A 144,179-nucleotide genomic window follows, 5' to 3' on the forward strand; every position below is an offset into this window, starting at 1 on the left:
TTCTTCATAGTAAAGTTACTTGGCGCAGTCGCAGTGCGAACATTGCGCATGCGTACTAAGCGGATTTTCACTGCGATGCGATGAAAAATACCGAGCGAACAACTCGGAATGAGGGCCCATATTGGGCTGTAAGCTCAGCATATTGCTGTAATTGGAAATGAGGATGTAGTTTTATTGCTCTGTTCGCAGTGAAAGCGATTCTGTAGGCAGATCTGGTTAAACTAAAACCGGAATCGATCTATTCCTGATTTTGGAATGTTAGAGTCCCTATCTTCAATCTGAATGAATCCAATTTTGTATATATATATATATATATATATATATATATATATATATGTATATATACACACTGTGTGTATGTATGTATATATATATGCCAGATATGCCCTCATGCTGCCAAATAATCCCCACAGTGCCAGATGTGCCAGATATGCCCTCATGCTGCCAGATATGCCCTCATGCTGCCAGATATGCCCCTCATGCTGCCAGATATGCCCCACAGTGCCAGATATGCCCCTCATGCTGCCAGATATGCCCCTCATGCTGCCAGATATGCCCTCATGCTGCCACATATGCCCCTCATGCTGCCACATATGCCCCTCATGCTGCCACATATGCCCCTCATGCTGCCACATATGCCCCCTCCCCAAGTGCCAAATATGTCCCCCAGTGCCTGTTACTTACCCCTCCGTCGATCCCGCGCTGTCTTCTGAAGGAGGGACACGGAGAGCACAGCGCGCGCCTCTCCTGTGTCCCCCCTGCATCTCCGGCGGCCGCGGCGGGTCTATTAAAGGAAGTGCCGGTTTGTGATCAGAGGTCACGAACGGGTACTTCCTTTAATAGACCCGCCGCGGCCGCCGGAGATGCAGGAGGGACACAGGAGAGGTGCGCGCTGTGCGCTCCGTGTCCCTCCTTCACACTGCACTGCCACTGACTTAAGCATAAGCCGAGGTGGCTTTTTCAGCACAAAAAAAGTGCTGAAAAAGTCGGCTTATACTCGAGTATATACGGTATATATATTCATATATATATATATATATATATATACACACACACAGTAATGTGCAAAAGTTTTAGGCAGGTGTGGAAAAACTGAGAAATCTAAATCAAATCAATATTTGGTGTGACCACCCGTTGGCTTCAAAACAGCATCAATTCTTCTAGTTACACTTGCACACAGTCTTTGAAGGAACTCAGCAGGGAAGTTGTTCCAATAATCTTGGAGGACTAACCAACTTCTGTGGATGTAGGCTTGCTCAAATCCTTCTGTCTCTTCATGTAATCCCAGACAGACTCAATGATGTTGAGATAAGGGCTCTGTGGGGGCCACATCATCACTTCCAGGACTCCTTGTTCTTCTTTATGCTGAAGATAGTTCATAATGACATTGGCTATATGTTTGGGGCCGTTGTCCTTCTGCAGAATAAATTTGCAGCCAATCAGACGCCTCCCTGATGGTATTGCATGTTGGATAAGTATCTGCCTGTATTTCTCAGCACTGTAGCACAGGACACATTCAACTACTGTATGTATACAATTTTCCAGGTGGATTTTTGCAACAACATAACAAAGAATGAACGCAACTGTATTATATTATTTTTCTTGTTCGTACACAGCTTACCATTGGCCAGCATAATGTAACAGGTGACAAGTGAGGATATTTACTAGCCTAACATGTACAAAATACATATCTGGAATGTCTGTAGTGTTATTCCTTTTGCAACGGATATAAATAACAATCAGGGGTGTTGGGGGGGGGGGGAGTGCGGATGGTGCAGCTACACGCTCTACCATTAGGCAGCTTTAGGCGGCTGCCTAGGGGCGCCGGCTCCTGAAGGGCGCCACTGAACTCATTTGTCAAAAAATTAAAGGATGTGTCTTTATGCGGCCTCCTCCTTTTACACACTGCGCTGGCTGCTGCTGCAGGTCTAATCACGTGCATCTGCCGCTATCAGGCTGTAACACATAATGCCTCAGCGCTTCCTCTGTGCTGACATGTGTAACATCAAGTCATGTGATGGCACATAGGAGGCAGATGTGACTATGGCTCCCGAGGGGCGCCCCTATGGCTGCTCCTCATAGCCCTGATGCACCTCCTCCAATATACATATATATTATCCTGCCACTCAGCAAAAATTTTAAATTGGCCTCAGTGTCCTATACAATTCCTCACATAGGGGGGAAATGGCTCTTAATTGCACACCCTCCAGTAATGAAAGGTGCTATGCTGCTGAGAATAAAGTAGTATATAAAGACAAAGGGGGTGCAGATTCACTATGCGATCATTAAATTTCAATATAATAAAATATAATCTATCATATCACTATGCGATCATTACATTTCTATATAATAAAATATAATCTATCAAAAGAGGTTGTTAATATATCATTGATATCGGCCTGCCCACCAATCGTCTAGGTCAAATCTTGTCAAGCAGGTCCCTAACACTATGGGGCCAACATCCGGGACGCAAGGAACCCCAAAACATGATCCAGCAATTCCTAACATGCCAGCATACGTCATATCCATCTCAGCATACGTCATATCCATCTTGGCATACGTCATACCCATCTCGGCATATGTCATATCCATCTCAGCACATATCATATCCATCTCGGCATATGTCATATCCATCTTGGCATATGTCATATCCATCTCGGCATATGTCATATCCATCTCAGAATACGTCATATCCATCTCAGCACACATCATATCCATCTCGGCATATGTCATATCCATCTCAGTACACGTCATATCCATCTCAGCATACATCATATCCATCTCAGCATACTGCATATCCATCTCAGCATACGGCATATCCATCTCATCATACATCATATCCATAAAGCAAAAATTAGCTATATGTTATATCCAGAAAGCTGTAATTTTGACTTGAACGGCCCCTCATATACACAGGCAGTAAGAATGGTAGTCACTCAAGGATTTGAAAGTGAAAGTATATTGTGAACACCTTTTTCACTTTAAAAGTGCTTTAGTGTTGTTCCTTGTCTCTGTATATGTATATTGATGCAATTCACCTCAGTCCACCTACTGACCACCTGCATCTCCCCTCCTAGAGGTGGTGGGGGGAATTTGAAGGTTACGGGGTGCTAAGCTGAAGCTTTGCCTATGGTGCAGAGAGACCTTGCACCGGCCCTGGCTACACGGGGCGGGATGCCCTGGGGGTGACACCCCCTTGCAGTGCTCCCCCACTGGCTGCTGCCTGCCCTCCTCCGTCTCCTGGCTCCAGCGTCCTGCTCTGTGAGAAAGACATCATGACCTCTCCCACTGTGCTATGCATTGTTAGGGCGGTATTCAATTCTTTCCATCCCCTTCCACACCTGTTCTGTTTCTGTCCTCGGTGGCGTGGTATAATCATTTCAATTTGCTACCCCTGGGGTAGCGAGGCAGCAAACCCTTTACACAGCTAAACATGATTACTATGAGCGTGATATGAGCGACAATGGGAATCATTTTAGAAAAAAGATTGAGCGTGTTATATCATTTGAATACCGCCTTTAGAACGCTCCTGGTATTTATATTTAGGTGTTATCACCCCCCCATCAACCGCCTGCGGCGATGATCTATGGTGGCCCTGTTAATGCACTCAGGGGTTTGGGCAGCACAGGGCACATGGATGTCCTATTATGGGACTGATAACAACAATAAGACTAATAGGGGGAATTCAAATGTTTGAAAAGTCGGTTGGGTGTCTGTTTTTTCCTGTGTATTAGATAGGAAAAAACAGACTCCCAACTGACATTTCAAACAATTGAATAGTGTGTGTATGTGTGTTTATTTGGGTCAAATTAAGTGGTACCTGTAGTTAATTATAGTTAATTATATAGTTAAATGTGTTGCATGTTGTGTGCAGTGCAATATAATATAATATAATGGAAATGTATAATACATTTTCAATATCAAGTAGATATTTCTCTCTTGGTAACATGCATTTCTCTTACGTCCTAGAGGATGCTGGGGACTCTGTAAGGACCATGGGGTATAGACGGGCTCCGCAGGAGATAGGGCACCTAAAAAGAACTTTGACTATGGGTGTGCACTGGCTCCTCCCTCTATGCCCCTCCTCCAGACCTCAGTTAGATCTTGTGCCCAAAGGAGAATGGGTGCACTGCAGAGAGCTCTCCAGAGTTTTCTGTGGAAAAAGAATTTTGTTAGGTTTGTTATTTTCAGGGAGTCCTGTTGGCAACAGGCTCCCTGCATCGTGGGACCGAGGAGAGAGAAGCAGAGCTGGCTAGTCAAGTTGTGCACTGCTTCTAAGGCTACTGGACACCATTAGCTCCAGAGGGAGTCGGAACACAGGTCTCACCTGGGGTTCGTCCCGGAGCCGCGCCGCCGTCCTCCTCACAGATGCCAAAGATAGAAGCCGGATAGAGAAGGCAGAAGACATCTTAGGCGGCAGAAGACATCAGATCTTCATGAGGTAAGGCGCGCAGCGGTAAGCTGCGCGCCATTGCTCCCAGTCTCACACACACAGAGCAGCACTGAAGGGTGCAGGGCGCAGGGGGGGGCGCCCTGGGCAGCAATAAACCTCAAATTTTGGCACAAATACAGTTGGATTAGACTGCGGAGGCAGTAAATTTATGATCCCCCGCCATTTTATTGAAAAATCACTGGGACCGAAGCCCGACGTCGGGTGGGCGGGGCTTGATCCTCAGCAGTAACCAGCGTTATTTTCTCCACAGAAGCTGCATGAGGAAAACGCTGGCTCCCTGGTCTCTCCCCTGTTGAACTCACAGGCTGGAAAAAAGAGGAGGGGGGCACATTAGCGACGCAGTGAGTGGGAATTGGCATAATATATATAAAAAAGCGCTATCTGGACATATTTTTTCCAGTGTTTTTAAGCGCTGGTGTGTGCTGGCATACTCTTTCTTTGTCTCTCCTTAAGGACCTGGTTGGGGTTTTGTCCCCTTATAGGTTAATCCCTGTGTGTGTGGGGTGTCGGTACGTGTGTGTCGACATGTTTGAGGCGGAAGGCTTCTCCAAGGAGGAGGTGGAGCAAATGAGTGGTGTGTCCCCGTCGGTTGTGCCGACTCCAGATTGGATGGAGATGTGGCTTATGTTGAATGCAAGTGTGGCATCTTTACATAAAAGGCTTGATAAGGCTGATTTGGGGGGGACATCAGGGGGTCAATCCTCAGATTGGACCGACTCACAGGGCCCTTCGGGGTCTCAAAAGCGTCCCTTTACACAAGACACTACTGCCGACATGGATTCTGATTCCAGTGTTGACTATGACGAAGTAAAATTGCACCCTAGGGTGACTAGAACCATTCAGTGTATGATTGTGGCAATAAGGGATGTGTTGCATATTGTGGATGAACCCTCGGTCCCCGACACAAGGGTACACATGTTTAAGGAAAAGAAACAGATTATTAACTTTCCCACATCTCATGAATTAAATGAATTCTTTGGAAAAGCTTGGGAGACTCCGGATAAGAGACCGCAGATCCCCAAAAGAATTTATATGGCATACCCTTTCCCTAAGCAGGACAGGGAGATTTGGGAATCACCCCCCACTGTGGACAAGGCTCTGACGCGCTTGTCCAAGAAAGTGGCGCTACCGTCTCCTGACACAGCGGCCCTTAAGGACCCTGCAGATAGCAGGCAAGAAACTACCTTAAAGGGTATTTATTCTCATACGGGTGCTGTGCTAAGACCGACAATTGCGTCAGCATGGGTGTGTAGCGCAATTGCAGCTTGGACAGATGAGCTGACAGATCAATTTGATAATATGGATAAGGATACTATATTCCTAACTCTAGCCCATATTAAAGACGCAGTCTTATTTATGAGGGATGCTCAAAGGGACATTGGATTGCTAGCTTCTAGGGCCAATGCCATGTCTGTCTCAGCGAGAAGATCCTTATGGACTCGCCAATGGACGGGTGATGCGGATTCCAAGAAACATATGGAAGTACTATCCTATAAAGGTGATGTATTGTTTGAGGATGGGCTGACGGACCTGGTTTCCACAGCTACAGCAGGTAAATCAAATTTTTTACCATATATTCCCCAACAGCAAAAGAAAGTAACACCCTATCAGATGCAGTCCTTTAGGTCGCACAAGTCCAAAAGAGGTCGGGGATCCTCTTTCCTCGCCAGAGGTAAGGGCAGTGGCAAGAGAGCACCTGCTTCGGCAGGTGCCCAGGAACAAAAGTCCTCCCCGGCTGCTCCAAAACCCACAGCATGACGCTGGGGCTCCCCTGAGGGAGTCCGCACCGGTGGGGGCACGTCTTCGACTTTTCAGTCTGGCCTGGGTCAGTTCGGGCCTGAATCCCTGGGTGTTGGAAATAGTTTCCAAGGGTTACAAATTGGAATTCGAGGAGGTGCCCCCGCACCGATTTTTCAAATTGGCCCTACCAGCTTCCACATCGGAAAGGGATGTAGTGTTAGCTGCAATTCAAACGCTGTGTATACAGCAAGTGATAATCAAGGTTCCCCTGCACCAGCAGGGAAGAGGTTACTACTCAACCCTATTTGTGGTCCCGAAACCGGACGATTCGGTCAGACCTATTTTGAATCTGAAATCCCTAAATCTGTACATAAAAAGATTCAAATTCAAAATGGAATCTCTCAGAGCGATAATAGCCAACATGGAGGAGGGGGAGTTTATGGTGTCTCTGGACATAAAGGATGCGTACCTTCATGTCCCCATATATGCCCCCCATCAGGAATACCTGAGATTCGCTGTACAGGATTGTCATTACCAATTTCAGACGTTGCCGTTTGGACTCTCCACGGCCCCGAGGATTTTCACCAAGATAATGGCGGAAATGATGGTGGTCCTGCGCAAGCATGGAGTCACAATTATCCCATACTTGGACGATCTCCTGATAAAAGCGAGATCAAGGGAGAAATTGCTGAGCAGTGTGGCGCTCTCTCTGAAAGTGCTCCAGCAACACGGTTGGATTCTAAATCTACCGAAGTCACAGTTGATTCCGACAACTCGACTACCGTTACTAGGTATGATACTGGATACGGAACAAATGAAGGTCTTCCTCCCAATAGAGAAAGCCCAAGACATCCAGAACATGGTCAGAGACCTTCTAAAACCGAAAAGGGTGTCAGTTCACCAATGCACTCGAGTTCTGAGGAAAATGGTGGCGGCCTACGAGGCTATTCCCTTCGGAAGGTTCCATGCAAGGACTTTTCAATGGGACCTTCTGGACAAGTGGTTCGGGTCCCATCTGCACTTACATCGGAAAATAACTCTGTCCCCAGGGACCAGAGTGTCCCTCCTGTGGTGGTTGCAAAGTGCTCACCTCCTGGAGGGTCGCAGGTTCGGAATTCAGGATTGGATCCTGGTTACCACGGACGCGAGCCTCCGAGGATGGGGAGCGGTCACACAGGGAAAACATTTTCAGGGTCTTTGGTCAGACCAGGAGTCCTGTCTACACATCAATGTGTTGGAAATCAGGGCAGGGCCATTTACAACGGCCTTCGACAAGCGGAGAGTTTTCTTCGAAACCTACCGGTTCTGATTCAATCAGACAATGTCACAGCAGTGGCTCATGTGAACCGCCAAGGCGGGACAAGAAGCAGAGTCGCGATGGCGGAAGCCACAAGGATCCTTCGCTGGGCGGAAAATCATGTAAGCGCTCTGTCGGCTGTCTTCATTCCGGGAGTGGACAACTGGGAAGCAGACTTCCTCAGCAGACACGATCTCCATCCAGGAGAGTGGGGACTTCATCAAGAAGTCTTTGCAGACGTAACACGTCTTTGGGGAACTCCTCAAATAGACATGATGGCGTCACGCCTCAACAAAAAACTTCGGCGGTATTGCGCCAGGTCGCGGGACCCTCAGGCAGTAGCAGTAGACGCTCTGGTAACACCGTGGGTGTTCAAATCGGTCTACGTGTTTCCTCCTCTTCCTCTCATCACAAAAGTGTTGAGAATCATAAGACGAAGAAGAGTACAGACGATACTCGTTGTCCCAGACTGGCCTCGAAGGGCTTGGTACTCGGATCTACAAGAGATGCTCACAGGAGATCCCTGGCCTCTTCCTCTGAGGGAAGACCTGTTGCAGCAGGGGCCCTGTGTATTTCAAGACTTACCGCGGTTACGTTTGACGGTATGGTGGTTGAACGCCGAATCCTAGCGAAAATGAGGATTCCGGAAGAGGTCATCCCTACTTTAATAAAGGCTAGGAAGGAGGTGACGGTAAAACATTATCACCGTATCTGGCGAAAGTATGTGTCTTGGTGTGAGACCAAGAATGCACCTACGGAAGATTTTCATCTGGGTCGTCTTCTCCACTTCCTACAGACAGGAGTGGATATGGGCCTGAAATTAGGCTCTGTTAAGGTACAGATTTCGTCCCTCTCGATTTTCTTTCAGAAGGAATTGGCTTCTCTTCCAGAAGTCCAGACGTTTTTAAAGGGAGTGCTGCACATCCAGCCCCCTTTTGTGCCTCCAGTGGCACCATGGGACCTGAACGTGGTGTTGCAGTTCCTAAAATCACACTGGTTTGAACCGCTTAACAAGGTTGAGTTGAAATTTCTTACGTGGAAGGTGGTCATGTTGTTGGCCTTAGCATCAGCAAGGCGAGTGTCAGAATTGGCGGCTTTGTCACACAAGAGCCCCTACTTGATTTTTCATGTGGATCGAGCTGAATTGAGGACACGTCCGTAATTTTTGCCTAAAGTGGTTTCTTCGTTCCATATGAATCAACCTATTGTGGTGCCTGTGGCTACAAGTGACCTGGAGGATTCCAGATCCCTGGACGTAGTCAGGGCCTTAAAAATTTATGTAGCCAGGACGGCTAGAATTAGGAAAACAGAGGCTCTGTTTGTCCTGTATGCGGCCAATAAGATTGGCGCTCCTGCTTCGAAGCAGACTATTGCTCGCTGGATCTGTAATACGATTCAGCGGGCTCACTCTACGGCTGGATTGCCGGTACCATATTCGGTTAAAGCCCATTCCACTAGGAAGGTGGGCTCTTCTTGGGCGGCTGCCCGAGGCGTCTCGGCATTACAACTTTGCCGAGCGGCGACTTGGTCGGGGTCAAACATTTTTGCTAAATTCTACAAGTTTGATACCCTGGCTGATGAGGACCTAGCGTTTGCTCAGTCGGTGCTGCAGAGTCATACGCACTCTCCCACCCAATTGGATGCTTTGGTATAAACCCCATGGTCCTTACAGAGTCCCCAGCATCCTCTAGGACGTAAGAGAAAATAAGATTTTAAACCTACCGGTAAATCTATTTCTCCTAGTCCGTAGAGGATGCTGGGTACCCGTCCCAGTGCGGAAACTCTGCAAGACTTGTATATAGTTGTTGCTTACATAAGGTTTATGTTACAGTTGACATCGGTCTTGGACCGTTACTGTCGTTTGTTCATACTGTTAACTGGTTATGTATGTTCCAAGTAACATGGTATGATTGGTGTGGGCTGGTATGAATCTTGCCCTTGGATTGCTAAATCCTGTCTTGTATTGTCCATCTCCTCTGGGCACAGTTCTCTAACTGAGGTCTGGAGGAGGGGAATAGAGGGAGGAGCCAGTGCACACCCATAGTCAAAGTTCTTTTTAGGTGCCCTATCTCCTGCAGAGCCCGTCTATACCCCATGGTCCTTACGGAGTCCCCAGCATCCTCTACAGACTAGGAGAAATAGATTTACCAGTAAGTTTAAAATCTTATTTTTTTGCAGAGATTCAGGGGTCTATTCATGAAAAGAGTGGAGAAGTGAGCCAGTGGAGAAGTTGCCCATGGCAACCAATCAGTGTTGAAGTAACATCTATAAAGTGCATTTTATAAAATTATATATAGCAGCTGATTGGTTACCATGGGCAACTTCTCAACTTACTTCTCCAAACTTTTCAGTGCTTCATGAATAGACTCCTCAAACATGTAATGAGCTGAGTTAAGTTGCAGGACAGACCTTTCAGTACTAATTGGTCAGAGCTTTTATTCAATTACAAACATGGACAGACACACGAAAGTGTCAATGATTATGATTGGGAGAAAGTGTAACCAAACCTTTTATAATTAATAATATACAGTAGATGCAGTTTATGCAAGGAGTTGGGTATGTGTGTCCGGCGGTCAGGGGGAGGAGAGTGTAACGAAGCTGAGCTTGCCACAGGTTTTTATCCCACTCTATGGGTGTCGTGGACTATCGGGATTGGTAAGGGGTGGGATCCCGGCGTTGGTATTGTGACCGGCGGTCTCCTTTACCGCTGGTCACACAACTACATCCCTATGCAAGGTATGGTGTTTTGCGAGATGCAACAGTGGTTCTGATTCTGAGTTTACAATCAATTGAAAAAAAGCAAGTAACTCTGCACCCGGACATACCATGCTGCACTGCAGGAGGGGCAGATGTAATGTGCAGAGAGATGTAGATGTGAGAGGGGCGTATCCAGAATAAATATCTAAATTGCCACGTCAAGTTAAGGCTTTCCAGCATTTGTGGGCTACATGTAAAAGCAGCAAGAATTTACCCTGCATGCAAACATAAATAATGCATTTGTACCCCTTACACTGCATCATGTTTATGGGGCAGTTACTTGGTCCAATTTTACATTACTCCCAAATCAAAATCAGGCCTACTGTGTTTATATTGTGTGTTTACTGTATATGTAGCATAGGGATGTAGTTACTATCCCGGCGGTCAGGTTCCCGGAGGTCAGAATACCGACGCCAGGATCCCGACTGCCAAGAATGCCGACAGCTGCGCCAAGGCTATTCCCACTTGTGGGTGTCCCCGCTCGCCCCACTACCAGAATTCTGGTGGCCGGAATCCCGGCGTCAGTATTCTGACCACCGGGATGCCATGTATGGATTTTAAATTGTATGTGTCATATGTTTAGGAATAATATGGTAGACCAACAAGTCATTCCATTTTGAAAAATATAATCTGCCAGATGAAATAAAGGACCTTTGTGTTTATTTATGCCAGGATGGGCGAGATCATCATTACATTAGAAACCACTTTTTCTGAATTTCCTAATGCTTTCTGTAATACAATGTGAACAATGCTCCTTATGTGACCCTCAAATGCTATGTGTATGGTGTGGGTATACAGCAGTTGGGGACTCCAGATACAAACTTAATTGCACCTTGGCTTGTATCAACCTTCAAGGGAGATTTCTAATGAGGACCTGCTTTTAAAAATGGAAGACCATTTACTAAAAGGAACACAAGGCAGCCGCCTTTTTAAACTTGATTTCCATTTTTCTTATTGAATTAAGTAAAGTTTTTTTTACTATTTAAAGAAGACCCGGGACGTTTTTATAAATAACCTTGATAAAGGGCTTTATGCCTGAAATGCGTTGGGACACTTGCGAACCCCTGCTAGAAATTGTCTTTAACCACAAGTGGTGGAGAGAAGTGTCTCCCGTGCCGGATACTGCCAGGTGCATGGAGAATCACTCAGAAGGGGGACCAGACGGCAACACCCCACGTGCATGCACGGATGCTGAAAAACTGCGTACCAGCGGAAAGGATACCCGAACTTGCTCACAGCAGCGGCGGCGGAGAAAGAAACACGCGCTGACAGAAGCAAAGTACAGGTACTATTAGATAGGGAAAGACAGTTTGTTTAAATCCCCAGATGTTCCACGCACACTGGGTATGAGTCCAAAAAAGCACTCCCCACAGGCTCCTCACCAACGCGTTTCGATACCACCCAGGGTATCTTTTTCAAGGTATGGTATCAAAACGCGTTGGTGAGGAGCCTGTGGGGACTGCTTTTTTGGACTCATACCCAGTGTACATGGAACATCTGTCCAGGGATGCCTGTTGATATACCAGTGCCGTAACTAGGCATTTTAGCGCTGTGTGCAAGAAACGATAGTGGCGCCCCCCCCCCCCCAATGTAAGATAGGGGCAGTGCGCGCCGTAGGCGTGCAAAAAATTTATAGGGGCGTGGCTTAATGGGGAAGGGGCGTGGCCACAAAATAATAGCAATTCATACTACGGTGCACAGTAGTCTACATTATTCAAATTACGCTGCACAGTAGCGCCACTACACCAGGTAGAGCCCCTTTTATACATTACAATAGACAGCGTCCCCCTTTTTACACATTACAGCAGCCAGTCCCCCTTTTTACACATTGCGGCAGCCAGTCCCCCTTTTTACACATTGCGGCAGCCAGTCCCCCTTTTTACACATTGCAGCAGCCAGGCCCCCGTTTTACACATTGCGGCAGCCAGGACCCCATTTTACACATTGCGGCAGCCAGGCCCCCTTTTTACACATTGCGGCATCCAGGCCCCCTTTTTACACATTACGGCAGCCAGTCCCCCTTTTTACACATTGCGGCAGCCAGTCCCCCTTTTTACACATTGCGGCATCCAGGCCCCCTTTTTACACATTACGGCAGCCAGTCCCCCTTTTTACACATTGCGGCAGCCAGTCCCCCTTTTTACACATTGCGGCATCCAGGACCCCTTTTTACACATTGCGGCAGCCAGGCCTCCTTTTTACACATTGCGGCAGCCAGTCCCCCTTTTTACACATTGCGGCATCCAGGACCCCTTTTTACACATTGCGGCAGCCAGGCCTCCTTTTTACACATTGCGGCAGCCGGGACCCCATTTTACACATTGCGGCTGCCGGGACCCCTTTTTACACATTGCGGCAGCCGGGACCCCATTTTACACATTGCGGCAGCCGGGACCCCTTTTTACACATTGCGGCAGCTGGGACCCCATTTTACACATTGCGGCAGACGAGACCCCATTTTACACATTGCGGCAGGCGGGACCCCTTTTTACACATTGCGGCAGCTGGGACCCCATTTTACACATTGCGGCAGACGAGACCCCATTTTACACATTGCGGCAGACGAGACCCCATTTTACACATTGCGGCAGACGGTGAGAGAGAGAGAGAGAGAGAAAGAGAGAGAGGGAGGGAGGGAGGATATACTTACCTTCTCCCCGCTGACAGGCTCCTCGTGCAGCTTCCTCTCTGTGCAGGCTGTGTGAGGTGAGAAGGAGGAGGAGGGAGCAGGGAGCCGCAGCAGCGCTATTTGATTGGTAGTAAGCGCCGCTGCAGCATCCCCCTCTCCTCCTGTTTTGGTTGCCTGGCGCTGCTGTGGATGCTGGGGAACCGCATCCCAGCATCCTTAGCAGCGCCGGGCAGCCAATACAGGAGGAGAGGGGGATGCTGCAGCGGCGCTTACTACCAATCAAATAGCGCTGCTGCGGCTCACTGCTCCCCCTCCCTCCTCCTCCTTCTCTCCGCTGCCCGGCGCTGGTCCTCTTCTCCCTACACAGCGGGGCGCACGGCGCAGACTTCGGCGGCATGTAATGAGTCAATTTGACTCATTACATGCCGCTGGCCATTGCGCCCTCAGGGCAACTGCGCTGTGTGCCAAGCCCCCTTGGCACACACGTAGTTACGGCCCTGTGATATACATACATGCTCATTTGTCTACCCTGTTTGTAGACTGACATCTTTGGTGAGAGTCCAATTCTTTTACCCATTGTGCAAATGTTTTATTTTTTAATGTAAATAAAACAGTGTTACACTATGTGGCGTTTTCTTCCCTATCTTTCAAAATAACATGGAGGATTGTGGGACGCGAAAGGAACTTGCATGACTGGCATTGTCCACTCCATATAGCTGCTCGTTTGTCTACAATAAGTAGACCATCTCTTCTGGTAGGAGTCTCTGCTATTTCTCCTCCACCATCATATTTATGTAACATTACCATCTGCACTATTGTGGTTGTTTTTCTTTATTTAAGGAATACAAATGAATTATTGGTGCAAATTGTGAATCCCAAAAAAGGAGGATAATCCACACTTTCTTTTTAAGGTGATAGCGCCTATGCATACAGTGGTAAAAATTTCCTTTTTTTTTGTAAGATTCATTTTTAGGGTGTTGGTGTCACTTTAACCACTGGTTGTGGGCTGCTTACACTTCTCAAGCGCAATTAATTTCTATCCAACACATTATTTGCATTGTATTGATTTTTAACTTTAGAAAAGAACATTTTAACATGCTGAAATGAGCAATAAAGGACATTGATTGGGAAACTTTGTTTCATAGTAAGAACACTGCTGAAATGTGGGATGCTTTTAAAATTTTGCTTGATAAGTATAATTCATAAACTCAATCCCATTGGCAGTAAATGCAGGAGTACTACATTTGTGGCTTAATAAGAAGGTTAAGGAAGTAATGGATAAAAAGAGGCGTTCTTTCAAGGCATTTAAATCTGACGGGAAGGCCAGAGTCATTCCAGTACTACAAGGAATGTAACAAAATATGCAAAAAAGAAATCAGAGCAGCTAAAATAGAAAATGAAAGACAAATTGCCAAGGAGAGTAAAACAAACCCTAAAAAGTTTTTTAAGTATATAAATGGGAAAAAGTTTAAAAAAGAGAATATAGGGCCACTAAAAAGGTGAGTTGGGAGTCTTGATTAATGATGACAAAGATAAAGCTGAAATATTGAAAATGTTTTCTTCTTCAGTATTTACTAGAGAGGACTGAATGGATGGGGCAGTGCACAGCAAATGCAATGTTAACGTCCCATTACTAAGTAATTGTTTAAGTGAGGAAATAGTCCAGGAGAGACTAAGCAAAATTAAGATAAATAAATCTCCTGGTCCGGATGGACTTCATCCAAGGGTTCTTATGGAGCTTAACTCAGAACTAGCGAAGCCTTTATATTTGATTATCTATGATTCAATTACAACAGGAATGGTACCAAAGGACTGGCATATATAGCTGAGGTATTGACAATATTTAAAAAGGGGATTAAAACTCATCATGGTTACTATAGACCGGTAAGTTTGACATCTATATTTGGGAAAATATTGAAAGGTATAATAAGGGGTAGCATACAGGAGTACTTGGAAACCTCCAAGGTTATTAATATGAACTAGCAGGGTCTTGTGAGGAATAGGTCATGTCAAACTAACCTAATTACCTTCTATGAGAAAGTGAGTGATAATCTTGACCAAGGCAATGCAGTGGATGTGGTCTAATTAGATTTTGCTAAAGCGTTCGACACAGTGCCTCACAGAAGACTGATTTTCAAATTAAGACAACTTGATCTAGGAAACACTATTTGTACTTGGGTAAGAAATTGGCTGGATAACAGGGAACAGCAATTGGTGGTTAATGGGATGTTTTCCAGCTGGGTCTCAGTATTCAGTGGAATACCGCAGGGGTCCGTACTCGGGCCACTACTGTTCAACTTATTTATTAATGACCTAGGAGTATGCCTGTATAACACAGTGTCAATTTTTGCTGATGATACTAAACTGTGTAGAGTAATTAATTCAGATGACGATGTTGAGTCTCTACAGAATGACTTATTTAAACTAGAAGTTTGGGCAAATAAATTGAGAATTAGGTTCAATATACAAAAATTTAAAGTTATGAACTTTGGTACTAAAAACAAACATGCACCCCATAAATTAAATGGGGAAAATGTAGGGGAAACGGTAGTTGATAGAGATTTGGTGGTGCTCATTGATAATAGACTATGGGGGTATGTACTAAGCAGCGAAAAGAGCAGAGAAGTGAACCAGTGGAGAAGTTGCCCATGGCAACCAATCAGCATTTATAATTTGCATACTTCTAAATTTTACAAAGCAGCTGATTGGTTGCCATGGGCAGCTTCTCCACTGGCTCATTTCTCCATGCTTATCACTGTTTAGTACATGTCCCCCTTAGTAGCAGGGGGACATGTACTAAAAAGATATCTTGGAACTTGAAAGGGCTCAGAGGTGAGCCATTAAATTGATTTAGGGGATTGGAGGCACTGGATTATCAGGAAAGGATTATTAGGTTAGGTATGTTTACACTAGAAAAGAGGCATCTAAGAGGAGTCATTATTAATATTTATAAATATATAAAGGGACAATACATGGAGCTATCAGGCAATTTGTTTATAAAAAAAAATCTTTACACAGGACACGCGGGCATCCTCTGGGGTTAGAGGTCAGGAGAGGAAATTTCATACCCAGCATAGGAAAGGGTTCTTTACAGTAAAAGCAGTAAGGATATGGAATTCTCTGCCAGAGAAGGTTGTAATGGTAGACTCACAATGTATCATATTGATACAATGGTAGTCAATATGTTTAAAAATGGATTAGATAAATTTCTAGCTGAAAAAGATATCCAAGAATATAGCATTTAAAATGATTGTATTTTAGAAACAGCAGAAATTATAGTGTTAGATAGATTTAAAACATAACTCATCCAGGTCATTATAGTTACACTATAGTTGCAAACAGAATAGTGTACGATTTATACTAAGGTACAGGTTGAACTCGATAGACAAATTGTCTTTTTTCAACCTCACTATAACGGGTGTGGGATGGAAGGTCGACCACACTTAGGTCGACAGTGTCTAGGTCGACCACTATTGGTCAACAGTAACTAGGTCGACAGGGTTTCTAGGTCGACAGTTCAAAAGGTCGACATGGGTTTTTATTTATTTTTTGGTGTTGTTTTCTCCGTACAGTGACCGGGAACCCCAATTAGTGTACCATGTCCCCTTGCATGGCTCGCTTCATTCGCCATGCTTCGGGCAAGGTGCCTCGCTCCGCTAATGCTGCGCTCGTCACAGGTTACTATTCCCAATCGTAGTCTGCGTGGGTCGTTAAGTATGAAAAAGTTCAAAAAAGAAAACAATTGTGAAAAACTCATATCGACCTTTTGACCTGTTGACCTAGAACATGTCGACCTAGAGACCCTGTCGACCTACAAAACCTTTGACCTGTTGACCTAGAACATGTTGACCTAAAGACCCTGTCGACCTAGAAACCCTGTCGACCTAGTTACTGTCGACCAATAGTGGTCGACCTAGAGACCGGATCCCACTATAACTATGTTACCATGTTTAAAATACATTGCAACTGCAGCCTATGCTGCATAACACTTTCTATCTATTAATATGTGGTATTTGCTCTTCACACAATGCAGGTGCCTCCAAGGGGCCCCGTTGCTTATTGGTGCACCCTCTCTTTTTGTTGGAAAGCTAGGATGGGGGAAATATTTTTCCATCCCTGAACTTCATAATGATTTCTCTAGTGCAGGGCAGTTCTCTGTTGATTACACATTGGGGATAATTCAGAGGTGATCGCAGCAGCAAATTTGTTAGCAGTTGGGCAAAACCATGTGCACTGCAGTGGGGGCAGATACAACATGTGTAGAGAGAGTTAGATTTGGGTGAATTATATTGTTTCTGTGCAGGGTAAATACTGGCTGCTTTATTTTTACACTGCAATTTAGACTTCAGTTTGTACACACCCCACCCAAATCTAACTCTCTCTGCACATGTTATATCTGCCTCCCCTGCAGTGCACATGGTTTTGCCCAACTGCTAACATATTTGCTGCTGCGATCAACTCTGAATTACCCCCATAGTCTCCAGAGAATAATTTATCAGTGGTTATATCAGTAAAAAGGTGGGAAACTCCTCTTTCAAATTATAGCACCCCTCAGCTTGTGAATGCCAGGAAGGGAGCAAGAGAACACTTTTAATGCTTTCTATCCTATTTACTGACAAGTAAAAAGTGTTTTACCTGGGAGGGTGGGCTTAATGACATCATCACATTTTCAGGATGCTGATGTCATCAAACCCCTTTCCATCTCAGACCTGATCAACTGCAACAATAAGAAGGGATTTTTAGGTAAGTAATAGTATCCACACCATTTCAATCCTTGCCGTCTCAAAGGACGAGTCCCACTCATCCTTAGCAGTGATATTATTGTGATATATGTGATTCATATTATTTGTGATAAAAGATGGAAATTGTAATGCAATCTGTCATACTCCCATTGATTCTACCCCATCTCACTCTGCCTCTATCCCACACTCACTGTATCTTTCTTTCTCTATGTATCATTCTCCACCTTTCTCCCCTCTTTCTCTCACTCACATAACACCACACTCACACATAATTAAGATACTTGTAGAAAGTAAACAGTCAAAAAAGTGAAGTCAATTGGAATAATCTGCTGCACTGTGTAACATTGTTTTTGAAGATTTTCTTTTAACTCATATTGCATGATAGAACACATTCAAAGTTGGATATAAGTGCAAGTTCTTTGGCTATAACTTACTCTTTGTTTTTGTGCACATGACATTCTTTTCGTGGGGTGCTTCTCTTTTTCCAAGAAACTTGGAGTTGAGAATCCCGACGAGAAGTGAGCTGAGTTCGGATTGTAAGGGAATGTACAGTAGCCATGGCCAAAGTACAATAAGGGCATGTTATGGAAGTTTTGATGTAAATTGTAGCCGAAATGTAAACCAAAATGTTACAAACCTGTTTGAAGGGACTGGACTTGCTAATACTCAAACCCTGGTGCAAGTTGTGACCTGATGATGAGTTGACTGCTGAAGGAACTTTCTGATTCCTTGAATATGTTTAAATAACACCCAGTAATGTAAGTGATGTTAAAAGAGTTGCAACTGTCATTTTAAAAACCAAATGACATTGTACTGATAACTCGTTGTACAAAAATAAATTATGTTTACTACTCTGAGTAGGGAAAAGCTGTGAAACCACATCTCCTATGGATAACTGGCTGCATTTTGTGTCCCCAGCCAACTCTGAGGCAATAGTAAAATGCTTCTTTTTTCAGATGCATTTGTAATTATGTTTGAGTTCAACGCTGAATAAGGCCTAATATCTTATATTAAGCTAATTCTTGCTAGCAATCTTGCTATACATATAACTGTCCTTGTGGTTCTTTGAGTATATACGGTAAACTCAGGGCCGGATTAGGGTCCACATGTGCCTGGAGCTGAAAATTATTGTGAGAAGTTGAGGAGGTGTGGTTAATGTTGTGTGGGTGTGGCAAGTGACATATGCGCGTGTTCACTCCCTATACTATAAGCCACAATATCTCCCAAAATCCATAAAAGTAGGAAAATAGCATCACTTTGCAAGGAATTCAAAATATAATTTTAATTATTTTCATTTATGACAACCATGTCACCAGCTGCGCAGTTAAGCATCACCATGCTGTCATGATGATGGGCCTATTTTATCTGGGGCCTGGAGCTGTAGCTTCATCCGCCCCAATGTTAATCCGGCCTTGGGTAAACTGTTTATACTCAACAAGTGGCCTATTTAATTAATTTTTAATACAAAATATCAAATAGGAATTAGAGTATTTGCTACACTATTACAGATAATCTCATCATTGGTAAATTAACAACAACCTAACATTTAGACATATAGGGGGGTATTCAATTGTTGGAAAAGTCAGTTGGGTAGCTGTTTTTTCCTATCTAATAGACAGGAAAAAACAGACATCCAACCGACTTTTCAAACAATTGACTATCCCCCATAGATTTTTATAGATAAAATGGGGTTCATGTAATTCATTGAAAGTCATCTGTTGTAAAAAAAAATAATTACTCACAAAACACCAGGGACCATACTAAATTTAATAAAGGTTTTTTTTTTTTGTTGACAGTGCCATCGAAAGCACAGTTAAGAAGAAGAGACATGTTGTATTGTGTGTCGGGGTATCAATGGAATTTATTAAAATATTTAGACTGCATATTTTTGGGAGAGGGGTGTGTATTCCCAATATTCATGACTAGAAATGATAACAACCCTTCCATGCCTATAATATCTAAGAGATGTTTAATGTTGTATAACTGAATATTCTGTTTCCTCCTCAGTACACTTTGGTTGTATCAGGACTTGATTCGTTGGAGGTAAGTCAACTGAAGTATACAAAATACCATCTGTCTCCTCATTCTGTTTCTCCTACAAAATGAAGAGGAAAAAGATGGAATATGAATCTCTTTGAAATGCCTCAATTTTTCTGCTGAATGAGTTCTGGTCCTTTGATCCATCTTCATACCTGTGATAATGGGAACAAGTGAAGGAATATCCCTTGGCTTGTTGGAGGTATTAGGCCAATAGTTTGTTTTATAGAAAATCCATTCACAGATAATTTATTAGTGATTCAGAAGAAAGGTAAATTAGCACAGTTAAACTTACAGTATATACTAAATCAGATGGAAGATAATCGATGGAAGATGGAAGAAGAAGGATGATGGAAGAAGGAAGATGATGGAAGAAGAAGGATGATGGAAGAAGGAAGATGATGGAAGAAGGAAGATGATGGAAGATGTAAGATGATGTAAGATGGAAGAAGAAGGAAGATGGAAGAAGGAAGATGATGGAAGAAGGAAGATGATGGAAAATGGAAGATGGATATACCTTTATGTGCTGTAGACATTCACCTTAATGTTGGTGATTAGATGGGATAGCACATAATTCTCATGGATGGGGAAGGTCTACCAACTTTGCAAATTCTCGGGCTAACACTTCCGACTCCACCCCTGTGTTTTCAAACCTTTGAGAGAGATATAATTGAGAAGTTGTCTATAGCACCCAATCAGCTTTTAACTGTCATTTCAGAGACTGTGATAAACAAATGACAGTTACATGCTGATTGGCTGCACTGGGCAACATCTCCACTTCATCTCTTTCCAACGCTTGATCCATCTCCCCTTTTGTGCAAAGATATTTTCTGTAGTAACGTGTAAGCCTATGAGAAGTCTTCAATAGTTCAGTGGCTATTTAAAGGCATGAGGTCATAGGCCAAGTGGTTTCATACTGATAAAAACAGTAGGGATTATTGATTTTCTGTTAAAAAATGACACTAGGGGTGGGATGTAATGAAGTCCGAGTTCAGCGGCCGTGCGGGTTGCTGGTCGAACTCTTTTTTTTAAATGGCCAATAATTTACATGGCTAATTCATGCCTTATAAATGATTGCCCCTTTAAAAAAATGTCTGCGTTCACCCAGCATCCCCCACGGCTGCCGAACTCGGACTTCATTACATCCCAGCCCGAGAGTTTGTTGTTTCTTCTAAAACATAAGTATTACTCATAAACACTGCAATGATGTCATCATAACATTAATAAGCATTAATGTCGGGGCCCATCACTTATACAGATATAATTGACAAGAGTTTGGGCCAGATGCATCATTGCTTAAAGTGATAAAATGGAGACTGAAAAAGTACCAACCAATCAGCTCATAGCTGCCATTTTTCAAACACTGCCTGTGACATGGCAGATAGGAGCTGATTGGCTGGTACTGTTTCAGCTTCCATTTTATCACTTTCCAAGCGATGATGCATCTAGCCCTTTATCTGTATGTTATCATCAGTTGTGCATTATCATTGAATGACATAAGTACAATACAAACAAAAGAAAAAACCTACTATATGCATGTATATAAAAGACTTAGGGGGACATTTGCTAAGCAATGATAAGAGCGTAGAAGTGAGCCAGTGGAGAAATTGTCCCATCAACCAATCAGAAGCTCTGTATAATTCTATAGTATGCAAATAATAGATGTTACTTCAGTGCCAAATGGTTGCCATGGGCAACTTCTCCACTGGCTCACTTCTCCTCTCTTATCACTGCTTAGTAAATGTCCCCTATAAAGTACAATAAATTTACAGCCTTTACAGACAACTCTGCAGCCTTAAAATGTCTACCCCTTCTGTGTCACTATCACCTTTTAGATTGTAAGCTCGCAAAAGCAGGGCCTTCTCTCCTCATGTGATTTTCCTTTTCTTACTTACACTATCTTATACTCCATACTCCCTTTGATGGCACCTAAACCCTGGTTTTCTATACCTGTCCTATATTGTCCTGTACTGTAAGTGCTGTTTTCTTGTTTGCTCATTTGATTATGTGTTATGGGTGCTGTGGATCCCCTGTAGCACCAGTGCGGATGGTGTAATGGTTAGCATTACTGCCTCACAGCACTGAGGTCATGGGTTCGATTCCTACCATGGCCCTAACTGTGGGGAGTTTGTATATTCTCCCCGTACTTGCGTGGGTTTCCTCCGGGTACTCCGGTTTCCTCCCACAATCCAAAAATATACTGGTAGGTTAATTGGCTCCCAACAAAATTAACCCTAGCATGAATGTGTGTGCGTGTACATGTGATAGGGAATATAGATTGTAAGCTCCACTGGGGCAGGGATTGATGTGAATGACCGAATATTCTCTGTAAAGCGCTGCGGAATTTGTGTGCGCTATATAAATAACTGGCAATAAATAATAATAAATAAAGGATGATAATAATAATAATAATAATAATACTACAAGAGTTGTATAAAAAGCACCAGAAGAATGATGTTGCTATATATTGCGGCTTGTTATCAGTAGGATTTTGCTTCTTAACTAGCAGATGTGTAAGTAGCTACATGGAGAGAAGACATTCCATTTGTACACTAGTAATAATATTACAGTAAAACAGTTTCTCTTTAAATAAGGAATTTACAGTTCTGTTAAAACCTAGGAGTGTTTCAATACAGCACCGAAAAAGTCAAAAGTAATGCTTACCATGGTCTGGTTGGTAGCTGGGTCATGTTCTTTCTCATTATTACAGTATTCCCTATAACATATAAATGTGATAGTCATTTAGACCATAGTTAAGATCTATTCCATTTTTACAATTATCATTCGAGCACCCACCTTAGTTGAGTACAACTTAAATAATTTGTAGTCAAATACTAAGCACCTAGCAGAGACCTGATAGCGGTCTGCAATGGGTTATGCAACAACTTACCGGCCTACCACCAGCTCAGAAAGCAGCTAGTATGGCAGTATGGCAGGCTCTGTGAATGTCCCCAAATAGGTCCAAAATCACGGAAATAGTTAGTAATTGCCTTTTGCTATGTCAACATGTCAACATGTTTTGAATGTCAACTATCCGCATGGGCATTGTGTCGACATGTAACATGACAACATACACAAATGTTGACATGCTATGAATGTTGACAGAACATTGTAGTTCTACATTTAGGTTTAGGGTTTGGGTTAGACTGAAATAGTGAAAAAATGCGACAGTATGGGGGGTATCCACTTAGAGGTAAAGAAACATCAGGCATGCAAAAACTGATGTTTTTCACGATTTTTCCCAATGTTTCACCCGTATTTTTTTTTTTACAGGCTATCCAATTTGGTCGCCTGTAAAAAAAAAAACATTCTCTCCCAAAAACACACAGGTTCAGTGAAACCTGTGTGCTTTCGGTAGAAACAGCCCCGTTTTCAGAGGAAAACGGAACTGTTTCTGGAGGATTTGGTTTTGCCTACCTGAGGCAAGTGAAACAAAATCCCTGATAATCCAGTGTGATCCACGGTTTATTGGGGCTAATAGGATATCCCCCAGGGGGGACAATTAACCGCATTAATTAACCACAGCTAATTGGATACAAAGTAGTATAGTTAACATAACTTACCACTCCCATAATACAATGGTCTATACAAAGAAGACACCATATATTATAGCAAGTATAATGTGTTAAACAAGGCCTGTTGCCACCTACAGAATGTTGAGCCTCCCAGTTAAATCTAGGGACTGTGTGAGAATGCCGCAGCAGCAGATAGTACTTTTCCACTCAGCTCCAGTGTGACCCAGCGTTTGCCATTACAGAAGCATTTCCAGCATCCACACTACTACCCAGTATCTACATACACTCCCCAGCTGGTGAGCTGTATGACAGCCTGCTCCAGTCCATCTACCAGTGCATATAACAGTGAGTACAGCTGTACCTGCTTTATCTTCAATAAAACCACTCCCCTAGTTAAGTAACTGGGCTGTTTGTGCTGTAGTTGTAAGTCTTCCACTGGTGTGTACAGGAACTCTGCTGCGTGCTGAAGTCTGTACGCACGTATTTCTAACAGTATTCACTATAATAGAATCTTTGTAAGTACCACCCCAGTCATTTTCAGTGTGCCAAAATTGAGAAGATCCAAATGATATGTTCAGCCCCTCTGGACAAGGAGTAGCCTTTCTTGGCATAACCAGGGTCTGGTATTGTGGTCAGGAGATTGCCCCACACGCAGGCAGAAAAATGTGACTTGCAATCATCACCCACCCCCAATTATAAAAATGACTGATTATGGTCTCACCTATTTCAATGGTGATTATTCCTGGTTATTGTGGATATTTTTGGATAGCATAAAGTATGTTGTACTTATAGAACATCGTCCTGCAAACTGACCCCTTCAAGCAATAGTGGTATATACTTGGCTATAGAGAGAAGCCACCACAGGTGAACCTGCTGTATTTAAACAGAATTTGATGGCAGATAAGAACCCCTTGACCCATCTAGTCTGCCATTTTCTTGTGATTTAAAAAAAAAAGAAGAAAAAAAAAGAACGCTGTTCAGGATTTTATTAAAACTTCTTTTAGCAACTTAATTTTTCATGGATTGATGAACACATTGATTTGAAAGTCAGATTCATTACCAATATGAAGTTAGGGATGCACATTAATAGTCAAATATCAGAATCTCTAAAGTACCCATTTTGGTTCAGAATTTTATAAGGGATATACAATCTATTCTCTGTCATCTGCCTAAAAGGCACCCCCTATTGTGTGCACATAAACTTTTATCTCATGTGGCAGTTGTCTGGTACTGTGTGTACTCCGACACTGGTAATAGCAGGGGGGCAGATGTATTAACCTGGAGAAGGCATAAGGAAGTGATAAACCAGTGATATGTGCAACGTGATAAAGGCACCAGCCAATCAGCTCCAATATGTAAATTAACAGTTAGGATCTGATTGGCTGCTGCCTTAAACACCTTGCACATATCACTGGTTTATCATGACTTATGCCTTCTCCAGGTTAATACATCTGCCCCACTGATTTCTGCAGCTGCTGAACTAAGGGGGTGAATCAGATATGATCGCTACTGTGCGTTTTCACACGAAGAGCAATCAGGTAGTAACTGTGCATGCATATGCACCGCAATGCGCACACGCATCAGACAACAACAAAGGGCATTGTCGGTCAGCGACGGGATAGTGCGAAAATTCTGATCGCACGGACATTTGCAAGGTGATTGACAGGGAGAGGCCGTTTGTGTGGGGTAACTGACCATTTATTGGGAGTGTTCGAGAAAATGCAGGCGTGCCCAAGCGTTTTCAGGGAGGGTGTCTGACGTCAGAGCCGGCCCCGATCAGCCTGATGTGATCGCACTGTAGGAGTAAGTCCTAGGCTGCGCAGGGACTGCACAACGTGGATTTTTACAGCTCTGTGTACACATAGCATCGCACACTTGCACGGCGAATTTACACTCCCCCTAGAGGCAGCGATTATCTGAACACAGCACAGCAAAGTTACCAGCCCAATGATCAGGTCTGTATCGCCCCCTAAGTTTGATAAGTTTCAGTCTATCGATGACAAAATAACAAATCTACAAAACTTCTGAAATGTTTTTAGCATATGCTTTTTTTAATCCCCATTTATTTGTCCGTATGGCACTGTCACGTATATAGTAGCAGTGTCTGTTATCTCTCTGTCATGAGAGAGGAGAAAGGTCTGCTCCAGGGAAACAACCGAATTAAGGACCATTCAAAATATAATAAATTACTTTTAATTTCACGTTTCTATCCAAATATATCTTCTCCTCTTCCCAATAATGTGCACCTGTCCCCGGGACTGTTAATACAGGGAAAAAGGGGATATAGGCAGGGTAAGTGTGGGAGAGAGGAGTAAAGGTTAGGGTCAGCTCACATAAATATGATGTGATCAAGATCAGGTTGTCTGGTGTATTATAAAGCCCACTGTGTATTAGCAATGCAGAAAGAGAAGTCAACATTTTATTTTGTGAGAACTTACTGTGATCTGGTGGAACGTTCTTCTGGTATGTTCTGCTGTATAGACACGTTCGCGTACACACGATTATCCAGTAATATCTCCTCCTGGATTATGACATTGTGTAATAATTAGTGAATAATAAATAACACTGTTCCGTGTGATTCATCGATTAAAAGAAATCACTAATATTTTGTAAACACAGTGTGCTAATTACAGTACAATTCTGCATTATTTATCCTTTACAGTAGATGGGTGCTAACGGTTTGTGTTAGTCCTGAGCAGAGGTTTCAAACTGTGAACGCTACAAATATCAATTTAGGGGGCTGATTTATCAACGAGTTTTATCATACGCAGCAAGTTTATCATACATAAATGGTGCTACAGCCAATCAGCTCCCAACTGTCATTTTTCAAACACATGACCGTTATGAGCTGATTGGCTGGAGCACCATTTATCATACACAATCAGTTTTAAAACTCAGTTCTCAGAGGAAAGTTGCTGGATCTTATCGATCTGAATCAGAGATGGTTCAACCCATATCTACAGCTGCCATTATATATGTACATATGTTGTTGCTTGTGTCAAAATTTAAATTAGATTACCAATATGCTGGAAACAGAACACAATGAGAAATGGTCCAAAGTTCTGGAAGATTTGTTAAATAAAGTTCTACTACTGTTAATGTCTGCAAACATACTGTATACATGATTTAAGGATTTAAAAGAATAGGTAACAACTACCTTAATGTTTTTCTCAGTTCCAGTCTGCTTTGATACAGATGATTTTTTTATCCTTCTAGAAGAGCAAAAAATAGGATTTAGGATTTTATTCTCTATTTTAATGAGGTCAATAAAATAACTTTTTTTATTTTTATTTCCCCAAATCATAATGGGATGATTCATTAGACTACCTAGGCTACTGCCTACATCCAGTAGACAGTGAGAGGCATGATTATATAAAATAGTCTTCAAAACAGTGAATATTTGTTTGCTAACTCTGGTGATAGCTTCCCCATGCAAAATACATGCATGGGAGCCTATTTAACAAAGACTGCAACAGCACATGTACCTTCAACTGTCATCTCAGGATGGCACCAGCAGGGGCTCCAAACAGATTTTTTTTTTCTTGCAGAATACATTAAATAAATATTTTATTTCAATTTTTTTTTTTAAATATTTAAATATTAATTTAGTTTCAATTTCTTTTTTTATGAATCAGCTACTGACAGCCTATGGGGGTTATTCAGAGTTGTTAGCAAACCAATAAAGTTGGCAACTGGGCAAAACCATGTTGCACTGCAGTTGTGGCAGATGTAACATGTGCAGAGAGAGTTAGATTTGGGTGGGTTATGTTGTTTCTGTGCAGGGTAAATACTGGCTGCTTTATTTCTACACGGCAATTTAGATTTCAGTTTGAACACACCACACCCAAATCTAACTCTCTCTGCACATGTTACATCCGGCCCACCTGCAGTGCACATGGTTTTGCCCATTAGTGTTTTTTGGTTTGGTTTCCCTCTGTCTGGGAACAGCACAGAGGGACCAGTACTATCCAGAGTGGTAGTAAGATTCCTCTTAGCCAGTAGTTGCCTACTGTAGATTCTGAAATCAGTAGTGTCTCTCCCGAATGCCCAGAAGAATAATCCAGTCTTCCTGGAGACTGGTCATTGCCTCCCACCTCACCAGTGAATCGGGAAGTCCAGACGACTTGATGATGCCATTTGTACTTAAAACGCATCATCGTGGTCTAGCCCCTGCTTTACAAAGCTGTTAATAATGGTATTGTATTGCAGGGGTGGGTCCATGATGATGTGATCACACCATCACATCCCCCCTTATCTCTCACTTGGCCTCAGCCCTCCCCTCTAAGGCATCACCTGGGGTGATCACTCCAGGAACTCAGTTTTCACATTAAACTTTAAACATAGAAACATAGAAACATAGAATTTGTCGGCAGATAAGAACCACTTGGCCCATCTAGTCTGCCCCTTTTTTCTTTTTTTTTTATATTATTTTTATCTCTAACCTTATTTGATCCTTATTTCTTTGTAAGGATATCCTTATGTCTATCCCATGCATGTTTAAATTGCTCTACTGTCTTAGCCTCTACCACCTCTGATGGGAGGCTATTCCACTTGTCCACTACCCTTTCTGTGAAATAATTTTTCCGCAAATTTCCCCTGAACCTCCCCCCCTCCAGTCTCAGTGCATGTCCTCGTGTCCTATTGCTTCTCTTCATTTGGAGAATGTTTCCCTCCTGGACTTTGTTAAAACCCTTGATATATTTGAAAGTTTCTATCATGTCCCCCCTTTCCCTTCTCTGCTCCAAACTATACATATTGAGATTTCTTAGTCTTTCTGGGTATGTTTTGTGATGTAGGCCATGCACCATTTTAGTTGCCCTCCTTTGTACAGTTTCTAATGTATTAATATCCTTTTGAAGATATGGCCTCCAGAACTGAACACAGTATTCTAGATGAGGCCGTACCAATGACCTATACAGTGGCATTATTACTTCTTTCTTTCTGCTGCTGATTCCTCTCCCAATGCAGCCAAGCATCTGACTAGCCTTCCTCATTGCCTTGTTACATTGCTTACCTGACTTTAAGTCATCTGAAATAGTGACTCCTAGATCCCTTTCCTCCTCAGTAGTTTCCAGTATAGTGCCATTAATACTGTATTTAGCTTTAGGATTTTTGAGACCCAAGTGCATGATTTTTCATTTTTTGGCATTGAACTGTAATTGCCAGACTCTTGACCGTTCCTCTAATCTACCTAGATCCTCAATCATTTGTTTTACCCCACCTGGTGTGTCTACCCTGTTGCATACCTTTGTGTCATCTGCAAAAAGGCATACTTTCCCTTTAATGCCATTTGCAATGTCACCAATAAAGATATTAAAAAGCACTGGTCCAAGTACAGATCCCTGGGGTACTCCACTGGTAACATTTCCCTCCTGTGAATGCACTCCATTTACCACAACTCTCTGTTTTCTATCCTTCAACCAAGATCTTATCCATTCAACAATCCTAATATTCAATCCCAAACTTTCAAGTTTATTTAGCAGTCTGCGATGTGGAACTGTGTCAAAAGCCTTACTAAAGTCTAGATAAGCTATATCCATGGCTCCACCTTTATCCATCACTTTAGTCTCACAATCAAAAAAGTCAATAAGATTTGTTTGACATGATCTCCCCCCAGTGAATCCATGCTGTTTGGGATCCAGTAAATTGCCGGATTTGAGATAATCTACAACTCTTTCTTTTAAGAGTGTTTCCATCAATTTCCCTACTACTGATGTAAGACTCACTGGTCTGTAGTTGTTTGCCTCTTCCTTGCTTCCACTTTTGTGCAGTGGGACTACATTTGCTCTTTTCCAGTCCCCTGGAATTACTCCTGTAGCTAATGACTGGTTGAATAATTCTGTCAATGGTGCTACCAGCACCTCTTTAAGTTCTTTTAGTATCCTTGGATGTATCCCATCTGGCCCCATAGATTTGTCCACTTTCAGCTTTGAGAGTTCTGTTAGGACCTTTATCCTCTGTAAATGTACTTGTTTCATTTTCCTAAATATCCCTGCAACTTAACTGTGGCCCCTTCCCCTCTCTTTCAGTAGTAAATACTGAGCAAAAATAATCATTAAGATGATCTGCTATTAAATTGTCTCCTTCAACAAGACTCCCAGTGTCCGTCTTTAGTTTTCTAATTCCGCCTTTTGTTGTTCTCCTTTCGCTTATATACCTAAAAAAAGTTTTGCCTCCTTTACCCACTGACTGGGCCATTTTCTCCCCAGCTTGTGCCTTTGCACATCTGATTACCTTCTTTGTCTCCTTCTGTCTAACAAGATATATCTTTTTGTCTTCATTATTTTGTGTCTGCTTATATTTCCTAAAAGCCATCTTTTTTGCTCTCACAATATTTGCTACTTCTTTTGCAAACCACACTGGCTTCCTTTTCCTTGTGTTTTTCCTAACAGTTTTGATACAAAGGTCTGTTGCCTTCAATATTGCACATTTTAATGTTTCCCACCTCTCATGCACTGTTTCCAAGTTCCTCCACTCTGCCAAAGAATCGCTTACACATTTTCCCATCCCTACAAAATCAGTTGTGGTGACAGATGATTATTTTTTTTAAATACATAAATTTTACTATCGCTGCAAACTGATAAATAGACCCATTAGATCACTCTGATGATTCGTAATTTTGGGCTGATTTGACGTGAATAAATTCCCAATTGTTTTCTTAAAGCAAAAAGGTCAGTTACACAGTATTAAAGTTGCTTAAAATGTTCATTTATATAAGTTCCTGTTACTTTTTACCTTTTCTTTTCTTTTGCAAAGTACAGAACTATTCAAAACCATTTTAAACTGTATAAATAATATTATTTCTTCTACATAATGTACCTGTTACAAACGCAAATGATGATGATTAGCAAAGTTAGGACCCCGAGTCCAACCGCACTTCCTATTATCACAGGAAGGTATTCATTTCCGTTTCCAGCTGAAAAACAAAAATTAGGCAGCACTTATTAATAGTTGTATTTTTACATAATAATGTATAAAATGTAAATTACAGATATTTACGCCTTTATACAAAAACATGAAAGATGTTGAGTAATTTCCTGTACATCCGTACATCTTTCTCATAAATAGCATTATAGATGAAAAGTACAATAACTAGAGAGGTTTTACAGCAGATACACTAAAGGGTACATTTACTAAGCAGTGATAAGAGCGGGAAAGTGAGCCAGTGGAGAAGTTGCCCATGGCAACCAATCAGCACTGAAGTAACATCTATAATTTGCATACTATAAAATAATACAGAGCTGCTGATTTTTTGTTGGGGAAATCTCTCCACTGGCTCACTTCTCCATTCTTATCACTGCTTAGTAAATGTACCCCATAGTCAGTGTTTCACAATCTGGGTGCTCAGGCACCCTGGGGTGCCTTGGACCCTTGCAGGGGTGCATTGGGTTGGTGGTCCAGGATCAATTCAGTTTATTTATATTTAATGTAAGAGTTACAACCAGTTCTGGTGGCTTTCAATCATAAAATATGTGGCCAATCAGAAGTGAATCTTATCCCTCACCATATAACTGAACCTAAGGATGACATATAAACACAATTTACCTCATTTAATATTTTTTTCAGAATTTTTCAAAAAGAACCTTTAGGCCTAGGGGTGCCATGAAAAAGATTCTGATACTCTAGGGTGCCATGATTCAAAAAAAGTTTGGGAACCACTGCACTAAGTGTTATAACAGTGGAACTCTGATTCCTGAACAGCACAATCCACAGTCAGACTAAAGCCAGGTACACACTGTCAGAATTTTTTGGGTCGGTCTAACAATTGCCCAATTTTTCGGGAAATTTTAGGCACCAATATCTGAGCTACACACTAAAAGATTTTCTGCCACATCACACCGCATTTGCATATGTCCGCCCACAAGGAGGATGACATAAGTGACAGAAAAACATAGGAAACGTGGGCAGATTATTTAGAATGTACACACACTGCTCGATATTGAGAGATTGTGTCCGAGAGTTTTGGTTTGGAACAACAGATAGCAAAATCGATGGCTTGTGTGTGCGGCAAAGTATTTCCAGAATTATCGGCGAAACTCCAAAATGATCCATCATACACATTAGACAATAACTTTGTCCGAAACCCAATTATTGGCAAATCGGCTCAATAATTGTATAGTGCGTACCTATATTAAGTAATAAGTTTATTGAAAATATACAGTATATCTAAGGGAAGCACCTAAGTAGCTGGAAGAATTGCAAAATATATAAAACTGTTTCTTCAAGTGGCACATACAAGTATAATTGTGATACCCCACTAAAGCACCCTGTAACTGGACTAATAGGGGTATCACGTTTGTAAATGGACTTATAGTGCTGCCCTGTGTTGTGGATGTTCCAGGGCTGAACCTAATTGGTGCCATCAACTGCAGGAGGCACTAGTACCCGGAGACTGCACAGAATGGGAAAATCCAGGAACCTAGCTGGGGTCTTATCTGAAAGCTCAGGTGGAGGAGTCAAGCATGGCTTACAGTAGGTGACTGGTGAGGAGAAGGCTGCATACAGGGGCATTGTCCCATGATAGCACTGGTGTGAGGAGAATGGCAGCAGAAGACCCATGACCCCAGCGTGAGTGGCACCCTGATAATAGGAGCTGTGAGTGGATTCTGAGCTGAGCAGCTCCATTCAGCAGGGAACCCCCAGTAATACGGAAAGCAAGCCAGGGATGTGAGACACGCATAGGTATGTTTACTAAAAGTCAATTTGGGTTGAAGCTAGGTCGATTTTTGATAGATTTTGTGTTTCAGGGTCTAAATCACACATTTACTAACAGATGATTTATGACATAATTCTTAAAAAAATTGTGCAAAAGATCATCTGTTAGTAAATGTGGGATGTAGGAGTATATTTAAAAAAAATTGATCTGGGTCAATGTTTGGTCAATTTTGTATTTCCGGGTCTAAATTCCAAATTTACTAACAGATGATTATTTTTTCTTAACGATGTCAAAAATCATCTGTTGGTAAATGTGTATTTAAATCCAGAAAAACAAAAGTGATCACAAATCGACCAAACATCGACCAAAAATCAACCCAAATTTGACTTTTAGTAAATATACGCCCTCTTATTCTGGTACACCAAATCAAGGCTAAGGGGGTCATTCCGACCCGGCTGCTAATGTAGCCCACAGTGCAGTTTGCTGAAATCGGCAAACTGCGCGGGCACAGACATTGCGGTTGCATCCCCGATGGATGCAACCGCAATGTGATTGACATCGGCTGGTGTTCGCGAGGCGCAATGCTGTGTTGGGGGTGCAGGGCGAACTGAATGGGGGTGGGCCGGGACCGTTTTCGGGGTGGCTGTGTGACATCACATGCAGCTGCTCCAGTCCAAAAAATGCTGGCCGACTGCCTGACAGCGCAGCCAGGCTGCGCTGCCAGGGGTCAACCTGAGTTCCGATGTGTCCGCAATCTAATTGCGGATGCATTGGGAGGCGGCCTCACACATGCTGGGCAGCCTTGCCTTGTGCTGGATAGCCGCCAGCATGTGAGCAGATGGACACAGGCAGGGCTGACATCAGAAATTATGGGGCCCAGGACTAACAAAAGAGACAAGGCCCCTCCCCCCAAAATAAGATTCTACCGCATCACTCCACACCTATGTGATGTCATATATTGTGATATTACATATAGGTGGAACATTGTGGACCTACAGGAACAGTTCACAGAGAGCTGATGCACGGTTGAAGGCTTGTTTTAAGAAGTCTTCACTCGGCATCAACCCGCTGTTGTTTCACAGCCTGGTGCAGTTCTACAGGTATTGGTAGTAGGTGCCAGGGGTGGGCCCACCTCTCTGTAAGGGCCTGGGACACCAATGCCCACACTCTCCCCCCCCCTTGATGGCTGCCCTGGACGCAGATCTGGCTGCGTATGCAGCGATCTCCATCGATCTCTGAATAAGGCCCTATATGTATGAATATCAGTTGCAGCACCAGTGCTGTCCTGAACCACGCATAGTGATAACCAACAAATGTAAATGAGCACAGGAACCTTTTCTAAATTGGTGAAAGATGATTACTAAATGCACATGGCAGAGCAGTTCTCACACTGATTGACAAGTGTGTTAGCCACTAGCAGCTGGTGTCATTCTTAGGGTACACCAAATCAATATCAATTGTACCGTATGATCTGAGTTTATGTATTTTTTTTATTTTTAAAGTGCTCTACTGTGCTAATTCTTTTTGTTTTACAACTCCAACTGCCCCCCATCACTGGGCCTGTTATACGGATGAATGCTATTGCAGCTGCAACTGTGGCTTTTTCGAACTTGCAGTGGCGGTAATATGCAAATGCTAGTTTCAGTCTTCTCCATGTGAACTAGCATGTGTTGGACTGCGCAAGCCCTGGTATAGCCCACTTTCAACCAGTGCCGTAACTAGACATTTTAGCGCTGTGTGCAGGAAAAAGCATCAGCGCACCCTCCCCATATTTAAAATAGAGCCAGTACGCGCCATAGGCACGTGACAAAACTATAGGGGCTGTCGAAGTCGAATATATTATAGTTACACGCATCACGTGCAAACACCACACAGATGGACTCCGTGCGGGTGCTTGTTCTGCCGTGCGTGCGCATACTCGCACGTTGTGTATATTGGCTCACGAAGTCCTGCGTATTAGCGCGTGGTATGAGTAAATACGGTAGCATATGCAGTCGCATGGAAAAGCCACAAAGACACCTGATATTTAATCCACATAGTGCATAATTTACACATAGCCTACACGCACCACACCAGCGAGTTACATTTGCTTCAAAGGTACAACAACAAAGGGATTCACCTTTACAGGATATGAGGGGACAGCATTAGGTTAGGAGGTGGTGTTTGGTATCCAGCTATAAGGTATTTTAAGAGCAATAATCCGGTAGCAGTTTGCAGAAGATAGCACGCTCCTGCGCATATCTATGCACAGGAACAGAATATTAATATTACACTGTATTTACTGTACTCTTGATATTCGGCGGGAACCCAGTGGAGAACATCTGCAAGTGCACCTGGACCAGGCATCGCCCACCTATTCAAACCGACCTATGACCCCTCCTGTACTGTAAATGACCAGCCCTTTGACCTATAGGTGAAGAGATTACCATTTCCATTGTTTCATGATTTGGACTAATGTATAAAAGCCAAGCCGCCTGGCCAGTCAGACACATTCTCTTAAAGTCATTTATCCAGATTGACTGAGGACCGGAACCGGGTGGCACAGGCGAACAAACATATGTATCCATTTATTGTAGCCTTTTCTCTTGTATTATTGTATTTCTGTTGTACCCCTTTTTTAGTAAATATTTGTTGCTGGGTTGGACCACAACATTACATATACAATTGGTGTTGCATTTCCTTTCCTGTTAGGGGTTATAAAGTGTATTCCGCCGCACGTGTAGCTACTTTGTGCTTACAGCGTGACGGCGTGCTTACGCAACGTGTATGCATTTGATAGGGGTGTTACACACACGCGCTTGATGGTAACAGCGGCCTGAACATTTGTGTATTTAAGGTATTGCTCTTTTCCTGAAAGTTAATCGAACTTAACAGGCCGTGGCTTCAGGGGTAAGGGGCATGGCCGCAAAATTCATATTACACTGTACAGTTGTCTCCATTATTCAAATTACAGCAGCAGAGTCCCCCTTTTTACACATTACAGTAGCAGAGTCCCCTGTATACACATTATTGAAGACAGAGTCCCCTCTTTACACATTATTGCAGGCAGAGTCCCCTTTTACAAAGGAAGGGAGAGAGAGAGAAACAGAGATAGAGTGTTATACTTACATTTGCTCCGGGGCAGCAGCATCCACCGGCCAGCAATCCTCTTGTCCTTCTTTGCAGCACAGGGCACTGCGGGTGAGCTGGGGGCGGGCTGGGAGAGACGCCATCTCTCCCAGAAGACAGGGGCAGAGGAGGGGGAGCAAGGAGGCTGGGCGAACAAGCTGCAGCACTACCCGGCTTTATGTGAGAGAGGTAGCTAAGCGGCGGTGCAGTGTGGCGCGGGTGATATACATGGTGGCGGTGGTGGGGCAAGCCAGCGGGTGTTGCCAGTGGTGTGCACCCACAGTGCATATGCGCTGCGTGCCAGGCACCACTGGCACACACCTAGTTTCGGCCCTGCTTTCATTGCCCATGGATGGTACCGTGCCGCCTATGGTTCTGAGCACTCCACCAACACACCATAGACCTTTGGCTTTCAGGGACCTTTTGCGCATGGGCAGTAGCAAATAATCACTCATACACTACAGTGAAATACAGAACTCACAAGTTCAGTATGGAATGACTACACATGTAATGGCTCGGCAAAAGTGGAATGTGAAAATGTTATTGTTAGAACTTTGCATTTCTGCAAAACAGTCTCCAAACTTGTGCTGAAACTTTATTAAGGTCTACCTATCGTACAGCCACATGCTTATGGAACATTGGAAGCAGAAGCTTTACCAGTGCCCATAATTCTTGAAATGTGTCCAGTAATATATTACCTGCCCATGCTCTAGGTTATAGTCTGAACATGTGTTTCCTGTGGAATTGAAACCATAAACATAGTTAGCTACAAATGGGGAAATTACATTTATTAAAAATGATCAGCAGTCTATAGTAGACAACCCATACATGTCCCACGTGCAAGACCAGAAAAACAGTAGATGTCCTGTGTAAAATATGTAATTACATTAATTTATAATACATATTCCAATAGAAATAGACTAGAACTAGATTCCTTAAGATATTAAACTACAAATACACATTTTAGTCATAATTATTTACTCTTTCAGCAGAATTCGCCAGAGCTGTGATGGCTTGAACACCTATGACATCATTTACAATGCGCTTAACCGCTAAGCCACACTATAAACTTCTCTTTAATGGTACAGGTTGAGTATCCCATATCCAAATATTCCAAAATACGGACTTTTTTGAGTGAGAGTGAGATAGTGAAACCTTTGTTTTTATGGCTCAATATACACAAACTTTGTTTAATACACAAAGTTATTAAAAATATTGTATTAAATGTCCTTCAGGCTGTGTGTATAAGGTGTATATGAAACATAAATGAATTGTGTGAATGTAGACACACTTTGTTTAATGCACAATGGGGGTCATTCCGAGTTGATCGTAGCTGTGCCAAATTTAGCACAGCTACAATCATGTTCCCAGACATGCGGGGGGATGCCCAGCACAGGGCTAGTCCGCCCCGCATGTCAGTCCGGCCCCCCTCGCAGAAGTGCAAAGGCATCACACAGCGGCGATGCCTTTGCACTTCAGGAGTAGCTCCTGACCAGCGCAGCTTTAGCGTGCTGGCCGGGAGCTACTCCTCGCTCCCTGGTCCGCAGCGGCTGCGTGAGACATCACACAGCCGCTGTGGCCCGCCCCTCGTTCGGTCCGGCCACGCCTGTGTTGGGCGGACTGCGCCTATGAAACGGCGGCTAAACGCCACCGTTTTGCCCCCTCCCGCTCATCGATCGCCTCTGCCTGTCAATCAGGCAGAGGCGATCGCTGTCCTGCTACAGCCTTTGGCCATCCCGCATGCGCTGGCTCACTACGGCGCCAGCGCATGCGCAGCGGGGACCCATTCGCTCTGCTGCGTTAAAACGCAGCGAGCCAACGGGTCGGAATGACCCCTAAAGTTATAAAAATATTGTCTATAATTACCTTCAGGCTGTGTATATAAGGTGTATATGAAACATAAATGCATTCTGTGCTTAGACTTAGGTCTCATCACCATGATATCTCATTATAGTATGCAATTATTCCAAAATACATCCGGTCCCAAGCATTTTGGATAAGCGATACTCAACCGGTAATAGCTTTCTGTCTAAGGGCATTATTCAGGATTGTTAGCAAACCAAAAAACACTAATGGGCAAAACCATGTTGCACTGCAGTTGGGGCAGATGTAACATGTGCAGAGAGAGTAAGATTTGGGTGCTATTTTGGTTTGCTAGCAGACCTGAATAACCCCCTAAGTGCATTGGCGAATGGAACAAAATTTCAGTGTTTGCAAAGGTGAAAAATGTCATCCTATCCAATGTGTTTTAAATCCTTCGAACATATATTGTTCAAAATGTAATTTTAAGCTAATTTTTTTAAAGAAATACATGTCAAAACACAATTTTATACATCATTATTTTCAGAATGACTTTTGCAGGTACCTACTGTACACTCTCCACAGGGGCGGATGCAGGAATGACAGGGGGGGGGGGGGGGGGGGCACCACTTGCACGCCTTCGGCGTGCGGTCCCATGAAGGTGCGCGTGGCCTCACAACAAGGGCATGACCTAGCAACAAGGGTCATGCCCTCAAAGGGAATGTCATATTCGTAAGACAGGAAGAGGGGGACACTTTGGAGAGGCAGAGGGTAACAGGAGAGAGAGGGTGATGGGTTTATAGTGACGCAGGGGAGAGGAAGAGGGTGAGGCAGTGGGTGAAGGAGACATAGTGGGAGACGGAGAGGCAGTGGGTAACAGAGAGAGGGTGACAGTGAGAGGCAGTGTGGGTAACACCGGGGAAAGGGTGACGAGGAAAAAGTGGGTGATGCCAGGGGGATGTGGCAGTGGGTAACAAGGAGAGGCGGACAAGGAGAGGCAGTGGGTACCTAAGGTCTCTGTAGGAGGGAGTAGTGAGACATTTGCAGTGAGGTTTACAGAGACATGAAGGGAAAGTATCGCTGGGGAAACAGACAGAAGAAAACATGGAAGCTTAACACAATAACTGAGAGGACAGAGAACAAGAAAGAGAGAGAGAGAGTGGGGGGGGGGGGGGCGAGAGAGAGAGAGGGGGAGGGGGGAGGCAGGGGCTCCTGAACCCAGCAAACAGCCTAATATACCCTATCTAAAGGTGGGTACACACTGGGCGATATATCGTGGGTCCGTTGGCCAGTGTGTACGGGCGATACGTCTGTGAACTCCGCCATTCACAGACGTATTGCGTCGGCCCGCAGTACAGCCGACGGCCAATATATCTACCGATATATTGGCGCGTCGCTGTGTGTGTACGGGCGGTCGGCCACATGCTGCGGCGGCCGGCGGTGATTGACAGCTGAACTGGGCGGGCATGTGTACACCCCCGCCCAGTTCATGACGTCAGTCCCCGACGGATCGGGCAGTGTGTATGCACAGCACACTGCCCGATCCGTCCATAGATATATCTGCAGATCAATTGATCGGCAGATATATCTTCCAGTATGTACCCACCTTTAGAATTAATAAAGCACAAGTGCATCCCAGCGCTGCAACTGAGTGCCCAGGTAAATATATATATATATATATATATATACACAACAGTATACACATACATACACACACACACACACACACACACACACACACACACACACACAGCGTGTGTGGGTGTGTGTATATATATATATATATATATATATATATACATACATACATACATATATACATATATACATATATAAATCTATTTATATGGCTGCACCAGATTCCCTCTCATTAAACGCCCACTCACTGACCTTATGCCCATGGGGCATGCTGCTGCCCCACCAAGTCCAGGTGATGGCGAGTTGCCTGCTTGATTCATGTGCAGGCCGATCCAAGTACCAGCGGCTGCCGATCGTGGAGGAGGGGAGGAGAGGGGAGGAGAGAGAAGGAGAAAGCCACCCCTCTCCTCCGAGTCTTCCGGCTTTACTACAGCCGGCTGCAGCGTACTGTAATGAGTCTCTCTGACTCATTAATACTGCTGCCACTGTGCCCTTCATCGTGGCGGGCGCCAGTGAACCGCGCCACCGCTTTTTTTTTAAAGGACTGTTTTTTTGTAAGTGCCAGACATGACAGGGGGGGCACGGGCCCGCGTGCCCCCCCCCTGGATCCGCCACTGACTCTCCATGTAATTTAGATAACATTGTTAACATTTATTGAAACATTACTCTCACCCTAATACAGTATCAGTCCACATAAGAAGTAGAAATGCACAGGGTATCCCTCTTTTCTACTTCTTATCTGTTTGAAGGTCTGGTGAACCTTTGAGTGATCTGGGCTGCATTTTAAAGGTTTTATTGCACAATTTAGGGGTTCCTATTGTTTATTATCAGTCCACATAAGATAAAACAACATTTTGCATTCTCATCAATTTAATATTTGTTGATAACTCAGTAACTTCTTATACTTACAATGTATCTGATTTCTCATCATGTCCTTAAGGTCTAGACTTACTAGTGTTCTATTGACATTGTGAGGAAATGAGAGGTCTGTGACAATTAATATAGGGGGTCATTCCGAGTTGTTCGCTTGTTGACGATTTTCACAACGGAGCGATTAAGGCAAAAATGCGCATGGTACGCAGTGCGCATGCGCTAAGTATTTTAACACAAAACTTAGTAGATTTACTCACGTCCGAACGAAGAATTTTCATAGTTGAAGTGATCGGAGTGTGATTGACAGGAAGTGGGTGTTTCTGGGCGGAAACTGGCGATTTTCTGGGAGTGTGCGGAAAAACGCAGGAGTGTCAGGGAAAAACGCGGGAGTGTCTGGAGAAACGGGGGATTGGCTGGCCGAACGCTGGGCGTGTGTGTGACGTCAAACCAGGAACGAAACGGCCTGAGCTGATCGCAATCTGTGAGTAGGTCAGGAGCTACTCAGAAACTGCTAAGAATTTTCTATTCGCAATTCTGCGAATCTTTTGTTCGCTATTCTGCTAAGCTAAGATACACTCCCAGAGGGCGGCGGCCTAGTGTGTGCAATGCTGCTAAAATCTGCTAGCGAGCGAACAACTCGGAATCACCCCCATAGTTAGGCCTCATTTCCTACGTCAAATATATATTTTTATCCCTATACATTCAATGTGCTGAACTAATAATAACGACCCATTCTGTTCAATAAACCACTGTTGCATCAACCACCATGCCTGAGTGATTTGGAACCCTGTATCTTCACATTTGGTGGCAATCAGAGGGATCACTCAGGGTACAAGTATGGAAGCAAGATATCACAGCAGAATGGAGGCAGCATAAACCTACAGAAACAACATGAAGGGAGGCCTTCAAGAACTGTGTCATGCAAGAAAAATTGTAATCAACACAGTGGATACCAAGGGGTCCCTAAACAAAATAAATGGCTCAATGGGACTTGGAGCACCCTTGTGATAAGGAGGAAGAGGAGTATATGGTCCAGGACCTAGCAGAGGGGACCAGTAATGGAACCAGGGCAGTGAAGCTTGTGGATGGAGGTTCATTGCCGTATCGGCAGGCTGGGAAGCTGGATATGTTTACAAAGATGCAGTACATTTGGGAGTACTGGAATGAAGCTCAATGGATAATCAGCAGGTGGAGAGTATCCAGCATACAGGCCAAATTGTGTCATATGGGGAATGTGTTCCTGCACTGCAGAAGTGAAGCAGCTACATAAAATTTGCTGGAGGAGACAGAATTTTAGGAATTCGGGGAGGAAGTGATCGTTACAGTAGCCAAAATGACACAAAGAAGCCTATACACAGAGACAGAAGGGCAAGTTCAGGATAATTTGTCTTCCCAGATAGAGTCAAAGGAAGAGGCATTGGATTGAGGGCTCCTGTTTAGCATGGCAAGACCAATGTCACAGGGTGGAATCTCAAAAAGGCACCATCTGCAACAGCTTCTCATATACCCAAGGTAAGAAGCAGCGCTATACTGAAGGAAACTAGCGCCAAAGTTATGAAAGTAGTGCCCACAATCCAGGCACCGCAGGAGGAACTGCACTAGATCTTCCCTTTTGCTGAGATGGAAGGACTTGGTGAGAGAGTGCCAAGAACCATCTTCCCAGTATGTTACACTAGGGAAGGCCGACCTTGACCAGGTGGATGCAATAAAGCACTACCTGCATCCCCTTATCTACCCACTTGGGGAATGTCACAGAAAAATACTCTGTGACAAGCCTGAGCTGTATTACAGCTGGCCATTTGGGGTCTTGGAGGATATGAAAACCATCACAGAGTGCCAGTCGCTATGGTCAATTTACCACCATTTGAGCATCAGAACCTCCAAGGGAATTCCTATGGTGAGCACCAACCAGTCCAGAGCCATTCGCAGTGTTGTGTTTGGGGGAGGAATTATTGGCTTTTGAGGGACAAGACTAGGACAGGGACCAGTCAGTCCTGATGGCTTCTCTGCAGCCACATGGTTGAATGTCCTGAGGGAACAGTTGAAAGACAAACTGTTCGATCTTGCTACTTCCCTACAGCCTAAGTTCAATTTGTCTTTGGCAATAGTGCATGATCCCCAACATGTTGCTGCCACTGGGGAGAATTTGGGTATGCAATCAGAGGAGGTGTTAGGAGAATCCCACACTGTATTAGGAGCCATGGCAGAGTGCCAGCATGTGCTCATCCTTAAGCAACTGACTTATGTTTGGGACACATGGAAAAAATACCCTTTCCTGAATGCCAGAGGTTAGGGATGTAATGCACCACCATGAGGGAAATCGCTCTCAGCCAGCAACCAACTATTTGCTTGTTTTCAGATAGGAGCCTATGTAACAAGTGGGAAAGGGTCGGCCATGTACAAGTATGTTTTGGGCCCAAAATGTATTCGTTACCAGGGACATATAATTGGGAATCTGGTGGAGGACTGAAAAATTGTGGACTGCTAATCATAATTCCACCAGACCCAAGAGGATGTGCACTAGACACTTCTGGTAGCATGGCTCTTAGTCCTTTTGATCAAGGTGGGGTTATGGCACTAACTAGCACAGGGCTTAAAAGTGGTGGAGGAACTTCTGAACTGCTAATCACCCTCCCACCAAATCCAAGAAAAGATTTACTGGATTGCCCCAACAGCCTTGCTTGGACATTGAGGACTGTACCTACAACTTGCCAGGACATTGGGTCTAAAAAGTGGGAGAGGAATGTAATGAAATGAGAGGTCTTTAACAATTAATACAGTTATGCCTCATTTCCCATGTCAAATACAGTACGGTATGTATTTTTTATCCCCATATCCCTATACATTCAGTTTATCCCGTCAGAAACCAGAATGAGGCAAAATGTCCTCATCCCGCTGTCGGATTCTCACGGGTTTTGGATTCCATATAAGGAGCCATGCATCGCCACCATTTTCACTCCGGACTTGGAGAGTGAGGGAGACAGACCTCTGTCCCTCTCTGTGGGTGGTGGTGTCGGGTGGGTTCAGTGTGTGCTCTGTAGGAGTGCTGCTCCACTTACTGTGGTATACCTGTGCTTTGTTAGGGGTGCTGTCCTGGCTGTCCTAGCTGTCACTGGTGTTCACCTTTCATGTGCTGTTAGGGGTGCTGCAGCTGTACATGGGTGTTGCTGTCCTGGCTGTCACTGTGTTGTACAGGGGCAGGGGCACTGTCCTCCTGTATGCTGTAAAAATATAGGGGTGATGCTGTTAAAATAATATTACACTGGCCTTGTATGCTGTAAACATTCAGTGGTGCAGTTGTTCAAATAAAAGCACACTGGTCATGTATACTGTGAAAATATAGGGGTGCTGCTGCTGCTAAAATAATATTACACTGGCCGTGTATGCTGTAAAAATTCAGGGGTGCTTTTATTGATCAAATAAAATCACACTGGTCCTGTATGCTGTAAAAATATAGGAGTGCTGCTGTTAAAATAATATTACACTGACCCTGTATACTGTAAACATTCAGGGGTGCAGTTGTTCAAATAAAAGCACATTGGTCCTGTATGCTGTAATAATATAGGGGTGCTGCTGTTAAAGTAATATTACACTGGCCCTGTATGCTGTAAAAATATAGGAGTGCTGCTGTTAAAATAATATCTGGCCCTGTATGCTGTAAAAATGCAGGGTTACAGTTGTTCAAATAAAAGCACACTGGTCCTGTATGCTGTAAAAATATAGGAGTGCTGCTACTAAAATAATATTACATTGGCACTGCATGCTGTAAAAATGAAGGGTTACAGTTGTTCAAATAAAAGCACACTGTTCCTGTATGTTGTAAACATATAGGGGTACTGCTGTTAAAATAATATTACACTGGCCCTGTATGCTGTAAAAATGCAGGGTTACAGTTGTTCAAATAAAAGCGCACTGGTCCTGTATGCTATAAACATATGGGGGTGCTGCTGTTAAAATAATATTACACTGGCTCTGTACGCTGTAAAAATTCATGGGTGCAGTTGTTCAAATAAAAGCACACTGGTCCTGTATGCTGTCAACAGCATGACTGTGACAGCCCACTGGGTAGATGTATTGCATCCCGGAGCAGCAACAACAGCACTGGCATCAGTAGCAGCATCTCACAAATGCCAACTCTATCCTAGGTCGCAACTCTGTGTGTCACCGGTTTCTGAAGAGGCACACCGCTGACAACCTCTTACGGAAACCCAGGAGAGTCTAAGTGGGGTAAATGAGAGTCTAAGTGGGGTAAGCCATTGTGTGATGATGTCCCTCAGTTTCCGTAAGAGGTTGTCAGAGGTGTGTTCCCCCCTTAATGAAACCGGTGATACACAGCATAGCCTGCCTAGGAACGAGCTCGCGTTTGTGAGATGCTGCTGCTGGCGCCGCTGCTGTTCTTGCTGCGGGAGGCAATACATCTACCCAGTGGGCTGTCAAAGTCATGTAGTCCTTAGTTTGCCCTGCTCTACTTGTCCACATGTCCGTGGTTAAGTGGACACTGGGTACAACCGCATTTTTCATGGCACTGAGGACACTTTTCTTAATGACCCTGTGCAGACCGGGAATCGCTCTCCTAGTGGGGTGGAATCTAGATGGGATTTGGTACCGGGGATACACTACCTCCATCACTTGTCTAAATCCCATTGCACCAATGGCAGATACCAGATGCAAGTCTAACACCAACATAGCTGTCAAAGGCCTCAGTTATCTGCTTTGCAATAGGATGACTGCTGTCATATTTCATCTTCCTCGCAAAGGACTGTTGGACAGTCAATTGCTCAGTTGAAGTCATACAAGTGGTCATCCGACTTCCCCTCTGGGATGACGATCGACTCCCAGCAGCAACAGCAGCAGCGGCACAGGTAGCAGCAGCTCACAAATGCCAACTCGTTCCTAGGCAGGCTACGCTGTGTATCACCAGTTTCCATAAGAGACACACAGCTGACAACCTCTTACGGAAACTGAGGAACATCATCGCACAATGGCTTACCCCACTTAGACTCTCCTGGGGATTTGTGATATCAAACAACGCCACCAATATTGTGCGTGCATTACATCTGGGCAAATTCCAGCACATCCCATGTTTTACACATACAATTAATTTGGTTGTGCAGAATTTTTTTTAAAATGACAGCGGCGTGCAGGAGATGCTGTCGGTGGCCCGAAAAATTGCAGCCCACTTTCGACATCCATAAACGGCATGCCGAAGACTAGAGTGCCAGCAAGCACTCCTGAACCTGCCCTGCCATCACCTGAAGCAAGAGGTGGTAATGAGGTGGAATTCAACAAAGGCCATTCAAGCCTATACATCCACCTACAATATAGGCAAAGGAGGGGGAATGCACCTGACTTAAGCGCAGTGGAGAATGATTTCCGTGTTGTGCAAGGTTATCCAACCCTTCGAACTTGCCACACATGAAGTCAGTTCAGACACTGTCAGCTTGAGTCAGGTCATTCCCCTCATCAGGCTTTTGCAGAAGCAGATGGAGAAATTGAAGGAGGAGCTTAGACGGAGCGATTCCGCTAAGCAGTGGCGTCACAAGGCGGGTGCGGGGGGTGCGGCCCGCACCCGGGTGTGACACCTGGAGGGGGTGACACCAAATGTCAGCTCCTCCGCAGTGACAGGAGCCAGGTGCTGCAGTGTGAAATTCCGTTACAGCACCCGGCTCCTGTCATAGCAGAGGAGCCGACAGCACACTGAGACCGTCTCTGGGGGAAGCCCAGCATCTCCGGAGATGCTGGGCACGCCCCCCAGAGTGACGATCCCGGTATCCCCGCGAAGCCACGCCCCCTAGCTGTAAGGCCACGCCCCTTTTTTGCCGCGATCGCGGCAGTACATCAGGGGTGCGCACCGGGTGTCACCACACCTGGTGACGCCTCTGCCGCTAAGTATGTGGGACTTGTGGATGGGGCCCTTCATTCACTTTGCCAGGATTCAAGGGTGGTCAATCTGTTAAAATCAGAGCACTACATTTTGGCCACCATGCTCAATCCTAGGTTTAAAGTTGTATCTCTCTTTCTGGCAGACACAAGTCTGCAGATGTGCAAAGACCTGCTGGTGAGAAAATTGTAAACTCAAGTGGAATGTGACCCATCAACAGCTCCTCCTTCATTTTCTACCACAACTGGGGGTGCGAAGAAAAGGATAAAATTTCCTAGACCACCCGCTGGCGGTGATGCAGGGCAGTAAGGAGCAAGTGTTGACATCTGGTCCGTACTGTAGGACCTGCCAACGATTGCTGACATGTCTACTGTCACTGCATATGATGCTGTAACCTTTGAAAGAATGGTGGAGGATTATATTGGTGATAGCATCCAAGTAGAAATGTCAGACAGTCCGTATGTATACTGGCAGGAAAAAGAGGCAATTTGGATGCCCTTGCACAAACTGGATTTATTTTACCTAAGTTGCCCCCCCCCTCCAGTGCGTACTCCGAAAGAGTGTTTAGTGCAGCCAGAACCTTGTCAGTGACCTTGCGTAGGAGATTACTTCCACAAAATGTGGAGAAGATGATGTTCATCAAAATTAATTATAAATTCCTCCGTGGAGACCTTTACCAGCAATTGCCTCCAGAAAGTACACAGGGACCTGTGATGGTGGATTCCAGTGGGGACGAATTAATACTCTGTGAGGAGGAGGATGTATACACTGAAAGGGGTGAGGAATCGGAGTATGAGGATGAGGACGACATCTTGCTCTGTAGAGACAGTTTGTGCAAGGAGAGATTGATTGCTTCTTTTTTGGTGGGGGCCCAAACAAATGATTAGTTTATTAAAGTGCACATGTCCTGTTTATACAACATAAGGGTGGGTGGGAGGGCTAAAGGACAATTCCATCTTCCACCTTTTTTTTCTTCTTTGCATTATGTGCTCTTTGGGGTCTAGCTTTTAAAACTGCCATCCTGTCTGCCACTGCAGTGCTTCTCCTAGATGCAGGGCCGGATTAAGTCTTGGGGGTGCCCGGGGCACTTAAGACAGGGTGGCCACAGTGGAAGGTGGGGTATGTACAGATGGAGCCATGATCATCTTGGCTTCTCTGCTGCGCCTATGCACACCATGATTTATTAGCATAAATCCTTCATCTTTTGTTGCAATACAGTACAGTGAGAACAATACAGCAGGGGATTAAATCATTACAACAGGGGATTAAGTCTGACTGACCTGGCTCAATTAATCCTATTAAAGGCCAAGATAAAGATGGTTCCATCTTTATATTAGATTGGCAATACCTCCCAACATGTCCTATTTCAGGAATGACAAAATGCTCTCTACATGGACTTCCCTCTTTATGATTGTCACCTGTGTTGAACTATTTAATTGCTAAGAAAGGAAGTTCAACACAGATGTTTGCAATCATAAATTGAGAAGCAAGTCCAGGTAGAGAGCATTATGTCCCTCCTGTAATGGGTCACGGTGGGAGGTATAGATTGTGTATAATAGATTGAAACCAATAGTGTATATTAGTTTTAAACTAATAGTTTAATAATGCCTTGGTACTGTTTATAAAGTAGCTCCACCTAATTGAAAGACAACTATTTTATAAAATGTTCTTGTAGTGGGACAAAAACAACTTAAACAACCTTAAAATACAAATAGAAAAATAAAATTATTTAAATTGTCACATGCAAGAATAGCAGCAGCCTCTGCACTACTTACACAATGGGACAGGACTCAGGAGTACTCTATGTGTGTGTCTCTATCTCTAGACCCAAATGGTTTAGTTGCATAACAGTTTACACAGGACTCAGGCACCCAGGTGGGGAGGAGCAGAAGCTTGATCCCTGTGTCACTTACAGCTCTCTCCACCCTCCTATCTCTCCACTGGTCAGAAAGCTCTATCTGTAGCTCATCAAACATGATATCCCTCTATCTCTGCCTGCACTGCATCCTGTCCTGCCCACATTCTGGCTCTCTCATTAAGAGGAAAGCTAGTGATATCAGTGTGCCTTGGCCGGGGGGCCCCTGACACAGGGGGTCCCGGGGTACAGTATGCCATGCATTCCCCCTTAATCTGGCTATGCCTAGATGGGCCAGGTGTTTGTGCCGCACACTTGTGTTGCTTATCTTAGTCATCCAGCAACCTTGGTGCAATCTTTTGGACTAAAAACAATATTGTGAGGTGTTCAAAATAGACTGGAAATGAGTGGAAATGACTGTTATTGAGGTTAATAATACTGTAGGATCAAAATTACCCCCAAATTCTGTGATTTTAGCTGTTTTTATGTTTTTTGCAAAAATCATCCAGATCCGAAACCAAAACCCGTAAGGATGGTTTTGGCAAAACCAATCCAGATCCAAAACCAAAACACAAAACACGAAAAGTGTCTGCGGCACATTTCTACTAAGAAGTAATGTTTTGTCTGGAGTTTGTGGTGGAAATTGTTGTGTGGAATTGGATAACAGAAGTGTGATGAAATGTTTATAACCCATTCTGTTCAATAAACCACTGTTGGTTTTCATCTACACCACAGGTTCTCAAACTCGGTCCTCAGAACCCCACACAGTGCATGTTTTGCAGGTCTCCTCACAGAATCACAAGTTACATAATTAGCTCCACCTGTGGACCTTTTAAAATGTGTCAGTGAGTAATTAATACACCTGTGCACCTGCTGGGTTACCTGCAAAACATGCACTGTGTGGGGTCCTGAGGACCGAGTTTGAGAACCAATGATCTACACCATGACTGAGTGATTTGGACAGTGCCGTAACTAGACATTTTTGTGCTGTGTGCAAGAAACAGCATATGCACCCCCCCATATCATATACAAAACAGGGTCAGTGCACACCATAGGCGTGCGCCAAAAATATAGGGGTGTGGCCACAAAATAAAACCAATTCATATTACGCTGTACAGAAGTCTCCATTATTCCATTTATGCCGCACAATAGCACCACTTACACACATTACATCACGTATATCCCTTCATAGTACAGCATGCAGAGTCCCCTTTTACACAGTACGGCAGGCAGAGTCCCCTTTTACACAGTACGGCAGGCAGAGTCCCCTTTTACACAGTACGGCAGGAAGAGTCCCCTTTTACACAGTACGGCAGGAAGAGTCCCCTTTTACACAGTACGGCAGGCAGAGTCCCCTTTGACACAGTACGGCAGGTAGCATCCCCTTCAGGTGTTACAGTGCAGCTGCGGGCAGCAATGTCCAATCCCACCCCATCCCCACTGCCAGAGCTTACAGTGCAGCCTAGACACCCCCACCTCTTCCACTGAGGTTATACTGACTTGTGGGAAAACATGCCCAACACCCCAGCACCCAACATCAAGCGTTTACAGTGCAGGCTGATTACCCCCTCCCCCTGTCGAAAGGTTAAACTGAGCCACGGACAGTACTGCCGGATCCCACCACCCCTCCTACCGCCGCCGTTGGAGACCACAGTGAGCCATGCGGGCTGCAATGCCCTATCCCTCTCCCCATGAATCCTGGCCGCCGGCACTACATTGAGCGCTGACAACTCCCTTCCCTCCAGGACTGGACACGGCTCACTCTATCCTGAAGGGAAGGGGGTTATCTGGCAGCATTCACTCACTGTAACTCTTTTGGCGGGGGGGATCGGGCATTATAGTCCGCGCGGCTCACTGTGTACTCTGGCGGCGGCAGCGGTGGGGGTTGGGCAGTATTGTCTGCAGCTCTGTTTAACCTCCCGTCAGGGGGTGTCTGGGCTGCACTATAAGCTCCAGCAGTGAGGAATGGGTGGGATCGGGTAATGCTGCCCTCAGCTGCACTATAACACTGGAGCTAAGGGTGTTGCCGGCAGTACTGTGCCCACAGTGCGTATGCGCTGTGTGCAAGGCACCACTGGCACACACCTACTTATGGCCCTGGTTTTGGAATCTGTATCTACACAGCCATCTTTCTCAAGGTTCTAGAAACATGACATAAATTTCCTATCACAACAACTGTCAATATTTCAAAATCTAGTTTATTTAACATATGTCTTATTTTAGTTATTACTCACATTGATTGGTAAACTGAAACATTTGTGACTCTGCTGTTCCCATTGCATTGCTTGCAGAGCAGATATATTTCTCAGAGGTCAGGTTCTGCACAGTAATTGTATCATCACGTTCCTGTAGTAATATCTTGGAATCTCCAATCTTGTACCACGTGTAATTTGTTACAGGAGGATTAGCACGACTGGTGCACCTTAAGGTCACATTATCCCCTTCCTCTGTCTCCATGTTTCCAACTATTGAAATAGTTGTATTCTTTGGACCATCTGTTAATGGACATTGCTTCTTAGAAATTTGTGATGTAAAAGTTCAAGCAGCATCACCCAATGGAGCAAACATTTATATTTATGGCCTAAATTCTGTATCGTTTATCACAATTAGAGTTATCAGTTTATAAGCAGAAAAAATGAAGGTCTCCTATTTTGTTTTTAGGTTATTCATTAAAGCTGTATCCTCTGGTGCAGATGGAGCACAAGCAGAAATGAAAATAAAAAGTCCTAGTGCACTACATTAAATATGACTCTACGTTATTTACAGTATAAATCTTCTACTCCTGTAATCTATACTTATTCTAAAAGGGAACTTAGACATTTTTTAAGTATAAGAATAAATAAATAAGTAAATAAATAAATAAATAAATATATTGGGGATGAGCGGGTTCGGTTCTTCCCAGAACTTTAAGATCCGAGCGTGGATACGAGTCATGCTCAGTTTTTAGTGCCTAACTTGAATCCGAAAATGAGGCAAAACGTCATCATCCCGCCATCGGATCTTGCGGGTTTCTATATATAGTCCCGTGATCGGCGCTATCTTCACTCTGGACTTGGAGAGTGCACATTAAAGACATGTTCCTTCTGTGCTCTATTCTGTGCTGTATTCTGTTCTGTGCTGTAATCAGATAGGCAGTTTAGGGAAGGGGGGAAGGAGAGAGATGAGGGGTTGCAGCAGAAGAGTTGAGTTAACCTAGGGTGCTGCTTGTGTAGGTGTGCTGTGACTATCACTGTGTAAGGGCTCTGCATAGTAGACAGTGCACTGCATATAGCATACTGTAGCTGTGTATAGGACCAGGTGTTGTTCTCTGTCTATAAGGGGCTGTGTACTGCTGTACACTACTGGTATATATCCTCTGTGTGTGATCCAAAGCAAAAAATATATAACTATTGGTCCATCACTCTGACTACTAGTACCGCAGCTGCCATACACTACTGCTATATATCCTGTATGTGTGATTCAGAGCAAAAAATATATTTCTATTGGTGCGTCACTCAGTGACGACTACCAGTACTGCTGTACACTACTGCTATATATCCTCTGTGTGTAATCCAGAGCAAAAAATATATTTCTACAGGTGCGTCACTCAGTGACGACTACCAGTACTGCCGTACACTACTGCTATATATCTGTGTGTGATCCAGAACAAAAAATATATTTATATTGGTGCATCACTCTGACTACTAGTACAGCAGCTGCTGTACCCTACTGTTATACATCCTGTGTGTGTGATCCAGAGCAAAAAATATATTTCTATTGGTGCGTCACTCAATGACGACTACCAGTACTGCCGTACACTACTGCTTTATATCTGTGTGTGATCCAAAAGCAAAAAATATATTTCTATTGGTGTGTCACTCAGTGACGACTACCAGTACTGCCATACACTACTGCTATATATATATATATGTGTGTGATCCAGAGCAAAACATATATTTCTATTGGTGAGTCACTCTGACTACTAGTACAGCAGCTTCCATACATTACTGCTACATATCCTCTGTGTGTGAGCCACTGTAAGAGGATATTTAATATCGACCATTTTAGATATTTATTTAATTGCCACAGACTTCATAGTTTTACAATTTGGCCAAGCAAGTTCATTCACTGAATATGTTAAATGAATAGATAATGACGTGAACCAGTTTGTATATATGATTCTAGATGCATATGTGTTTTAAGGTTGCTTCTGTTTAGCTGTGATGAACAGATTGTCTTTGAAAACTCTAGCAGTCATGCAAATATACAGTAGGTATGCAAGCCAGAATAATTACTGTATGTTACTGTGTGTAGAACTGGTTGACATTTGTTATATACCGAGGGTCAGTCAATGGGGTAAATTTACTAAGATTCGTATTTTCCCGTTTCAGGTCAAAGTTCAATCACGAATGACATCGAAAGTGTAAAACTGCAACTTTTTGAATTTGTTACGATGGATTTACTAAGCTGTCGTATTCGGGTTTTTCTTTTCTTCCGATGTCGATGTCATTCGTGTTTTTTTTGTGTTTTTTACGGCAGTGATTAGCAAAACACTGCCGACTTTTTTACAATTAATCTCGGCCGGATCTGTGTGATCCGTGCTGGGGTTCTATTTTTTTTTTTTTTTTAATTAAACACTGTAAAATTTAAAAAAAAAATTGCGTGGGGTCCCCCCTCCAAAGCATAACCAGCCTCGGGCTCTTTGAGCCGATCCTGGTTGCCAAAATATGGGAAAAAAATTGACAGGGGTTCCCCCATATTTAAGCAACCAGCATCGGGCTCTGCGCCTGGTCCTGGTTCCAAAAATACGGGGGACAAAAAGAGTAGGGGTCCCCCGTATTTTTAAAACCAGCACCGGGCTCCACTAGCTGGACAGATAATGCCACAGCCGGGGGTCACTTTTATATAGTGCCCTGCGGCCGTGGCATCAAAAATCCAACTAGTCACCCCTGGCCGGGGTACCCTGGGGGAGTGTGGACCCCTTCAATCAAGGGGTCCCCCCCCCCCAGCCACCCAAGGGCCAGGGGTGAAGCCCGAGGCTGTCCCCCCCCATCCAATGGGCTGCGGATGGGGGGGCTGATAGCCTTTGTTGTAAAAGAACAGATATTGTTTTTAGTAGCAGTACTACAAGTCCCAGCAAGCCTCCCCCGCATGCTGGTACTTGGAGAACCACAAGTACCAGCATGCGGCGGAAAAACGGGCCCGCTGGTACCTGTAGTACTACTATTAAAAAAATACCCAAAAAAACACAAGACACACACACCGTGAAAGTATAATTTTATTACATACATACACACATACATACATACTTACCTTATGTTCCCACGCAGGTCGGTCCTCTTCTCCAGTAGAATCCAAGGGGTACCTGTTGAAGAAATTATACTCACGAGATCCAGGGGTCCAGGGTCCTCGGAGAATCCAGGTGTAATCCACGTACTTGAAAAAAATAACAAAACGGACACTCGAGCCACGCACTAAAAGGGGACCCATGTTTGCACATGGATCCCCTTTTCCCGACTGCCAGAAACCCACTCTGACTGATGTCTAAGTGGGTTTCTTCAGCCAATCAGGGAGTGCCACGTTGTAGCACTCTCCTGATCGGCTGTGTGCTCCTGTCCTAACTGACAGGCAGCACACGGCAGTGTTACAATGTAGCGCCTATGCGCTCCATTGTAACCAATGCTGGGAACTTTCTGCTCAGCGGTGACGTCACTTTAGGTCAACCGCAGGGCAGAAAGTTCCCATCATTGGTTACAATGTAGCGCATAGGCGCTACATTGTAACACTGCCGTGTGCTGCCTGTCAGTGAGGACAGGAGCACACAGCTGATCAGGAGAGTGCTACAACGTGGCGCTCCCTGATTGGCTGAAGAAACCCACTTAGACAGAAGTCAAAGTGGGTTTCTGGCATTCGTGGAAAGGTGACCCATGTGCAAACATGGGTCCCCTTTCAGTTCGTGGTCGGGACACCGTTTTGTTATTTTTTTCAAGTACGTGGATTACCCCTGGATTTCCCGAGGAGCCTGGACCCCTGGATCTCGTGAGTATAATTTCTTCAACAGGTACCCCTTGGATTCTACTGGAGAAGAGGACCGACCTGCGTGGGAACTTAAGGTAAGTATGTATGTATGTGTGTATGTATGTAATAAAATTATACTTTCACGGTGTGTGTGTCTTGTCTTTTTTTGGGTATTTTTTTAGTAATAGTACTACAGGTACCAGCGGGCCCGTTTTTCCGCCGCATGCTGGTACTTGTGGTTCTCCAAGTACCAGCATGCGGGGGAGGCTTGCTGGGACTTGTAGTACTGCTACTAAAAACAATATCTTTTCTTTTACAACAAAGGCTATCAGCCCCCCCATCCGCAGCCCATTGGATGGGGGGGGACAGCCTCGGGCTTCACCCCTGGCCCTTGGGTGGCTGGGGGGGGGACCCCTTGATTGAAGGGGTCCCCACTCCCCCAGGGTACCCCGGCCAGGAGTGACTAGCTGGATTTTTGATGCCACGGCCGCAGGGCACTATATAAAAGTGACCCCCGGCTGTGGCATTATCTGTCCAGCTAGTGGAGCCCGGTGCTGGTTTTAAAAATACGGGGGACCCCTACTCTTTTTGTCCCCCGTATTTTTGGGACCAGGACCAGGCGCAGAGCCCGATGCTTGTTGCTTAAATATGGGGGAACCCCTGTCATTTTTTTCCCCATATTTTTGCAACCAGGATCGGCTCAAAGAGCCCGAGGCTGGTTATGCTTAGGAGGGGGGACCCCACGCAATTTTTTTTGAAAAAATAAGCACTTTCCCACCCCTTCCCACTGATATACATGCACGGATCTCATGGATCCGTGCATGCCTATCTAATCACGGGAAAAAAAATAAGGTCTGTTTTTTTTTAGCACTTTTTTACGAGTTGTAATTTTTCACGGCAGTGTTTGTTTTTTTTTTGCTTTGCACTTCTTAGTAAATGACCGAGATTCATACTTAAACAGCCGCGTTTTGACCGATGGTGTATTCATTCGTAATTTTTTACTTGGACTTGCAAAAAATTACGAATGCCCTCATCTCTGCCCTGATTAGTGTTTAGTAAATTACCGAGATGACACTTTGATGAAAAAACGGCATCTCGGTCAAAATCGGGAGCTTAGTAAATTTCCCCCAATATGTCCATTTGTTGACAACATGATGCTAACTGCAATTGTCACCTACATTTGTGGAATTTAAATAATTTCAAAAGAAATCTGGCAAGATCTCATTGCACTACAAAGACATTAAGACTATAATCACTACGCCTTGATATAATCTAAATTGGGGCTCCCTGTAATAACGAAAGGATGCTAGTTTTAGTATTGGACAAGAATGTCAATAGCCACAGAATACTGGTTATTTCTGGATCTCAACACACTGAGAAAAAAAAATAATAATGATATATATATATATATATATATATACACACACACACACACGCAAATTCATAATCTAAAATCTATATTTCCCATAAATTTCCCTTCAGATAGGTGCTGTCCAGCATTTATTAATAAGTCTAGGGTTTGAATAAATCTGTGATTTGCAGAGAGCATGGAATGATATTTCCCCAGTAATATATGTATTTTACACACACGTACATACTCTACTTTCATCTCTTGTATTTTTTTCTTATATAGTTTAAGCTTGTGAAAATATTTTATGGTGATTTACAATGTGCAAATACTGTTTTACGATATGTGAACTTTATGAGCATCAGTTGTAATGAAAATACATTCTTTTTAAATTATGTGAAAAATCTTTCTTGAATATAATTATCCTGATGATTTTAAAGATAACCTTGCAAATACATTATTAGAAGGTATATAATTAGTGATTATTATTATAAGACACTAAATGGTATAGAATAAAATAGTACATTTGCTTTAGGAACATGAGGTTAAGAGGAGGGAAAATAAACTCCCCTATTTCGGTCACTCAGTGGTGACTACCAGTACTGCCGTACACTTCTGCTATATATCCTCTGTGTGTGATATAGAGCAAAAAATATAATTCTAATGGTGCGTCAATCAGTGACGACTAACAATACTGCCGCATACTACTGCTATATATCTGTGTGTGATCCAGAGCAAAACATATATTTCTATTGGTGCGTCACTCTGACTACTAGTACAGCGGCTTCCGTACACTACTGCTATATATCCTCTGTGTGTGAGCCAAAGCAAAAAATATTTCTATTGGTGTGTCTCTCTGAATACTAGTACAGCGGCAGCTGTACACCACTGCTATATATCCTCTCTGTGTGATCCAGAGCAAATATATATATTTTTATTGGTGCGTCACTCAGTGACAACTACCAGTACTGCTGTACACTACTGCTACATATCCTCTGTGTGTGATCCTGAGCAAAAAATATATTTCTATTGGTGCGTCACACAGTGACAACTACCAGTACTGCCGTACACTACTGCTATATATCTATGTGTGATGCAGAGCAAAACATATATTTCTATTGGTGTGTCACTCTGACTACTAGTAAAGCGGCTTCTGTACACTACTGCTATATATCCTCTGTGTGTGAGCCAAAGCTAAAAAAATATTTATATTGGTGAGTCACTCTGATTACTAGTACAGCAGCAGCCGTACACTACTGCTATATATCCTCTGTATGTGATCCAGAGGAAAAAATATTTTCCTATTGGTGCGTCACTCAGTGACAACTACCAGTACTGGCATACACTACTGCTACATATCTTCTGTGTGTGACCTTGAGCAAAAAATATATTTCTATTGATGCGTCACTCAGTGACAACTACCAGTACTGCCGTACACTACAGCTATATATCAGTGTGTTATCCAGAGCAAAACATATATTTCTATTGGTACATCACTCAATGGTGACTACCAATACTGCCGTACACTACTGCGATATATCTGTGTGTGAACCAAACCCAAAAATATATTTCTATCATGTATTTGAAAGGGGTGCTCTGTCTTCTGTATCTGAAAGGGGTGATCTGTCCATCCATCCAGGGGCTCTGGCCCAGTGTAAAATAAAAAAAATAAAAGCTAAAAACAAAAAGCCTAAAGTTATAATATAATATAATAAAAATCTATCTATTTTTTTTGTTTGTGCTGTACCAGTGTAATATACAATTTTTTATTTATTTTCATAAGTACTGTGACACTGCCGGTCAGATCACAGTATATTGTTTCCTACTCATAAACGCATTGTGTAGTTAACCGCAGTGTGTAATTATTATATATATTTCTGATTCATTTGTGCGGCACTGTAACCGCTGGTGTGTGATACTGCATAAAAAATACTTTTACATATTTTTGACTCATTTGTGCGACACTTTAACCACAGTGTGTGATATAAATAAATTATGTATATATATTTTGATTTAAATTAATATTTTATGCTGTGTTATCCTAGTACACATCCAGGGACTGCAGCTGCTCCATCCATCTTGGGGTGTTCTGTCAGTCCACCCAAAATAAAAGACATATTTTTTATATATTTTGTGCTGTATCCTTCCAGAATACATCCAGGTGTGCTCAGTCTATTTTAGGGCGTGGTGTCTGTAGATCATATTCTTATTATAACTTATTGTCCTATTTTAGTAATTCTTATAACCACATTGTAATTAATTCAAATTATTTTTAATAATAATGTTAGCTAAATGTAAATGAAATTAATATAAGTAGAGCTTTCCACACTTATATACTGAATTTTCTGCTTATTGAAGATATCTTTTAGGAAATTAAGAATTTTATCCTAAATAAATTGAATTAAATTAATTAAATTAAAATATATTGAAATTCAAATAAAATAAATTAGATAAATGAAATCTAAAATATTGTCATTTTTATTCTTTGCCGTAGTCATCTTTTTGTGATCTGAAATCTTGAGCCTTGCCTAATGCGTCATTCTTTTTAAATTCATTCTTTTTAAAAATATTTTGTCCTCCCAATACATACAGCCAAGGGCTGCTGCTGCTCCGTCCAGCTACCTCGTTGCAACCTTTTGGCCTAAACTGGATGCAAACAATATTGTGAGCTGTGAGGTGTTCAGAATAGTCTGGAAATGAGTGGAAATGAATGTCAATGAGGGTAATAATACCGTAGGAACAAAAACACCACCAAATTCTGTTATTTTAGCTGTTTTTATGATTTTTTCCCAGAAAATACAGATCCAAAACCAAAACCTGGAAGGGCGGTTTTTGCAAAACCAATACAGATCCAAAACACGAAGGAAATCCAGATCCAAAACCAAAATACAAAATTTGAAGAAAAAAAAATGGCCCGGTGCACACCTCTAATTTATATATGTTGATAGAGTGAGCGCTGGGTATAACACAACAAAGCAAGTATAAGAAAAAACATTAAAATATTCACACATGGGTTTTTTTTAAATTGGAAATATTTGCTGAGCAATGCTACTGAGGTACTACGTCCATGCCGGACTGTACCCTTCTTACATCGCTCCAAAATCGAGCTGTAAACATTGCTCAGCAAATATTGCTATCTTTAAAAAATCCCATGTGTGATTATTGTAATGTTTTTTCTTATACTTGCTTTGTTGTGTTACACCCAGTGCTCACTTTAATCAACATATGGCATTATAACCTGCTGCACCCGTCTCCTGTCACTGAGAAGGAGTCGGCATTGCTGAAAGAGCCTCCAGGGGATGCCTGCACTCCCCTGGTGTGAGGTAATTAGGAGCTTCAATCACACAGCAATGTGATGTCAGCAGGGCTCCCAGAAGGCCACACCCCATTTATGTGAAGCTGTGCCCCCTTTCCGGTAGGAGGTCTCTCATAGCCGCACTAGGTTTCACTGAACCTGGGGTAGCCACTGTACATACAGGGAAAACTGGTTCTGCATGATGTTAAATTCAAAGGGGAATAATGCATCCTAGGCGATTGTTGAAGCAGGAAAGCTCCTACTAACTTGTGCATGGTTAGCGTTGGGGTAATAAATAGTTAAAATTATTTTATCAACATCTACGGATGCTCACAGATGCATCTCAGTCCTTGCAAATTTGGACGCACAGATGTACAGCATGGAAAGACTTCATAGCAGCATTTGTATACAGAAGGGCGACAGCCAAAAGACGCAGACATAAAGGCAGTTGTGCCAACTCAGAGTCAGACCCATAGCCTAATTACAGAATAAGTGTGCAATAATAAGATCTGTCATTTCAAACTCTGTTCTAGATAAATGACACTTAGATGCTGATTAGTTGCTTTTGGAAATTTCTCACCTTTATCATTTTCCAATGCTTGATGCATCTCCCCTTATGTGCTTGATGTCGATATCTACATCATCTAACTTAATGCAGTCCTGCTAACCTTCTACAGTATATCCTCCTCCTTCAACAAAGATTACATTTTTGTATCCCTATGTCTGTGTATATTCATTCATAGCTCCTAAATGCCCCATCACCACCACCCACTCACCCATACAGAAACACAGGGGTGATAGTTCATCCCAGTAGCCCCCCCCCCCCCCTTCCTTAAAAAAATGGAAAACAAATATGGTGTGTGTGTTGGTTTACATAAAGACACATTATTTACATAATTATAAAGATAGCGCTCTCAGCCGGTCTACGGGGACCAGAGCTCGCAGTGAATTGGTAGTTATACTGTGTGACTCAGCAGTCTGCAGCGTGCATAATCGGCGTTTACCAGCAGGTCCCTTCTCATGGTCCAGCAGCAGCGGTGGGTGCACCGTCACTTGCTGCAGTGCAAGCTGAGCGGTACCAAGCAGTAGCTGTCCTGTTCCCTTTTGCAGGTATAAGCAGAGCTCCTGGGTCAGAGCCAATTAACTCTGCAGCAGCAGCAGGTGCACTGTAGAGCTCCATTGGAAGAGCAGCGGTCACGCATAACTCCTGCTGTGAACCACACAGGTGCTGCTGTATATGCAGGTGCCCCTTTAGGGCTTGGAGCCCAGAAGCAGTCACCTCCATTGCCTGTGGGAGTTACGCCCATGCTGAAACACACAAACACAGGTACATGCACTTACAGTGGAGATTGAAAGTTTGGGCACCCCAGGAAAAAAATCATTTTAATGTGCAAAAAGAAGCCAAGGAAAGATGGAAAAATCTCCAAAAGGCATCACATTACAGATTAGACATTCTTATAACATGTCAAAAAAAGTTTGATTTTATTTCCATAATTTACACTTTCAAAAGAACAGAAAACAAAAAATGGCGTCTGCAAAAGTTTGGCCACCCTGCAGAGTTAATACCTTGTACTGCCCCTTTGGACAGCTGAGACCTAGCAGTGTCATGGATTGTTCTCAATCATCATCTGGAAAGACCAGGTGATGTCAATCTCAAAGGTTTTAAAAGCCCAGACTCATCTGACCTTGCTCAAACAATCAGCACCATGGGTTCCTCTAAGCAGTTGTGTAGAACACTGAAACTGAGAATAGTTGACGCTCACAAAGCAGGAGAAGGCTATAAGAAGATAGCAAAGCGTTATCAGATGCCCATATCCTCTGTTCAGAATGTAATTAAGAAATGGCAGTCATCAGGAACAGTGGAATTTAAAGCAAGATCTGGAAGACCAAGAAAAATATCAGACAGAACAGCTCGCAGGATTGTGAGAAAAGCAAGTCAAAATCCTTGTTTGATTGCACGATCCCTCCAGGAAGATCTGGCAGACACTGGAGATGTGGTACACTATTCCACTATAAAGAGATACTTGTACAAATATGGTCTTCATGGAAGAGTCATCAGAAGAAAACCTCTTTTACGTCCTCACCACAAAAATCAGCGTTTGAAGTTTGCAAATGAACATATAGACAAGCCTGATGCATTTTGGAATAAAGTTCTGTGGACCGATGAGGTCAAAATCGAACTTTTTGGCCGGAATGAGCAAAGGTACGTTTGGAGAAGGAAGGGCACAGAATTTAATGAAAAGAACCTCTGTCCAACTGTTAAGCATGGGGGTGGATCAATCATGCTTTGGGGTTGTATTGCAGCCAGTGGCACAGGGAACATTTCATGAGTAGAAGGAAAAATGGATTCAATAAGATTCCAGCAAATTTTGGACACTAACTTGATGCCATCTGTGAAAAAGCTGAAGTTAAAGAGAGGCTGGCTTCTACAAATGGATAATGATCCTAAACACACCTCAAAATCCACAGTGGATTACATCAAGAGGCGTAAACTGAAGGTTTTGCCATCGCCTTCACAATCTCCTGACCTCAACATACCGTATTTTTCGGACCATAAGACGCGCCTGACCATAAGACGCACCTAGTTTTTAGAGTAAGAAAACTGGAAAAAAAAGAGCCAGCATACACAGACAGACAGACACACACACATACACACACACACATCAGAGCCAGCATACACATACACACAGACACACACACACACAGACACACACACACACACACATCAGAGCCAGCCTACACATACACAGACACACACACACACACACATATTGTAGACAGTACCAGTGGTTCCCCGTGTCCAGGCTCTCAGCTAACGCTTGCCCCGGGTGCACTCCTGAGGACCAAGGAGGTGTGGGGTAGATGCCGGGCTCTGCTGCTGGGCTCTGAGATGCGCCGCGCTCTGCTGATGACGGCGCAGCAGGAGCAGCAGCATCCAGGACCCGCCGGTTCCCCCATGTCCAGGCACTCAGCTAACGCTGCCTGCAGGGAAACTCCTGAGGAGGGAGGAGGTGTGGGGGAGCGGGGGGGAGTCACATGATGCCGGGCTCTGCTGCTGGGCTCTGAGATGCGCCGCGCTCTGCTGATGACGGCGCAGCAGCAGCAGCAGCATCCAGGACCCGCCGCTACCCGCGAACTCCATCTGCATCTGCTCTTATTCGCTCCATAAGACGCACATACTTTTTCCCCCACATTTTTGGGGAGAAAAAGTGCGTCTTATGGTCCGAAAAATACGGTAATTGAAAATCTATGGATAGACCTTAAAAGAGCAGTGCGTCCCAGACAGCCCAGGAATCTCAAAGAACTGGAAGACTTTTGCAAGGAAGAATGGGCGAAGATACCTCAAACAAGAATTGAAAGACTCTTGGCTGGCTACAAAAAGGGTTTACAAGCTGTGATACTTGCCAAAGGGGGCAGTGCAAGGTATTAACTCTGCAGGGTGCCCAAACTTTTGCAGACACCATTTTTTGGTTTCTGTTCTTTTCAAAGTGTAAATGATGGAAATAAAATCAAACTTTTTTTGACATGTTATAAGAATGTCTAATCTGTAATTTGATGCCTTTTGGAGATTTTTTCAACTTTCCTTGGCTTCTTTTTGCACATTAAAATTAATTTTTGCCTTGAGTGCCCAAACTTTCAATCCCCATTGTACCCCATAGAATACGTAATTCTCTAAGTATTTGCTCAAGTGATAGAAACTTATATTGGGACTTTAGACTAGAGATGAGCGGGTTCGGTTCTCTGAGAACCGAACCCCCCCGAACTGCACGTATTTTACACGGGTCCGAGGCAAGCTCGATTGTTCCCGCATGACTCGGAAAACCTGAATAAGGCAAAACATCATCATCCCGCTGTCGGATTCTCGCAAGATTCGGATTCCATATAAAGAGCCGCGCAATGCCGCCATTTTCACTTGTGCATTGTAAAGGGTACAGAGAGGATGTGGCTACGTTCTCTCAGTGGCAAATCTCAATATCAGTGTCCAGTATCAGTGCTTATTGCTGCTCAGTAATACTAGTACAGTGTCTCTCTTGTGCTGCATCTTGCTGCTGTAGGGTGCTGTGGTAGTAGTGTCCTGCTGTGACTGTGCATCGGTCATCATCATTCCAGTCACAGTGGTATCTGGGGGGTGACAATTCCAGAGTGCTTTTGTGCTGCACACTAATACTAGTACAGTGTCTTGTGCTGCTCAGTGTCAGTTCTCAGTAGTATCATCAGTGCTCAGTATCACTACTCATTGTCTTGTGCTGCATTGTGGGGCTCAGTAATACTACATTACTAATACTAGTACAGTGTCTTGTGCTGCATCGTGCTGCTCAGTGTCAGTTCTCAGTAGTATCATCAGTGCTCAGTATCACTGCTCATTGTCTAGTGCTGCATTGTGGTGCTCAGTAATACTACATTACTAATACTAGTACAGCGTCTTGCTGCTGTAGGGTGCTGTGGTAGTGTCCTGTCACTGTGCATAGGTCATTATCATTCCAGTCACAGTGGTATCTGGTATCTATCTAGTGGTATCTAATTCCAGACATTACTGCCGTCTAATTCCAGATATATTACTGGCATATAATTCCACACATTAAAAAATGGAGAACAAAAATGTGGAGGGTAAAATAGGGAAAGATCAAGATCCACTTCCACCTAGTGCTGAAGCTGCTGCCACTAGTCATGGCAGAGACTATGAAATGCCATCAACGTCGTCTGCCAAGGCCGATGCCCACTGTCATAGTAGAGAGCATGTAAAATCCAAAAAGCAAAAGTTCAGTAAAATGACCCAAAAATCTAAATTAAAATCATCTGAGGAGAAGCGTAAACTTGCCAATATGCCATTTACGACACGGAGTGGCAAGGAACCGCTAAGGCCCTCTCCTATGTTCCACATGACTAGTGGTTCAGCTTCACATGACAATGGAAGCACTCATCCTCCCGCTAGAAAAATGAAAAGAGTTAAGCTGTCAAAAGCACAGCAAAGAACTGTGCGTTCTTCTAAATCACAAATCCCCAAGAAGAGTCCAATTGTGATGGTTGCGATGCTTGACCTTCCCAACACATGGGAAGAGATGGCTCCTTCCACCATTTGCACGCCCCCTGCAAGTGCTGCAAGGAGCACCCACAGTGCAGTTCTTGATATTCAAATTGAAGATGTCACTGTTGAAGTACACCAGGATAAGGATATGGGTGTTGCTGGCGCTGAGGAGGAATTTGACAAGGAGGATTCTGATGGTGAGGTGGTTTGTTTAAGTCAGGCACCTGGGGAGACACCTGTTGTCCGTGGGAGGAATATGGCCATTGACATGCCTGGTCAAAATACAAAAAAAATCACCTCTTCGGTGTGGAATTATTTCAACAGAAATGCGGACAACATATGTCAAGCCGTGTGTTGCCTTTGTTAAGCTGTAATAAGTAGAGGTAAGGACGTTAACCACCTAGGAACATCCTCCCTTATACATCACCTGCAGCGCATTCATCAGAAGTCATTGACAAGTTCAAAAACTTTGGGTGACAGCGGAAGCAGTCCACTGACAACTAAATCCCTTCTTCCTCTTGTACCCAAGCTCCTGCAAACCACACCACCAACTCCGTCAATGTTAATTTCCTTTTTAGACAGGAACGCCAATTGTCCTGCAGGCCATGTCACTGGCAAGTCTGACGAGTCCTCTCCTGCCTGGGATTCCTCCGATGCATCCTTGAGTGTAACGCCTACTGCTGCTGGCGCTGCTGTTGTTGCTGCTGGGAGTCGATGGTCATCCCAGAGGGGAAGTCGGAAGACCACTTGTACTACTTCCAGTAAGCAATTGACTGTCCAACAGTCCTTTGCAAGGAAGATGAAATATCACAGCAGTCATCCTGTTGCAAAGCGGATAACTCAGGCCTTGACAACTATGTTGGTTTTAGACGTGCGTCCGGTATCCACCGTTAGTTCACAGGGACTTAGAGAATTGCTTGAGGTAGCGTGTCCCCGGTACCAAATCCCATCTAGGTTCCACTTCTCTAGGCAGGCGATACAGAGAATGTACACAGACGTGTAGACAAGTGGAGCAGGGATGACTAAGGACTATATGACTGTGACAGCCCACTGGGTAGATGTATTGCCTCCAGCAGCAACAACAGCGGCGTCACCAGTAGCCGCATCTCGCAAACGCCAACTCGTTCCTAGGCAGGCTACGCTTTGTATCACAGCTTTCCATAAGAGGCACACTGCTGACAACCTCTTAAGGAAACTGAGGAACATCATCGCAGATTGGCTTAACCCAATTGGACTCTCCTGGGGAATTGTGATATAGGACAACGCCACCAATATTGTGCGTGCATTACATGAGGGCAAATTCCAGCACGTCCCATGTTTTACACATACAATTAATTTGGTGGTGCATAATTTTTTTAAAAACGACAGGGGCGTGCAGGAGGTGCTGTCGGTGGCCCGAAAAATTGCGGGCCACTTTCGGCATTCAGCCACTGCGTGCCGAAGACTGGAGCGCCAGCAAACACTCATGAAAATGCCCTGCCATCAGCTAAAGCAAGAGGTGGTAATGAGGTGGAATTCAACCCTCTATATGTTTCAGAGAATGGAGGAGTAGCAAAAGGCCATTCAAGCCTATACATCTGCCTACGGTACAGGCAAAGGAGGGGGAATGCACCTTACTCAAGCGCAGTTGAGAATGATTTCCATGTTGTGCAAGGTTCTCCAACGCTTTGAACTTGCCATACGTGAAGTCAGTTCAGACACTGCCAGCTTGAGTCAGGTCATTCCCCTCATCAGGCTTTTGCAGATGCAGCTGGAGAGATTGAAGGAGGAGCTAAAATGGAGCGATTCCGCTAGGCATGTGGGACTTGTGGATGGAGCCCTTCATTCGCTTAACCAGGATTCACGGGTGGTCAATCTGTCGAAATCAGAGCACTACATTTTGGCCACCGTGCTCGATCCTAGATTTAAAGCCTACGTTGTATCTCTCTTTCTGGCAGACACAAGTCTGCAGATGTTCAAAGACCTGCTGGTGAGACAATTGTCAAGTCAAGCGGAAAGTGACCCGCCAACAGCACCTCCTTCATTTTCCACTGCCACTGGAGCTGCCAGGAAAAGGATAACATTTCCAAAACCACCCGCTGGTGGTGATGCAGGGCAGTCAGGAGCACGTGCTGAAATCTGGTCCGGACTGAAGGACCTGCCAACGATTACTGACATGTCGTCTACTGTCACTGCATATGATTCTGTCACCATTGAAAGAATGGCGGAGGATTATATGAGTGACAGCATCACTCTAGGCATGTCAGACCGTCCGTCCGTCCGTACGTATACTGTCAGGAAAAAGAGGCATTTTGGAGGCCCTTGCACAAACTGGCTTTACTTTACTTTACTTAAGTTGCCCCCCCTCCAGTGTGTACTCCGAAAGAGTGTTTAGTGCAGCTGGTCACCTTGTCAGCGATTGGCGTAGGAGGTTACTTCCAGAAAATGTAGAGAAGATGATGTTCATCAAAATGAATTATAAATTCCTCCATGGAGACATTTACCAGCAATTGCCTCCAGAAAGTACACAGGGACCTGTGATGGTAGATTCCAATGGGGACGAATTAATACTCTGTGAGGAGGAGGATGTACACAGAGAAAGGGGTGAGGAATCGGAGGATGAGGATGAGGTGGACATCTTGCCTCTGTAGAGCCAGTTTGTGCAATGAGCGATTGATTGCTTCTTTTTTGGTGGGGGCCAAAACCAACCAGTCATTTCAGCCACACTCGTGTGGCAGACCCTGTGACTGAAATGATTGGTTTGTTAAAGTGTGCATGTCCTGTTTATACAACATAAGGGTGAGTGGGAGGGCCCAAGGACATTTCCATCTTGCACCTCTTTTTTTATTTATCTTTGCATCATGTGCTGTTTGGGAACTATTTTTTTTAAGTGCCATCCTGTCTGACACTGCAGTGCCACTCCTAGATGGGCCAGGTGGTTGAGCCGCCTACTTGGGCCGCTTAGCTTAGTCATCCAGCAACCTCGGTGCAAATTATAGGACTAAAAATAATATTATGAGGTGTGAGGTGTTCAGAATAGACTGGAAATGAGTGGAAATTATGGTTATTGAGGTTAATAATACTATAGGATCAAAATTACCCCCAAATTCTATGATTTAAGCTGTTTTTGAGGATTTGTTGAAAAAAACACCTGAATAGAAAACGCATCTGAATCGAACAAAAATCCGAAAGGGTGGTTTTGCCAAAACGCGTCCGAATCCAAAACACGACCACAAAACCGAATCCAAAACCAAAACACAAAACACGAAAAATGCCCGCTGCACATCTCTACTATAGACCATATATCCAGGATATTTCTTGAACATACTATTACACATGTGCATTTCATACAACTGGAGTAAAGTACAATATAAGTAGCAGGTTACTTACATGTAATATTCAGGGTTACTGACTGAACTGATGTTATGTTATTGGGGAATGTAGCCGTGCATTCCAGCTGTGTGTTATCCTCTGTATAGGAAGGGATATAACTCATTTCACTTTCGATCCTCCAAATTCCCCGAGACAGTTCTTCATGCCTCACCGTTATCTCATGTCCAACTTTATTCCATGTAATAGTCGGGGGTCTGGAGGCGCAGGTGTGATTTACGGAACAGACAAGTTTACATGTCTTCTTTTCTTCCATGTCTTCAGTTCCTGTTATTAATGGTTTACGTGGGCTATCTGAAAGCAGAGAGTTAAACATTTCTATTATACAGCACACTGCGATTTCATTTATGATTTGGTGTAGACCCATTTATCTAAGTGCTTGAGATTTATCAAAGCATGCATAGAGATAAAGTACCAACCAGTCAGCTCCTGTAATTTCTTTGTTAAATACAGTCTGTAAAATGACAGGACTGAGTGGTTGGTACTTTATCTCTCTCCACTTTATTACTCTCCAAGCCTTTGATAAATCTCCCTTCGAGGGCCGGCGACAGGAGGGTACAAAGGGGACAACTGTATCGGGCCCCAAGGATCAGAGGGACCACAAGTATATGCTGATAAGTACCCGGCAAGGATGTGAGCCGTCTTGTCCAAATAGGGCAGCGAGCTGTAGGCGGTGTGACCACAGCCTCAGAGTGACAGGAGTCTCTCACACACACAGTGACTGTGCGGAGCGAGTGTGCATCCGCTCTTCCGGGTTCTGCTCTGTTGCAGGCAGTTACGGGACATGGCAGCAGCTCCACTGGCCAGGATTCCTGTCCCCTGCATTGGCCTATTCTGGTAGGGTCTGCTGTGCGGTGTTCTGGTCTGGGGATTGCAACATACGTGAGTCTCTCCCCGGGTTAAGAGTGGCTTGGTGAGGGGACACAGGGCTTTGGAATGGGGGAGCTGGGAATGCTGTATGGAGTCATTGGGGAGAGACAGAATATGGGTGTGTGGGAGGAAAGAGAGATGGAGATGCAGACTGCGGTGTGTAGGGGGGAGGAAGGAGAGATATACATATTTATATATAGTTTATTATATAGCGCAAATTCTGTTGTGCTTTAATAGATAAATACACACATATTTATATATATATATATATATATATATATATATATATATACTGTATCTCACCTGATGGGGCCCCAAGATTTCTGTTGCCATCCCTGCTCTCTTCTCTGAGCTTTAAGGGGGTACTCACAGAGCGATCCGATCATAAACTCTAAGCAATCTGACCGGATTGCTTAGATTTTAAGCATGATCTCTCCGTGTGTACCCCCACAGCGATAGCCGCACGTTGCTATCGACGGTGCTATCGACGGTGCTAGAATGGCCTGCATGCAGGTTCAAGTAGTCGCTGAGTGCCACTATTGCGAACTAGGGGGGTCATTCCGAGTTGTTCGCTCGTTTGCCGATTTTCAATTCAGAGCGATTAAGGCAAAAATGCGCATGCGCATGGTACGCAGTGCGCATGTGCTAAGTATTTTTGCTCAAAACTTAGTAGATTTTCTCACGTCCGAATGAAGATTTTTTATCGTTGAAGTGATCGTAGTGTGATTGACAGGAAGTGGGTGTTTCTGGGCGGAAACTGGACGTTTTCTGGGAGTGTGCGGAAAAACGCAGGCGTGTCAGGGAAAACGCAGGAGTGTCTGGGTAAATGGGGGAGTGGCTGGCCGAACGCTGGGTGTGTGTGTGACGTCAAACCAGGAACGAAACGGTCTGAGCTGATCACTATTTGTGAGTAGATCTGGAGCTACTCAGAAACTGCTAAGAAATTTCTAATCGCTATTCTGTGAATCTTTCGTTCGCTATTCTGCTAAGCTAAGATACACTCCCAGAGGGCGGCGGCCTGGCGTGTGCAATGCTGCTAAAAGCAGCTAATGAGCGAACAACTCGGAATGAGGGCCTATATATGATTTATCCCTTATGGGATTAGATGGCACCTGGACGTAATCATCAATTTAACAGAGGAGTGCCAGTCATTTGAACATTATTTTATATATATATATATATATATATATATATATATATAAATAAATTCAGTGTGTAGAACAAAGGTGCACACACCAGGGACTTTTTATGAATAACCCGCAGAGTTTATTACTCACATATTACCAGAATAAAGTCAAGGTCGACACAATTACAACCCTGCTTTACATAAGGGAGTAAGGAGGACATTGAACAGTCTGAGAAATAAATTCTCAGATCAGTGATGTGATCCTCTCAGACTGTTTTTGATTAAACTTACCAATATATATGTTATGGTAAGAACTTACCGTTGATTCTCCTATGTCCACAGGTTTCCACAGGATAACAATGGGATATGATGGAGCAACAGCAGATTGACACCAAACAATCACAAGCTTTCAGTCCTCCCAGGATGCAATGGGCTCGCTCAGAGCTGTAACTTGGTGTGGGCTAAGTGTGCCTTGCACACAGCGCACTTGCGGTGGGAGCGCATAGTGCGCTGTGTCACACACTTAGCGGCAGAGGATTTGAATGAATCTGTGTCTGCCAGTGTTGGCCTCACCTCCAGCAGCACTGTCCTGGCAGGCACCTCCCCCCCCCCCCACACACACACATGCTGATTGATGACCTCACCTCCAACAGTACTGACTACTGAGGCCAACAATCAGCATGTGTGGGGAAGGAAGGGGGGTGTGCCTGCCAGGGATGCTGTCTGCCGTACTGTGTAAAAAGGGGACGCTGTCTGCCGTACTGTGTAAAAAGGGGGACTGGCTGCCGTAATATGTAAAAAGGGGGACTGGCTGCCGTAATGTGTAAAAATGGGGACTGGCTGCCGTAATGTGTAAAAAGAGGAACGCTGTCTGCCGTAATGTCTATAAAGGGAACGCTGTCTACCATAATGTGTAAAAAGGGTACGCTGTCTGCTGTAATGTGTAAAAAAGGGGACGCTGTCTGCCGTAATGTGTAAAAAGGGGACACTGTCTGCCATAATGTGTGTAAAAAGGGGATGCTCTCTGCCGTAATGTGTAAAAAGGGGGACGCTGTCTGCCGTAATGGGTGTAAAAAGGGGGATGCTGTCTACCGTAATGTGTAAAAAGGGGAAACTGCCGCAATGTGTAAAAAGGGGAACTGTCTGCCGTAATGTGTAAAAGGGGCTCTACCTGGTGTAGTGGCGCTACTGTGCGGCGTAATTTGAATAATGGAGACTACTGTGCACTGTAGTATGAATTGGTATTATTTTGTGGCCACACCCCTTCCCTATGAATCCACGCCCCTAAAAAATGTGCGCGCGCCTATGGCGCGCACTGTGCGGGTTTTGCACAGGGGTCGCCAGTTCCGTTTCTTGCACACAGCGCTAAAATGCCTAGTTACGGCACTCGGCTCGTCCATATATCTCCGCCCACTGGCTCAGTCAAATCAGTTGTATTCCAAAGCATTTAGGCATGAGCATTATGTAGAACCCTATTAAGGCGAGAAGAACACACATGCACACCCTTCCATGCCAGAGGGAAGAGTTTAGTGAGTATAAAGATCCTCAAGTCAGGTGCGTCAGGGTGGGATTCCTGTGGAAACCTGTGGACATAGGAGAAATACCGTTATCAATGGTAAGTTCTTACCATAACGTATATTTCTCCTGCAGGGTCCACAGGTTATCCACAGGATAACAATGGGACTTTTCAAAGCAATTTTTAGTGGTGCGTACGCTCCTGATTAGATAGGAGAACCTTACGCCCGAATTCAGCATCATGAGAGGCAAAAGTATCCAAGGCATAATGTCTAATGAATGTGTTATTGGAAGCCATGTGGCTGCCTTACATATCTGTTCTGCTGAAGCACCATGTTGTGCTGCCCATGAAGGACCTACCTTACGTGTAGAGTGAGCAGAGACATTAGCCGGAACAGGGAGATCAGCTTGAGAATATGCTTCTGAAATCGTCATTCGAAGCCATCTTGCTAGCGTCTGTTTAGTAGCAGGCCATCCCCTCTTGTGAAATCCATAGAGGATGAAGAGAGAATCTGTCTTTCTGATGGCACTGGTACAATCCATGTATGTTCTTAATGCCCGGTCTACATCCAGCGACACATCTCCCGCAAAAAATCACGATTCCTGAAAAACCGGGACCACAATATCTTCATTAAGGTGAAATATAGACCACACCTTAAGAAGATACCCATGCCTAGTTCTGAGAACTACTTTATCTGGATAAACATCAGAAAAGGAGATTAACATACAGTGCCCCTAAATCTGACACTCTTCTAGCTGATGCCATAGTCAACAGAAAGAGAACTTTAGCGGTCAACCATTTAAAATCCACTTTATTTAGTGGTTTAAACAGAGCAACTTGAAGGGCTTTGAGGACTAGACTTAGGTCCCCAGACACTGTAGTAGGAACAAAAGCAGGTTGAATGTGCAGCATTCCCTGGGAAAAGTGAGCACATCCTGCAATTTGGCAATATTCTTTCAGAACCATACAGTCAATGCTGATACTTGTACTCCCAAGGAAGCCACCCTTAAACCTTTATCCATTCCTGCCTGAAGGAATGTTAGAACCCTGGAAACTCTGAAATATTTCAGGTCCATACTTCTTCCATTGCCCCAATGAATATATTTGGTGATAAATACGAGCCAAGGAAGTTTTACTTGCTCTGAGCATCTGTGAGAATCCTCTAGACTTCAGGATATAGATTTCAAGAGCCACGCCGTCAAGACAGTCGATCCAGATATCTGTGATAACAAGGACACTGCCTTAGTAGATCTGGGCGTAGAGGAAAACAGAAATGGTATTCAACTTCTTCTGCGGATCCGTGTACCAACGCCTTCTGGGCCAAGCCGAGGGTTATTAGAATCCCGGCATCTTTGTTGTATTTTCCTCACTATCCTGAGTAGCAGGATGATTTGAGAAAACACATAAGTTAATTTTTTTTTATAAAAAAGACGTCCATAAAGATCACCCCTGATCCTTTGTTCCTGACCCGATTATGGCTCTTTGATGTTCGGATGGGACTCCATGAGAGCTATCTCTGGCCAACACCACTTGTCTACCCGAGTCTGAAATTACTTTAGGGTGCAAAGCCCATTCGCTTACCTGAATGGGGTGTCGACTGAGAAATCTGCTCTTCAGTTTAGGACTCCCGGAACGAACCCTGCTGACAAGGCTGGAAGATGGAGTTCTGCACACTTTAGTATGTGATTTACCTCCTCCCTTGCTGTTTAGCTGCGTGTTCCTCACTGAAAGTTGAGGTACACTACTGCCATTTCCTTGACCTTGCAGATCTGGACCGATTTTCCTTTAGGAGTGTCCCGTGCGTGAATCAGCACCCAGTATATGGCCCAAAGTGCTAACAGGTTTATTAACAGGCCACTTTCTTCTGTGGTCCATAGTCCCTGAAATCATAATCTTCTGGAAAATGGCCCCCACAGCCCTGAAGACTGGCATTTGTTGTCAGGATCTCCCAACCTGATATCTTAAAAGGTGTACTCTGATCTAGATGGAATGTATGTAGCCCCCAGGCTACTGACTTTCTTACCTTTTTTGCCAGTACCACGTACTTGTTTGTGTATTGTCCATCTGGCCCACCTCCTACACCACCTGCCATAATCATTTTGGTAAATACTCTGGGGCTGTGGCTAACTCAAAGGGTAAGGCCTAAAACTGAAATGTTGCTGAAGGATGGTAAACCTTGAGATAACACTGATGGACAATGCTATAGGAGCTTGAAGGTAAGATTCCGGCTTATCCAGGAATGCCATGTAATCCTCTGGCTCCCCACCAAACTATGGAGTGCCATGTCTCCATGTGAACTGTGGTACCCAAACTTATCTGTTTTGACTTTTTCAAATTGAGAATGGGGCGAGGGATCGTTTTTGACCCAGGTGGGAATAACCCCCCCCCCTCCATTGTGCATGGGTTACTGGAATGACTATTACTGACAAAAAGATTTTCTGAATTGCTTCATGCAAATCCTTCGCCTACGCCTCTACCCAAGATGGGCTGAAACAGATGAACCTTTGAAGAGGATGGTTCTAAAAGGGAAAGTATAACCTAGAGATACCACTTCTTGCACCCAGGCATCTGTTTGTAGACTACTACCAGATCTGTGCAAACTGAATAAGTCAGCCCCCTAATCCTTTTGGAGTCCCCCAAAAGGAGGCCCACACCATCATGCTGATGGCTTATCCTCTGGTTTGGAAGCTGGCCCTCTGGTTGCCTTTGCTTCTTTGCCTTACCAAACTTATTGTATTGAGGCTGTTACGTTCCTTTATGACCGACAAGGCCGAAACCGGACCCCCTAGGTTTGGGGTTATATGTGGAAGGAAACGTGACCTTCTTGGAGTCTGATTCTTACTCCAGAATAACTGTTAACTCCTTCCCAAACAGAAACTTCCAGCAAAAGCAAAGTTTCCACAACCTTCTTAGATTCTGAATCAGCTTTCCATGTATGTGAGCCAAACTGCTCTGCGAACAGCTATTGTTATTGCTGATGCCCTAGAACATTAGTGTCCATATAAGCTATATGGGATTAATGCTCACTTGCAGGCACTGAAAACCTGTCTTCCAGTACCTTAGCCCTAAGTACCTACAGCACCTGGTATTTCAAGGTGGTCTCCCCTCCAAGAACTAACCAGGCCCAACACTGCTTAGCTTCCAAGATCTAGTGAGATTTGGCCTATCCAGAGTGGTGTAGCCGTAGATTGCAAGGTGAAGTCATGGCTGGCCTTATGACTGCCCAAGACAAAGAGAAAATGGTATTTTTTGAAAACCATTCCTCTTTTGACAGAAGAGGCCATATAGATTTTTGCACTATCAATGACATGCATATCTATTTTGGGAGGCTTTCCCTATTTTAAACAGTCCCCAGCTGGAAAAAGATATTGGAATCCCATTTACCGGGCTTTCCATTTCATTGGGTGTAACCCAAACCTTTGTCCTGAATTCTGCCCTCGTGAAGAGGCCCTTTGGGACGTTTAAATACAGGTGCCTTATTTTTAACGGGTTCACTACGGCTGGCCGGCGGTCGGGCTCCCGGCGACCAGCATCCCGGCGCCGGGAGCCCGACCGCCGGCTTACCGACAGCTTGGCGAGCGCAAATGAGCCCCTTGCGGGCTCGCTGCGCTCGCCACGCTACGGGCACGGTGGCGCGCTACGCGCGCCACACTATTTTATTCTCCCTCTATGGGGGGTCGTGGACCCCCACGAGGGAAAATAATTGTCGGTATGCCGGCTGTCGGGCTCCCGGCGCCGGTATACTGAGCGCCGGGAGCCCGACCGCCGGCAAACAGAAGACCACCCATTTTTAACCCAGGCTCTGCTGCCTTTATTGACAGACTAGCCTTTTTTTTCTCTCAGTTATCCAGCGCATTCATTTAGCTGATACCTTTTACCTGTTCTTCGTATGCTGAAGTAGAGTATATAGAGCTTTCATCGTCTGATGATTAACATGTGTAGGCTGTGAAGTCGATGCTTTATTTACCTTCGGTTCATCAGCTTGTCAAAATGGAGAAGCTGTTGGGGATATACCTGAAGTAGTGAGCTGCATGGGTCAATAGTGTAAGAATTAACTTTTCAGCTAAACTGGACAAGGTCTGTGCAAACATTGCCCCAATGGGTCTATCTATACCTGATGTAGATCAGGGATGTATTATGCCAAACAGCAAACCATTTTACACACAAACCATCCTGTACCAGATCATAGAGGATAATACAGTTTTTGCAAAACAATATATGAATGTTGGTGTTACTGAAAGTGTACCCTCGTCACCTTTGCCGCTCTTAGACATGATAAATAATCAGCACCTTCACAGTGTACTACACAATTTGTGACTGTAACCACTTTTTCCTAAAGTGATATCATGTGTGACCCTACCCATGCACCTGCATTGAGGATCAGAAGATCAACCGACAATCATTTATATTATTTGCCAGGGAAACGTAGCGCTCAACTTCAGAGTGTTGTGTCTGGATACGTCACTAAAGTTAACTATTCATACTAACAAAAGTAGATAGAAATTTAGTACTGTATAACCCATACTCAGTAGAGTGAGATACAGGGAGACTTACCCCACTTCAAGGATCGATCAATACGTTAGTGAACGATGAGTGGACCCAGACGCTACTAGTGTACACTGCCGCTCCGGGAACTTTTAGTGAACACAGACGCTCAGTGAACGCACTGTGCATGCTGACGCACCAGTCTGCGACCTGGTCTCCTCGCTGTAACACTTAGTGTACACAGACGCAGCGGCCTATGCTGCGACCAAGACCCCTCGTGGTAGCGTCTGAGATGGAAGTGAAGCAATCAGTTCATGGCGGGAGATTTACGGAAGCTGGTCATGAACTGGGGGGAGGGGCGACCAGGAGAGCGTCTGACTTTTCACCGCTGACATCAACCCTAGGGATCACAGCCTCATACTAATCCTGGTACCTTATGATCCCTAAGGCCTAGCGCTGGAGCACCCGTGGTGGCGGCGTGCCAGCTGCTGTTTGGTAGTCTCCTCCCAATACAGTGCGGCTGTGTCCGTATTCCCCTTCTAAGTGGAACCAAGGCATTACCTTCTCCCCATGCTCCAGCCACAGCCTGGTAACGTCTGCTGGACCTGCTAGTATATCCGACACAGATGCCCATCGAGACAGCACTTGTGCCGTGGGTAAGCGTTGTTGCGACCCGGCAGAGAGTTGTTGGAGCGACTATTTCCAATATGCGTGTAAGACGCGGTTAGGAAAGATCACTCAAAAAACACAGTAAGACTATAAAAATAAATTAATAAAGCTTATGGCTGCCAAAGAACAGCAACCCTGTGACCATGGTCCGGCTCCTGCCGCACACCAAACAAAAAACTGATTTGCCTGAGCCAGTGGGCGGGGATATATGGATGAGCCCGGTTCATTCTGGGAGGCCGGAAAGCTTGTGATCGTTTGGTGCCAATCTGCTGTCGCTCCATCATATCCCATTGTTATCCTGTGGATAACCTGTGGACCCTGCCAGAGAAATCCTCCTTATCCCCTTATGTAAAGCAGGGTTATTAATTGTGTATGGTGGATGTTTGATCTACATATATATTTTATTCATTATCTAATAGATTTTACTTTAATAAAGCATTCTACTATGGATGTCATTTTAATGAATACTATTAAAAGCTAAGTTTTAGCAATATTTTGGGTAGGACTCGTGACCCACAAAAAGAGAGCACTTTTCTTTCTTTTTGCAGAGGTTGTGTATTCTCTGGGGTTTATTATTGATTACGGTATTCGCTGTAACTTGCTTGTAAAATTAAATTCATTGCTTTTTATGCTGATAGTGTATGAGATCTATCTCAAGTTCTACACATTGCGGAATTAATATTTTACCTGTGATAAACACTCTGGTGAACTTTCCATTATTGATTTCATAGGAGTTTATATCTATATTTACACCAGGAAAGTATCCTTCTTTTGTCTGCACATTATTGATAATCAGTGAGCAGCTCCGGCTTGTGTTTCCCACAAGAAATGTCCGTCCTCTGTACTCGTCTATAATATCATCAGGGGTTCTGTTATTGAAGATCTGAGGTAAGCCTGTGCGTCTGTACAAGTACCAGAAGAAGTTATAATCCTTAGCATGTGTGGGATGGGAGAACGTGCAGGGGATCTCTACACATGAACCTCTCAATGCATCTATAGAGTAAGGGATAGTAAAACTCCAATCCCTGCACGATGAGTCTTCATAGCAACCTGATAGAGGGCACAGACGTAACTGGTTAATACATACAGTATATATGCTATCCAGGTGCTCCATGAGCCACAGTTACCTGTTACTATGAAGTCTATTTACTAAGTCTTGGGTGGAAATAAAGTGGATGGAGATAAAGTACAGATGGAGCCACGCTAATCGTGGCTCCGTCTGTACCTAGGCGTGCCCACCTAGGTGCGCCTAGGACTCGGCGTCTCCATCTCCAACTGGGCGCACGTGCCGGTGACGGAGACGCGCCGCATTCACTTGAATGGGAGCGTCTCTGTGCACTCCCGGCATGACTAGGCGGACGGATCGCCTAGTCACGCTGGGAGTGCACGCCTGCGATCAGGCAGGCATAGATAACGGAGGCTCCATCTGTACCAGTCAATCAGCTCCTAACTGCCATTTTTCAAACCCATCCTGTGACATAACAGTTAGGAGCTGATTAGCTGATACTTCATCTCCGTCCACTTTATCTCCGTCCAATGCTTAGTAAATAGACCCCAAGTTACTATGTTAAGTAAAAGTATTTACATGATTTTTCAAAAACTGCCTTACAAGTTAGCTGGCAAACTCTTTCTAAGAAGAACTGAACTTCTTTTTCAAACTAAGAAAAGCATGATGATGGATTTTTGAGGCCCCCATCCCAAGATACAATAGTAATGGTTGAGCAACAGAAAAGGGTAATCAGTCGATATTTCTGCGCTGAGTTTACAAATTTCTGTATAATTAGTAAATTGAACGTAGGAATAAGAAACATACTACTGCGATCAAAGCACAAGTACCTTACTAGCAGTACAACAAGGAGGCTAATCTGGGAAAATAAACAAGGGGCCGATATGACAGCCATGTATCCCACCACACAACATTGTGTACATTTACACTGCCAGGATTGTGAGAAAAGTACAAAGTGTAAGTCCACAGTGCACAACAATCCCACTGTGCAGGTGATGTGCGGAAAAATGCTAAGGTGTGAAAGTTCAAAACTAGCTACCCCTGGGACTAATTCAGACCTGATTGCAGCAGCAAATTTTTTAGCTAATGGGCAAAACCATGTGCACTGCAGGTGGGGCAGATGTAACATGTGCAGAGAGAGTTAGATTTGGGTGTGGTGTGTTCAAACTGGGGCCCTCATTCAGAGTTGTTCGCTCGTTAGCTGCTTTTAGCAGCAGTGCACACGCTAGGCCACCGCCCTCTGGGACTGAAACTTAGCATAGCAGAATTGCGAACGAAAGATTAGCAGAATTGCAAATAGAAATTTCTTTGCAGTTTCTGAGTAGTTCGAGACTTACTCCTACACTGCGATCAGTTCAGTCCTTTTCGTTCCTGGTTTGATGTCACAAACACACCCAGCGTTCGGTCAGCCACTCCCCCGTTTCTCCAGACACTCCCGTGTTTTTCCCTGAAATGCCTGCGTTTTTCCGCACACTCCCATAAAACGGCCAATTTGCGCCCAGAAACACCCACTTCCTGTCAATCACACTACGATCAGCAGAACGAAGAAAAAACCTTGTTACGCCGTGAGTAAAAGACCAAACTTTTGAGCAAATTTACTTGGCGCAGGTGCACTGCGAACATTGCGATAATCGCTCCGTAGCAAAAAAAATAACGAGCGAACAACTCGGAATGACCACCTGAAATCTAACTTGCAGTGTAAAAATAAAGCAGCCAGTATTTATTCTGCACAGAAACAAAATGACCCACCCAAATCGAACTCTCTCTGCACATGTTACATCTGCCCCCCTCTGCAGTGTACATGGTTTTACCCATTAACTAACAAATTTGCTGCTTCGATCAGATCTGAATTAGGCCCCTAAGTCACATCACGTATCTTGCACCATAATATACAGTGAAACTTTAAATGTGATATCTACAAATGTATTATTTCACTTAGCAACATTTGTAACAATATAGATTATATTGTTTCTATTATCATTCTTTACAGCACATCAACATACTTATTTCCCTACGCTCCGTACAGTGACAGTGAAAGCCAAGTAATTGTCTCATTGGCTGCGCTTAGCCCTATGTTTATGAGCCAAAAGCAGAAATGAAAGGCTCTCCAAATTCCTGATACTGTATTTACTTATTTTCTAAGGACTGGCGCCAGTAAGAACCTCTCACCACTCATTCACTGCATCAGCACATAGGGAGAAGCAGATTTTAGAAAACACTATAGTAGTCCTACCTATCACTTGCCTTACCACAAGAGACTCCCTGCTTCAATACTGCTGAAATTAGGAGTTTAATTAATGTTTATGTTATTACCTCCATATTAGCGGAGGAAAACATGGTTGCTTTTTATTATTAGAATGTGTTTGTCACTTTTATGATTATTGTTTTATATGGGTTTATATTTCACCATAACGTGGGTTTGTTCCCAACTTGTGTGTGTTTTTTTCTGTATATTGGCCCTCATTCCGAGTCGTTCGCTCGTTCTTTTTTTTCGCATCGCAGTGAAAATCAGCTTAGAGCGCATGCGCAATGTTCGCACTGCGACTGCGCTAAGTAATTCTGCTATGAAGAAAGGATTTTTACTCACGGCTTTTTGTTCGCACCGGCGAACGTAGTGTGATTGACAGGAAATGGGTGTTACTGGGCGGAAACACGGCGTTTTATGGGCGTGTGGCTGAAAACGCTACCGTTTCCGGAAAAAACGCAGGAGTGGCCGGAGAAACGGGGGAGTGTCTGGGCGAACGCTGGGAGTGTTTGTGACGTCAAACCAGGAACGACAAGCACTGAACTGATCGCACAGGCAGAGTAAGTCTGGAGCTACTCTAAAACTGCTAAGTTTTTTTTGTTCGCAATATTGCGTAAACTTCGTTCGCACTTTTAAGATGCTAAGATACACTCCCAGTAGGCGTAGACTAAGCGTGTGTAACTCTGCTAAATTCGCCTTGCGACCGATCAACTCGGAATGAGGGCCATTGTGTTAATTGCAATACCATTTATTTCTAAAGGGCCCTACACACCCGCCGACCCGCCGCAGAGCTGCCCGACGGCGGATACGGCCGACGAGCGACCCGGCGGCAGGGGGGCAGTGAAGGGGGGAGTGAAGTTTCTTCACTCCCCCCGTCACGCGGCTGCATTGAAGTGCAGGCAAATATGGACGAGATCGTCCATATTGGCCTGCATGCACAGCCGACGGGGGACCAGCGATGAACGAGTGCGGGGCCGCGCATCGTTCATCGCTGGAGTCTCCACACTGAAAGATATGAACGAGTTCTCGTTCATTTATGAACGAGATCGTTCATATCTTTCAGAATATCGGCCAGTGTGTAGGGCCTATAAGCCTTGAAAAGTGATAAATTGCAGGGTGATAAAGTTTCAGCCAATCAGCTCCTAATTGCCATGCACAGGCTGGGTTTAAAAAAATACAGTTAGGTGCTGGTTGGTTGGTACTTTGGGGTACATTTACTAAGCAGTGATAAGAGCGGAGAAGTGAGCCAGTGGAGAAATTTCCCCATCAACCAATCAGCAGCTCTGTATCATTTTATAGTATGCAAATTATAGATGTTACTTCAGTGCTGATTGGTTGCCATGGACACTTCTACACTGGCTCACTTCTCCGCTCTTATCACTGCTTAGTAAATGTACCCCTTTATCTCCGTGCAATTTATCACTTTTCAAGGCTTAGTGCATCTGGCCTATATCTTCCTACCTCACCTATTCTATAGATTCTCCCGTCTTGTTCCTTAATAAATAGACCCCCTAGTTTCCTAAACACAAGTGTGTTCTAAGACTACAGCTCAGCATATCATCCAGAGTATTCTCAGGTTTTAGGTGGGTATTCAAGCCCTCATTCCGATCTTATCGCTGGCAGGGTACTTTTAGCACTGCTGCGATCAGGTAATCGCTGCCTTCAGAAGAGGGGGGGATTCGCTGTGCAGGGCTGCGCTCGCTTGTGCAGAGAGCTGCACAAACAACAGTTTGTGCAGTTTCTGCACAGCACAGGACTTACTCACACGCTGCAATGATCTTGTCCGGAGCTGACGTCAGGAACCCTCCCTGGAAACGCCTGGACACATCTGCGTTTTCCCGGACACGTCTTCAAAACGGTGAGTTGACACCACCGGCCAGCCTCTTCCTGTCAATCTTCTAGCGTTTACCACTGCGAACGCTTTCTTTGTTCATTTCATTGCGGCCATTGCCGGGCAGCGGCGCGCCTGCGATTTGTGGCCTGCATGCATGCGCAGGACATACCCGATCGCGCGGCTGCAAAAAACTGCAGCGTGCGATTGCGTCAAAATGACCCCCTCAATTAGGTGTGATGAAGCATCAGGTTTGAAAAATGGGAGTTTTTCCCAATTTTTCCCATTGTTTAACCAATATTTTTACGGGGGATCCACTTAGATCTCCCATTAAAAAATATTTTTTCATGTGTGCAAACCACAGGTTCTTTGAAACTTGTGTGTTTTCGCCGCCACCGACCTAAAAAGTGGGTGCTTATCAGGGATATTCTTTTGCCTGCCTGAGGCAGGTGAATCAAAATCCCTGATAAACTGCTGCTAACCCTCCAATCAGTGCCCCACACCCACCGCAACGGCAGCAAGCCGGGGACGCCAGAGAAGGGCACCCAGAGGCTGGCCCCTTGGCCCACATCCACCTCTGTTCCCCCAACCCAGGTGCACTGGCCAGGCGGGGTCATGTGGTGGGGAAGCGGGAGCCAGAGCTCTCGGGGGAGCCGATGCCCAGTGCTGAGGCCGGTGACACAATCCTCGATAAGACGCAACTCGTGCTGGCTTATCAGGGATAATAGAATAGACCCAGGTGATATCTGTGGTAATGTACCATTGGTAATTGGATATTTCCATGAGCCATAATCAACTGCATGCTGATTACTCTCACAGTGCATTGCTCACTTCTATTCTGTACAACTGTATGGTCCCTGAACTTCACAACACCAGAGGAATCACGGTCTCTGCCTGTGTACACATCTCCCCTCATAGACTGTTCTTTCCAACACAGCTTGGAGCAGACCACATCACTCTCATCTCCTCTAGTGTGCAATTAAAGGGGAAGTTACACACCTTTGGTATGTTCAAAACCTGGACTCATTGTGTTACTAGCACTCTGCTCACATCACGAGTTCCGGGTACCCATCCTAAGCTTAAACGGTCCAGAAGCACCTCCAGACTCTACTTGTCTACCTCAATTATCTATATATATTCCTGCATGAGGAAAAGAAATATCTCTCCACCTACCTTCATTCATTCCAGCCACAGTCAGAACTGCCCAGGGGACCCATTTACAGTTCAAAAACAAATACCAAACCTAACGGTCAGATTTGAGAGGGGGTGGTGTGGGGGGTGGGGGGGGGAGGGGGTAGTAATCTGGGGACACCAGATTGCTTACTACATAAAATAATATTTGCATGAATGAGACCTCTGAGTTCCGTACTGACCCTGTAACTCTACAAAATGGAAGCTTCCCAATTCTTTCATGAATTTATTTATTTCTGACATGCATATACTGTAGCTGTAGGTCAGAATTCAACATCATAAAATGTAACCAAGCTGGATATAGAGGAACATTAGGAATCTCTGAGGTGTATGAATGGTCATAAGAGTGCCATTTAGTAGAGTTTTAAGAAAATGGCATGAAATGTAACAAATAAAATGTTTGTAACCCCACTTTGGGTTTGCTCATGCATCCTGGTGATGCCGTCTATCTGGGAATATGAAAATAAAAAGGTGGTAATCCTAACTTACACTTATCTCTAGCTATAAGTAAAATATACTGTATTTTTCAGTATTTTACTGTTTCTTATATATGACATACACTTACCTGATACTTTCACCTTGACAGATTGCTTATCATTCAGGTCGTAGGAATTTATATCTTCACTTATTCCTGGGTAATACCATTCGGTCTCTCTCACATCAGTGATTTTTAATGAGCAGCTGTTAGTTCCATTCTCTACAAGCGACGTGCGGTCGCTGTATTCTTTAGCTACTTTAGATGGGTTTTCATCATTGTATATCTGTGGGTATCCCATTAACTTGTACTTAAACCATATCAGGCGGACCTCTCCGTGGTCAGATGGGGCAGTGTATGTGCAGGGAATCACCACATTAGAATGCTTCAGTGCTGGAATTATTTCTGGGAATGTGAATGACCATTTATTTTTGTTTGAGCCTGAAAAACACACTAAAAAAAAAAATCAAGTAAATTAAAAAAAGGAAAAAAAGTGCACAATAAGCTAAACTGTCATCAGCATCCAAGTATAGAATTAATATTTAATACCTAAATAAGATAACAATAGTAATATGTGAGTGCTAGTAAAAGTGCACCCACATCATTTCCCAATGGTTATGGGCTAAGCACACAAAGTTTAAGTACACAAGCCCCTAGCTACTAATGATGCCCAGAGCAGCATACAGATGCCATTTTAAACCTATGTGCCGTGCAGACTGCCATAAAGTGATTACAGCACAGTGTATTTACAGCAGAGAGTGTTTACAGCACAGTATGTCCGCATAGAAGCTCGTCAATATACAGAAGTCACATAAAACACAGAGTGTTTCCAGTGATGCAGAAGCACTGATATATATATAGGTATATATATATATATATATATATATAGAGAGAGTATTAGAACCGGCACTCACCCTGATTCACTGTGCTCCGGTGCCCTCTGGAATTATCAGTATAAAACAATGTTTGGCATTTAGCGGCACTCAGAGACTCACTCCAATGAATAAAGTGAAAACTGTTTTATTCCATCACTGGAATGGGTGACCAACGTTTCGTGGCCGTGGCGCCCCTTTGTATGTGTATATGTATATATATATATATATATATATATATATATCAATGTGAAAGCCCTCACTCACTCACTCACTGAATCATCAATAATTCTTTTACTTCCTGATTTGTTAGGAAGCTGATATTTTACATAGATATTCTGCAGGTGGAAAATAGGAAAACTTGAAATCAGAATTTTAATAAACCTCCCTAAGGGGATGAAAAGGGGGTTGACATAATGACATTATTACAGATTTGGATCGCACCTCCAGTGTGTACAATTTAATAAACTACAAAAATGGTCCAGTCACTTTTTACCGTATCTGCTACGGGTGCTCCTCGAGTAACCCCAAGAACCATGGATTAATATTTACCTACATTAAGATGTCTCAAATTTACATCTCTATAGATTTACCAAATTTTTAACACTCATTTATATTTACAACAATGAAAATTAGAAACTCCCATTAGAAGAACAGGTAAAACAGCTAGAACATATGTATATATATAAATCATATATATATATATATATATACACACAAACAAAAAACCCAGCACTCACCAATGTAAGCTCACTTATCCTCAACAATTCAATAAATAAATGATGGGGGTTTAGTTGGTGGATTGGCCAATGCACGGAAGCCTGCAAACCGATCGCCAAGGTACCCCACCTTCATGCAGGTCCTACACTATCACAGAGTCTTAAAACCTGACTATTTAACTGCTGTTACACACATCATCTGCCTGCTAGATTTAATGTGTACCTGCCACAGACTTTATGGCTTTTAAAGGTACACTAGATACCTTACATTGGCTTAGATAGATTGCTAAGGAACAGCTGAGACAGGTTCAGGATAATAGAGTCCACACAGGGGTGCATGAGAAAGCTAGTGGCCACGGTTAATAAGAGTTAACCATAGATTAACCCCATCATATATACGCAAATAGAAAACCACAGCACTCGCCAACCCAGAAGCGGGGAACAGCAATGCACTTACCACTCACAGGGTGGGGTGCATGTAACACAGCACTCACCATCCCAGAAGAGAGGTAAACAGAGGATAAGTGAGCTTACCTTGGTGAGTGCTGGGTTCTCTGTTTGTATGTATTAGAGTGATGTGGTCATGGGCTACATGCACCCCACCCTGTGAGTGGTAAGTGCAGCTGTGTACCCCACTTCTGGGATGGCGAGTGCTGTGTTACATGCACCCCACCCTATAAGTGGTTAGTGCATTGCTGTTCCCCGCTTCTGGGGTGGCGAGTGCTGTGGTTTTCTATTTGCGTATATATACACATATATATATATATATATATATATATATTGGTTCATCTTAAGATTTACTTAAAAAAACATCACTTTAGTTCTTAAGGAAGTTAATAATTTGGTATGGAAACCCAGATGCCATCAGTCTTTGATTGCTTCTGATCGTTATATACCTCCATTGTACAAAAACAAGGAATAGAAGCCTCTAATCTTTATTTATTTTCCAATTCTGATATTGATCCATATGGAGCTTAATATATAAATGATTCAAATACTTTTAATTTAACTCACATTTTTATCTATAACAATGTGGTACAGCTATGGGTACAATATGATGCCTATAGAAAATCATCATACAGTATGCTGTAAAAATCCTTATCTTTTGTTAAAAGATAAATCTTCACATACTGTACCTCTATAAAAGTCTAGTGTGAATATTCTCTATTCTGTTTGTACAGCAAATTATGTAAAAGTCACACTAACCTACACTAGCTAAAAAATAAAAAAATACATATGTGTAATAATAGAAGGAAATGCTATCAGCATAGTTTATAGGTGCTTGTAAAAGTATATTTTAATCAAAACAAATGAGCAGACACCTAACATTTCATGAGCCTTATTATCTCTGTGATTTTAGGAATGTTACCCATATTAGTATAATGGGATTAACCTTAATTATAAAAATTTCTTCATTTAAAATATTATTTATTTTTGATGGCTGCATACATTGATATATCTCCTAGCTCCACAGAACAATAATCTTCCTGTTTTTTCTGGCCAATTGACTAATTTTTGGTATCTTTGCTCCGGCAGCATAAGGTTTTTTTTGTTTTTTTTTTACAGATAAGAACATACAAAATATTTTGATATATCATACAATGGCTGAGATTATGTGCTAGCAAAAGAGACAAATACTTATCCATGTTTGATAAAGAAAAGCTAATCAATAAGAGTGATATTGATGGAAATTATATAAAAGGTTTTTACAAATTATAATTTATTGAAATTTATACAGTGTATTTGTACGTGACATACTCAGCTCCTGTACAGGAATCTTTTCTATTACCCCATTTTCCCATTGTTGCATTTAAAATACAGTGTTTCACTGCATTTTTTCTGAAACACTATCATGCAGATCAAAATTTGTATCAATTATAGAGGTGGAAAATATAGGAATACCTATAAGGGGTGGGGGGGGGGATGGGGGTGTAGATTTAATAAATTATGTGTTGTTAAAATACAATAGATACATAAATTATACGGCTGTATGCATTGATATATTTCCTATTGCCATAGAACAATAATATTCCTGTGTTTTCTGATCAACCAACACTTCATGAGACCCACTGTCTCCATCATAGTAGGAATATTACCCATTCTAGTATAACAGGATTTACAGTATCCTAATAACATTTTAAACATTTAAAATAGAATTTATCTTTGACAAAAATATATATTTAAGTATGATCTAAATTGTGCAACTAGAATAAAAATTTTGAATGATAAACTGAGTTTGAGAAGATATTATTAATTTGATCATCTTACCTTGAAGAACAAATAGGAGAAATGAAGTTTTCAGGCAGAGAGAGTACTTGTGCATTATCCCAATAGTGTTTATGTCCCGTCTCTCTTTATATTATTGCCTGGATTGTATATGATGAGTTTCATAAGATTTCCTATAGAAGGATACAAAAAGTTAAACAAAAGGGTATACAATTACCATAGTTGGACTGGCTTACCTGGATCTGCTGCTGGTCTGTACATGCTGTGTTAATATTTATTCTCTTTGAGGAAGCCGCTGAGCTGCACACAGGTGGAGAAACGCGTAAGGAGAGTGCTACCCACGGCTGGGAGTGTCCAACATTGTCTTGCAGCATTACAGCGTGAGGACCGGACTGAGGCCCTCATTCCGAGTTGTTCGCTCGCTAGCTGCCATGCAAACGCTAAGCCGCCGCCCTCTGGGAGTGTATCTTAGCTTAGCAGAAGTGCGAACGAAAGGATCGCAGCGCGGCTACAAAAAATAGATTGTGTAGTTTCTGAGCAGCTCCAGACCTGCTCCTAGCTTGCGATCACTTCAGACTATTTAGTTCCTGTTTTGACGTCACGAACATGCCCTGTGTTTGGGCAGCCACGCCTGCGTTTCCCCCAGCACGCCTGCGTTTGTATCTGACACACCTGCGTTTTTCCACACACTCCCAGAAAACGGTCAGTTACCTCCCAGAAACGCCCACTTCATGTCAATCACTCTGCGGTGAGCAGTGCGACTGAAAAGCGTCGCTAGACCTTGTGTGAAACTACTTCGGCTGTTGTGAAAGTACGTTGCGCGTGCGCATTGCGCCACATACGCATGTGCAGAAGTGCCATTTTTATGCCTGATCGCAGCGCAGCGACCGAAAACAGCTAGCGAACAACTCAGAATGACCACCTGATAGCAAAGGAGTGAGACGTCACCCTGTACATCATAGTCTCCGGGCCTGAAGATGCGCAGAGCTGCTGCAATTAATTAGCGTGGCCACGCTGGATTGTTAAGTATAACTTGTTTTCCCTGCTAAAAGCAGACGCAGTGAATGTGATCATTTGCATGGAAGGACCATCATACTAACAAGTTATATTAACAAATCTTCATGCTTTGAACATTTAAACCTTTTCAAGTTTACTGATTTTTGCATGATCAATTGCTACTAACTACTAGTGCACTAAGATAGATAATTAACTCCGGAGTGGCTGTGAGAATCACATATATTTTTATATATACATATAATTCTATTTTTAAATACTATAAGCACCGGCCGTGTGTTATATGTTTGTAATATATTGTGTATTAAATGTTTTATGTTTTTAATTATACACTGATTTGGACAGCGCTTCATTTTGGTTATATAGTATTTTAATATTTAGAAGCACCCATCTCTCTGCAACTACACTTACAATTTACATGACTGATTGTGACATCGGAGATGCCAATTGTATGTGTAGGAGTAGGTGTAGCGAACAGTTCCGGTATGAATGGTCGTCAATGTTAAGGTTGACAGTCATTAGGTCGACCACTATTGGTCGACATTGGCATAGCCGACATGGACAAATGGTCGGCACATGAAAGGTCGACACATGAAAAGGTCGGCATGGATTTTTGAACTGTTTTTGGTGTAATTTTTTCCAGAATATGACCAGGACCCCCAATTAGTGTACCGCATCCTCTTGCATGGCTCGCTTCGCTCGCCATGCAGCGGACAAGGTGCATTGCTCTGCTACCGCTGCGCTCGGCACAGATTACTATTCCCAATCATAGCACACGTGGATGGTAAAGTATGGGTGTAGTATGGTATGCCGGTGGCCGGGCTCCCGGTGGCCAGCATACCGGCACCGGGATCCCGACCGCCGGCATACCGACAGCGTGGCGAGCGCAAATGAGCCCCTAGCGGGCTCGCTGCAGGCACGGTGGCGTGCTATGCACGCCATGCTATTTATTCTCCCTCCAGGGGGGTCGTGGACCCCCAAGAGGGAGAAAAAGTGTCGGTATGCCGGCTGTCGGGATTCCGGCGCCGGTATACTGTGCGCCGGGATCCCGACAGCCGGGAAACTGAATACCACCCGTAAAGTATGACCTTTTCATGTGTCAACCTTTCATGTGTTGACCACTTTCAGGTGTCGACCATTTGTCCATGTTGACCATGTCAATGTCGACTAATAGTGGTCGACCTAATGAGTGTCAACCTTAACATTGTCGACCATCTGAACGGATACCGTAGCGAACAGGGTACCTTTAAACATTGTCCTGGCTAACAGAGAATGGCAGGGGAACCTAGGTAAATATAAATGTTGTTGAAATGCAGGTATGATTTAAATGAAAAGAAAAAAAATACCAGCAAATTTGCAGTTCTTTTTACCTCCTCATTCATCAATGATTTTTTATGACATCATTATTAATAGCACATGGTGCATTATGCAATAATATTCATGTTAACATAACATACAGTATATAGAAGCATTCTAAAACAAATTTCCAGGTAACTGTGATTAATCAGCGCCCTTCTATGACCTAGACAATTATATCACTACTATAAAAAGTGGTAACAAATCAATATTCAATAATAAAAAGTATCCATACATTCAAAAGTTACATGCTATTATGTATGTTATTCACATAAATGTTGAAAATGATATATCAGGTAATCAATGATATTCATTAAATCAGTTATAGGATTCAAAAGAATTGCTGAAAAATCCTTGGCGTTAACTTTGTTAATAAAGTGCCCAAATGACAATCCATAATGTATTTTTGGCACTATAGTGATGGCGACTATGGAATATAAAAACTTAAACTTAAAATTTTTACAATAAGTTAATAGATTTTCCAAATTGTCAATCATTTAACATATAAATTAGATATTGCTATTAAATCTGTAATTTAAAATCAAATGTAATTGCAACTTCTCTTTAATTTCCTTGCAGTCATTACTATAATGGATAGATTTACTAAAGTAAAAAAAAAATGAAATGAGGTGGTGTTGCTCATAGCTATCAATAAGAATCTAGCTATCATTTCTCTTTTATTTTCTAGAAAATGATAGACCGAATCTGATTGGGCAATACCACCACTTACAAAAGCTTTAGTACATCAAGCCCTAAATGGCAACTTTTTACAAATATGGCACCAAAAGAAAGGTTAAGTAGACTTCAGTATAACAGCACCTGAAAGCTATTGCAGACATGCAGTATCTACATACATGCAGAAAATCTATACCTGTATACAGTTTCTTTCTATCTATCTATCTATCTATCTATCTATCTATCTATCTATCTATCTATCTATCTATCTATCTATCTATTTATTTCTATCCATATCTATCTATCTATCTATCTATCTATCTATCTATCTATCTATCTATCTATCTATCTATCTATCTATCTATCTATCTATCTATTTATTTCTATCCATATCTATCTATCTATCTATCTATCTATCTATCTATCTATCTATCTATCTATCTATCTATCTATCTATCTATCTATCTATCGGAATAACAAAAAGACAGAATGCTTTATAGTGCATAAAAAATAAAATAGATGAAGCATACTACATTCGTGAGTAAAAATCAATTATAATATATCACAAATTACAGTGGTTTCCACAGAACTCAGGAACTTCACATGGATTTACTACTACCAGCGGATCAATGGCTTCTTGAACCTGCAGCCCTCTCATGAAGTTGATTTGTTGAAACATATAAGGGACATGGCCTGTCATCTCCTCAACCTTCAGGAACCCGAGTGATTCTTAAATACTGTGCATGGTGGAACAAAAGCACATTTTTAACCTGGTTCCAGTGGTGCAAGTAGAAATATTTTCTTAGTGGTACTGAGTGTGCCGAAAAATGGACGTGGTCACTTGTCATGAGGAGGCATGACCACATGACACTAGGGGAGTGGCTACATTACACTAGGGGTGTGGCCACACAGCATAGTCCCTTTTCTTTGCACTCTGGAGGCAAGGTTAGAAATATATAGTACTACCTCTAGTATAATAGATATATATAGTAATAACCCCACTATTATAGAAATATATTATAATGCCCCCAGTATAATATAAATATATTGTAATGACCCCAATTTAATAAAAATACATAGATATGCCCCCATTATAACAGGAATATATACTGTAGTAGTGACCCGGTATAATAGAAATATATAGTAGTGCCCCATATTACAATATAAATATACAAAAATGCCCCATAACAATAGACATATATAGTAGTGTCCACATTACAATAGAAGTATATAGTAATGCCCCATAATAATACCCCACACAGTGAAGCCAGAGACATGCCCGGCAGCCCAGCCTGTGAAGAACAGAAGCCGCTCAGTGCTGATGCGTCACTTGAGCTGAGTGAAGGGAAACAGCTGGACACTGTGGGAAAAGGCAAAAAGGCACCAGCCCAGTACCCAGGCTCCTCTCTTCATGCCAGCCATGCCTGCCAGGAGAGGAAGCGTGATGTGATCTCATGACATCACCGTTGCACTCCCTGTAGCCCTGACAAAGTGGGAGGTGCCGTCATGCTACCGAACACCATGGTCTTGTTGCTCGGCAGCGCGTTATAATTGTGGTAATGGCAGTCACAGGTGCAAAGTGTGCGGTGGGTGGTACTGCGTACCTGCTGCCAAATTCTTAAGGGTACTCTGTACCTGAGCGTACCCGCATACTTGCACCACTTCCTGGTTCCCCATTTTCTTGAGAGATTAATCTGAAAAAATTTATATCTCACAACTCAATATAATAAAGTACAGAAAGATTATATTACTGTATGTTTAGGGGATGGATTAAACAACAAATGCAGCAAAACATGACATTTTAAGCAAAAATAAATTCTGAAAGATCCACATTGTCGCAATTACAGTATTTCACATGATTTCATGAAGAGACCTGGAAAATTTGCACCATGTAATGAGGGATAAGCAGCTCTAAGAGTATTGCCACACAAGTGATTAAGGGCCTCATTCAGTAAGGATAGCTGCTAATCAGCAGAATTTGCTATTTTTTGTATCGCATGCAGGGGGCCACCCATCGCTGGGCAAGGTCGCCCAGCATGCTGACCGGAGCCTCCCCCAGTTGAACAGGCAGAAATTACGAAGCGTTCGCAATTTCTGCTTGTTAGCAGAAACTGTGGGAGCCTCCTGCCGTCGCAGCTTAGCTGCGGCTGCAGGAGACTCGCCGCCAGTTTCCTGATCGCGGCGGCTGCGTGTGACATCATGCAGCCGCTGTGATCATGCCCCCAACACGCCCCCATTGGTCTGACTCCGCCCCCCGTTCAAGACGCACCTCCCCCACAACGATCCGTTGCTGCCTCCTCCGCCCCGCGACTGCCTCTGCCAAATTGACAGGCAGAGGCGATCGCATTTTTTGTGGCCCCTCCAAGATGGGCAATGCAAAATTCTGGTTGGATCGCACACTGTGATCCAACCTGAATTAGCCCCTAAATCAGCACCTTTGAAGAATGGCCTTTAGATTGCCACAGCACCAAAACACAGTAACAAAACAGAGAATTAGAGCTAGCATATATATCTTATATCAGAACTTTAGCGGTTAAGCACCATGCTTGAAAGCTGTAATTTTGTTTTCTGACATGGTAATCATCGGACAATAACCACTAAGGAGAAACATCATATGAAAGAAATGACTACTCTCTTTCCAATAAGGATATCCATAAATGTAATAAAGCCATAATTGGGGGAGGGGGGGGGGTTGTCTTAGAGTCTTAGACTACTTCATGACTTCTGTAGAATAGGGAATTATTGGTTGGTGATCACAGTAACCACTAGACACAAACTTTTAAGGTGGCACATTGTTTTATAGAGTGGACTTCTCAAGTCTCCAGGTGCCCGTACATCTCTAAGAGCCAGTATGGGGCAGATAGGGCACTGGTAATGACCTTTTGTTTCCCTAGATCTTTTGAATTTTCTATGCATAGTTGTGGGAAAAAGGCAGAGCTCCATGATGTCATCAAACATTGCAGTCCACAATAGTAATGGCAGAAACTGCTGTTGGGGAGCACTTTCCATGGATTCAGTATGATTTGTTGACATTTATAATGTTGATGATCTTAAATTAAACTTCATATTGTCAACAGGTAATTTATGTCAACAGAGCACATAAGTTGACCTTGCCATAAGGTCACATATTGAAATTTTGACAACTTACTCTAACACTAACTTTAACCCCAACCCTAAAATTTCTATTATTATTATTATTATTATTATTATTAGTAGTAGTATTATTATTATTATTATTATTAGTAGTAGTAGTAGTAGTAGTAGTAGTAGTATTAAAATCATAATGCTATAATAGCAAGCTGCCCCGGTTGATTAATAAACTGTTATATACTCTATTCAGTAACAGGAAGTGACATAATAGGCAGGATGTACTACAGGAAAAATGCAGCCAAAAACATGAAAATGACCATTTTCAGACTTTGCCCGCATTTTTCGTATGTACCAAGCCCCGGAATGCTGGATGCGGTGGGTAACGCTAGCTTAAAGGCTTCTTTCTGCATAGACGCCTATGGGCTTCTTTACTAATTTCTTCCTGAAAAAGATCCAATCGGATCCCTCCCATCACCCCCTGTGGCCGCCGAGACGCTCTGCGCATGTGTAGAGGTACTCTCGGGTAGTAAACCCAGAGGTCCAGACATCACAAAGGACAGCTTTTATCAGGAGAGCTGTCCTTATCCATACTAATTGCATATGTTAGTACATATGCAATTAGTATTTCTGAGCAAGAGGCAGAATGTACTGTATTGCAAATGCGATGCTTAGTACATCCCGTCCAATGTGTTCAAAGTTGGATCATAGAAACTGAAATTGTAGCAAAATAGGAAAAACTATTTTGAAAGATACTGTATATCAATAAAAAACGGAAAAACAGTTTTAGCCATAAACTGATGAATTAAAAGATAATAAAACAATGTGATGCCAGAATTCCACAAATTTTTGGTTGAAATGCAGAAACCACTAAAGCATAAAATATTACAGTTAGCAATGAGAAAATACATTAAGATGAAAAAAATGGAAATACAAATGTTTCCGTGTACATATTTGTCAGTGCTGTGTCACGCCACGGAATTCATAACGTGAGAGAGTGCCCACCAGTGGACGCATGTGCTGTGCTCACACCTGCGATTGTATAGGATAGCATGTTTTGAACAGTGCCGCTGCGTGGCGCACTGAGTCACCCGAGTATGCGGCAGTTCCCCTGCCGCGATCTGAGGGGCACGTACATCACGCTGTCGGCAAAGATGTAAATGGACACATTTGTAGAGTAAATGGAAACAACAATGGGTATATTAAACAACCATCATGTAACATTCAAATGGCTTCATAGTAACAATTACTTTATCAAAAAAACAAAAACAAGTTCATATAAAATATAAAAAATCAATGTAATTCAGTAATTGTATGCCAAAGTCTATAGGTATAAAACTAGAGATGATTGAAATGATGGCAATTACAGAGTGACACTGTGGGCCTGATTCGTACGCAATAGCATTATTCACGGAATGTTGCAACTTTTTGCTATGGCGCATGTTTGAAATTCCTAAAATGTGATATGGTGAATGTGTTACGCAGTGTGTACGCACAGAGGCGCAGGAGCGATTGAGAAGCACAGTGGGGCAGATGTATTAACCTGGAGAAGGCATAAGGAAGTGATAAACCAGTGATATGTGCAAGGTGATAAAGGCAGCAGCCAATCAGATCCTAACTGTCAATTTGCATATTGGAGTTGATTGGCTGGTGCCTTTATCACCTTGCACAGATCACTGGTTTATCACTTCCTTATGCCTTCTCCAGGTTAATACATCTGCCCCAGTGTGTGAAATATGTTGGAAATGTATTGGGGCGTTCACAGTCTGTGACTGGGAGGTGGCTATTCAGAGACATAGGGACAGATGTATTAACCTGAAGAAGGCATAAGGAAGTGATAAACCAGTGATAATTGCAAGGTGATAAATGCACCAGCCAATCAGATCCTAACTGTCAATTTGCATATTGGAGTTGATTGGCTGGTGCCTTTATCACCTTGCACAGATCACTGGTTTATCACTTCCTTGTGCCTTCTCCAGGTTAATACATCTGCCCCTTAGAGTGGTTCTGTCTTATGGGCATGTTATGTTGGGGGCATATCGCACAACTGGATGCCAACTCAGTCACTTAGTCGCTTGCAGTGAAGGCCATACCCTACATCGTCTCTCAGTACATCATCACCTAACCCCTGCATCATCTCTTAGCTCACCATCACCTACCCCCTGCATCATCTCTTAGCACACCATCACCTACCCCCTGCATCATCTCTCAGCACATCATCACCTACCCCCTGCATCATCTCTCAGCACACCATCACTTACCCCATGTCATCTCTCGGCACACCATCACTTACCCCCTGTGTCATCTCTCAATACACAATCACCTACCCTGTGTCGTCTCTCAGCACACCATCACCTACCCCCTGTGTCGTCTTTTAGCACACCATCACCTACCCCTGCATAGTCTCTCAGCACACCATCACATTCTATAGCTGTCTTCCTCCACATTAATTCTATCTCTCAGTGTGTCTCTCCCCTTCATTATATGTCTCTCAGTGTCTTCCCCCTTCATTCTGTGTCTCTCACTGTGTGCCCCCCCCCCCCCTTCTATGCCTCTCAGTGGATCTGTCTTCCCCTTCTACGTCTCTCAGGGTCTCACCCCATGTCTCCCAAATGTGCCTCTCTCTCCCCTCCCCTCTGTCTCTCAGTGCCCCCCTCCCCCCCTTCAATGTCTCTCAATGGGGTATATTTACTAAGATTCATAATTGTCGGTATTTGGAGGGAGAGTAAACACGAATGACATCGAATGTGTGAATGTGCAACTTTTTTTTTTTATTCCTCATTTACTATGCTGTCGTATTTTACATTGTCGTGTTTTCCGATGTCGATGCCGTTCGTAATGTTTGGCAGTGCTTTACGGGAGTGATTAGTAAAACACTGCAGGACTTAACACAATGAATCCCGGCCGGATCAGTGAGATCCGTGCAGGGCTTCATTGTTTACCTTAAAAAAAGTGTTGAAAGTGTTAAAAAATCCCCCAAAAAAATTGCGCGGGGTTTCCCCTCCTAAGCATAACCAGCCTTGGGCTCTTTGAGCCGGTCCTGGTTGTAAAAATACGAGGAAAAAATTGACTGGGGTTCCCCCATATTTTAACAAAAAGCACCGGGCTCTGCATCTGGTCCTTGTGCAAAAAATACGGGGGACAAAAGACGTAGGGGTCCCCTGTATTTTTTACACCAGCACCGGGCTCCACTAGTCAGAGAGATAATGCCACAGCCAAGGGACACTTTTATATTGGTCCCTGCAGCCCTGGCATTAAATCCCCAACTAGTCACCCCTGGCCGGGGTACCCTGGAGGAGTGGGTACCCCTTAAATCAAGGGGTCCCCCCCTGCAGCCACCCAAGGACCAGGGGTGAAGCCCGAGGCTGTCCCCCCATCCAAGGGCGGCGGATGGGACGCTGATAGCCTTTTGTGTAAAAAAAAGAATATTGTTTATTGTAGCAGAACTACAAGTCCCAGCAAGCCTCCCCCACAAGCTAGTACTTGGAGTACCACAAGTACCAGCATGAAGGGGAAAAACAGGCCCGCTGGTACCTGTAGTTCTACTACAAAAAAAATACCCAAATAAAAACAGAACATACACACCATGAAAGTAAAAGTTTATTAAACATACATGCACACTTACATACATACATAGGAGGTCATTCCGAGTTGTTCGCTCGCAAGGCGATTTTAGCAGAGTTGCTCACGCTAAGCCGCCGCCTACTGGGAGTGAATCTTAGCATCTTAAAATTGCGAACGAAGTATTCGCAATATTGCGATTACACACCTCTTAGCAGTTTCTGAGTAGCTTCAGACTTACTCGGCATCTGCGATCAGTTCAGTGCTTGTCGTTCCTGGTTTGACATCACAAACACACCCAGCGTTCGCCCAGACACTCCCCCGTTTCTCCAGCCACTCCCGCGTTTTTTCCGGAAACGGTAGCGTTTTTTTCCCACACGCCCATAAAACGGCCTGTTTCCGCCCAGAAACACCCACTTCCTGTCAATCACACTACGATCGCCAGAGCGAAGAAAAAGCCGTGAGTAAAATACCTAACTTCATAGCAAAATTACTTGGCGCAGTCGCAGTGCGGACATTGCGCATGCGCACTAAGCGGAAAATCGCTGCGATGCGATGAAATTTACCGAGCGAACGACTCGGAATGAGGGCCATACTTACCTATGTTGACACGAAGCAGTCGGTCCTCTTCTCCAGTAGAATCCAGGGGTACCTGTAAATAAAATTATACTTACAAAAAATCCGGGGTAGATCGGTCCTCTTCTTAACAGTTATAATCCAGGGGCTTGGTAAAATAAAAAAACAAAAAACCCAGACCACGCACTGAAAGGGGTCCCATGTTTACACATGGAACCCCTTTTCCCTTCTGGCGAGACCCCCCATGACTCCTGATTGGCTGTGCATGCCTGAACTGTCAGTCAGGCTGCGCACTGTAGATACAATGTAGCACATAGCCGCTCCATTGTATCCAATGGTGGGAACTTTTCGGTCTGCGGTAGACCGCGAAGTTAAGTGGGGCCAACCACAAGAGTGACCCCACTTAACCTTGCAGTCTACCGGGGGACCCCTACGTCTTTTGTCCCCCGTATTTTTTGCACCAGGACCAGGCGCAGAGCCCGGGGCTGGTTGTTAAAATATGGGGGAACCCCTGTCAATTTCCCCCCCCCCCCCCGTATATTTACAACCAGGACCTACTCAAAGAGCCTGAGGCTGGTTATGCTTAGGAGGGGGGACCCCCACACATTTTTTTTCTGATTTTTAACTCTTTTCCACCCCTTCCCACTGATAAACAGGCACGGATCTCACGGATCCATGTATCATAACACGGTAAAAAAAAGCAGGTCTATTTGAAAACTGTTTTTTTTTACGATTTGTATTTTTTCACGGCAGTGTTTGGCTATTGCCGGCAGTTATTGCGAATTCGATTTTTTTGTAAATTACAGAGTTGTATAAAATAACAGGCGTATTTGACTGATGGTGTATTCATTCGTATTTTTTTCTTTGCCGGCAGGGTGAGGCGGTTGGGAGCCTGGAACTGAGGACCGAGAGCCAGCGGAGGGCTGCAGGCATGACCGCGGTAAGAGATGGTGGCGGGCGGGAGGACTGGCAGAGCTCTGACAGGAACGAGTGCGGCACATTCAAGAGCTTGGGAAGGAGGCGGAGCCAGGGAGAAGCAGCGCGACTATAGTCCTCCCGGTCAGCAAATGCACACCACCCTGACCGGGAGGACACTAATTAAATTAATAAATCATGGATACAGGCTAATGGGTGGTCCAGTGCACCTCTGGACCACCCCCCAGATTCGCCTATGATTGGAGGGGGAGTAGCAGGTTTTCTTTTTAAATCTCTGGGTATTACATCTAATGATTTGGATGTAAAATCCCCTCTATCGCATCTTGTCCCCAAAATATTACATGTTCCTTCCTCTATCATTGTATAAAAAGTATAATTTATTATTTTTGCTGATATCTCTATGCTCACCAAAGGCAAGATTTATCAAGCCTTGGAGAGAGATAAAGTCAGGTGGAATACATACTAAATACCCGGGGTCAGGATGCTGGCAGTCACATGACCAACAGCGGCATCCCAACACTGAAGATCCCGACAGATTATTGGGTAAGTATCTTTACTCTCCCCTGTCCCCTACCCTAACCCTATCCCTCGGGGGAGAGGGGGGGGTGGCTATGGCCAACCAACCCCCATAGAGCCTAACTCTAACCCCCTAGTGCTAACTTTAGTCCCCCTTGGTCCCAAACCCTGAACCATGATACTCACCTTCCAGCGCCGGTCTCCTTAGTGGTGTGTGGATTCTGGCATCAGTCACATGATCGCCACCATCTCAACGGCCGGGATGCTGAACGCATCCCAGTCGCATAGTTGCCTAAAGAAACCAATTACTTTTTGCTCTTTCAAAGAATCTGCTTGATAAATGACAGTAAGAAGCTGAGTGGTTTCTTTGGGTAACTTCTCCACTATATCTCTCCCCAAGACTTGATACATCTCCCCCTATAAGCAAGTCAATTCTTGTTTGTTTTATCAGTCTGAAGAACAATGTCTATAATAAATATTTTTTTTTAGGTAGAGTGTTCTGCTCTTTCATACCATGAATGTATTTGTAGCTTGAAATATTGTCTAAAATCGACATAAAAGAACTGAATTACTGCATTGCACATTACAGGCCTGATTTCGATATGGAGAAAATTGCGCCCCAAAGCGCAGGTGCAGATTGCATTATATCAGAGGTTCTCAAACTCGGTCCTCGGGGGCCACACAGTGCATGTTTTGCAGGTCTCCTCACAGAATCGCAAGTGAAATAATTACCTCCACCTGTGGACCTTTTAAAATGTGTCAGTGAGTAATTAATACACCCGTGCACCTGCTGGGTTATCTGCAAAACATGCACTGTGTGGGGTCCCGAGGACCGAGTTTGAGAACCTCTGTATTATATAAAAGAGCTGCAGATAGACGTTTTATAGACTTTTGATATTTTCTGTTATAACATTTGGACTGTGTGTATAATTATATAATGGTACACTTTTTCTACTCAGTAAATTGATAAAACAGAATAAGATAGATGTAAAAATATAGTTTCTGCAATAAACAGTAGGTAAAACCAATACTAACAAAGCCAATGTGTACTTACAGATCCTGCAAGATTCAAACCTTTCTTAGATGTGCTGAAGAAAGAAATGAGAGGCTACAATATCGCTATGAATCATCTCTAGTAACTAGGAGAAGTGGTTACAATTTCCTCACACTGGTTTAGTTCCTTATTTTTCCTAACCCTGTATTAAAGTGATCTCTGTATTAAACAGTAACGTTTGATTACAATATGAGCATGAGGTGATTCAATGAAGGCCAGCACAGATGGTGTAATGGTTAGCAGTGTTGCCGAACAGCAATTAAGTTATGGGTTTGATATAGGTTAATTGGTTCCCAACAAAAATGTGAGCGTAGTATGTAAGTGTGTGTATGTACATGAGCAGACTAGATGGGCCAAGTGGGTCTTATCCAGGGTTGGACTGGCCCAAAGGGGTACATGGGAAACCCCCAGTGGGCCCCACTGCATTTGGGCCCCACCTCCTCCACTAGGATCAATTTCTAGCTTGTGCACTTGAATTATGCATAAGTTACATGACTATGGGCCTAATTCAGACCTGATCACAAAAGCAAAATCTTTCTCTAATGGGCAAAACCATTTTGCACTGCAGGTGGGGCAGATGTAACATGTGCAGAGAGAGTTAGATTTGGGTGGGTTATATTGTTTCTGTGCAGGGTAAACTATGGTTGCTTTTTTTTACACTCCAATTTAGATTTCAGTTTGAACAACACCCCACCCAAATCTGACTCTCTCTGCACCGTAGGTGTGCGCAGGGGGGTGGTGCCTGGTGCGCACAGGCACACCCTAATGTCTGGCACCCCGATCTCACATGCCTGATGCAGTGATCGTCGAGCAGGCTGACAACTGTCCCCTCTGCACTGCACCCTGTCAGGACTGCATTACTGACCGGATGCCTGGGTTAATCAAGGGTGCCGCTGCCACCGGCTTTCAAACTCCCAGCTCCACCTCCATGTACAAAAACATCGTGATGTGATTACGTCATGCTGCTCGCACTCCCACCTGCCACACCCGCCACATGCCCACCTCTCTCCTTCTATGCTATGCCAACGCCAGCCACTTATGAGGATCAGCATGCAGCCAGCGTTCCTCTTAGGAAGACAAATTCAATACTGGCAGGCGGACGGCAGCAGCATTGACACGTCACTCGTTTTTCCAGCAGCAGTACTAGTCTGTGACTGTCAGTGAGTAACTGACTTGTAAGTAAGCTGCTGCAGCTTGCAGAGGAAAGAGAGGGGGAGCCAGACCAGGCTGAAGAGGAGCAGTGTAATTACAGTGAGTGCCATCAGGGGTGTTTGTTTGGTTCACACCACAACATCTGACAATGTATCTGCTTTATTAGGATTGGTACAAGGGTCGATATTTTATATTGCGTCGACCGTCAAAAGATGGTGCTAGACACGCCCAAAAGGCAGCGCTAGACACACCCCTCCGACGGTGCACCCCCTAATAAAATGTGCTGCGCACGCCTATGCTCTTCACATGTTACATCTGCCCCACCTGTACTGCACATGGTTTTGCCCATTAGAGAAAAAGTTAGCTGTTACGATCAGGTCTGAATTAGGCCCTATGGTGTATTTTGTAGAGATGAGCGGGTTTGGTTTCTTTGAATCCGAACCCGCACGAACTTCACTTTTTTTTTCACGGGTCCGAGCGACTCGGATCTTCCCGCCTTGCTCGGTTAACCCGAGCGCGCCCGAACGTCATCATGACGCTGTCGGATTCTCGCGAGACTCGGATTCTATATAAGGAGCCGCGCGTCGCCGCCATTTTCACACGTGCATTGAGATTGATAGGGAGAGGACGTGGCTGGCGTCCTCTCCATTTAGATTAGATTTAGAAGAGAGAGAGAGAGAGAGATTGCTGTGATACTGTAGATTAGAAGAGAGTGCAGACAGAGTTTAGTGACTGACGACCACAGTGACCAGTGACCACCAGAGACAGTGCAGTTGTTTGTTTTATTTAATATATCCGTTCTCTGCCTGAAAAAAACGATACACAGTCACACAGTGACTCAGTCTGTGTGCACTGCTCAGCCCAGTGTGCTGCACATCAATGTATTGTATATAAAGCTTATAATTGTGGGGGAGACTGGGGAGCACTGCAGGTTGTTATAGCAGGAGCCAGGAGTACATTATAAATAATATTATATTAAAATTAAACAGTGCACACTTTTGCTGCAGGAGTGCCACTGCCAGTGTGACTAGTGGTGACCAGTGCCTGACCACCAGTATATTAGTAGTATTGTATACTATCTCTTTATCAACCAGTCTATATTAGCAGCTGACACAGTACAGTGCGGTAGTTCACGGCTGTGGCTACCTCTGTGTCGGCACTCGGCAGGCAGTCCGTCCATCCATAATTGTATTATAATATATACCACCTAACCGTGGTTTTTTTTTCATTCTTTATACCGTCGTCATACTAGTTGTTGTTACGAGTATACTACTATCTCTTTATCAACCAGTGTACAGTGCGGTAGTTCACGGCTGTGGCTACCTCTGTGTCGGCACTCGGCAGGCAGTCCGTCCAACCATAATTGTATTATATACCACCTAACCGTGGTTTTTTTTTCATTCTTTATACCGTCGTCATACTAGTTGTTACGAGTATACTACTATCTCTTTATCAACCAGTGTACAGTGCGGTAGTTCACGGCTGTGGCTACCTCTGTGTCGGCACTCGGCAGGCAGTCCGTCCAACCATAATTGTATTATAATATATACCACCTAACCGTTGTTTTTTTTTCATTCTTTATACCGTCGTCATACTAGTTGTTACGAGTATACTACTATCTCTTTATCAACCAGTGTACAGTGCGGTAGTTCACGGCTGTGGCTACCTCTGTGTCGGCACTCGGCAGGCAGTCCGTCCAACCATAATTGTATTATAATATATACCACCTAACCGTGGTTTTTTTTTCATTCTTTATACCGTCGTCATACTAGTTGTTACGAGTATACTACTATCTCTTTATCAACCAGTGTACAGTGCGGTAGTTCACGGCTGTGGCTACCTCTGTGTCGGCACTCGGCAGGCAGTCCGTCCATCCATAATTGTATTATAATATATACCACCTAACCGTGGTTTTTTTTTCATTCTTTATACCGTCGTCATACTAGTTGTTGTTACGAGTATACTACTATCTCTTTATCAACCAGTGTACAGTGCGGTAGTTCACGGCTGTGGCTACCTCTGTGTCGGCACTCGGCAGGCAGTCCGTCCAACCATAATTGTATTATATACCACCTAACCGTGGTTTTTTTTTCATTCTTTATACCGTCGTCATACTAGTTGTTACGAGTATACTACTATCTCTTTATCAACCAGTGTACAGTGCGGTAGTTCACGGCTGTGGCTACCTCTGTGTCGGCACTCGGCAGGCAGTCCGTCCAACCATAATTGTATTATAATATATACCACCTAACCGTGGTTTTTTTTTCATTCTTTATACCGTCGTCATACTAGTTGTTACGAGTATACTACTATCTCTTTATCAACCAGTGTACAGTGCGGTAGTTCACGGCTGTGGCTACCTCTGTGTCGGCACTCGGCAGGCAGTCCGTCCAACCATAATTGTATTATAATATATACCACCTAACCGTGGTTTTTTTTTCATTCTTTATACCGTCGTCATACTAGTTGTTACGAGTATACTACTATCTCTTTATCAACCAGTGTACAGTGCGGTAGTTCACGGCTGTGGCTACCTCTGTGTCGGCACTCGGCAGGCAGTCCGTCCATCCATAATTGTATTATATACCACCTAACCGTGGTTTTTTTATACCACCTAACCGTGGCAGTCCGTCCATAATTGTATACTAGTATCCAATCCATCCATCTCCATTGTTTACCTGAGTTGCCTTTTAGTTCTGCCTATAAAATATGGAGAACAAAAAAGTTGAGGTTCCAAAATTAGGGAAAGATCAAGATCCACTTCCACCTCGTGCTGAAGCTGCTGCCACTAGTCATGGCCGAGACGATGAAATGCCAGCAACGTCGTCTGCCAAGGCCAATGCCCAATGTCATAGTACAGAGCATGTCAAATCCAAAACACCAAATATCAGAAAAAAAAGGACTCCAAAACCTAAAATAAAATTGTCGGAGGAGAAGCGTAAACTTGCCAATATGCCATTTACCACACGGAGTGGCAAGGAACGGCTGAGGCCCTGGCCTATGTTCATGGCTAGTGGTTCAGCTTCACATGAGGATGGAAGCACTCAGCCTCTCGCTAGAAAACTGAAAAGACTCAAGCTGGCAAAAGCACCGCAAAGAACTGTGCGTTCTTTGAAATCCCAAATCCACAAGGAGAGTCCAATTGTGTCGTTTGCGATGCCTGACCTTCCCAACACTGGACGTGAAGAGCATGCGCCTTCCACTATTTGCATGCCCCCTGCAAGTGCTGGAAGGAGCACCCGCAGTCCAGTTCCTGATAGTCAGATTGAAGATGTCAGTGTTGAAGTACACCAGGATGAGGAGGATATGGGTGTTGCTGGCGCTGGGGAGGAAATTGACCAGGAGGATTCTGATGGTGAGGTGGTTTGTTTAAGTCAGGCACCCGGGGAGACACCTGTTGTCCGTGGGAGGAATATGGCCGTTGACATGCCAGGTGAAAATACCAAAAAAATCAGCTCTTCGGTGTGGAGGTATTTCACCAGAAATGCGGACAACAGGTGTCAAGCCGTGTGTTCCCTTTGTCAAGCTGTAATAAGTAGGGGTAAGGACGTTAACCACCTCGGAACATCCTCCCTTATACGTCACCTGCAGCGCATTCATAATAAGTCAGTGACAAGTTCAAAAACTTTGGGTGACAGCGGAAGCAGTCCACTGACCAGTAAATCCCTTCCTCTTGTAACCAAGCTCACGCAAACCACCCCACCAACTCCCTCAGTGTCAATTTCCTCCTTCCCCAGGAATGCCAATAGTCCTGCAGGCCATGTCACTGGCAAGTCTGACGAGTCCTCTCCTGCCTGGGATTCCTCCGATGCATCCTTGCGTGTAACGCCTACTGCTGCTGGCGCTGCTGTTGTTGCCGCTGGGAGTCGATGGTCATCCCAGAGGGGAAGTCGTAAGCCCACTTGTACTACTTCCAGTAAGCAATTGACTGTTCAACAGTCCTTTGCGAGGAAGATGAAATATCACAGCAGTCATCCTACTGCAAAGCGGATAACTGAGTCCTTGACAACTATGTTGGTGTTAGACGTGCGTCCGGTATCCGCCGTTAGTTCACAGGGAACTAGACAATTTATTGAGGCAGTGTGCCCCCGTTACCAAATACCATCTAGGTTCCACTTCTCTAGGCAGGCGATACCGAGAATGTACACGGACGTCAGAAAAAGACTCACCAGTGTCCTAAAAAATGCAGTTGTACCCAATGTCCACTTAACCACGGACATGTGGACAAGTGGAGCAGGGCAGGGTCAGGACTATATGACTGTGACAGCCCACTGGGTAGATGTATGGACTCCCGCCGCAAGAACAGCAGCGGCGGCACCAGTAGCAGCATCTCGCAAACGCCAACTCTTTCCTAGGCAGGCTACGCTTTGTATCACCGCTTTCCAGAATACGCACACAGCTGAAAACCTCTTACGGCAACTGAGGAAGATCATCGCGGAATGGCTTACCCCAATTGGACTCTCCTGTGGATTTGTGGCATCGGACAACGCCAGCAATATTGTGTGTGCATTAAATATGGGCAAATTCCAGCACGTCCCATGTTTTGCACATACCTTGAATTTGGTGGTGCAGAATTTTTTAAAAAACGACAGGGGCGTGCAAGAGATGCTGTCGGTGGCCAGAAAAATTGCGGGACACTTTCGGCGTACAGGCACCACGTACAGAAGACTGGAGCACCACCAAAAACTACTGAACCTGCCCTGCCATCATCTGAAGCAAGAAGTGGTAACGAGGTGGAATTCAACCCTCTATATGCTTCAGAGGTTGGAGGAGCAGCAAAAGGCCATTCAAGCCTATACAATTGAGCACGATATAGGAGATGGAATGCACCTGTCTCAAGTGCAGTGGAGAATGATTTCAACGTTGTGCAAGGTTCTGATGCCCTTTGAACTTGCCACACGTGAAGTCAGTTCAGACACTGCCAGCCTGAGTCAGGTCATTCCCCTCATCAGGCTTTTGCAGAAGAAGCTGGAGGCATTGAAGAAGGAGCTAACACGGAGCGATTCCGCTAGGCATGTGGGACTTGTGGATGCAGCCCTTAATTCGCTTAACAAGGATTCACGGGTGGTCAATCTGTTGAAATCAGAGCACTACATTTTGGCCACCGTGCTCGATCCTAGATTTAAAGCCTACCTTGGATCTCTCTTTCCGGCAGACACAGGTCTGCTGGGGTTGAAAGACCTGCTGGTGACAAAATTGTCAAGTCAAGCGGAACGCGACCTGTCAACATCTCCTCCTTCACATTCTCCCGCAACTGGGGGTGCGAGGAAAAGGCTCAGAATTCCGAGCCCACCCGCTGGCGGTGATGCAGGGCAGTCTGGAGCGACTGCTGATGCTGACATCTGGTCCGGACTGAAGGACCTGACAACGATTACGGACATGTCGTCTACTGTCACTGCATATGATTCTCTCAACATTGATAGAATGGTGGAGGATTATATGAGTGACCGCATCCAAGTAGGCACGTCACACAGTCCGTACTTATACTGGCAGGAAAAAGAGGCAATTTGGAGGCCCTTGCACAAACTGGCTTTATTCTACCTAAGTTGCCCTCCCACAAGTGTGTACTCCGAAAGAGTGTTTAGTGCCGCCGCTCACCTTGTCAGCAATCGGCGTACGAGGTTACATCCAGAAAATGTGGAGAAGATGATGTTCATTAAAATGAATTATAATCAATTCCTCCGCGGAGACATTGACCAGCAGCAATTGCCTCCACAAAGTACACAGGGAGCTGAGATGGTGGATTCCAGTGGGGACGAATTGATAATCTGTGAGGAGGGGGATGTACACGGTGATATATCGGAGGGTGAAGATGAGGTGGACATCTTGCCTCTGTAGAGCCAGTTTGTGCAAGGAGAGATTAATTGCTTCTTTTTTGGGGGGGGTCCAAACCAACCCGTCATATCAGTCACAGTCGTGTGGCAGACCCTGTCACTGAAATGATGGGTTGGTTAAAGTGTGCATGTCCTGTTTTGTTTATACAACATAAGGGTGGGTGGGAGGGCCCAAGGATAATTCCATCTTGCACCTCTTTTTTCTTTTCTTTTTCTTTGCATCATGTGCTGATTGGGGAGGGTTTTTTGGAAGGGACATCCTGCGTGACACTGCAGTGCCACTCCTAGATGGGCCCGGTGTTTGTGTCGGCCACTAGGGTCGCTAATCTTACTCACACAGCTACCTCATTGCGCCTCTTTTTTTCTTTGCGTCATGTGCTGTTTGGGGAGGGTTTTTTGGAAGGGACATCCTGCGTGACACTGCAGTGCCACTCCTAGATGTGCCCGGTGTTTGTGTCGGCCACTAGGGTCGCTAATCTTACTCACACAGCTACCTCATTGCGCCTCTTTTTTTCTTTGCGTCATGTGCTGTTTGGGGAGGGTTTTTTGGAAGGGACATCCTGCGTGACACTGCAGTGCCACTCCTAGATGTGCCCGGTGTTTGTGTCGGCCACTAGGGTCGCTAATCTTACTCACACAGTCAGCTACCTCATTGCGCCTCTTTTTTTCTTTGCGTCATGTGCTGTTTGGGGAGGGTTTTTTGGAAGGGCCATCCTGCGTGACACTGCAGTGCCACTCCTAGATGGGCCCGGTGTTTGTGTCGGCCACTAGGGTCGCTAATCTTACTCACACAGCTACCTCATTGCGCCTCTTTTTTTCTTTGCGTCATGTGCTGTTTGGGGAGGGTTCTTTGGAAGGGACATCCTGCGTGACACTGCAGTGCCACTCCTAGATGGGCCCGGTGTTTGTGTCGGCCACTAGGGTCGCTTATCTTACTCACACAGCGACCTCGGTGCAAATTTTAGGACTAAAAATAATATTGTGAGGTGTGAGGTATTCAGAATAGACTGAAAATGAGTGTAAATTATGGTTTTTGAGGTTAATAATACTTTGGGATCAAAATGACCCCCAAATTCTATGATTTAAGCTGTTTTTTAGTGTTTTTGGAAAAAAACACCCGAATCCAAAACACACCCGAATCCGACAAAAATAATTCGGTGAGGTTTTGCCAAAACGCGTTCGAACCCAAAACACGGCCGCGGAACCGAACCCAAAACCAAAACACAAAACCCGAAAAATTTCAGGCGCTCATCTCTAGTATTTTGTACAGTGCATTGCTGTTATTAATCTGGTACATTATCATGCATGCAGCAGCAGTATTTACTGTAATTATTTATTAAGGGACTCAGACCATGCACTCTCTAATGGTGGCAGCTGGTCACACCCTCTTTGGAGACTGGCCACACCCCTAAATATGGGCCTCTACCACTGCATTCCCTAGGTAGGTCCTTCATGCTCCAGTCTGTTACTGGTCTTATCTGCCATCAAATTCTATGTTTAAATTTACATTTACATGTGCTTTATTACAGTATGTATTTTAATGAAACTTTGATGTATTTCTTATAATAAGATATTCATATAAAAAAAAACTATTTTACATGACATCCGTGTTTCCCAGTAGCCATTTTGTTTTGCATCATGTGATTACACTGGCTTCTATATCACTCATCATTGTCTAAATCGCCAGGCAAATAACAACACTAAATAACTATAAAATAAATACAACACTAAGAATAACTATAAAATAAATACAACAACACTAAGAATCTGGCAAATCCCAGAAATAAAATGGTTTCAGAAAGCTAACTGGTTATTTTTAAGTTAGATTTTTATTTAATTACTGTTTTGATTTGGTAGTCGATGTGATTAGATCATTTTAAAGCATCATGTTGCACAAGGTGTGGCACCAGCGCTTGTAATAAATGGTAACTTTAGAATAGAAGATGCCCCAATGTAGCTTTGAGAATAAGTGGTTTGAGAAAATTGTCATATTATATTCTCCATCTTACAAAGCATGGTCACTATAAAAATGTGAAAGACTATATGTCCACTTTATTGGACTAATAGCACTACTGGACAAAGATACTAAACTGTTATACCCTTTTCACATCGCAAATGCCGGGTCCCACCTGGTAATTGGAAACGGGTCCTTACCAGGTGGGACCATATATTTGACACTAACAACTAGCTCCCTGACCTGGCAATATGCCAGGTTGGGTTGCCATAGCGGTGGGGTGCAGAACTGGCATCGGGGGTGGCGCTGGGAGATGAGCTCATCTCCGCAGCGCCTCTCCCTATGTAGTGAACCGGTCCTGGGTCACATCAACCCCGCAACCCATTCACACTGCCCCTGATCCGGTATTCAACCCAGGAATAACACTGCTTTATTCCCGGGATGAATTACCGGGTCAGGAGACCAGGGAATTCGCCATGGGCCCTTTCACACTGCACAGCGACCCGTGTTGACCCGGCAATAAAAAGGCTTGATACCGGATTATTTGTGTGGTGTGAAAGGGGTATAATTCATTCTATAAAGACCATTTTCTCTCTTAACTCATATAATGGGGTCTATTCAATGTATGTCAGATCCGACAATGCAGTATTCAATTTTTGGGCAAATCCGACTGGTTATGCCCGTTTTTTTGACAATGACAATCTGACTTTATTTAAAAGTCGAATTAACATTGTCGAAAACGGAACTAAAACCTGTCGGATTTGGATGCACAGCCACAAAACACATGGATCCGTGGCTAATCTGTTGATCCACGTGTTTTCCAACAAGACGGAATTGCGGATTATTTGGAAAAACGGCAGTTCCATTAAATAGGTCGAATCGTGATTCAACCTAATAAAGTCGGAAACTGCCGTCTTTCTGACTAGATGAAAGTTCTGACTTCAAATGAATAGACCCCTATGTGAGTAAAATGATTTCCCAGAGTTGGTTGAAGATTTGCTGTTTAGTAGTGCTGTGGACAGCACTGCTAATGAGTTATTTATTTGCACTATATATAGAGGAAGTGTAAGTGTGTGAAAAAGAAAAGTAAAGTTATAACATGTTGACTATTTTTGGGAAAGTACTTTAGAATGAGGAAATAATCTCTAAAAGATAATTGTTGTTTTACTCAAGTAACCTTCTGCAACCTTCCTGTACAATGCAGCAACGCAGGGTGATAAACCTTCCTGTACAATGCAGCAACGCAGAGTGATAAAGTCACACGGGAATCATTAGTAATGACAAACGCTGTGAGGAAGAGAATATGGTGTGAGAAACACAATATTGGGCGCTGGAACAGCAAAGAGTTATCTGGGCTCCAGTTTAATAATTATTTACAAACTTATCAGGTACAGGTTATTGGGGGGTCATTCAGACCTGATCGCATGCTAGGTTTTTTTGCTGCGCTGTGATCAGGTCATAACTGCGCATGCGTATGTACCGCAAGGCGCAGGCACGTCGCACGGGTACAAAGCAGATCGTTGCCGAGCAATGGATTTAACGAAGAATCCATTCGCTCAGCCAATCGCAAGGAGATTGACAGGAAGAAGGTGTTTGTGGGTGTCAACTGACCGTTTTCTGGGAGTGTTTGGAAAAACGCAGGCGTGTCCAAGCGTTTGCAGGGCGGGTGTCTGACATCAATTTCGGGCCCGGACATGCAGAAGTGATCGCAGCAGCTGAGTAAGTTCTGGGCAACTCAGAGACTGCACAAAACGTTTTTGTACTGCTCGTCGGCTGCACATGCGATCGCACACTTGCGAAGCTAAAATACACTTCCCTATAGGCGGCAACTATCTGATCGCAGCGCTGCAAAAAATAGCTAGAGAGTGATCAGGTCTGAATTAGGCCCATTGTCCTCATCAGCGGTGGATGTAGCACCGACTACATCGTGCAGGGGTGGGGAGCAGTTTAGCACATATAAACATACATGTTAAGATGTATGTAAAGCATGTGCTGGCTTGTTTTATTTTGGAGCAGTAGCGCTGTGTATAACAGCCACCGTGCGCACCCGGGACCTATAGCGTTATTAGCTAGAAAATATCATACTAAATAATTGGACAGCTTTAAGCAGTCCAATCGAGAAACATTATTTTAGATTTAACACACAGATAATGGCAGCTGCAAACTATGATTTTGTGATCAGCGTTGTTACAGCATTGTGTTGCAAAATTCTAGCTTTTTTTTAATGTGGATTTTACACTTCTTCGTAGATGAAAATTGAGTCAAATGCTCAACATTCAATTCAATAGTTCTCCCATTCAGGCCACACATGCAGCCGGGGGTAATACATTTCAGCTTGCTACCTCCTGAGGTGGTGGCCTGAAATGTGCGACAAGTGACCTGTTTGGGTACCAAATGGCACTTTTCACATCATGCCCAGCACTTTGGTCAGTTTTAGCAATTTTATGCTTGGCTACCCTGGGCGGGGAGTGATCAGCACATTAAAAAAAAATTGAATAGCACCCCGTGATCTCACTTTACTTTAGACGGGAGATTGGGCACTAGAAGGTGCATAAAAAAAATTCCCCCCATTAAGCTCCATAATGTGGCAAGGTGTCATCAAAGTATAAACAACGCTCTATAATCTTGTAGATACTATATGTTGTACAGCAGGTGGCACAGACAATACCCAAAAACCCAACCCTGAAACATAGATAAAAGAAGTCATCAAGTCATCATTCTACCATATACAGTAGATATGTATATTTATAATTACCACTTACATGTTCATTGTATATAACAAAACTAGCAAGTATCTATTTTGACAGGCAGATAACATTAAACGTGTTCCATAAGTAACATCTGCCAATTAACTTTCTGACTTAATAATCTTACATTTGTAGGCTAAAACTTTTGACATATGCAGAAATGTAATTAACTAATGTGTTGTTTGTTGTTCTGACCCAAAAAGAGGGGTTGGGTATGAGTGACCAGCATTTAGAATCCCACCGGTCACCATACCGTTGCGCCGGAATCCTGAGGGTTAAGAATGCCGACGGGGGTGGGGGGTGGGGGGGGGGGAGAGTGCAATGAAGCCCCTTGTTTCAAGTTGTATTTTTGATCTATGGTGTGTGGGTATAGTCTCTGGTGGGATTGTGAGGGGTCAGGATACAGGCGTTGGTATTTGTGACCAGCGGCCTCCTGATCGCCGGTCATATAACTACATCCCAAAAAGAGAGCAGTTTTTATATTCAGATTTTGCTCATTCAACATGGAGCCTAACTTCTAAGAACAGGACCATGTTAATAAATGGACAAACTATATACTGTATGAAAGTGTAAAAGTACAGAACTTTAGGCTGAGTTTTAGGCTCGATTAGGTGTTAAATGTCACATAAATTAATTTTAAAATTCAATAAGTTAACAACTATTATTATTTCTAATATACAAAGTGATAAGATCCCTGTTAGACAAGACTATATCTAACACATTTAAATTAAGCTACATTATACTGGAAATTATAGACAAGAGTTGTCTATAATTTCCAGTAAAATGTAGCTTAATTTAAATGTGTCAATCACCTTTTTCCTTTCACACGTGTTTCATGCTCTACTATCTATGAGCAGTGTCTTCCTCATATTTGTGATATTACTTTAAACTTTGGACTATCTGTCCCTTCTTCCAGCATTAATGGAAGTGACACTGAGATTTAGGACCTGGCCAGACTCTGGTTCCGTGAAGGTAAGCCACTGCAATCAGACCTCTTCCTCAAGCATTAATCAAAGTAATACTTGAGGGTCTGGTCAACATTCAGTCCCTGTGAAGGCCGGCCCTACAAAATCATTCATAAGGCAATCAACAGAGTTTCTAATATTCTCTTGGATAAACAGCAAAAGGAAATATTGAGAATTAAATTATTGAATGTCCAGTCAAAGATAAATAATATATTTTACTTACCGTATAAGTGATAATTCATTAATATCAAATAATTAGATAATTAGAGTGCACAAACAGAGAATTACAGAGAAAACAATGCAGCCAATGAATGACAGAGTTACATGTCACAGAAGCCCCGTGAACTTCATTCCAAAAGCTGTAATTGTGCCAATTTGGTCTAGTATTTAAAGTGATTCTGTCAAAATTAAGTTACTAAGATTACAGTTGATTGGTCCTCCTTTTCTTTTCTACATGCACCTCTTATAGAAAGTCCCCTTGACCGGACATATTAAGTCCCGTGCATGTGTTGCACCTCACGTAGCTACTAATCTACGTGGACCTGTGTCCATTTTACCCCAAACGACCTAAATGTTTAACCCGCTTGCTTCATATCCAATCTAGCTTATATAATTTATCAAGCTTATTTAACATTGTGGGCCATTTTACATTTTAACTTACATATATAACTTTTTTTTCCTTCTTTCCATATGTGATTTTACCCTCCTGATCCCTCAGGGGCCATTTTTAAACTTACTTAAATATGATTTCTTATAATATTTCTATTATTTAACATTTATGACTATTTAATTGGCATATCTACTTTAATGTACATATGTAATTAATATCCTTATTGTATAATCACATAAAACATATTTTAATAAAGCTTGTCTTCTTTTTTTATTTTGTTAACAACAGTCAATATCTGTTTTTGAGAGCAGACGTATACGGGGGAATTCAAATGTTTGAAAAGTCAGTTGTGTGTCTGCTTTTTCCTATCTAATAGACAGGAAAAAACCAGACACCCAACTGACTTTTCAAACATTTGAATTCCTCCCATAGAATTAAATTCTATATTTTCTTATAATAATGTCAATACTAGATCAGTTTTCTCCTTTTCTTTCAAAATGAAACTAGTTTCTTATCAGCTTCTCCGTTCTGTTCAGGAAAGCTTCGCTTGTGGTTATTATGGCTTCCTCTGCAAGTGCACATCGCGGTATAGCAGACAGAAAGCCGTGTTTTATTCTTCGATACCATTTCTACACTAGAAAATGCTTATAACTTCATTGCATTATTATTTAAAACTTTCCTTAATTGTTTCACTCATAGCCTAAGTCATTTACTACAACACACACACACACACACACACACACACACACACACACACACACATTGTGTCTCCTAGGACAGATATTCTAAGCCTCGGGGCGTGATAAAGTAGAGAGAGATAAAGTAACAGCCAATCAGCTCTGAACTGCCATGTTACAGGCTGTGTTTGAATAGTGACAGTTAAGAGCTGATGGGTTGGTACTTTATCTCTCTCCACTTTATCTCTCTCCAAGGCTTAGTACATCTGCCCCATAGTACTTTCTGGTTCTACTTTTATTGTATATACTGAATATATATATATAAGTATCTATTGAATATATCAGGAATTATACTATCAAGAAAGACTCTATAAACGCTAATAGCTCACATTATTATATTAAAATTGGAATTGTTCAAATCTAATATATATTGTAGATAACTTCAGGTAAAACTAATTTCATTTGCATAAATCAGGGGTGGGCAACCTGTGGCCCTCCAGATGTTGTTGAACTACACATACCAGCATGCCCTGCAATAGTTTTAGCATGGCCAAATAGCAAAACTGTAGCAGGGCATGCTGGTATGTGTAGCTCAACAACAGCTGGAGGTAGGGGTTAAAGTGAGGGGACGGGACGAGGGAGAACTGAGTTCCACCACCTGTAATGGTAGGGGGAACTAGTTCCGCCTCCTCCATTGCCCTGCACAGTAATTACTACAGAAAAACCTGCCCCATCACCTACATCAATCAATGATGCAGGTGGCGCTAGTGTTACTAATGAGCAGCAGCCACCTCCCCTTTCCTTAGGTCATAGTATCTCCATGATCCTACTCCATCTACAGCTCACCACTCCTGGTACTCACGCATGCTGTGTCTGTTGGACAGCAGTTATCACCTCTTCAGGACCCAGTGGCTTCCTTTTCCAGCAAGGTGTATGTGATGTCATGCTGTCACCGCTGCTGAAGTGAAGAAAAGCCACGAAGAGGAGCAGGCTCTGTGCATCTTGAAGACAAGATGAGAGGGGGCTGGAGGACAACAGAGGTGGGGAAGCTGCTGGAGGGATACAGGGCATCGAGATGCTGGAGGGACATAGACAGTAAGCTGCTGGAGTGACAGAGGCAGAGATGTGTATAAGGGGCACTGCTGTGGGCATTATGTGTATAAGCGGCACTACTGTGGTCATTATGTGTAAGGGGCACTACTATTGTGGGCATTATGTGTATAAGCAGCACTTCTGTGGGCATTATGTGTATAAGCGGCACTACTGCGGTCATTATGTGTATAAGCGGTACTACTGTGGTCATTATATATATAAGCAGTACTACTGTGGTCATTATGTGTAAGGGGCACTACAACTTTGGGAATTACCGTATTTTTCGGACCATAAGACGCACCTGACCATAAGACGCACCTAGTTTTTAGAGGAGGAAAACAGGAAAAAAAATATTCTGAACCAAATAGTGTAATAAGCTTACAATCTATACTGTAGACACAGACATCAGTTTTACAGGCCATTTACATAGAATACGGTACACAGATTTTTCTGGGACAGTGTGTGACAGAGGCAGCCACACAAGCACAGCCATAGTCACAGTACAGAGCAGACGAGAACCTTTTTACCTCACAACATACAGATGACGGCGAGGCAGCAGCAGCAGTACTTTGGAGGAGGCAAGGGGAGGAAGCGGGGGAGTCACGTGATGCCGCCTCTCAGATGACGGCGAGGCAGCAGCAGCAGTACTTTGGAGGAGGCGAGGGGAGGGAGCGGGGGAGCCACGTGATGCCGCCTCTCGGATGACGGCAAAGCAGCAGCAGACAGGACCCGCCGCTACCCGCACTCGTAACTGCTGCCTCTCCCACCCAGTGCGCTCCCACCCAGCGCATTGAGAGCGCATTGAGAGCGCTCCATAAGGTTTTTTCTCCTGCTCTGTTATTCGGACCATAAGACGCATATTCGGACCATAAGACGCATGTACTTTTCCCCCCACATTTTTGGGGAGAAAAAGTGCGTCTTATGGTCCGAAAAATACGGTATATGTAAGGGGCAATTCTATTGTGGGAATTGTGTATAAGGGTCACTACTGTGGGCATTATGTGTATAAGCGGCACTACTGTGGTCATTATGTGTAAGGGGCACTACTATTGTGGGCAGTATGTGTATAAGCGGCACTACTACTGTGTGCATTTTGTGTAAGCTGTAATACTGTGGTCATGTGTATAAGTGGTACTATTGTGGTCATGATGTGTAAAGGGCACTACAACTGTGGGCATTATGTGTAAGGTCACTAATACTGTGGGAATTGTGTATGAGGGGCACTACTGTGTGGCATAATGCATATAAAGGGTACCATTGTGTAGCGCAATGTGAATATAGGACACTACTGAGTGACATAACCATAATAAGGGGCATCACTATGTGGTGTAATATGAATCAGGGGTACTACATGTGGTGTAATGATAATAAGATTGTGCTACTGTGCGGGGCAATTTAAATTGGGGATACTATTTGTGTGACCATGTTGCTTCTTTGTGAGATCAATGTCCCTTTAAAAAGTATGGGAAGTAGGTCACCAATTTACTATTTGCAGGGGGTGGTGGTGCCGAAAACACTAGCACTGGCCCTGGTTAATATGTGTGTATATGTGTGTGTGTGTGTGTGTGTATATGTGTGGGGGGGAGGGTAGGGGGGGTAGGTGGTGAGTTGATGAGCTTCACCACCTCTCCAGGACCACGTAAAGCCCTGGCTGAAGGGACTATGGTTCCCCATAATTATTATTATATTTATTATTATTATTATTATTATTATTATTATAACAACTCTCCTATGTTATTGTAATTGTTACAATGTTTGGTTGAAACTATTATCTATATATTTATATCTATTCATCTGATATATTTCCTTCCCTAGGCAGTGTATACTGCGCCATTGGTGGGACTAAAGAGAGAGATATACTGTACTTGCACATAATAGTAATATGTGTACCTGTATTGTCTCTCATTATACATGTCTTTTATATACTGTACATGTATTTTTATAGGTTTTGACTGTGATGTCCCAATTCACCATTGTAATATGTAGCAGCATTGACTATAGGAAACATGGCAGTAGTATAACAGCATGACATTCTGTATATGAATAGTACTTTGTAAATATATAATATATAGAGAACCATCCAAGTGCATGGTATGAAAAAAAAAGCTGCTATTAAGCCTTTGGAAATAATTATCGCTAACCAGGAAGTTTGGTGGAATTCAAATTGAGCTGTGGAATGCAAAATGGCCACCTGCACATGCTCAGAAGGTTAAAAGTGAGAGGCTTGAGCAGCCCTCATAGTGCACATGTGGTATAAAGAACCTACAATGGGAAATGGGGACATGCATTCTGAGGAAGCCGCTGAGAGGTTGTGGAGGCGGGGAAATGCGTATGTACCACTTTTACTAAACACCAGCAGGATACTCGACCCACTCCTGAGGAGGTTCTGCAGTAAGTTTGGACTTTTGTCTCTCCAGAGATGGCTGGGTTATGGATCAATGGAAAACGTTGATAGTGTCTAGATTAACCCCATAAATTCGACATAGGAGAAAGGTCAACATTGACAAAATGTCAACACAGTAAGGGTCGACACAAGGGTGTCAATTTTCTCTGTAAAGTGACTGGGAACCTGATTTACTGCACCGCGTACCCTTGCATTGCTCTCTGCGCTTTCAATGCTGTGGCCAAGGTGCCTCACCCCACTACCGCTGCATTTGGCACAAGTTACTATTCCCAATCGTAGTCCACGTGCATGGCAAGAAAAAGTTAAAAATTAATTAAAAAATGTAAAAAAAACCCTCATGTCAACCTTTTCCTGTGTCGACCATTGCCATGTTGACCTTTTGACAATGTCAACCTTTTGTCTATGTCGCCCTATCATCCGGATACCGATGGCTGTGTACTAGGACTACACCTACAGCCTGGAGGTTGTAACTGCTACAACACTGCACATGCTCCAGTCAAATGGATGTGGTGAATCTATCTTTCATTTAGTCTGCACCAATACCAATAATATATTTTATCCATGGTCATGATGGACTTTTATGCTGCAACTGATGAATTTGATTCTTTTATCTATACCAACTAATAGACTGTGATTAAGGAACTTTTGCTGCTGTAACATCAGAACCTATTATTTATTGATGCTCAAATATAAATATCCATAACATCAGTTTCTGCAGACATAAAGGATTCAGTTTATAAATGGATGCACTGATGCAAAATCTTGCTGTTATAAACCTCAAAATCACTGCGACAGTCATTGCTGCTACAAATAACAGTATGTGATTAATGCTGGGAACACACTGGACAATGTGTGTACATGGCGATCTCGAAAGCAGTGAGACCCGGCGGCAGGGAAGGCATCGGCAATGACGGAACGAGGAGTAGTGGGAGCCATGCTGCATTCGGCAGTATGGCCCTCGCTGGCAATATTGCCCATTGGACATCCATGCATGGCTGACAGGTGATGTCACTGATGATGCGTGGGAGCACGCATCGCCAGCCATGGGCGGATTTAGGGCTCAGACCACCCCTAGGCATATTACTGGTTTCCCCCCATCACTTCACTGCCCCCTTCATTTCGGGGCCAGTCCGCATGCCTACAGACCACCAATGAAGCCCTAACTACACTCCACTGCCATTCGCTGGACCACAATTTGCTGCCCATTGCCCCACCCCATAATTTGCAAAACATACTGTCGGATTTGGTCGTTCCCTGTGTCTTGTCCTGTCGCTGCCGCCAGCGGCTGCCGGGTGCGCTGACAGCAGCGGCGGGGGTAACAGTGAGTGTCGGCCGGCAGGGGGAACAGTGTGGCTGCCGGCGGGGGAGCTGAGATCAGCGGCTGGAGCTGGCAACGGGGGTGATGTCTGCGGCAGCGGGGGAGGCACTGCAGGGAGAGAGGTGCCTGGCCAGGGACGGCCATCAAGTTACCTCTCATCCCCGTAGCCCTCCGCACCGCTCCCCGTCTCCTCACCTCAATCCGACTTGTTTTTAAGTTGGATTGACTTTATCGGAAAGGGGGCCAAAACCTGTCAGATTTGGCCCCGTTTCCGACAGCAGCAGGCGTATCGGCGGGTATTCTGCCGATCCACCTGCTTTCCAACAGCATTCCGACAAGTCGGTTTCCCGACTTGTCAGAAAATATTTGCCCGTATTGAATAGGTCGGAACCCCTTCCGACCTATTCCAGTCGGAAACTGCCGTCTTTCCGACAAGACGACAGTTTCTGACTCTTATTGAATACACCCGTAAAAGTCTATGGGGTATATTCAATTAGTGCCGAGTTTTCCGACAGTCAGAAAATCGGCACTAATTCGACCTTAGTGTAATCAATAGCAGGGTTTTCACCCGTTTTTTTTATTAATTTTCACCCATGCCTTTTTTGTTTGTTTTTTGTCGAATCAGCATGGGCAAAAATGTGCCCCAAAACTGTCGAAAATGGCAGCAAATTCGACAAAACATGTGTATCTGCGGTGAATTCGCTGATCCATGTGGTTTTTGACTGTGCAGGTTTTTCGACCAGTCAAAAAAACAGCACGGGCATTGAATAGGTCGAATGTAAATTCGACCTAAAAAAGGGCGAAAAGTGACGTTTATTCGACTGGACGAAAAAACGGCACTAATTGAATAACCCCTATTTCTAGCTGGCTCCTGTGTATGGCTATGTTAGGAGTAAAGACATTTTCAATATTGTTCTGTGATATTTTTGCCTCTTCCCACAGTTGGCCAACAAATGTAGCACTTGTCATTTCATGCTGATATCAGTTTGCTTTCCTATAGTTTAAAGGTTGCAACATACTGTATAGTGTACATCATTAATACATCATACAGTAAATTAAATAAAGTTAAGAGAGCAAAAATGTCACCACATCTTTATAGTCTGTAATGTTTCATGTTACAACCGGTTTTAATTTATATATTGCATTATTTTTCATCTTCTTTTATTGACCTGTTTAATACTAATTACACACAGATAGATAGATAGATAGATAGATAGATAGATAGATAGATAGATAGATAGATAGATAGATAGATATTATTTTACCTATATCCTCTATTTCTGTGTTTCAGATAAATGTTTGTCTTTACTTTATTATGTCAATACTTTTTTTCTATGACCACCTAGGCACAGGAAGAGAATCAGGGACTGTTTGTATTGTCATGTCCTCTTTCCCTTCATCTGAACCCTTCCAGTACATGGCTGCCACTAGATCATTTTACGCAAAGATCCTGCAGACACCCAAGAGTAAGGGAGTGAACCACACAGGTGTGGAAAGGGCACTGTAGAGGCAGTAGGAGTATAGAAGATCAACCAAGTTGGATAATCAACTAGTAGGTTTATGTAGAATATGAAACAATTGAAAAGTACAAATGCAAAAAAAAATATTTTAAGAAAAATAAAGATGGAGAGACGTATCTTTTAACTGCAATATTTATTTGCAAAACCTTTAAGATACTAGAAACATATTACCAATACATGGAATAGGTGCTATTCAATAGGGGGTATCGGTATGAGATCCTACCGCACGGGATGCCGAATGTTATTATACCGACATCGACATCCTGAGTGGCAGAATGCCGGCAGGTGGGCGAGCGCAATGAAGCTCCTTGCGGGCTTGATGCGCTCGTCACGCTGCGGGCTCGGTGGCGAGCAACAGGTTCTATTCTCCCTCTATGGGTGGTGTGAACCCCAATTAGTGTACCGCGTCCGCTACCGCTGCACTCTTCCCAATCATAGTCCATGTGGATGGTAATGTATAAAAAGATGTGTCAACATGTATCGACCATATGTGTGTTGGCCATTTGAACCTGTCAACCTTTTCCTGTTGACCCTTTGTCAGTGTTGACATAATGCATGTTTACCTAGACATTGTCTATATAAACATTGGAACCCCATTGCATCAAACTTAGTGAACATTTTAATTACTAGATTTAGTTTGCATGTTAGTGGCCGGAATAGCTTTGTAATTTAGTCTCAATTAGCAAATTGTGTAGGGTTTACCTAAAAGTTTGTGCACCGTATTATTTACTGATACAAGACCAATGGCTATGACTTCCCCTGCAATATAGTACAGATATTCTAGAAACCATTATGTGCGAATGTAGAAACTGAGCGCACACATTGGGTAATTGATTTATCTTATTGTACACAATTTAGGACAATACAAATATATTGTGTTGGAAAACTTCAGATTGTCTCCTGTATATTCACATATTCAGACATTGCAGCATCTTCATCTGTTAGACTGCAAAGAGAAGCAAAATTAAATGGTTTATGCTTCACAGAAATCTGTGTGTATATGTACATACAGTATATATAGTATATTGCCAATTATCAAATGTATCTTTTATTGATAATCTAATGGAAGATAAATTAAATTCAAATATTTATATAACATTATGAAATACTCTATACAATACTCTATTGCACTAATTGTAATTTCACAAAAGAAAATGTATCGAAACAACAAGAACAGCTGACTCCTATTTATATTGCTGCTTTTGTCACAGAAAGTGTAACAATGTAATTCATACAGTCTACAACTGTGGTCTCTCTAACTCTAGAAATTCAAATATATGTGTTTAACTTGAAATCCTGTCGTCGTGTTATTCGGCTCAACCACAGCATGTTGCGGTTGGATCCGGCGGCTGCGGCACCGCCGCATATGGGTAGATGGCTGCATAGGATTCCATGTGCAGACTCCTTCTGACCAAGCGGGTCCCGCTAAAACGCTAAGTGTGGCCCCAACCTAACACCTGCTGTATCATTAGCCTGCATTCAATGGCTACACGCAAATGATTGGATGTGAGTCATGAAATAAAACGTGTATAGAAGGGATTGTGACAAATGCATGTTAAATCTGAGTCAGTAGAATGACTCCTTCATCAGGTCTCAGCTCTGCACAGTAAATAGGGTCTTACCTGGGAACAGAAGCAGAAGGATATAGCAATGCCTCCTGCTGACAATAATGTGCATTAATTTACCTTGATTTAATTGTAGTATTGAACTATTTAGTATAATAAGCCATCTCTTATCTGAGAATTATATGTCTGACTATCGAACCAAAAGTCCTGAAATCACTTAAAATGTGGAGATATAATTTTACATTTGTACAATAATGTCATAGTTTTGCTAGTTACTGTATGTTCTATTGGTGGCACCTGCCTGTGTCCATTTTTATGGACATCCAGCAATTTGATGTACTGCACTGTACTGCACAGTATGTAAGTTCTCCTGACATTTTATTTTACTATTTTTCAATAAAATGCATAATGACCGTAAGAAAATAGAAGAAGCAAGTAAAAAATAAAAAGGGATGTCCAGATATAGTATAAGAATATATTTATAACAAAAGAGACTACATTGTTCGGTTCCTGTAAAAAGATGGCTTTACCTGCAGCCTTATAAAAGATCTATGTCCATACCCTGTATATGGTACTGCAAACATCCGCACTGAGGATAAATAAGTACTAAATTGTGTAGTCCTATAAAGTAGTATGATTGATCATGTGATGGCTAATGATGGTATATTTAATAAACTTTGTCAAAGCAACAGTTAAAAGTATAATAAAACACAATATATATATATATATATATATATATATATATATATAGAAAAACACAGATTCCCAAGTGCGCTAGTGATGTAATGTAATTATATAATTCTTCCAGCGTTTATTTCATCAGAAAATGTGGACTGGAAGATGTTTAATTCTGGGGACCTTTTTCAAGGTGCGAGCTCGAAGGGAGTATCTTCACAAACTAGGGTGCGATTTTCTGACTGACAGACCCAACGCGTTTCGTCTTATCGACTTCATCAGGGGTAACGCATATAGGAAAAAAGACTAATTCACTCTCGATGGGTTTATATGGCGAAATGTAACCTCAAATGGGATTTAATACAGTCTCCTTTATCAGGATTTAGTAGATGGAATTCCTATATTCAGGCTCCTAGCCAGAGTGGTAATTCTTTTTGGATATAGAAATCTTAAAACTAATTAAGTATGATTCCTTAACGGCCGTCTAGGAAATACTCTTGATTATAGTCCGTTGGAAATGCCGACAACTGTATGCCGGTGTTTTTGCAAACTGCTAGAGTATGGTCTCCAGTTCTTATAATCAAGGTTATTAGTGGTTCAAATGTTGACTCGCATAAAATTCAAAACTCAAATAGCTGGTCTGACAATCACAGGAATATAAAAGATGTGACTTCCCCAAATAGATCTCAAGGAACAAATCCCTGGAGGAAATTTTGGCTGTATCTGGAAGTCATATATATATATTTAAAATTAGATAAAATCACAGAAATTTAACATATAAAACAACTAAGAAGATAAGAATAAAAGAGAAACGTTTATCTTATAAACATGAGCAAATCAGAAGAAGGGTCTCCAGGAAGGGAGCAGTTCTTATGTTGAATGCAAGAGTACAAAAACTGCACAGAAAAAGGTAGTAATGATGATAATAACTGACTTCCTTCTATGGCTTCCTGATGCTGTAGGTTGGAATATGTTGCATGTAATTACAGCCTTTTTCCAGTTAGAGAGAGTGCAAAAGCAAACCCATGCTCTGGGCACCATGGCACCTAGCTACATCTCTGCTGACACTAGACCAGTCACTTAACAATTAACATTAACTGAAGTATCCTTAAATACTGGCTTAGCAATTCCCAATAAACCCTGGTCCGTGGTCGCTCCAGAGTGCAGACACTTAAACTTCTCATTGTTACTTTCCAACAACTGGAAACTGCCAAACATTTCCCAGTAAGCACTGCCCCAGTGGCAGCGAATCTCAGCAGCCTACTTGTAGTGTACAAACCATTGACAGATAATAGCTTATATTACCACTCTATACACCAATATAGAATATGAAAAGTGTATATAAATAACAACAATTCCTTTAGATAAGGGAGCATAAACTGAACACATGTTAGAGTTTATAAATTAGGGTATTCAGTTTATAATACAAAATTATAATTTTTTTAGGAGGAATTTTGCATAAAAATTTTAGGTATGGCCATGGGCACCAAATTTGTCAGATACTATGCTATTCAAGAATAAATGGCAGGAGTATTTTCTGGGGAATAGCATAGAACAGAGGACATATCTTGCAGCAAAGTGGCAAAGAGTCATCTAATCACATTATTACCTTTAACGTTTCATACGTATCTGCAGCATGTCTTTTAAGGAGATCAAGGTATGTGGATTCTTGGGGATCTGCAGTCTTTGAAAGTTTATGCAAAACAAATAAGGTTCAATTTAAGAATCATGGAAAAAATGTGTTATAGAAAAAGAAAATTGCTCCCACACAAATGTTCCCAGATTGCAAAAACAGAAATATGAGTATATTAACCTTTAGGTCGAGATGGACACATGATATTTTGTGCCCACACTTATTAGAACACATACTTTACAACTAGTCATCATCATCATCATCATCATCATCATCAGTTATGATATTTTGTCATGAGTGATGATCATTTTTATGTGATATTGACTGTAACAACCATGGTTTTTATTAATTCCTTCTTTATGCTAGGTGGACATGGCAGGTTCTGTACCTTCTCTAACACATTCAGATATACATTACAAGAAGCAGTAATATGTTATCCTACCACATTCCTGCACTGACCATGTTATTGTATAATTTCTGTATAGACACTCAACCCATTTTCAACAGTAGCTGTTCTACCCGTTCTTTGCACAGGAATTTCTGATATTCACGGTTGTACATATAAATGGGTGTTAAAAATTTGGTAAATCTATAGAGATGTAAATTTGAGATGTCTTAATGTAAGTAAATATTAATCCATGGTTCGTGACGTTACCTGAGGAGCATCCATAGCAGATACGGTAAAAAGTGACAGGACCATTTTTGTAGTTTATTGGATTCTACACACTGGAGGTGCAATCTAAATTTTTATACAATTGTCTGTTTGGGCGTTATCGTTCACGCAATGCAAGCCACGCATCGGTAATGACATCATTATGTCATCCCCCTTTTCATCCCCTTAGGGGAGGTTTATTAAAATTCTAATTACATAGTTTTCCTATTTCCCACCTGCAGAATACCTATGTAACATTTCAGCTTCCTAACGTATTGAAGTGAGGAAATTAGTGATGAGTAAGTCAGTAAGTGAGTGAGTGAGTGATTTTGCATATCTATCTATATATATATATATATATTGGGTAGTGGGGGTATGGCGCCACAGGTGTGTGTGAACAGATATTTATAAAAAGATAATACAGTGATTAAAGACACTCCTTTAAAAATGTAAGGTGTCAGCTAAACCCCTAAATATTCGGCAGTGATAAGCTGCCTTTGAGATTAAGATGTGGAAGGGGGGAATAGGGGTACCAGCGACTTACAATGTCTAATTAGAATTAACTATGAAGAATATAGCTGGATACGGTTTTCAAAAAAAGTGGTAACAAATTTATTTATACAAAGTATGATAATGGGATAAAAAAGTAGATAAAAGGCTGGATAATAAGAGCAATAAAAAATGATAGAAATACAGAGATAAAATACTGCAGTTTAAGCTAGAACCCTAAATCACATAAAATCAGTAAAAACAAATTTCTACTGACAAAATATGCTTAAGGTTAAAAAAGTGATGCTTATCTTTGAAAATGGAGGGTCAATGGAGGTGTACCCAACGCGTTTCGTCCTCAGACTTCATCAAGGGGTCGATGAAGTCTGAGGACGAAACGCGTTGGGTACACCTCCATTGACTCTCCATTTTCAAAGATAAGCATCACTTTTTTAACCTTAAGCATTTTTTGTCAGTAGAAATTTGTTTTTACTGATTTTATGTGATTTAGGGTTCTAGCTTAAACTGCAGTATTTTATCTCTGTATTTCTATCATTTTTTATTGCTCTTATTATCCAGCCTTTTATCTACTTTTTTATCCCATTATCATACTTTGTATAAATAAATTTGTTACCACTTTTTTTGAAAACCGTATCTAGCTATATTCTTCATAGTTAATTCTAATTAGACATTGTAAGTCGCTGGTACCCCTATTCCCCCCTTCCATATATATATATATATATATATATATATACAGTATATATATATATATATATATATATATTGATCAGGTAATTGGATAAGTTGGATATTCAAACTCACACAGCACAAAGAAGAATATTTTTCCCTTTGATGTATGGGAATCTTAGAAAGTATAAAAACATGGTGATTCAAGGATAGATGGGGATTTTTATGGTTGGGATCATAGAAGATTGACACTGGGGATTGTTATTACTGTTCAGTAGGACTAATCATGAACAAGGGAATGGATTTTCTTCTGGTATCAGCTGCATTGTGGTGCTGTTATACCACGACAGCACATCTGGGATAAGTCCGCCTAACATGAGGATTCATGACCTGTTATCTGCCAATCTAGTGGTATCTGCAGTAAAAATAGCCATAGAATTTGGTTTCTTTCAGTATTTTAAAACTCCCAGTTGGCCATGGATAGGAAGATTTAAGCAATAGCAAGGAGAACATTCAGCAGTACTATTTGACTTTGCTGTCTATGCTATTTCCAATGTTAGTTGGAATTCATATTGTTTAATGTATTGAATATTTCTCAACCTTGGCATCTGTTTGGATGCCTTTATACTCAGTATTGTTCAACAGTATTTGTGTGAGATATCTCAAATCTGTTCCAAAACTCAGTCCTTATTTCTTCACTGCGTACCATCTCAGTAAGGGCTCCACTCATCAGCTGAGCCTCAGCTAACACAAAGAGGCCCTACTACTATATTGTACCCTAGGACAGCCTCTCATCTCTGTATCCAGACATTAAATTGCTTGCCATCCTATTTTATCTCTCATGTTCTCCAATTGAACAGGTGTCATGAACTGTGAACGGAAGAGGTAAATAGTAGTAGTATCTTTTTTGAATTACCCAGGTTTTACTTTAGGTTTAGTGGACCATTAGGTCAGATATAAAAAAATACATGCAAAATTCCATATATGTTCACATCTAATGACATTATTACCTTTAAAACATCATACGTATCTGCAGCATCTCTTTTCAGGAGATCGGTGTATGTGGATTCTTGGGGTTCGGCAGTCTTTGAAAGGTCATGCAAGAATGTCAAAGTCAAATATAGGAATCATGGGGAAAATATGTCTTCTAAATAATAGGAAAATTCAAGTTGAGCACAAATCTACCATATATGCTCCGGCATTGCATGCACAGAAATAAATGGGTACATGGGGCCTAATTCAGACCTGATCACTCGCTAGGGTTTATTTGCACTGCTGCGAGCAGATAGTCGCCGCCCATAGGGGAGTGTATTTTCACTTTGCAAGCGTGCGAACACATGTGTAGCCGAGATGTACAAAAAGATCTTGTGCAGTTTCTGAGTAGCCCAGGACTTACTCAGCCACTGCGATCACTTCAGCCTGTCCGGGACCGGAATTGACATCAGGAACCCTTCCTGCAAACGCTTAGACACGCCTGCGTTTTTCCAACCACTCCCTGAAAACAGTCAGTTGACACCCACAAACGCCTTCTCACTGTTAGTCTCCTTGTGAACAGCTGTGCAAATGGATACTTTTAAAAGCCATCGCACAGCAACGATCCACACGTATGCGCATTGTGTTGCATATTCATGCACAGTTCTGACCTGATTGCAGTGCTGCAAAAAACGCGAGCGAGCTATCATGTCTGAATTAGGCCCCTTGACTTGTATGCAGAGAGGAACACATCTTGTGCTGTGCCCATCCTTTCTGTACACTTGATTTTCTACTAGTTATCATCATCATCATCATCATCAGAGTGTATTTGTGCCAACCCTATACTGTACTTGATGCAAACGATAAGCCTTGAAACAGGTGTAACTATATTTAGTCAAACTCTGCCACAGTTCTACAACAGAACCTCAGAGAACTTTGTCTATTGGAGATTTCACTGTTACAGACCAGTATCACTTCCTCAGTCATCAGTGGAGATGCAATTGGAATCTATAGGACTCTGCATCACAAGAAATTGCTTACACTTGGTTCCGGAGCATGCATTGTGCAAACACACACAAGATACGTCATTTTTTAAATAACCCTTTGTAAACCACATTACGTTTCTTATTACGGGAATCAGTTATGAGTATGAATTGATTGGGGGCATTACTGGTATGGTATGGGAGAGACCCACGTATAACTGACCATGTGAGAAGACCTAGCTGCCAAGTCCACACTGATGACATTAAAGGACTATATATTTCTATTATACTGAAGGTATCACTATATATTTTTAGCCTTGCCTCCAGATTTCCCCCCAAAAAGGGGCTGTCATGTTGCCACGCTGCTAGTGTTATGTAGCCACTCCCACTAGCAGCATGTGACCATGCCCCCTCACAACTCATGGCCATGCCCATTTTTGGCACTCAGTACCACTAAGAAAATATTTCTACTTGCACCACTGGTTCGGTGGACAGGGCAGGTACAGTACAGTACCTCTTCTAACACTTTTGGCTATACATCACAAGGAAGCCTATATATTTTATCCTACCACATTTCTGCACTCTTCATGTTATGGTATCAATTATTTATAGCCACTCAATCCATATTCATCATTGATCAGGTGATTGGGTATTTTTGTTATTCAAACTCACACATCAGCAATAAGAATAATTTGCCTTTTAAAGGATAGCAATCCTGTGAGGTGTAAAACATGGTGATGGAAGAATATATGGGGATTTTCATGGTTGTGTTCATAAAAGACTCTGACACTATTACTGTTCAGCATAACTTCCTATGAACAGACCACCAAAAACCTGTGTAATCTGGCTAGACAATTATCTAACAGCAATCACCTATCCTTGTGTATCAATGCGTATTTCCATATACTGTACTATAGATTGTAAGCTTGCGAGCAGGACTTTCCTACCTCTGTCTGTCTGTTATTAACCAGTTTTGTTTTATTACCGTGTCTTCCAAATTGTAAAGTGTAGTGGAATATGCTGCACTATATAAACAACTGTTAATTATTAAATAGTAATAAGGGTATGGACTTTCTTCTGGTATCAGCTGTATTGTGTGGCTGTTACACAACAACATCACATCTAGCCGGTCGAATATGAGAAAGTTTTATGACCTGTTATCTGCCAATCTAGTGGCATCTACATAAAGCCCTGTACAATGGATTATTTCAGTCTTCTGAAGCTCCCAGTTGGATAGGAAGATTTAATCAACAGCAAGGAGAACATCCATCAATACTATTCCAATGTTAGTTAGAATTTATGTTACTTAATATGTTAAATAATAGTAAAGCTTGGTATCATTTTTGGTGCATTTATATTCAGTGTTGTTCAACAATCTTTGTATGACGATCATCTCATATCTGCTCGGATGGTCAGTCCGTACTTTCTCACAGAGTACCATCTCGGAAAGGGCTCCATTCAGCAAATACAAAGAGGAGCTACTACTATATTGTACCCTGAGGCAGCCTCTCCTCTCTTTGTCCTGTATTAGTGTATCTCTCTTGATTAATCCAGGTCTTAAGAAAATTTCATATCTGTTCATATCTAATAACATTATTTAAAGTATCATATGGATCTGCGGCATCTCTGTTCATGAGATTAGTGTATGTGGTTTCTTGGAGTTGTGAAGTCTTTGAAGTATCATGCAAAAACAAGAATGTCAAAGTCAAATTTAACAATAACGGAACAAAAATTCTAACTGTTAAAAATGGAGAAACTTCAAGTTGAACACAGATCGACCATATATGCTCCAGCACTGCATGTACAGAAATAAATGGATACAGTGACCTGCATGCAGAGAGGAACACATCTTGTGCGCCCATACTATCTGTACCCTTGGTTTGCTACTAGTCATCATCATCATCAAGGAGCATTCTCAGTCCTATATTTGTTGAAAACATTACGCCTTGCACAACCTTAGTGAACTTTGCCTCTGTGAGATTACCTTGTTATAGACCAGTAACACTGCCTCAGTCACAATTGGAGATGCTTGTTGGAATCCCACCTGGTTCCAGAGCATGAGCAGTGCATACACACACACACAAGAAATGTTCACAAATACGCTGTATACCAACTCTTAATTAGCCCGTTATCTTTCATTTATGTACCGTAACAGGAAGATTGAGCTTAGGAAAGGAGAGCTAAATATTGACATGTTGGTACCAACTCACCATGAAGATATGGATGATGAGACACAATGAAATAGCCGACAGTAAATTTACAGTGTCTAGATTTGGCAGTCCAGAGACAACCAAGAAACACTATTACCATAATATCACTTTTTCAAATGTTCAGTATTATACTATCTAGTACATGCAGGATGTGTTACTTAGGGGGTAATTCAGATCTGATCGTAGATTTGCTAAATTTAGCACATCTAGACATGCAGGGGGGATGCCCAGCTCAGGGCTAGTCTGCCCCGCATGTCAGGCCCTACCCCCTGCAAGGGTGCAAAAGCATCACACGAAGGCAATGCTATTGCACCCGGCAAGTAGCTCCCTGCCTGCAAAGCTCCTGCGCACTGGCAGGGGGCTACCCACCATGTTCCGGGTCGCAACAGCTGCATGTAACATCACGCAGCTGCTGCATCCCACCCCCGCAACGGTCTGGACATGCCTGCATTGTCCGGACCACGCTCCGCTAACGGTGTTCTACCGCCATTGGCACGCCCCCTCACACCACCGCGCCGCCTCTGCCTGTCACAATCTAGCGCCCCGTGGGGGAAAAAACTATTCTAAAATATTGGATCTAGCCCTCACCTCCTGCCGTCCAGCTTTTCATATTTTTCAAATGGAATTGATAGAGTTGTTTCATAAGGAGGTCACGGTTGAATATTTCTTTGAGATTTGGGAGAGTTACCCGGTATATTGACAAAGTCAGTGTAATGTATGGTCAGTCCCAAATTCAATGTATTTCACATTGTCCTTTGAACTTCATCAAGGGGATAATGGTGGGGACAAAGCAGAATATTTATAGCAGACTAGATTGGGAAGGATGTCACATGTGGTCTCAGTGAAGTGACATCACTTCCTGTCCAGCTCTCGGTGATAAAATGTATTTTAAAACCAAGCTATAAATCATATATAAAAATATACAACAGGGAAAACTGTGGTATATGTTATATGTAAAAATGTGGACTGCTACAGAATAGAAGTTGACTTTGGATAGTGACTCAAACATGACCTGGTTCTTCTGCCTCTATATCTTGTTCTGCAAGAAATGCTTGAGCATCATCAACCACTGTAAAGTCATTCTGATATTTGCTGTTGAGAATATCCTTAGTCTTAATGGGTACTGTATAACATTGCAAATTTTCTTCATGCTTTGCCAGTTTAGTGCACAGTGGCACAAACTTCTTTCTGGCTCTAGTAAGCCCTGTGGAACCTGTCTGTCTTTCCAAACAATTGCGCTAAGCTTTTGAATGCTGTCCAATGCGCCATTATAAGTGTGCAGTTGAGACATGAATATATTAGTTCCTGGTCTCTCCAGTGTTTTCTCTCTCATTGCTCCAAGTCTCTGCGCTCATTACATGACTGTTGTTATTTAAGATTTATGGAAGGGTATAAGATTTAAAAAAATGTAATCAGAGCTTTAATCTATTCAAGGAGGGGTACGGGTCATTGGATAGACACAACTTAGGTCTACAGTCATTAGGTTGATCATGGAATGTCGACATACATTAGGTCAACAGGGACAATAGGTCAACATGGTCATAATGACTGTCGACCTAAGCTGTGTCGACCTAACGACCGTATCCCTCAAGGAGAGCCATTTAACACAGATTATTTCCTGTGGATTTATTTTTCAGGTCATCCAGTTTATTCAACATGTATTTTGAGGCTCAAACAATTATTCCATAAGTAGTTTTTTTTCTGTGTGCTTATAGCTCATGCAGATTATTCACATTTCAATAAACTGTGCTTGAATATTTGTCTGTGACTGTTGATGACTTATCTCTTGTATTGCTGCTCTTAGTTTACAAGAGTATCCATATTCTCACCTATAGCTTTCAAAATACAATAAAGGATTGTAGGTTGTAGACAGGAATTTAGGATGACATTGAAATATAGACAAAGCATTTGTTTCTGTACTAATACATGGTTTGCTCATATTACATCATCCTAGAACCAGTAACAACTAGCACCAGTTAACACATTTCTGCACCATTTTCTACTTTTGGATAATCTCCTATATATTTTCCCAAGTCTGTGACTCTGTGCCCGTAACGCTTGGCGGAGTCACAGGCACAGATCTGGCCAGGAACAGTCCCCTCCCTCTCTCCGCCCAGTCCCCTCCCCATCTCCGCCCAGTCCCCTGTCTCCCTTCTCCCCATACACTCTCTCTGGTGGCACCGCAGCCGCTGACTGTGAGCGGAACTCACACTACCCGCCTCACAGACTAGCGGCTGCTGCAGAGTTCAGGGGGACATGCTGAGCACTGGCAGCTGCTCTCGCTCCCTCTCCCACCCGCGGCATCCACCCGTCACTTACCCGCGGTTGCTGGTGAAAAGGGGCATGGCTTCGCGGAAGGGGGCGTGGCTTCGCATCCCGACCCCCGCTTTTGGCACAACTCGCCCCCCCTCCCACCCGCGGCAACCACCCGCTTCTGCCCCCCACCCTCGGCATCCACCCGTCACTTACCCGCGGCCGCCGGTGAAAAGGGGGCATGGCTTCGCAGAAGGGGGCGTGGCTTCGCGTCCTGAACCCCATTTTCGGCCCCCCCTCCCACCCGCAGCAACCACCCGCATCTGCCCCCCCCACCCACGGCATCCACCCGTCACTTACCAGCACCCACGTTGTGGCGCCACTGCTCCTGCCCCCACCCGTAGCACAAACACCCGCCGCATCCACCCACCACCCACGGCACTCCCGTCCCCTCCCCCACCCAGAGCACAAACACCCGCGCCACCCACCCGCGGAACTAACGCCCACTCCCCTACCCATAGCACCAACACCCGCGGCAACCAACCGCATTTGCCCCCCACCCGCGGCACTCCCACCCGCAGCACCAACACCCGCACCACCTAACCGCGACACCCACCGCATCCACCCACCACCCGTGGCACTCCACCCCCTCCCCCACCCGCAGCACCAACACCCGCACCACCCGTGACACTCTGCTCCTTCCCCCACCCACAGCACCAACACCCGCTTGCCCACCCTGCGGCACCCAACGCATCCCCCACATCCGCTCCCACCCGCGGCACTCATGCCCCCCCCGTAGCTCCCACACCTGCAGCAACCCCCGCCCCTCCCCCACCCGCTGCAACCCTGCCCCTCCACCATACCCACCTCTCCCCCCTGCTGCACCATTCACCCAACCTGCACCACCGCAACTGCCCCATCCTGCACCCACCCCTACTGCACCCACCCCTCCCCCACCCGCACCACAACCCCAACCCTCGGAACCCAAGCAGCTGCCTCCCACCACCCAACTGCAGCACCACTGCTCCAGCCCCTGCCCCCCATCCGCACATGTCCCTCCACCCCCAGCACCCCCCCTCCCCATCCACGGCACTACCACACCAGCTTCTCCCACAGCCCTCACACACCCAAATTACCCCTGCTCCCAACCCCCCACCCATGACACCCCCGCCCCTCTCCTACGCACAGCACCCCTGCTCCTGCACCCCCACCCCTCCCCTACCTGTAGCACCTGCCCCTGCAACCGTGGCACCCTCAAACCCACCACCCCCCCAAATGCACCACACCTGCAAACCGCCCCCTCCCCCACCCGTGGCACCCCCCCCACTCCACCTCCATACCCACCTCTCAACCTGCTACACCCCTGCATCCTCCACTCCACTCGCACCACCACCGCATCTGACCCTCCTGCACCCACCCCTCCCCCATACGCAACACCCCTGCTCCTGCACCCCCTCCCCCACCCACGCCACACCCCCAACCCTCGGAACCCCCTCAGCCGCCTTCCACCCCCCATCCGCACCACCACTGCACCCGCCACTGCCCCCCCCCCACACCTGTCCACCACCCATGGCACAACGCCCCCACGCCCAGACCCCCCCCCCCCCTTCCCCTACCAACGGCACTCCCACACCAGCTTCTCCCACAGCCCCCCCAACCCTCCCAAACCCACATCACCCTGCTCCCAACTCCCCACCCATGGCACCCCGACCCTTCACTAGGCACAACACCCCTGCTCCCGCGCCCCCACCCCTCCCCTACCTGCAGCACCCCCCCACCCGCCCCTGCAACCATAGCACCCTCACACCCACCCCCAACGCACCACCCCGGCAAACTGCCCCCTCCCCCACCAGCAGCACCCCCGCCCCTCCACCACTCCACCCCTATACCCACCTCTCCCCCGCTACACCCCTCCACCCCACCCGCACCACCACCGCATCTGCCCCTCCTGCACCCGCCGCTCCCCCATCCGCAACACCTCTGCTCCCGCACCCCCTCCCCCACCCGCGCCAACCCTTGGAAACCCCCGCAGCCGATTCCCACACCCCAAACGCAGCACTACTGCACCCATCCCTGCCCCCCGCACCTGTCCCCACACCCATGGCACCACACTCCCACCCACAGCCCCCCCTCCCCCACCCACGGCACTCCCACACCAGCTTCTCCCACAACCCCTCCCACACCCATATCACCCCTGCTCCCAACCCTCCACCCATGGCACCCCGCCCCTCCCTTACGCACAGGACCCCTGCTCCCACACCCCTCCCCTTCCTGCAGCACCACCCGCCCCCGCAACCGTGGCACCCTCACACCCACCTCCCACCCAACCACACCACCCCGCCAAATGGCCCCCACCCACAGCACCCCTGCACCCGCCCCTCCCCAACACCCACGCACCTGCCCCTCCAACACCCGCAACACCACCACAGCCGGCCCTCCCCAACTGCGTTAACCCCGCACCAGCCCCTCACCCACCCACAGCACCCTCTGATCCCCTCCCCCATCCGCCTCATCCCCGCACCCGCCTCTCCCCTGCCCGTGGCACATCCAGACCACCACTACACCCCCACAGCCACTGTGGCAACTGTGTGTATAAGCTTCTCTGCCCCCTGTGGGTATTGTGTGTATAAGCGGTTCTGCTACCTGTGGGTAATGTGTGTACATGTGGCTCTGCTACCTGTGCCCATTGTGTGTATAAGCCCCTCTGCTACCTGTGGGCACTGTGTGTATAAGCGCCTCTGCCCCTGTGGGTATTGTGTGTATAAGCGGTTCTGCTACCTGTGGGTAATGTGTGTATAAGTGGCTCTGCTACCTGTGGGTACTGTGTGTATAAGCGGTTCTGCTACCTGTGGGTATTGTGTGTATAAGCGGCTCTGCTACCTGTGGGCATTGTGTGTATAAGCGGCTCTGCTACCTGTGGCCACTGTGTGTATAAGCGCCTCTGCTACCTGTGGGTATTGTGTGTATAAGCGGCTCTGCTACCTGTGGCACTTGTGTGTATAAGCGGCTCTGCTACCTGTGGGTATTGTGTGTATAAGCGTCTCTGCTTGCTGTGGGCACTGTGTGTATAAGCCCCTCTGCTACCTGTGGGCACTGTGTGTATAAGTGCCTCTGCCCCCTGTGGGTATTGTGTGTATAAGCGGCTCTGCTACCTGTGGGCACTGTGTGTATAAGCGCCTCTGCCCCCTGTGGGTATTGTGTGTATAAGCGGTTCTGCTACCTGTGGGTATTGTGTGTATAAGCGGTTCTGCTACCTGTGGGTATTGTGTGTATAAGCGGCTCTGCTATCTGTGGGCACTGTGTGTATAAGCACCTCTGCCCCCTGTGGGTATTGTGTGTATAAGCGGTTCTGCTACCTGTGGGTATTGTGTGTATAAGCGGTTCTGCTACCTGTGGGTATTGTGTGTATAAGCAGCTCTGCTATCTGTGGGCACTGTGTGTACAAGCGCCTCTGCCCCCTGTGGGTATTGTGTGTATAAGTGGCTCTGCTACCTGTGGCCACTGTGTGTATAAGCGGCTCAGCTACCTGTGGCCATTGTGTGTATAAGCGGTTCTGCTACCTGTGGGTATTGAGTGTATAAGCGGCTCTGCTACCTGTGGCCATTGTGTGTATAAGCGGCTCTGCTACCTGTGGCCACAGCACCTTCGTATCTTATCTACAGTGCATTGCTGTTACTCATCAGGTACTTCATAATGCAGACCCTAGCAATATATACTACACTCTACACTATGTTATTCATTGTGCCCTGCGGCCACTCTGCACGCCCTCACAAAGGCCTACGCCCCCTTGACAATCGCACACCCTCCCCCCTTTCAACATTTACCCACTGCTATAAAAAAAAAAACAGGTAATACTCCATATAATAACAATTATAGCACAGCTGAAGCCCGTGCAGGGGATAATGGATCGTAGCCCCTTGCAACGGTATTTTCTGTCTAACACCTTCCCTCTCTTTATCCTCTCCCTACCACCCTGCCTCTCCCTATCCTTTACCGATCGCACAGCGTTTCTGTACATTCCCTTACTCTCCCCCTACGCCTCTCTATCTTATCTCAACAGGAACCCATTTCTGTATGCCCTCTATACTGCCCTGCATTTCTGATTCTGTTATCTACCGCCCTGCGTATGTTCAAAGGCGTGCAGAGGTTAACGGGGTGTGGCCCCTAACGACTGCGTGAAGAGCGCCCGTAGGGCGCGATGAATCACCTAGTATTTATTGTAAATGCCTATGTGATTTCTTCCTCTTTCCCCTTGAAGCATGAAGTGTGAGTAAACAGTCTGAAACAGTGTTATATCAGATGGCCACTAGGTGGAAACAGAGGGCTGCTGAATACAGTCTTAGGAACATAGATGCAAACTAGTATACAAGGCATGAGATACAGAATGAGATAACAGGGACATCTATGTAGTGGTCAATGAAATGAAGAATCTAGAATATTAAAACTGAAAGCTTAGTGACGAATCAACCGAGAAGTACTTTTTGCAGTATGCAGTATTAAGGAGATAAAAGTGCTTAATCTCTCCAACCCTGCTGAATAGTTACTATATAATGTTGAGGTTGTGTTACAGATAACTGAGCAGAAAGCCAAACACACAGCATCAGAAAGACCGCCATAGAGAACACCCAGCATCACAGTGACTGACATATAGCAAACACAGCATCAGAGTGACCACCATACAGTATGTCACAATAGGCTGCATTGCCCATATAAGGTGAAGAGAGGTAAAGTAATGTGCATCATCTTGGTGGTTGCCACTAACCAGCCACAGTCTGCCACCATTCCCAGGGCCTGGTAAACCAATAGGCTGCTCAGGCTGCAGCTTGGAGTGCTGGGTCTTGTGGGGGTGCAGCGCCGGCACAATAGATTAATTTTTTTTACTGTGCAGTTCTGCAGCAGCGCGGCTGCGCCTAACGCAGACACAGTACTTGTTTGTGCCACTCACCCACTCACTGCTTCAGACAGTGTTCACCCACACACTGTTGCAGTGTCTTCCGCGGCTGGCCCCTCCTCACTCTTTCCTGCTTATGCTGCTGCGCGAAGACAGAGAATGTGACGTGCGCAGTTGGCATTTTAGGACGCTGAGAGGGCCATCAGGGTGCCATTTTCAGCAGCAGACCGTGGTGCCTCACAGGGCCTGATCAACCAATAGGCTGACTGCCTGTCGGACCTGGTGTGTGTCCCGAGACAACATGAGGGCGACTGTGCCACAGTCCTGACTACAGTCCTTTGGGTAGCACTTTATTATTATTATGGGGACCCAGGGTGGGGGCGGTCTGGTCTGGTGAATATTATTGGGGGAGGGGAAGGGGACCTGAATACTGTATAATGATAAAAGTAATCTTATTTATTACAATACTCACTTAATAAAATGAGTCCACTAAAAAAACACAGATCTAATCATCCTGTTCCCTCATTACAATATAGGAATGGAGCACGGAACTCTAGTATAACTGGCTGGCTTAGTGGGTATATACAGATGGAGCCGTGCTCATCTAGTGCGGCTCCATCGCAAATGTGCACTCCCGGCGCCTAGCCCCGCTACGGGAGTGCACAGAGACGCTCCAATTGTAGTGAATGGGGCACGTGTGCGCCACGGACACACTCACTGCCCAAACGCTGCAATGTGCGGCGTGCCCAGAGACAGATGGAGCCACGATTAGCGTGGCTCCATTAGTAAGGTGTACGATAGGCCGTCTGCACACATATCACTCGTTGCTAAAATAGGTAAAATGGGAGATTTATCGGAGTTACAGAAAGGGATGATAATCGGCTTTCGGTCCCAGGGCGGCGGTATTTCTGACACAGCGCAGTTTGTGAACTGTTCGCGTGCTGCTGCGGTGAAGGTGTATCGTGACTGGACAAAAGGCACCATTGCGAATAGCCGACGTGGAAACTGCGGAGCACCACGTGCCACTGACGTGAGAGGTGAACGTCGGCTATGAAGGTACGTGAGGGCCGACCGTCATACTCCAGCCCTCCTACTCCTCCTACTCCTCTCCATCCCCTTCTTCCTCCTCCTCTTCCTCCTCCTCCTCTTTCTCCACCTCCTCGCGCTAACAAGGAAAGAAATGATGCTATACGCCTAATGAGGTTTTATCCCAAAGGCGTTTCTCATTTGGTTGTGAGTGTGTGCAGTCTCATTAGTTATTTTAGGGAGCCAGTGACACTGCATACAGGGGTATTTTAAGAGAGGCGAGGATCGTGTGCAAGCTCCACGTGAGCCCCCACCTCTCTGGCACCGCAGTATGCTCTGGCTTTGTGTCAGAGTTACTGTACATGTGCAGATCTCTGGGAATATTGCGCCAGTGCTTTGTTTCATGTGACATCTCTATTGTGAATTTGCAAATCACCGTTAAAATAGCTTCTGCACCATTTTCCTGGTGATTTCTGTTGCTCTGCGGCACCAGACGCCACAAGACTCTACAAGGGTAAGTATAATTATATGGGTGCAGGGTGTGTGATGTGGGACCCCCTGTACACAGTGGCCAGTGTAGAAATACACCTATGGATTTACTGCCTGATGCGTGCGAATGACTTGGCTGGATATAGGGGGTCATTCCGAGTTGATTGCTCGCTGCCGATTTACGCAGCGCAGCGATCAGGTGAAAAAACTGCATTTCTGCGCATGCGTATGCCCCGCAATGCACACGCTCGACGTACGGGTACAAAGCTCTTTGAGGTTGTGCTCAGGTTCTAGCAAAGTTTTCCTTCGCAGTGACGGCCGCATAGAAGATTGACAGGAAGGGGGGTTACTGGATGTCAACTGACCGTTTTCAGGGAGTGTTTGGAAAAACGCAGGCGTGTCTGAAAAAACGCAGCCGTGGCTGGGCGTTCGCTGGGCGGTGTATGACGTCAAATCCGGACACAAATAGGCTGAAGTGATCGCAAGGGCTGAGTAAGTTCAGAGCTACTGAGAAACTGCACAAACTGTTTTTGTTGAGCTTGGCTGCACATCCGTTCGCACTTTTGCTAAGCTAAAATACACTCCCCAGTGGGCGGTGGCATAGCATTTGCATGGCTGCTAAAACTAGCTATCGAGCGATCAACTCGGAATGACCCCCATACTGCAATGAGAATTCAATTAAACTTGTGACAAGTTTTACTGTGAGGATTACCCTCCTTTTTCCTCCAGGTTGCAATAAGGCGCCAGGCAGCACAAGAGCAGCATAAAGAAGTATCTGCAAAATTGCACTTATTGATAATACAACCCATTGAAAATTCTATATATACATACTGTAGTAGGAATGTCATCTGTAATCTTATAATCTTTCTAGTGGTGCATATATTGTTTATCTGCCAATATGCCTACCTTACCGACCAGTTATCTCATATTAGTACAGTATGAATGACCTGATAATAGTTATAGTACAGTGCAATAGTTCATACTTTTACCTTACTGCTAGATGATGTGTGACACACTTTCTTTCTATGAAAAAATGAAATGCAACACAGGTTAGTACCCTGCCCTAGATACCTGGGGAAGAAGAGATAAACACTGCTTTTCATGTATTCAGGTTATGGGCTAAAGCATAATTCATAGGACTATAAATGCCTTAAGATTACTTAATATATTGGGCCAGATGTAATGAAGTCCCAGTTGGCCGGAGGAGCGGGTTCCCAGTTGAACTCGGATTTTTTTTTAAGGCAGCAATTATGTACATGGTTTTGCATTGTACAAGATTGCCGCTTTAAACCCGCACCCCCGGCCAACTTGGACTTCACTTCATCAGGCCAACTGTATGCAACATTCAAGACCAAAATACCGCTTAATAACATTTACTGTTGCTTTGGACCCAAACACATGGATCCACGATGTTATTAAGGATCCTATGTGTTATCGGCCGATGACAGGGGAGTCACTGCACAGTAAAAATGGGCTGTAATAAAATAGCCCAATAGCAATATCAGGCTAAAAAGCCAATTATTACCGTGCCGTAACTGACCGCACATAGCAGGATATCGGCAACAGTGTAGATAATTAAGTAACAAATTCTGTTTCATTTCATGTAAATAAAGTGTTTTCAAAAAATGTATGTTGTCATATTACTTAGCACACATTCTCTGCGGGAAGTCTTGCTTAGATCATAGTCACTGTGGAGGAACTTTTTTAACTCCCTGTATTATGATAAATTAAATAGCTGAAGTGGTTTCCACTTGTTAGTGCATAAACACTCTTAAGAAATCTCTCTAAGCAATAAACATCACTCCAATAAAATAATCTGCAACAGTATAGGACCATGACTTGCCTATAAATCAACTGTCTGATTGAGATTCTGTGATTCTAATCCAAAAATAGTGTCCAGTAGGGTCCAGCCAGAATAACCAGCATAAAGACACTTCAGTGGGTACACGGGTACTTTTGAAGGAGTGGGTGTGTCAGAGATTATTCTACTTGGGGACACTACATTGATGTGCGGATGACATTGGTAGTTTATGATTGGCTTGTTTGGCCAAGAGGCACCAACAGTGGTTGGACAGGGTGTTTTAATACATTTCTTCTTTTTGCAGTGGGGTGGTACAAATTCACTCCACACTCTCCTCTCCCATAGTATAACAAATGATAGGCTTATTTACATCTCAAGGGTATACTGTTTCCTGCCTTCTCCTGCACCCCCTCACCAGTTTCACCAGTTCTTGGCTGATCACGCTTTGTTGCAAAAAGGTCACTGGCAATGGGCTACCTATGGTAACGTGCCTGTTGATACACACTTCTTTTTATTTGCGATCGTTTATTTCATCTTCACTTGATCTATGATCTTTCTTTCTTTACGCTCCCCATTCTTTAAAAACAGGTGCCAGCAATCATAGATTAAGAGGGAAGTCCAGAAGCAGAGCATTCTGTCCCTCCTGGAGAGTGTCATGTTGGGAAGTATGGCTTACAGCCAGCCAGTGAGAGCTACGAGGGGAGGTGGAAGTTGACTGTTTTCCTGTCAGGCAGACATTGAGTTGTGAGGGGAGGTGGCAGGTGGATGTACCCTGGCAGCCAGCTAGTGAGAGCTGTGATGGGAGGTGGCAGGTGGCTGTGTCCTTGCGGCCAGCAGTGAGAGCTTTGAGGGGAGGTGGCAGATGGTTGTGTCCTGGCAGCCAGACAGTAAGATCTGTGAGGAGAAGTGACAGGTGGCTGTTTCCTGTCAGCTGTGAGGAGAGGTGGCAGGTGCTTGGCTTAGATAGACATTATACCCATTATATAATAGATGTATATTAAGGAACACATTATTAGGTAATTCTATTAAAAGGACAATATACTATTCACAATATATGGACACAGGGCCTAATTCAGACCTAAATGCTGTTGTGCGAATTCGCAAGGCAGCCGATTATCAATCGACTGCGCATGCATATGGATCATAATACATATGTGCAAGGCCAAACTGAGAAAAAAATCTTGCAGCTTTTTTGATCGCTAGCCATTCGCAAGTTGATTGACAGAAAGCGGACGTTTGGAGGTGGTAACTGGCAGTATTTCTGGGAGTGTCAGGAAACACGCAGGCGTTCCCACGCGTTTTCTGGGAGGGTGTTTAACGTCAGCTCCAGCCCTGATCAGCCTGTTGCTATCTCATGCGTAAGAGTATGCACAGACTGCACAGACTGAAAAAATCATTTGATGGTGAGTGAGTTGCAAACGATTTCAATTTGCAGCTGCAAAGCTTTTCGCATGGCGTACGCAGATTTTCACTCTGTCTGGGTGGCAACTATCTGATCGTAAACCTCTGCAAATTTGCAGAGGTGCGACCAGGTCTGAATTAGGCCCCATAGTTATTTTAAAATTACATTTTATGGGCAATAATAGTGTTAATTGGGGCCATAGTAATGAATTACGTATAGGGGCACAGATTATACTGGACAAATGCAGCATTACAATTGTCATCATGCATATGGCAAGTGCCAAAAGTATATTCAGAACATGGAAAAAATTAGCATAGCAATTTGCAGCCAGTTGCATTTAAAAATTGTCATTTTCAGTTATTTTGTGGCTGTTTTACCTTCACTGCATCCTGCAGATTCAACTGGCACAAAAACGTGCCCATTACTGTACCAACAATTCAACCAAAATGCTGCTTGATAATTTCCTCTCTATCGTCCTTATGACCGGACTGCCCTTTACACGCTAACACTATCATTCCATGCAGATTGCCTGAGTATGTTCTATTGTCTCCCCCAACACCGCCTACAACATGTAATTAACATGTTATTTGTTTCAGTAATACAATACTTATAAGTGGGCTGTAAACCATAGTGTCATGTTATAATCTGCACAAACAGGTACAGATGTTCATATCAAACAATTGGAGTAAAGTACATTATAAGTAGTAGATTACTTACATTTAATATTTAACCTTATTGACTTACTTGATGTTACATTATTGGGGAATGTAGCCGTGCATTCCAGCTGTGTGTTATCCTCTGTATAGGAAGGGATATAACTCATTTCACTTTCCATCCTCCAAGTTCCCTGAAGTAGCCCTCTATGCCTCCCCGTTTTCTTATGTCCAATTTTATTCCATGTAAGAGCCGGGGGTTTGGAGGCGCAGGAGTGAATTATAGAACAAACAACTTTAACTGTCTTCTTCTCTTCCATAGCATCAGTTCCTGTTATTAACTTATTACTAGTTTGTGTGGGCTATCTGAAAGCAGAATAAAACATCAACTTTAAAAAATTCATGCCTTGTATCATATTAGACTATGTTTCTATCTATGAGATCAAATCCCCATAGAGAGGGGAAAGGAGAGAGAAACCAGGTACAATCTGAGGTGCACTCAACCCAACTCACAAATTTTCATTATTGTGTATCATAATTGTTATTGTCTAAGTGTATATCCCCAGCAGTAATGTCAAATAAAGGCTCAAATGCCCAATAACCTGAATCAATGTTTAAAATTATTGTTATTATGGGACTCAATTGTCCTTTATTAATAATAGAGCAAAATATTAAAATCTCAAAGAAAAAGAAAATTAAATTAAATTTTAAGGTAAAATGCACTTACTTGGTTGTGTGTCCCAGTAGGGGGAAATCCATGGCTGTGCAGGCTGATGGATTCCCCCAGACCTTTTCCTCCAAAACGGAATGCTTTCTTTTCCAGACTCAAACTTAAAAGTAGCATTGGAAGAGAGAGGAAAAACTCAGCTTTAAAACAAGCTGAGTGGTTTTCTGGAGCTCCATGGAGATCTCCCGTAATGGCCAGGAAACCCTGACCTGGGGATCTAGGCTGCCCAGCTATGGAGCCCGAATCCAAGCTGCAGGTGGGGAGCTAGGTCCCGGGCAGGTTTCTAGAAGTACGTTTAGGCTGGAAAACTTCCTCCAGCCTAGACTGAATGGCACCGTGGGCTTATACCGACCCTCCTGGATGGGACGGTTAAAGGAGAGTGACCACTCCACACTGTCCATAGAGGACAATGGTAGCTTTGCATGTGACCAAGGCATGCACAGCTCATGGGTAAACATTGATTGGTTGTAAACCACAGGGCGGGCTTACCCCCTGTGGTACTGTGTGGAAAATGGACATAAAAAAGAGACCTGCGAGCATCCAGGGTGTATTATACCCTTTTCTTCTGCTGTAACATCTGCAGTATTGCTGAAGTTCTTTTCAGAACTATTTGTTGGCAAAAAAACATCGTCTGTCTCAAGATGACAACTTCATATTGTGACCTGCAGGGCTAGGTGAAACCCAGCTCCGTTCTCCGGCTGTCCAGGGTGTAACCAGCATCTCCAAGCTCCGTCTTCGGCCTGCTACCTTGCTGTGCTTAGGCAAGCATCATTTGGGGATTCGCCAACACCACACAGGTGTGGTAAGGCGGCGTGTCGATGCATACAGAGCAGAACCGTAGTTCCAAACGCCACGGCAGGTTAGGAGTGTGGTGGTGGCAGCGTAGAACCCGCCCACTGTGCAGTGGGTGGAGTCAGTAACAGGCGGTTACTGACGGTAAGCGGGAATCCCCCATGTGACCAGGTCAGGCATGACCTAGACATCTATTCTGTATACTGGGGACGGGACGCAAAAGCGGTGAGGGCTTTTGTACGGGACCGTCTGGTCACAGAAATTGGTGGCATAGCGGTGGGATAATCCCAGGTGGCTTTTCGGTCACCCGCGCTACTCAGGAGAGGAGTAACTGCAGCATAGGAGAACGCACAAGATGACGGACTTCAGTGGAACGTCCAAGGGCGATCTGGATATCGTGTGCCAGGAGAAGGGTGTGGATAACCCTTCCAATGCATCCAGAAGCGTCATGAAGGCGGTGCTCATGAGCTTGGAGGAGTCCCGCTGGGTGGAGGTGGAAAGCACCACCAATGACGTCATCACGCCCATTCCGTAGCCCTGGTAACCGGCGCTATTAAAAGCAAAGTGAAAAAATGGCTAAGGGTAAACTGAAAAGCATACAGGATAACAGTCTAAGTTTAACACAGATTATACAGAAGCAGCAGAAATGCAGCATAAGGAAAATACTGTCAACATTAAGTATTATATATATTTATATAATACTTAATGTTGACAGTATTTTCCTTATGACGTCATTGGTGGGCGCCATGCTTCCTGGTTCCGGACGCTGCTGGCGGCGCGTGTCACTCGGTGGAGATATAAGGTGAGCTTGGTTTCACGGTTGTTATATGCCTGATGACGATGTGAAAATAAAATACATCGAAACGTTGCTGCTACATATGCCTGCATTATCGTGAGTTTATTGGGTGCCGCTTGTGAATTGCTGTTGTATTGAACTCCTTGCTGGGGAGAATCTGAAGCTGGCACCCGCATCATTACTACCTGAAAGGTGTGCTGCCCGAATATTGTGCTTATTTACATAGGTTATGCGGCAGGAGCTTACCTTATTGGGCTGGAGCATCCTGTTTATTATTGATATTCTTTATATCCAGGACATTACCTTTGGTTCGCTTGCTGTGAATTGTTTTTATTATAATGGCGGAGGGAACTGATTGCACAGAGGATACTCTCTATGAGGCTATTAATTTAGCCAAGATTACCCAGGGCACATATTTGACTTTTTCTGAAACGGGGGCTGATGAAAATTCTGTTTAAGGATAATTTTGGAGATGAGACTGAAAAATCAATTGAACACCTGTACCGTGATATTTTGAAATTGAAACAGCGTGAATGAGATTTTTATTATCATGATGTGACTCTGAGTAATTTCTATAAAGAAAAAATGATACCGCATGGTTTTAGGGTGAAAAATTGCCCTACAATTGGGCGTTACAATGCCACATTCTGCAAACGTTGGAGTGCCATCCTTAATAAATGCAGTCATGACCTAATGCTGCTTGTTATTGAGGAGACCAGTAGAGAGCTCACAGGGATTCGTGACAAGATCGTGACAAGATTAAATCCTTTGAGACATCATTTAAAGGAATCTTGGAGTCTGATACTGAGGTTAAGTGGCTTGAAAAATTAGAGAAACAGATTGCTGTGTATAAGCGCGATCTGGTACAATTTAAAAGACACAAATTCAATAAAGTGACTGCTGATTCCGATCAAAATAAAGTGTACTTGTGGACTGGTTCTGAGCCTAACAGGAGGGGATATTATAATCGGAGGAGATATCAACATAAATCCAGGGGTGATTGTGATTCACTACCGGACAATCCGACTACCAATGACTCTGACTATAATGATACCCCCCACACCCCCTGCAATAATACTGAAGCTGTAGCCCCTTTAGGTGTTCTTACCCGTACCCAAATACGAGACGGAAGATGTCTCAAAGCGAGGTCGAGGAAGGCCAGGCAGGCCACCGCTTCCGAAATGAAAG

General features: G+C 43.9%; 1 protein-coding gene and 1 pseudogene across 3 annotated transcripts; both read right to left on the minus strand.

Annotated features, from left to right (window-relative positions):
• Positions 1-19,570: 19,570 nt before the first annotated feature.
• On the minus strand, positions 19,571-98,058 carry LOC134966967 (B-cell receptor CD22-like). 3 transcript variants are annotated; one of them, XM_063943976.1, is made up of 11 exons: positions 98,023-98,058; positions 85,290-85,420; positions 81,521-81,883; positions 75,370-75,732; positions 66,017-66,310; positions 49,216-49,476; positions 29,990-30,086; positions 26,328-26,382; positions 25,609-25,691; positions 22,320-22,371; positions 19,571-19,713 (listed from the first exon to the last, which is right to left on the minus strand). In XM_063943976.1, exons 2-11 carry the CDS (start codon positions 85,342-85,344, stop codon positions 19,588-19,590), a joined length of 1,749 nt encoding a protein of 582 aa, XP_063800046.1. In that variant the 5' UTR covers positions 85,345-85,420; positions 98,023-98,058; the 3' UTR covers positions 19,571-19,587. The 3 variants fall into 3 exon arrangements, with proteins under 3 accessions (XP_063800046.1, XP_063800048.1, XP_063800047.1); XM_063943978.1 differs by lacking the exon at positions 75,370-75,732; XM_063943977.1 differs by lacking the exon at positions 49,216-49,476.
• Positions 72,599-72,717, minus strand: LOC134967042 (5S ribosomal RNA; annotated as a pseudogene).
• Positions 98,059-144,179: the final 46,121 nt, after the last annotated feature.

This window comes from Pseudophryne corroboree, chromosome 10 (genome assembly GCF_028390025.1).
Source record: "Pseudophryne corroboree isolate aPseCor3 chromosome 10, aPseCor3.hap2, whole genome shotgun sequence".
NCBI lineage: Eukaryota > Metazoa > Chordata > Amphibia > Anura > Myobatrachidae > Pseudophryne > Pseudophryne corroboree.

What these genes read in the sequence shown, in the direction of transcription:
- LOC134966967 (XM_063943976.1), bottom strand. Translation starts at nt 85,344, where the DNA reads ATGCACAAGTACTCTCTCTGCCTGAAAACTTCATTTCTCCTATTTGTT. An exon ending in ATCATTTGCGTTTGTAACAG is followed by an intron (nt 26,383 to 29,989) that starts GTACATTATGTA and finishes TTGCTCTTCTAG; the next exon opens with AAGGATAAAAAAATCATCTG. An exon ending in CAGCTACCAACCAGACCATG is followed by an intron (nt 19,714 to 22,319) that starts GTAAGCATTACT and finishes TTCATTTTGTAG; the next exon opens with GAGAAACAGAATGAGGAGAC.